Below are 130,697 nucleotides of genomic sequence, written 5' to 3' on the forward strand. Positions count from 1 at the left end.
GTGTCGAATACTCGTGCGATATGAGACATCCTCTTTATTGTATGTTGAAATTTTAGATAGAATAGTAGTATTATTACATAGGGTAGAATTATAGATATATACAAACACACTTCCTATTTCCATCCTCCAACATCTGTATATCGTCCCCCTGGATGTCCTCCGTGTAGTCCTCCTTGCCTCCTGTTCAATCTCATCGTGAAGCGTTGTACCTCCCGAAATTTATTCCTTTGCCCTGTTGTAATAGAATGCAACGGTATCCCGCACACTCTGTAGTCGATCGGCAAGAGCGTCGCTAGTTGCTGCCACCGGTGCCGACACGGGGATATCTAGTTTGCTGATGGCGTTCTTAAACCAACTCATCTTTATTATATACATATTTCAACAAAGTCCGAAGATTACAGAGCAAGTTGGGAATTCACCTCCTGACTGCGCAGGCGTTGATTGTTGATGATTATTAGCATTATATAAGGGAATTCCCCTTTTGACACATTTTTGTATGATAGGGACTTATCCTTGATATGCATGACTAAGCACCGCATGGTGGGGATTCGTCATGCATAACAATAGATTTTTGTGCCATGAGGCGTGACAAAAAGTTGTGACGTCACAAACAAAATTGCGTATGATATTCTTTATAAGAGTTTGACCATGTTTTTTTTGAAAAATGTGGTTATATTCCCTCCCTACCCTAGCTATATTACAGCCTTCGAGAGCCTGTGTAGGTAGTTAGATGTGTTCTAACGATCTGGTGCTGAAGAAAGCGACTTGGAACGTCGTAGTCCATTGAGACTGGAAGAAAAACAGTAATGGCACGGGCGCGCAGAATAGCGGGATTGAAGTGTAGGGCATTTTATAAGTCGTCAAAGGCCATAACACGGCTTTTGAAGGCATGTGTCCGTACTTGAAGATCTTTTAATTGTCTGACGATAAGGTACACGAATTGAGACGTCGTTGTCCATAGTTACTGGAAGGTATAGATCAATGGTTGCCTGTTTGTGCACGTAGAACCACGTGATTTACGTGTTGGACCCTACTTTAGCCTTAAAAGGCATTATGACGGCCTTTGAAAGCCTGTGCAGTTAAATGCAGTTGTTCTAAAGAATGTCGCTAAGAAAAACGACTTAGGACGTCGTAATCCATTGAGAGTGGAAAGAATAGCCCGATGGCCGCCTGTTTGGGCGCGTAGAACCACGTGATTTGCGTGTTTGACACTAATTTGGCCTTAAAAGGCCATATTACGGCCTTTAAAGGCTGTGCAGGTAGTTAGATGTGTTCTAACGACCTGGTGCTAAAGAAGGCGACTTGGAACGTCGTAGTCCATTGAGACTGGAAGGAATAGCTTGATGGCCGCCTGCCCGGGCGCGTAGAATCAGGCGATTTACTTGTATGACCCTAATTTGGCCTTAAAAGGCCATATCACACCTTTTAAAGGCCTGTGTACGTGTTTGGAGACCTTCTAAAGGCCTGACGATAAGGAAACGACTTGGGACGTCGTAGTCCATTGTATGTTATATAAGAATGATGTATTTTATGTATGTTCGTATGTTATATGAGAATAATAATCTAATCTAATATCTAACAATTCTATTAGGAATAAGTTAATATCATTAAAATGTACTCTTCTAGACCATGTCAATGTTTTGTGTATTGCAGAAACTAAATTAGACTCGTCATTTCCAGAGGCTCAGTTTGCGGTCTCTTTCTTCAAACAACCCTATAAGTTGGATATCACAGATAAAAGTGGAGGTCTAATGGCTTATATAAGGCAGAATATTTCTTCCCGCTAATTGAAATGTCCTGTTTTGTCTAAAGATATTAAATCTATCCCTTTTGAATTGAGACTAAGAAACAGAAAATTCTTTTTCTTTATGTATATCGTAACCCAAATCACTGTCTCAATTATTTTCTCGATGAAATTATTAACGTAGTAGATTCTTTCTCAACATTTTATGAAAGTTTTGTAATTCTAGGAGATTTTAACGAAGTCTTTACACACAATTGTATATCCAAATTTATGGAACATTTAAATTTATCTAGTGTAATAAGAACACCTACGTGTTTTAAATCGGATGATGGAAGATGCATTGATCTTATTCTCAGCTCCTTTGAAACTGGAGTCAGTGATCATCATCATCTGATTTACACATTTTTTAAATCGTCTATTATAAAATGTTCACCTAAATATACAAAGTACGGATCTTTTCGTAATATTTATCGCACAAATTTTGAATACGGCCTTTCATCTGAGTTTTTAGCTATTGATCAATCTAATTTTGATGCTTTTCACAACGTCTTCACAGACGTCCTAAATAGGCATGCGCCAGTATAAATTCGAGTAGTAAGAGGTAATCAAAAGGAAGGCCATCATGAAACGCTCTTACTACAATAATAAAGCTAATAAATCAGGTGACTCTAAATATATTGAGCTTTATAAAAAACAAAGGAACGTTTGTAAAGATGAACAGAGCAACAAAAAGAACAATTCCAAAGATTTTTGGAGCTCTTGTAAACCTTTCTTTTTGAACAAATCTCGCGGTAGTGAAAAAATTTCTTTGTTGGATGATGATGTAAACAATTTCACCTCGGATGATGGTGAAGTAGCAACATTGTTTAATAACTATTTCTTAGATTTAATAAAGAAGCCTGGAATTCCAATGTAACCGCTTCAGTTTCTCTTAATGAACTTGACTCTGTCCTTCTTCACTACACTAATCACCCTAGTGTTTTAAAGATCCGTTCACAAACGGAGGGATGCTTTTCCTTTTCACCTGTTAACCCAGACGAAGTTCATAAGTGATACTGAGCCTAAATTCAAAAAAGGCAGTCAGCAGCCCAATCCCAACGAGAATAATTCAGATGGTTGAAGACACAATTTGCCTCTTACAAACTGCATAAATTCTTGCATCACTGACGGTATATTTCCATCAGTGCTCAAACTATCTGAAGTTGTTCCCGTTTTCAAAAAGGGTGGCATATCTCAAAGGAAAATTATCGACCAATTAGTATTTTACCTAGTTTTTCTAAAATTTTAGAACGCCTTCTATTTAATCAGATTTCTAGCTATTTTCAAACAATATTTTCATCATTATTATGTAGTTTTAGATCTAATTATAGAACCCAACATGCGCTATTCCGCCTGATTGGTAAATGGCATCAGTGCTTAGATAAGTCTAGGGTAGTGGTACCTGTCCTAATAGATTGTCAAAAGCATTTGATTCCATAGATCATGGCCTTTTAATCTCAAAATTGGCTGCGTATTGTTTTGATAGAAAAAGTCTTCACTTTATGAGAAGCTATCTTTTTGGACGTTTTCAAAGAACCAAAATCTGTTCTTCTTTCAGTGAGTGGCTCTCAATTGTTTTTGGCGTCCACGCGTGTTGTCCACGCAGTGATACTTTATCACTATGACTAAGAATAGGCAATGATTTCCTCGTAACGTATGAATCTGTAAAGTTATTAGGTATTACTATTGATAGATGTCTCACTTTTAATGAGGACATCTCCAATCTGTGTAAAAGAGGAAATAGTAACGTCAAATGCCTTTACAGAATAAGACGATTCATTAATTTTGAACAATCTAAGTTATTGCTAAATTCATATACTTTATCAATATTTAGTCATTGTCCCATTATATGGATGTTTTGTAGTGCTACGCAGTATAAATTAATCATTTCAACATATAAACGTGCATTAAGAGCTGTGACTAAAGAATATTTATCCTGTTATCAGGACTTATTAAAAAAATGTAAAAGTGTGCAAATTTATGAACTGCATTTGCGTATGCTCTGCACAGAGATTAATAAGACATTAACGAACGAAAATCCGTCCTTCATGCAGTCTTTTTTCCCTCTAAGAGGTATCAGTTACAATCTGCGCAGCAAGAATAGTTTACTATTGCCGTCCACATGTTCGATACGATTTGACATTAGATCCTTTTTATTCAGAAGTTGTTTGTTATGGAACCCTTTGCCTGACAAAGTGAAGGCTTCTCAGTCCGTTGAGAGTTTTAAAAAGGAACTCACCTTACTTAACCTTTCAGATCTCTGCACATGTAAGTTACATATGTCAGCTATTCTTGCCCCTATTTTTAATATTTGTTATACAATTTGTGTGTTTTTCTTTTCTTTTTTTAACTTTAGTTGGTTTAAATTAGTATATAATACTTACCATGTAAAATCAACTTTAAACAAATGAAATAATAATAATAATGAAACTGGGAGGTATAGACCAACGGCCGCCTTTCAGGGCGCGTGGAAGAACGGTATTTAAGTGTAACACCTTTAATAGCCGTAAAAGGCCATATTGCAGCTTTTGGTGGCCTTTGTACGCAGTTGGAGATTTTTTAAAAAGGCCTGACGATAAGGAAAACGAATTGGGACGTCGTTGTCCATTGTGATTGGGAGGAATAGATCGCTGGCTGCCATCATTCAAATTGAGCTCGTTCAGAAGTTTTATATTAGAATCGTCAAGTTTATACATAACACGATTTGTATTCTTGAAATTTCAGAATTTTCCTGATCAGTTTTAAAAATATCCAGTTAAAGTTTTAACTGTTATTTTAGAATAATTAATATAGATATGTAAAAATTTTATTTTATTTATTGAGTTGTATTATAACATTGCAGATTAGTTACAATAATAATTGAGAATACTCAATGATTTCTTTACCCCATAATTCTTCATCTTCTTTAAATTTTAAAATCTTTCAGGGAAATAGCGGAAATTTTCAAACCGCAGGGCTTCTTGTTTACATTTGAATCACTCACTTTGTAGTAACAACGGAAAAATTGCTTTTTACAGTTTTTATAAATTCTTCTTTAGGATACACGCTGTATTTTATAAGAATAGTGTGTTTTCGTTGCAGCCTCAATGTTCTTAACTTTTTTGACAAACACTATCCTCATTATTTTTAATATGTTCTTAGCATGACTATAACCTGAAAATATATAATGTTTTAATGAAATAAAGCCTGCTAACTTGCTATAAGTAATGGAAAATTATGTTCCATTACCTATATTGGACAGAAAGAAGTTCAGTTTGTTTTATATGCAATAAAAACGTAAACCTCTGATCAATTTTGTGCGTCATACAAATTTTTATATTTAGAACAAACAATCAAGCTTGGACATATTCTTAGGATATTCTGAACTTCTGTCTCATTGTCCAGAGATTATTCTTACAAAAAAAGTGCCTAAAGGAAATATTTTGCGGCTCAAGACACCACAAGAAATTTAATGTTTAAGGGAAAATTTAGCTCCGAAAGTTAGGATGCTTAAAAAATCGTTATACACCTAAATTCATTTCCATACCAGAAAATATAAACAACACACATGCTTTTTTTTGCTTTCTCAGTAGGTAGCTTGCTATTATCTGGATCAAGTCCAATCAGTTTTTTACTTCGATTACTAAACTTCGCTTCATCCCAAAGAGAACGAATTGGAAGCGTATACAATTGTTTGATACATTTTCAATTAATTCTCTATGTGATATTTATATCATCGTACTTTTTTCTTTCATCAAAAAATATTTCTAACTAACAGCACCAACTTCGTTCGACAATACCATCCAAAAAAATAATGAAATGAAAAATACTTATTAAAATTGAAACGAAGTTAAATTTAATTTCAAATTAAAAACAAATCGTATTTTAACTTGAATTCAAATATATTTAAATTGAATTCAGATTTTTTTTCTGACCACGGAACTTTAATTCATACTTTAAAATTTCATTAAATTGAATTTAAATTCTTGCCTTGGCAGAGAGCAAGTGCTAACAAGTGCTATCTTAAGATTAGCACAATCACTATTAATGTGATTTTGGAATGCGTGAATATTCACATTAATGCCCTGATTGTAAGATAACTCGAGTTATCTGAAGATAACAACTTATTAGAAAAATATTGTAAGATTTCTTGATCATGGTAACATTAACGACTTTTCTGCCTTTGATGCTAGCGCTATCTTAAGTTAACTTTAGGCACATGGGAAGTACGGAATATTTCCCAACTTGGTTAGTTCTTTTTGGGAATTACCGATTACTTGGTGCATATGTCTAAGGGGTTATAACAACAAACCTCCTGGCTTAATAGTAAGCGCGTGCGACACAAGAAAAAACAAGTAATGAAAGTACTACCTTTGCTGCTTGTTATACCCCATTTACACCTAAAAAAACTGGTTTTACTTCAACTGGTAAAATACTCCAAAAGGTTTTTTTCTGGAATAACAGATTAATTCGTATATGAGTTCAACTACATTCAATCCTTTATATTTTGCTCCATTTATATTCTTATGTGTAAACAACTTTGAGATAAAACACGAATAAAACAGCCTCGATATGTTGTTTTTTTACAAATAGGTTTCATTAAAACAGGTTTTATAAAACCACATTAAAACATGTTTTAACTTTAGGTGTGAATGGGGTGTTAGTTATTTTTAAATTAAAATCGCAACGCACATGGTAAATTTTCCCGCTTAAAATTAAAACCCACTGGGAATAAAGTTGACACTTCATTGCTGTTAATTATTGCGTAATTTAACGCGTTTGAAACGAAGATAATGCTATCTTTAGATAACACGAGTTATCTTAAGTTAGGAAAAATTTAGTTTGAAAAGTAATTGGCGAAGATCAAATCAAATCAAATATAGACTACAGAGCTATGAACATTAAATTGAGGCAGAAATACAAAATAAAAATACCACGCTACAGAACGGACAACTTGGCAAAAAAAAAAGAAAAAGAAAAGTCGCAAAAAAATACTTTGATATCTGGAAAACAACTTCTAATGAATTAATTTATTTTTCATCAAAATCAACCATCGCATACTTGGGTTTGGTGTCGGGGTTTTAAGATTGAAATATTTTTAAGCCTTTTGTAATCAATGATGTTGTTTCTTCCTGTATCACCATCACTCCTACTGCTTGAAAATTAACATTAGTTCTAACAACCAGGAAAAACAAGGGCAGGGCATATTTTGTTGTTTTATATTTAGCGTCAAGTGCAATAAGAAAAGGTGCATATTTTTGATATAGACGTCTCATTTTCGTTGACTGGTAACAGAAGATGAGTTTAACATCAATACTGTAGGTAGACATATTTCTTACCATATTCTGAAATGCTATATCATCTTCATCCATAACTTCCTCAGCTAAACTATTCTTGTCACATGCTTTATCTATTGCTTGCTTGACTAACTCTTCATTTAGCTTCTTGTGAAGACGGTCAAATGCAAGATCAACCAAAGATTTCCATTTTTCAACTAAATGGGTTAAATTTTCTTGATCCAATTTACTATATTGAAGCTTCAATTTTACAGATAAAATTAAATTTCTCAGTTTTTTGCGCGGAGGAGTGAAACGTCTACGATAGAAATCAGGAGCGTCCCCTGCAGGACAAAGGTTTTCCTCAACAACAATTCTGCTCTTGAAGTCAAATCACGAATGTTTCGACATCCTTTCCGTATTTGTTCCCGTAAACACTCTTCTAAACGGTAGTCCAGTGATTCCGCAATGCCAGCTGCCTTCCCACATTATGATTAACGTGTTGCTCTGATGGAAAACACACTAAATATTGCAGTTGGCCAAATGGTTCTTGTTGAAGAGAACTGAAGATTTCTTGAATTTTCGTTTTCAGTTCATGACCAGCTACAATCAATCTTATTATATTTTCTATCGTTCTTCACACTTATTTCTGGAAATGACACCACCTTTTTAACTGAGAATGTTACAGGACAGTCGAGTTTTTTGATTGGCTTTGTTAGTTTTCTCCTACGAATGTACTGATGTTCATTTATGGTCATCGCTTTTTTTGATTTAATATTGTTTTTCTCTTTTCTGGTATGTGAAATACAAGTAAAATAAGTTAAATGTTAGTAAAAATGTTTTAAATGTTAGTAAAAATGTTTTAAATGTTAGTAAAAATGTTTTAAATGTTAGTAAAAATGTTTTAAATGTTAGTAAATGTTTTTTTAAATGTTAGTAAAATAAGTATTAAGTATGTAAAATATTAAAAATATTTTTTCTTATCTTAAAATGCAAGAGCATGATATAACACATGTTGTTTATTTTCATCATGTACATTTAATTTTCCGTACTGTAAGATGGAGATATTTGGCACTCCTTCGTTCAGTTAATTCGTAAAACTAGTCGTTAGCCCGTGGAAAAATCCACGGGTTCGCCCGTCCTATTTATACCGCATTGCGTGCGTCTCGCTACTTTCGTAGCTAAGCTACCATTTTGCGTGACAGACAGACGTATACGGGTTATATAATATAGATACACATACCTTCTTAAGTGGAAATGATTTAGCATCGACTGTTGTGGTCGTTGTGGGTTTTCGGCCATGTTTTGTTATCCTTGTTGCATCGGATTAAATACCATATACCATATACACCATATATATTAATTAGCTTTGACAGCCCTCGGACAAGGGTGGAGATTGAATTTAAATTAAATTTGTTTTTATTTTTCAAATTGAATTGTATTTTTTTAATTTTAAAATTACATTTGAAATTGAATTGTTTTAAGTATTCAATTTTTTTTTATTAATGGCAGCTCTCAGCCGCCATGAGGTAAGCAACCTCGAATCCATTTTAAAAAAATTGCAAATATAAAACAACAAGTAAACCTTGTGCTGACCTCATGATGAGTGAACATTGGCCTGCTTTGTTTGAAATAACTTTTTCAGGTTTGAGGAAATGAAAACAAAAGATACAACCTTTTACGTTTCGGTTTTCTTTTTTTAGTTAATAAACAACTTGTTTTCGTTAGATCCGGCGCGCGCATGGTAAAACGGGGGTAAATTTAAATTATTTAAAACATGACAGCCCTGTTTCCTCGTATGGCGGCTTACTTATGTTATTACAGTATACTCTTCAATTAGCGGACACCATCGGTGTATGACCAAAGTGACCGCTAATTGGAAACGTCCACCTTTTGGATAGTTTTACATTTTAAGCCGCAAATCAGAAAACTTTTGATGGCTCCCTCTGTTTATATGTTTGAAGCCCTTGCCTTGTAAGTTTTCATACTCTTCTCTGAGTTTTTTCTCGTCTTTCAAAACGTTTATGACTTGTGTCTTTCCAATAAAATATGTTTTAGAATTGCCCCTGCAACACATTTTCTTTATTGACATCTAACATTTTGATATTTCATCTAATGCTAGACATCGTTTGTTAAGTTTTCCAGCCTCCCGTTTCTTCAGGTTAACAGCAGGAGCCATGATGTTAAATCAAAGCCAACTTTTCAGTGATAAAATCTATCAACAAACATTCATTTCAAATTCAAAGCATTGGAAATAAAAACATTCGATCGAATTGACGCATTCAATTTTCCTTCTTTCATTCGATTCATTAGAATGTTTGAATGTGTATTTTTTTTTCGTTGTTTCAGTTATCAAGGCATAGCAACGCTCGAAAGTATGGCAGTTAGCAACTCAAATATGATTATAAAAGAAATGTACGAGATACAAAGAAACACAATGAAATGAATGTAAATAGCTCCTTTGCACGAGGACATCATGTCTATATAAACATCTGAAATCCATTGATAGAGAAAATGTTGCGATCTAATGAGGTTGAAATGCGATTGCAATAATAAGAACTGATTCTTTTGGAGTTAAACACATTGTTGGGCACGTTCCACATAATATTTTAGTAATATGATTAATGTTTTTAAAGGTTCCAAACACTGCCATTACGTGGAGGTGGCTATGGTGTGGAGGTTCCTGTTTTTTTTATGGCTTTCATGGCCATGACAAGCTGATAAAGTGGTTGATAAATGTTTGAAATAAATTTTAGAAAAATTATTTATTTTTGTCTATTTTTCTTTGCTCGCTTTTGATTTTTTTGGACTGTCCGCTATTAAGAGAGGAAAAAGCCATATTTGCTCTTTGGTGCAAAAAAATATTGTCCGCAAATTAGGGTGTCCGCTTAAGTTTTCGCTTTTTGGAAAGTTTTTTATGAGACTTTGACTACAAAAACGGCCGGTGTATGACCAAAGTGTCCACTAATCAGATGCGTCCGCCTTTTAGAGTGTCCGTTAATTGGAGAGAATACTGTAGTAAATTTAAGCGTAACGCCACGTTATAAGAAAATGACCCGTGATTTGCGTGCCGTGGACTCACATAGTCACTCACACAAGCGTATTATAATATAGGACTAGTCAAAATGGCCCGTGGAAATATCAACTTAATCAGGGGAACAATGGAAAAGAGAACCGTTATTTGAATTTTGATGACGTCAGACGTTATTGTCATGGAAATTTGTTTACTTGTTGCCTATGGTGTAGAGCTTCAATAGCTGATTAAATGATTTATAGGATCATATGTTTTGGGCTGACACCAAAGGAGATAAGAGAGTATTTTGCCCAATGTAGCCATTTGACTACATTGGGATAGAAAAGGTTAGCCAACATGTTAGCCAACATTTTGAGCAACATCGACTAACCAACATGTTGGCCAACAATGTTGGCCGGTTTGCGTTAGGCGCCAATATGCTCAAGAAGAAAAAAAATCTCAAAAAATGTTGGCCAACATTTCCGCCAAAATTTGCATGTTGGTAGCATGTTTGTCGGTTTGCACTGGGTAACCAACATGTTGGCCAACATTTCGACTAACATTTTAGCTTTCGAATGCTTTAATTCGAATTTTTTAAAATTCGAACTCCAAATCGAATGTTCTTAATTGATTCGAATGTTTATATATATTTTAAATTTGGCGGGCATGTCCTTATAGCACTCTATTTATTTCAAAATGGCTGACAACAAGGAAGTGAGTAGTACCAAAAAGTCTGCTGCTGCAGCTGCAAACAAAAAACGCACTCGGAATGATGATGAAGTCGAGATACATGTATGAGGCAAGACCATGCCTTTGGGACGTGGCTGATTCCACATATTCCAAGAAAGACGTAAAAGAACAAGCGTTAGCTGAGATTAAAGAAGAGATGGGAATTGAAATACCCTTGATAAAATCCAAGTGGAATTCCTAACGTGCAAAACACGGGAGAGAGCTTACCAAGGAATCTAAGACCAAAAGTGGGCAAGGCACCGAAGAGCTCTACGAGGGCTCATGGATTTTCATGGATAAAATGCGATTTATTGAACACGTAAAGAAAACAGCGAAAAGCACGTCAATTATAAATATTACGAGCGCCTTTGAAACAATCGAAGACGAGGAGGATAAAAGTGAAAAAGAGGAGGAGACTCCTGTAAAACAATCAGCCAAAGAGACTCCAGTAACAACAACAAACGTAAACGTACCCCTAATTCAGCTGAACAAAAACAAAGCTGATTTCAAAATGCATTGATGTATTGGATCGTCCGAAAAACCCTACCAAAAGAGAAAGAGCCTGAAGAACCATTCGCTTTGTATGTTTTTAATCAGCTAAATACATTAGATAAACGACGCAAATTGCTTGTAGAAAAACGAATCAATGACATATTATTTGAGATGCGCTTTAAGGAGTTTGACCAACCTACACGTTTCAATCCTGGCGTTCAAAATCGAAGATTTGCTGCTCCACCTATGCAAGGACCTTATACTGCTATGTTAAATAATGATTTTTGATTATTGATTAAGCTTTTTTATTTAATAAACTTAAACATAGAATATAGTGTTAAAATACAATAAATCCGCCAGTAAATAAATAAATGCCAGATTCCAAATAGATTCTCGGAAATTCTTCGTGCTCGGCTATGCTGGTAGTTATAGATTTGCTTTTCAGGGGTTAAATTTGCTTGAGGATAGGGCTTCATCATGTACGACTTTAAGGCGAATGCGTCATCCCAACAAAAACATGCGGGATGTTAGTATATCCATGAGTTATGTTCATACTATTTTCCTCGATTTTTCTGCGCAAATCTGAGTTATTCCAAACTCCAGAATTATTCGTCCATTACTACCTATATCCGCATAAATACACTCATAATCAGGACCAACTATAGCCAATAAGATTATTGAAAAACTTTTCTTGTAGTTGTGTTAAGTTTTCTCGGGATGACAAAAACCCTGATAGAATTGTTTGTAACTTTTTGCATCAAACAAGGTTCAAACCAAAATAAATACACAGAAAATATGAAATACAAAGAAAAACACAACGCCTAAATTTGAAATGAATAATAACTAAATATAAAACAAATGTATACCAACTATTCTTTACAGAGCTTGAAAGGATGAACATTGTTGAGTGTTTAACTATGAGTGTTTAACTTTCTTGAACTTCTTTATTAACAGACGTAAATTATTTGAAATTTGATAAAACAAAACTTTGTAACTTTTGTATTTGAAGATTGATTTAAACTTGTTACTTTGTCTTTTTGAGCGGGAATGAATCAAGAAAAGTGAAAAAACTACATATGTAAATTCTATCAACGAAAATAGCACACTTGAGACACGAACATAAAACACAAGTTAAATACGCAATACACCAAAAAAGAACAATAAAACATGCACATAAAATACGTATTGAACACGAAACGAACGTATAGTATAATATAACACGAAATCATCACAAATCCAGTGTTAACTGTACATTGCCCCCAGACAAATGAAAAATTTTGATTGATAATTGATATCGATAATCAATATTTTGAGATTTGTCTTAATTAACATAATTTAACATCGCTTTTGCTTTCAACGCAGCTTCATGCAATTCAGTTTGTATGTACAATTCGTCAACGTGATGAATAACAATTAATTCTCTGACAGCTCGTCTTGTTACTCGATTAGTCGATTCGCTTGAGTTTCGATATCTAACAACAGCAGTTCTTATAGGACCATTGTTTCCAAATTCAACATCAACTACTAAACCATACATATATTGTCCTGATAATTTTCTGCTTTTAGGAATAGGACAATGTCGCCAATTTTGATATTAAGATCATTTGGAACCCATTTAGTTGTTTCATTAGTTTAGGTACATAGGTTATTAACCAACATTCGAACCATGCATTGAATATCCTACGGTTTTGATCAATAATTTTCCAAGGCTTGTCAGTTGAGGCAATAGGACTAACTGGTGACCTGTCATTGTTGCGGCCGAGGCGTAAACAATTAGGTGTTATTAGATCAGCATTTTCAAAATCAGCTGTGACATCTCCAATAGCTAATGGGAGATCATTAATACAATTGGCTATTTATGTACCCAGAGTCTCCCACTGTAGTATAGAAAGTCTCTCATTTGAATTTGATTTTATTATAGATTCTTTAACTTGTTTGACTTTTCTTTCTACTTTACCATGCATAAAGTGTCCCCCAACAGGGCATGTCTCGAATTTAATTCCCATTTCTTTGTGAAGTCTACCTCTTAAAGCCATAAACGTGATTTTCATGTTTTTGCATCCACTCACTAATTGGCTTCCTTCGTCTGGTAAAAGGATTATTGGATATCCAACCTCACATGAAAAACGAATAAACGCTTGGATGAAACCTGAGGTGCTGTAATCTTTCATGACTTTTATGTTTATGGTTGATGTTGTGGTAGCTACAACAAAACACCAAGTAGCAAATTTTTACAGTGGTTCTCTTGTTGTGTGGGGAATATGACAAGAATGGGCCAGCTAGATCAACTTTAACACAAGTAAAACGCAGGAGCGATGTTGAGATTGTGATCGGAGATCGGTCCCATAGCAACTTCGACAGTACGTTTAGGAGATATCGACATCTCTTACAATTTTTTCTGATAACTTTCACTCGTCCTCTACCTTCGATTATGTGCACTTGCTTCATGACGTATCGATGAACGGTTTCGATACTGGAATGCTTAGCAACAGGGTACCAATGAACCTCATTGATTATACTATAAGCAATAGGTGAATACTTATCACCAATTGGTACAAAAAATGTGGAACTTGTCAAATCTAACATAACATCTGTCATAGTGCTCGTGTTAGTGAACTTCTGATCTGGTAGAATACGTCCTGTATGTTGTTGTTTTCTTTTGATATTTTAGCATAAGCATCTTTTTTTGCGAATTTCTTAACTTCAGCGGTTGCTTTTTTCCAGAAGTACTCTCTGAAAGTCTTCAAGTCATCACTGGACAAAATAATTGTTTCCACTTGAGAGATGGACTTATTTGATTTTGTAATATAAAAAGTTATTTTTACAGTTACTGATAAATGTGTAAGTACAAGTAATCGGATAACTTGACTGAATCTATGTTTCAATGGATCGATAACGTAATTTGACAATTCGTACCTGAATATTACCTCGTCAGATATTTTTCTTAAACCTCTGAAAACAAGTATATCTGGTGATTCTTCATGGTGTGCAATTCCTTTTATTGTTTCGGAAAAATCTTTCAAATTTAGTGTGTTAACGTTGTTTGCAGGAAATTTTGATACGTCTGACTTCATCCACTCGAATCCTTCTATCCATGTAGATCCTGGACTGACATCTAAGATAGTAGCACCGTCTAGTTCCAACATCGGCTATCATATCTTTACTTTTGACATACATCCAATCATCACGTTGATATCAATTACTCGATTTCTAACCCAGGTTTTGGGTTTTTTCTCATTTGTTATCCAAAACAAAGCAATTTTATTTCATCATTTCGAAATGTGAAGTCCAGAGCGGTCTTAACTCATCAGGAATGGCGTCAGCCCAATCCAGTTTTCGTTGTGATAATGTGTGCAAATCCAGTTTCAAGGAAGCAGTTACTGGTGTCAATTTTCCTGTTGAATCAAAAATTTCTGCCACCTTACCGACACAGATTCTCCGCGTTAACTTTTCTGGAATGGCTGCCGCATATTCTGGTTTCCTTCCTCGAGATTTTTTGGTGAAATTGAGTTATATATCCAACTTGATTTGATCATTTTCAGGGTACCACTTCATTCCTGCATCAGATATACTCTCTCCATCTTCGCTCAATTTATCTGCTGGTTTTTTGTTTAAGAATATAAAACCTCTTAACATAAGACCTCCACGACTAAGTACTGTTGTCAATTCATCTGCGCTTTAATACGCTTGATTTTATGATTTTTCTCCAGAGAGACAATCGTCAACATAGAAATCGTTAAGAATCATTTCACATATTTCAGGGTATTCACATTAGGACAGCTTGGCTGTATCTCTTAATCCCTTTTCCACCTGATTTTCGCTGGATTTGACACTGTATATAAGGGTTTTAATTACTTTTTCAACTGGTAGCTTCGTGATATCCAATTCGGATTGCCAAATGTAACGTTGCAGACACCACTCTTGCTCTATTAACTTGACGGTGTTGTACAATTTTTTACATCTGTATGGAAAGCGATTGGATGACTAAACCAACAAATGACAATTTCCAGCAATTTATTCATGTTATTGGTACCTTTAGCAAGTATGTCATTCAAACTTGTTTCACTGTCAGTGGGTTGCGACGCGTCAAACACAAGTCGACATGGTGTTGTAAACGATTTTCCTCATACAGCACGCCAGGGAATGAAGTTTTGGAGTTGATGGTTTTTTAATGACTGTTGTTGTGTCGGTGTAAGGCTGTGCACAAACTCCACAAATCCAAGTGATTGCATTTTCTTTTCTGAATTGATAACATCTTCCTTATCTTTAACAGATTTGTTAAGTTTTCTGAGTTGACTGTAGTAAACTTTTAATGCTTTTTCTTGTTTGGAGCAAGTTTCACTGCAGGGTTATGAATGAATGGTAGTCTGGCAATTGTGAGGCTACTTGATTCATCTACTGAAACCTATCGATCTATTAATTTTTGTTCCACTTCTTCCTTTAAGCTTAGAATTTCAATTTTCTCCCCATTTTTGCATTTCTTACATGATCTACAATCAACACAATTTGATTTATGAACCAACTTCTTCTACCTGCTCGAATATTTTCTTTTTCCGAACGATGTAAGTGTCGGGACTTTCATAATTTTCTACTGACAGCTGGTGTAAAAATTGATGACTGTCTTTTAGAATTCCTACATCTGCGTTGACTTGATAGCCCATTTTATATAGACTATATTGCTGGCTAAGGTACGATTGTTGGCTGATATTCGATCGATTATGATGATGAAATTTGTCTATTTCTGTAAACACAGAATGTGGTCCTACTACTACTACTCTGCCACTGGATGCATTCAAAAGGGGGGATCGATAAATTGTCAAACCTGAAGGCAACTGAAATACTATTTCGGGATAATATCGCAGGTACTTGATTCCAATCATAAAGTTGGTTTGACCTCCTACGGACTCTGGTAACTGTGGTAGATCTTCTATTATACCTCCACGATTGCGATATTGGTTTTGAATGTCGTCTGATACTTTCCCTCTCAGAGGATACAAGGGAAAATCACTTGTGATACGGTCTATGCAAACTCCTGTCATGACTGCATGTCTTCCATCATGTAGTGGTAACGTTACGCTGTAGATGCCATGTGGTGATTCAGTTTTTAAAGCTGTCATTTCATACCCAATCAGCTTACGTATCACTGAAAGGTAATGCGAAATCCAACTCTGAAGATGTCACTGAACATGCGATCTACATACTCCAAACAATCAAGGTACAAAATGAGACGTACACCATATTCTTTGATAATGGATGTGGAGATTTCGTATGCAGACATGAAGCAGCTAAAAGAATAACTGGCCTTCTCTTGTTGTATCCTTAATTCCTTCTCAAGAAATAAAATCAATCTCTCCTACTTTTCAGGTTCTTGTAAATTTTCCTCATAGATAAAAGACAACCACTTAGTAACTCTCGCATCTCCCATAATATGGTAAATCATAGCCAAACCATCACCAAAATAAAGCCTATTTTGGATATTATGAACTTTGGACAGAGAAAGAATATCCTGGAGTAATGTAATAAGTTTTGATAAACCGTGTTGCAAAGTATCGGGACTTTTTAATATCCATAGCGGACCAAATTTCTTAACATCTTCGAGTTTCTTCTGAAGCATTGTTTTGGAATCACCAAATGCTCTTTTTAATCTAATCCAAATTCCAAATCCTCAATATTTTCAAGACCTTTCACTAAAGACAGCGCAAGTTAGAGATAGGGAAATGTATGTTCCAGCACAGTAGCGCATACGCGCACGCGCACGCCACAGTCAATCACAACAAATCCGTGGTTATTCAGTACCATGCAGTGCCTATCAAAGGCTATTCCTTAATAATCAGTGCATAGCCATGCCTAGTCCCTAATAATCAATGACGTCATCAAAAATCATACAAAAATGAGTTGAAACAGGAATTCCTTAATAATCAACGCATGCACAGTAAGGTTCAGCAATCTTCGGACCTTGTTGGAATGTATATAAAATGGTACTCTGCTACTGGTGCTCTGTAGAACTGTGCGATAAAGTCAGGTGCCCCATAAGATACAACCCTCCACAGGTGAGTACAGAACATACGACGAAACCTGGCTTTTTTCAGGTGATGGAAAACATCGCTACCCATATGAGCGATGATGGTGAGTACGTGTACGAGGGCTACTTTTGTGGAGATGCGCGCTGCTTGGCTTACGTGGAAGAGCGAAAGGTGTACGATAGTGCGTATGAAATGTCGCTGTGGCTGTTGAAAAGGCGCTATAAAGGAAGGCCTGCCCCAGACTGGAGACGCCTCGTCAGATTTGGGGGTGACCTGACGCAAAAGGAATTCCTGGCATTGGCTTGAAATCAAGGCTATCCTAAAATAATACTACTATAATAAATGTGCGTCAACTGTCAATCAAAATTCGATATCCTTGGAAGCGCAGTAGCCATGACGGTTATGGCCGGTATTGCTATCTCCCTACCACTTATGGCCTTATCGATATCGAAAGAATCGGAGAAGGAGAAGGAAAAAGGAGAAGGAGAAGGAAAATGGGTTCGTCTCTATACCTTAGAATCGCAAGATAAATGGAACAATGTAAGGACTGTGAACGTATGTTGGACGCGTACGATAGATGTACCTGCGGACGTAGGTTTGAAGTAAATGGTAAATTGTTGTGTTGGTATTGTTATCAGGAATGTATCACGTGTAACGGGGGTGGTTGCGTATGCACAATGACAAACAATCCTCTGAAGTAGTTTGAAATACAATAAACAAGAGGCTACGATTTGAGGAAGAGCTTGTCAACCCTAAATTATTCTACTCATTTGCTGCCACCTTTACGGACATCAACAATATCAACGTGGACTACCTGACAGTGTCGGATCCTATTCCTGCTAACGGAGGTAAGGATAATCGGTACATTATAGGCTATCATACACGAGACCTTGTAGTAGACCTCAGGGTAAAGACGCCTAAAGTCTGGTCCCCGCATGGAGTGACTCGATACAACACCAATGCTGTACCGGCAATGAGTCTTGATTTTGAAGAATATCCTGATTGGGTTTCGAAGTATAGACAAATCTGATCCAAAATCGAGGAGTTGATATCTGAGCAATTGACGACAGAGCCTGTGAAAAAGGACCGTTATGTGAACGCTAAACTCAAATACTACAAGGATGCAATCACAACCAAATTCCATTGTATGCCAGTACCCTACGATGTACCCTGCCAAGCCAGTGCCATCCTGGCTATTTCATCGGTGTATGTGCAAGGTAAGAACTACTACCCTCAGGTACATATCACGGAATGCCGGTATAAGGACTTTAAACAAGAGTGGTTGCTGAGTGAGGATTAAAAACCATGCATTTCATAGGTCTATAGGGCCAATAAAATATATAAAATCAAGGCTTATACTCAGGTGGGGACTCTGGGTACCGCTTACATACTGCACAGATTGAAGTTTTTTTAAAAATTCTTGCCTCCCTTCTTCTCGACCCTTGGCAATTAACTGGGCACGTTCCTCTTTAGCAGCATGTACTTATTATATTCCTGTGTGATCAGGGTGAACTCATAGTCGCTGACGACTCCGTTCTCAATGGTTTTTGAGATAAGATCAATGATAGAATTCAGCTTTGTCTACGCAAGTAGCCTTATGCTTTTAGTCTCATAGTCTCATGCTTTTTAGATTTCACACCCAGCCTCTTCCCGGCGTTCAGCAGACCGGCCTGACCTATTCCGAAGGCAACAGTGATCCCGCCCATGGCAATAGCCAAGGGTACTCCTATGCCAGAAGCTATGGCTCCTATACCAAGCCCTGACGTGATAACGCTTATACCTAACAGACCATGGTCCGTATACCCCCCCCAGGTCTCATGAATTTTAAACCTCTTTGCGAGTCTGTTCCGCTCCTTAATCTCATCCCGCAGGTACTTTTCAATATCCTTAATCTTTTATAGCCTGTAGGCCTGGCTTTTCTCCGGCATATCGGCGCCTTGTGAAGGCGCACTCGGTGAATTTGGGTACAGCTTAGCTATATCGCTCATTTATTCTATAAGCAGATCCATGGTGAGGCCAGTGAACGAAACGTTCTTCTCGTGATGATACGCATCTGTAACCATAAACTCGAGGCGATCCGTGGAGCCCTTCAGTGGAAGGTACGTTGGAGTGTCAAAACTCCAGGTTAACATATCCCCCCAAGCGTTTAGTTCCTTAGTGGGGAGTAAAGTAAGAATTTTAGACTTTTTACTATCTAGCAGGGCATCGCCTTCATCCAACTGGGGACAAACGAGTCTCAATCTTTGGTAAACATCAGTCCTATAGTATGCATCATAATCACCTTTCATATAGTACTTTTTTGCGAGATCGTAGGGCAGACCTAGGAGCTCCTGCAGGGGTCTATTAATCACAACCAAGTACTGACACAGAGCCTGCAGAGTCCATTTTTTAAAACAAACAGTTTGATTTTATCCTCCGCCTGACTGTTCACAATAGCAGCCAAACCCTCAATCCTGCAGAGGCCGTCCATGATCTTAATTCGATTCACCCTCTGATCGGGTCCTATTTTACGTATGGAACTTCGTTGTCGCAGGTTCAGCCATACGGGTCTGATTTCAGGGCTATCCTACTATCCTGTCCCAGGTAGTCCTCAAATATCGTGGGCTTTTCGATATCACTAATATACAGTTTCTTCATCCCTTTCTTGTTAGAAGAAAAGGATGAATATGTACTCATACAACCCCATGGCAAAGTACAAAAGCAACAGGGGAGAGTGGCCACTAGGTGTAACCAACCTGGAACATCGACGGACTGGCATATTTCTGTTGCATTCCCCGAGTTTACAAAATATGCCATAAAAATTCCTACTAATCTGCTGAATGACCCTGTTAGAGTGGGTTGGACAGGACAAGCGTTGGACTACTGGAATATTCAGGTTAAGTTCGCAACCCATTGCGCAACTACGGCATTAGGCATCTCTGCCACGCACATGACGGGCTGGGTACCCGTTGTCAACTCGATCTTAAAATTTCACGTCTATTACCACATGCGTCGTATTCTGGCAAGAATGAAGGTCCCCATGCCTTACGATGATGGGCTTTCTCAGTATAAAATCCCCTATTCCACCTCAGGATATGCGCAGGTATGTCGCGAATACGGCGCTAACCCAATTAGCCTGTACAAATTCAAGGCTGTCATGTCCTCATTGACAAATGGTAGATGGTGGCCCCAAATCGATGGCGATTGGGCAAAGTTCATTATACCGACAAGTCAGGGTTTGACATCGGAAAGCCTGACCAAGCTAAGCGAGATTATCAGTGTTTACGTGGTCTTATTGCTAGGATCGCAAGCAGGGGCCAAAGCATCCCTGATCGGATCCGGTGCAGACAACTACACAGCAAGTCAAATTTTATTGCAAAAATCTGAAGCAATGATCCAACGTCTGGAAAATTTGGGGCATGACATCACGGAATTTCAAAAAGTACTTCAATATGCCAGAACACCGGTGAATTTTGCCGTCATGCCTAGCGTACGCATGTTGCCCTTAGACATGAACTTGCGCATAGGTAAAATTGTAGGGTATAATAACAATATTTTGATCGCACCTGCCAATGTAAATGTGGGGGTACAGGTTGATGTGAATAACAAGCCTATTCATACGGAGAGGACTATCAAACCACCTCCAAAGCATACTGTTGAAATACCTACACATACCACACCCCAGAGCATGTTACCAAAACACCTGTACATACTACACCCCCTAGGCATACCGATCATACTATACAGGCTATGTCATCTATACCTCCCAGGCATGCTACGCCTCCTTTACATCCTCCTGATCAACCTCCACAAAACCAGCATGAGGATACCAAGGCCGCACTGATCACGACCGGGGTAGGAATCATCATTGCCTACATATGGCTTAAAAAAAGGCCTATTTCTTTCCAACATATACCACGACAAGCCAAATGGCAGCCGCAATTGCCATGTACAGATGCCTGGCCGCATATTCGACAACTGTTGCCGCTACCCTGAGAAAGAACGAGACTATGGTACCCATAATACAGGATAATGCAGCACCTGCTTTACCTGCCAGGTATTTGAGGAATTTACCCAATCGTTCCAGCTGTTTCTCTACAACCCCTTCCCCGCGGCACCTCCAGCTGCACCTCCTGTAACCGCGAGCACGAGAGTGATTATCAGTAAACCAATAGCAGAGACGATACCCGCTATGGATATACCCTGCTCTTTGAAGAGGATCTTTAGCTTTTCAAACAAAGACGTGTCATCTCCGGCAATTTTCATCAACGTTTCCTTGATGATCTTCAGCTGGCTGTAAATCTGGGAGGAAAGTAAGCCATGAGCATCCTGTGTAGCCTCTTTTAAATCGTTCAATTTTTCAATTGTTTCCTCAAGCTTTGCTATTTCCCTCTCAAGATTAGCCCTTTGTCCTTCGTCTACTTCGGCTTTGTGCTTCTCGAGTTCTTTCTCCCTGGCCTCTGCCTTGCTAATCTGGCCATCATATAAGATCATCTTGCTTTTCAAGTCCTTGAAGTTACCCCTTATAGTCTGTGCTGCTTGGTTAAACCCTCTTATTTCACGTTCAGTGAGAACTTCATCAGTACCACCAAATGAAGGTTTTTGGATAAGGCTCTCCGTTGCATCTACAAATTCCTCTATCAATTCCATCGAAATGATATCATCATCCAAAATGTCATCAACCTTTTGCCCAAGTGCCTGGGCTGCTGCCTTAACCCTGTTGGGTGTAGTAACATAGTCGGGAAAACCCAGGGCTTGCACGAGATCTGCCTTCAATCTCTTGATCATCTGTCTAGCAGCTTGCAACACACCCTTATCTTGTGTAATTAATGCCGTAAGGTCTACATCGTTGAAAAAAAGACGTTTTCCTTTCACCCTAAACTCGTCATAAGGTATCGGAATAGGCTTCCCTAGCCTCGGATCCTGACTAAGACGTTCGTAAAGGTCGTCAACCTTTGATTTTAGTAGTGTTTGCTTCTGCTCTGACAGGCCACACCCCGGGACACCGGTTATTCTCCTGACGTTGAAGGCCCTGATGTTGCCAGGGGTTTTGGAAGTTTCTGCGTAGTATCATCGGGTTGATCATCCCTCCCACCCTCATCGAAAAGATCGTGATCAAATATTGGATTAGTTGGCACTTTGTTAGAAGATTTCCCTTATATATAATAAACATGAGTGCATTTAGAACGACGCTAGACCCATGTGTGGAGACGAAGCAGCTCTTCGGTATCAAAGGCCGGAAACAGAAGGTTCAGATAAGCCACATACCAAGCACAATAAACCAAAATGAAGATCTGCATGTGGATATCCCAAACATGCCGCAGAATGATGTCATTTTTCCAGGCAGTCTCAAGCTAATACTTAACAACAATAACAACTTTATCCCAGACGGTATCAACCCGAACGACGGAACTATCAGGGCCTTACAGGTCAAGGCCAGCGACCACGTTGGCTCGGACGAGGAGAAGGCGATTGTTGCCGCGTATGGGAACACTTTGTGCGTGCACTTGGGCAAAATGTTTGAGTTGGCCAGAGATCTACCCTTCTATCAAGCGGGATTATACGATAGGCTGCAGTTTGTCCTACATTTCGCGGCATATGCCGATGTGATCAAAGATGCAGGGACGGCGGGCTCGGGAAGCACGGCGGCCAAGGCTGCCGATGCCGCATACAAAATCACCAACAGGCTGGAGTTTGACAAGATCACTCACGAGGGTCTCGCGAGAGCCATGATGTCAAGGTATGCAAGATTTACCCTGCCCTACGAACGCATACTCCGTAGCAAGGTGGTGAAAATGAAAAAGGCTGACACCTCATACAACCTCCAAATCGACACTCCTGCGAAGAGTCTCAAGGGTATTTTGCTGCTCTTTATAGACCCCGGGAAAGTGAAGGCCTATGCTGGTGTGAATGAGGTCTTTTACAATCCGAAAAATGAGAAGATTAGTGTCACCGTGGAGGGAGAGCTTAATGAACTGTATAGCCACGCCATGTTTCCCAAGGACCACCTCGAACTGATCGTGAACGTTCTCGGTAGCCACGATAGCAATGTCACCATCGGCCAATTCTTCAATGAACAATACGCCCTGTTTATCGACTTCTGAACCTCCCCCGACGATACCCTACATGGCTCCAGAAGACCCCTACAATGCCTTAGTGATGGCATTACCCTCGATATGACAAAAAAGGCTGATGGGACCGGGGAATTTAGGTGTGTTTACCTCCTGCAGGACGCGCAGCTGAACATCTTAGATGGTAGGTTTCATAGCGTGGAGTACTAATGACCAAAACTCGTGTTTGTCGTCCAAGGGCAAAAGCGAGTCAATATGGAAAACAAGAGCTGCTCAAAATGTAACAAGAGTCTTTTGCTAGATTTATTTAGGGTGCTGGGAAATGGTCAAACTACAAAGACATGCATCAAATACCTGGATAAAATGAAAGCGTCACGGGAACGTAACAAATGCCCTCATGGTAGGCGAAGATCAGAGTGTAAAGACTGTGGGGGGAGTCAAATATGCCACCATCAAAGGGTGAGGGCCTATTGTAAAAAATGCAGGGGCAGTCAGGTTTGTCCCCATCAAAGGCAGAGGTCCTTCTGCAAAGACTGCAAGGGCAGTCAGATTTGTCATCATGAAAGGATGAGATCTCGGTGTAAAGAATGCAAGGGTAGTCAAATCTGCCAGCATGAATGGAGGAGAGCTTGCTGTAAAGAATGCAAGGGTAGTCAAATTTGCCAGCATGAAAGGAGGAGAGCTTGCTGTAAAGAATGCAAGGGTAGTCAGATATTCCCTCATGAAAGGATAAGGTATCGCTGCAAGGAATGCAAGGAATGCAAGAAGAGCAAGCAGCCGGAGGGAACCAGAAGCTGCCCAAAGTGTAAAAAAGTGTTGGCCCTAGATGCATTTAGAGTGCTGGGAAATGGAAAGACGGCAACAAGTTGTATATGTTGCCTAGATAAAAAGAAAGCGTCACTAAAACGTAACAGATGACCCCATGATAGGCGGAGATCCCAGTGTAAGGAATGCGGTGGTAGAGATATATGCCAGCATGAAAAAAGGAGGGCCTATTGTAAGGACTGTAAGGGCAGTCAGATTTGCGAGCATGAGAGACAGAGGGCTTGCTGCAAAGACTGCAAGAAGAGCAAACAATAAATAGCTACAATATCTATTATTGTAGCAGGTGCGGCCATAAATGCCCAAGCCTTTTCAGGGACAAATTTACTATTTAGCAAACTTGCAGGACATGGTGAGGCAGAAAGGAAAAGACATGATAGGTCGATGGAACAACTACAAGCAGCCCTAGAAAAGTGGGTACAAGATCGACAAGTCAAATTTGACTGGTTCGCTGAACAGCGGGAGATGCAGCTCAAGGATGGTAAAAGCCTCCACGAGTTGGACGATGAGATGTACAGGTACTATATCGCTTCAGACAAAAAAGCCCGCAATTGAAAGATTTTTACGTACGCTCTAATTTCTCCGGCATATCAAAGGCCCGAAACGTATAGACTACCCTCATTTTACCGTCACATCACCGAATGAGATGCATCAGTTTGATCTACTATACATGCCCCATGATCGGGTATATGGCAATACGTACAAGTACATCCTGACAGGTATTGATGTAGGCTCGAGATATAAGGTAGCAAGGCCCCTGCGCAGCAAAAAAGCTAGCGAAGTCGCGGAGATGATTGGTTCTGAACTCAAATCCGATGTAACGAAGTTGCTGGAGTATAAGGGGGTTGAGATCAAGCGGGCCAACACCAAATATCACCATACATTTACAGCCTTTGTAGCGTCGTACAACAAGGTACTTGCAGAAAGGCTCTTCAAGCCTCAGGATGCGCTGGAGTTGTTATCTGGGGAGATGTCAAGCATTTGGGTCAAACACTACTTGTATACTATCGTCAAAAGTCTTAACAATGCCAAGACTGCCATGATAAACATGTAACCGAACAAGGCGATCAAGCTGGATGAGATACCGCTCGCGAAAAGCGAAGAATATCCCTAGGAGAGACCCTTACCTGAGGATGGTTTGTACTTGTATTTGCTACAACCAGGAGAAGAGCATGGTGACTCTAAAAGACGCGCTACAGATGTTTTCTGGCGTAGGAAAATGTGTAGGTTGGATCGTATTGTATCGGGTAGCCGCGTTTTATACTACTTAAAGGATGGTCCTGATCGTAGCTTCGTCTCAGAGGAACTCATGCTTATTCCGGAGGATGTTGAAGTACCTCCAGAGGGTGTTAAAGAGTGGTAGACACCCTCAATTTTACCTATAATTCTTACTACTTACAATAGTAGTAAGAATTAGCGTCTGCCTAGTTATCTGATGATCATATAGGCCATCGCGAGTAAGTCAATAAGTCCAAAATGGTTCACATAATGCTCCACATGTCCATCTTCTTCAAACCTATTATAGGTGTGTATGCCGTTGGGATTGTCGATCACAACAATCTCTTTGGATTTTGGATAGTTGTCCCTGAACCATGTCCTTTTGGTAGGAAGAATACGTCTTTGAACACGCGCACAGTTGTAGGGCAGATGATGATACTCGTCATTGTCCCGCGAGGTATGTTTCTGTATATCATGATGACGTTGTCCTTGCCGGGATCTTGGGCATGCGGTACATACCGTTCCCTAAGTGTTTCTACTTGTTGCTGTAGCTCCTAAATACCATGAGCTGACTATCTCTATCGTCCAGATCATTCTCAAGAATGGCAATGTTAATATCCGTATCCTGGAGGGCTTGATGCTGCTTCTCAAGTTCGTCCTGTAATTTTTTCACACCTGCCCGGGCTAACCATTTGATAACCCTTACAGCCTTAGGCTTTTTTGACCTACGCACAATTTCCAACGCACCCTCGAGTGTGACAAAGACATCATGCCCATTTTTCCCTCCCCCTAGCATACCTGACCGGGGGCATTTCGGAGATGACCCGCTGGAGCCTACTATTTCGGATCTGGTAGATATGAACGATGAGGCTATCACCTTATTTCTAACCTTTTCGATACCCAAAACCGTCCTAAATCGGCGCGTTTAAACATAGGTTGATCCTGGTTGTTGGACAGGGTTTCAATGGCTCCTGTGCTGAACATAACTTGCGACGACATCTTTCTATATACCAATGCTTGGCCGGAGGATTTCACCACGGTCACTCGAGAATCTTCCAAGTCCTAGGATGTTTCAATCTTACATACAAGCATGCATGCTTGGATTTTTTCAATTCAGCCTTGACATCATCCCAATCGGGGATCAAATTCGTCTCCTCATCGATTAGACACATGTCACTGCGTTCATTAGGGTACCACAAAACAAGGCGTTCTTCTGCCTCCTCGTGAGTAGACAAAGCCTATGTTTCCTATGTCTTCCCGAAATAGACAATTCAAGTAGGGATTGTCGACGCTTGTCGAGGCTTTCATCGGCTATGACGTCGTCAACTATGAAGAGACTTTCTTCACCCGCCAGCAATGAGGAGAGTTTTTTGATCCATTCAAACAACTCTTCTCCAGGATCTATCAGGAACACATAATTATCCTTCCAGAGCGAGGCCCTCTCTAAATAGGTGGTATTCTACCGTATAGTCGGGCACAAAATGATGATGTTGTGATAGTGTCTTTTATACTAGTTCTCGAGTAGATTCAAAACGCGTTGCGTCTTGCCACAAGAAGTAGGGTCTGTGAAGATTGCCGTGCACGGATCCTTCACAATGTCTAACATTTTATTCAATAGTTGCTCCACTTCCTGTCGTGAATTTTAGGGTACAGGGTAACCACGGCTTGAACAAATCAGTGCACCGCTATGATTATTCGCCAAAGATCCCCGACAGGCAAGGCAGAGCTTGGTATTTTGGGTCTTACATTCGAGGGGTAGCGGAGTATACTAAACTTTCCTTGTAGACACCGCAATGCCCTGCAATATCTCTGGATGAGCAGTGCCTTTTCCAGATCCTCTTTGATAAGTTTGGCGTACTGGGATATAATGTTGTATGTGAGCAGAGTGTAAAGAAGTAGGTAATTCTCATCCTGTTTAAGCCCTTTAATTTTCCTGTCAATAGTAAGGGGTCTACTTCGTAGTCAACGTCTTTGATGTCCTTGCATTTGGTACGCCGCTTACCCTTCGCTTTATCCAGACAGCTTATACAACTCTTGGTTCTGCCATTGCCCCTAATCTTAAACCTGTCCAGGGGATGCAGATTTTTGCATTTTAGGCATTTCTTTTACATTTACTATCCATTTGTTCGCCTTGTGTATTGCCTTGGCAACCTCGGCGAGCGTCGGCTGCCTGCCGGTTTCCACATACTTGAACGGTATCTTATGGTGAACGTGCAAATGCTCGTAGAGCTCCCAGGTATAACCCTCGGAGAACCGGGCTCAACCTCTACAGATAGTCATGAGCTCATAGAGAGGGTGGAAGTCGGTGCGTACGTGCCTCCCCTTTGACATTTTCTTTCCAGTTAGGCACCATATGCATGTCTTTGTAGTTTGACATTTCCTTTGATCTTGAAATTGTCTAGGGTTAAAAGGCGTTTGCATCTCTGGCACTTGGTTCCTTCCATATTTCTATTTGCCTAGGGGCAAATAAAAATTATCATTATTAGCAAAAAGCCTGCCATGGGGGCACTTTGTACGCCTCCTTGACTCCTTGGCTACATTCAGGCATTTGATGCATATTTTTGTCAGTTGACCATTTCCCTTGATTCTAAAATTGTCCAAAGAAAGATAGTGCTTACATTTTTGACATCTATTGGCCTCCTCCATATTGACTCGTTTTTGTCCTTAGGACAAACACGAGTTTTTATTGGACGCTTTATTTTGGCTTTGGCACAATGCTTGCGGGGAGCCATCCTTTCTTCACAGCCATCTCGCGGCTTGCCCGGCCTGCAGCTAAATAAGCAACCATCTTAAGGACATCGCTGGTATCCATCTTGGTAGATGGTCTTGTTATACCCAAAAATTTCTTACCTGCCATGGCATAGGCAAAGGTAAAACTAAGGTTTACGACTGTTTCATAGAGCATGTCCAGGATCTCCTTCTCTTTAGGGCTTACGTTGCTTGTAGTCTTTTATTTAGTGTCATTTTTTGAAAAAATTCAATGCATCTTAAATATTTCGATATTTGGTTGAGTTTTGCCATGTTTTCACTGCTGGGGCTCAGGTGTGGTGTTTTGAGATTTGTTTCCGGACCTATACCACCATATCCCGACACCTATGGCAAGCACGGCCCAAGACCCTACACCGTACATATATACATCCATTGACTTGCTAGGAATTTTGACAGGTTCTTGATCATCTAGCGAAGAATCTTTGCCCACGTTCTTCTGCAGGTTGGCCTTGTTCTTCCGGTCCCATTCGGCAAGTCTCTGCCAGCTCCAACACGACCCTCGTTCTTCTTGGTTATGACTCTTTCTTCTTGTTTTTGTTCTTCCATTTATCTTATAGCACTGCCCGAGGATCTTCCTTAGTCTCATCCTCCTCCCTCTTTTTGCCTATATGTCTCGCGGTATGCCCCGCCACCAAAATAGGCGCTAAGCACCTCCCAATAATACAGTACACAAGGATCCCGAGATCTGTCATAGAGTCTCGGATTATAGGGTCCTCTTCGATATCTCGACGTAATTCATCTACATTGTCAATGTCGACAAAGTTTTCAATCAAATTTGCATACAGGCTAATCACGTGAGTAGTCAACGCTTTTGCAGTCTTTTCCCCCTTTTCGTGGAGATCACGTTGTACATACTCGGCATGGACCTTGTCGATTGCCTCGTCAGGGGCAGAGGCATTGTCAAAGACTGCAATATCAGACATTCTCTTTATTATACGTCTATATCGAAAGAAGCAAAACACGATCAGATCATAGGGTAGGATTATAGCGACATACAAACACACCTCCATTTTATTCCCTTGTAGACACCAGGCGGTAATTGCCACGGGCAAGCGTGGTAATTTGATCAGGTTGCACAAGCCGTTTGTCATCCGCCCTGTTGAGTGCTAACTTGTTTACCTCTTGGATATATACCTGATGGCCCTTGTTTTGAATCAGCACCTGGCTCCTGTAGATATCAACGCCCTCCTCCAAGCATTGCCGGTAATCGTCAAAAGTGATGGACATTTTGGTTACGCATCTCTTTACGCCCTTGGCTTTGCGATCACCGCCCTCTTTTGTAAGGCTCTTGTGGGCATAGAGTTTTGCCTTTAGGGTGATGAATTTGGTCATGATTTTCCCAGCTAATTCGTCCTTCATGAGGCCTATGACCTTTTTGTTCTTTCCTGTTGGGAGAGGCCTTTTGTCTTCCGCACTATACGCACTTGTATCGAACCGTGCCTCCGTTGGCGATATCTCTGTAAAAATCCTCTAAAAGGGCTCTGATATGTACCACATATTTCCGCTTGTTTTCCAAATTTGGTACCAATTTCTCGACCTTGTGGACCATAGTGCGTTTGGGTAGGAACTGCAACTGGTTATGTTTGACATGCAACCTCTCGGGATAGTCGATATCAACCTCTAAAATGTACCCATGTTTATTGTCCCTAACGAGCTTCTCGATTCGCTTTTCGGTGAATACCTCGGTATTTGACACCCATTTAAAGCTATCCGTTGGCAGGTCTTGACGCATGGCAAGGCCATAGAGGTTGTTGGCGTCGAGGTATTGCAGGTATGAGGATTCAACCTCTGGATCGTATTGGTCTCCCATATACTTATTGTTAGCTTTGGCATAGCGATGTACAGCCTGGGTTATACCTCCACGGATACCTTTTTTAAACATCAATAGCATGTCAGGATCTGTAAGGAGCTCTAACCTGATTCTGGTATACATGAGTGCCACCTTCCATGCCAGGCCGGGTGCACTGTAAAAGTGCGCAGGATCAAGCTTGTAGTTTGTCAAGCAGACGTCCCGAAACGTTTCAAAAACGTCGGCCAATAGCAGTACGTACTTAGCGAGGTACACATCGTGATAGTTGCTCAAAGTAACGTTATCACCCTCTGGAGTTATACAATTCCGTACCCTCTGCGCATAGGTATAATCATCGTCGCTAATACCCTTTATATTCAGCTTGCTGTAGAATGCCTCCTTGGGGGACAGCTCCACCTCCTCAAATCGTTGCTATCCATCTATATACTCATACGGATAGACACCCTTTCTGCCCATGAGTTTAAAGGTATCATCCTTATTGAAAAACCAGCGGAGATTTTTGCACTGTTCATCGTTGAGGTTGCTTGCCAATTTGTCCGGGCTTGAGGGCATGAGCCGACAGCTATCGATAAATCTTATCTCTATGGTCTTATACGCCTCGCCATCACCATATCCCATGCCTACAAGGGGTACCTTAATTTTCACGTTGAAACTGATATATTTTTCAGTATTCTCTGCTATGCATCCAATGTCCTGGGTGTCGTACTTCTCGCTCAAATTCCTGATGAGCAAGTGTGCGTCGTAGCCACTTAGGTTATGGAAGATGACGGGAATATGGCTAGGTATTTTATATCTGAGGTTGCAGATCGCGTGTGCCGCACCTCTATACAGTCCGGTACAGTGACAATTACGGCTATTCTCGCAGTCGTCGAACGACTTCATGCAGATTAGGCAATTCGATGCCCCGTGGTGTACCCTTTTTAGGACCTCCGTTAGAGGCAGCATGGGCTGCTGTGGGTAGGTATTGTATAGTCTTTTAACTTCATCCTCCAGGTGGTTCACGAACTTCGTCACACAGTCCTCACCCCTGTACACTGCTAGTGGATCTGGTACATCCCCATAGGCAAAAATACTATAGGTACACCATCCGGATGGTACATGCTTGTTCAGCTTTTTAGTCTTGATCTCCCTGGCATCCTCTACCGGGACGATTAGGCTCTCGAAATCTGCATATATGGAAAGGGGTACCTTGAATTGTTGCTGGCTATCCCTATAGTATAACCATTTTTCAGCCTCTGTTGGCATCGTAATTTTAACGGCCTCATGGTCCTTGCAATATCTGTAGTGCTTATCCCTCGATTCAACCGTGTTGAAGCCTTGTAGGCAGTTCAGGCAAAAATGCATCGATTTTGTGTTCTTTGATGTCCCATTGCCTAAGGGTTGCGATAGAAAATTGACGGCCGTGTAGTGGGTCTTTTTATCATCGGTAATAAGCAGTAGAGTCAACACCTTGGTACGTCCGTTGTGCACCGATCGACGTAGGATGTTAATCTTCTTCCCCGTTATATATAGGACGTTTACCGCAATCTCCTTATTATTCTCCTCGAACCTATATATGCTTTTAATGCTTGTGGGGAACTATATACCCTCCCAATTGTAGAGGTCCATGTAGGGTCTCATCTAAGATATTCCATTCGGGTTCCTCCCAATTTCTTCATGATGTAATGATGCTATGATACTCCACTTGAAACACTCCTCGTCTTCATTCACCGGTTAATGACGGGCTTTTTAGAGTCTATCCATTTAGGTAGCTCTATATATGAGAAACCCCTTGTTAGCCGTAACCTATGGAAGTCTATATCAAGGTGTAGGATTCGACTAATCGAAAAGCCATTTTGGGGTAGTGCCGGATGTTCTACGTGTGTTTTGATTTGGGCAAACATCCTGTCCAGCACATCGTCCACGTCGTTACCCTGGAAAACTGAGACTTTTTTCACCTCAATGTACTCATCGTTGGCCCCCTCCGGGTTCGTCCTCTTCTTCCACATGATCCATAGGGACAACTGTATCTTTGCCGATGCCATATCTTCCACCTGCCCCTTAACCAAAGTTTTCACGTTGGGTCGAACCATCGCTATATACCCGTCGACGTCGGCTCCCCCTATACCTGGAATGCGGAAACTTCGGAAGGTCCTGTGGAGAGCATGCTTATGTTCCTGAGGTGTATAGTCTTGCCCCGGCTGTTCATATAGAAGTTGGATATCTTCAAGGTATTCTTTCTCGGCCTCTTTTTCTACCTCATCATGAAGCGTAGGTCTCACATTATCTGCCCTGTCATAGAGATCCATCACCCTACGTTCCTGACCCCCTCCTTTATAGGTTTGGGGACATCATCAACTAACCAGTTGTACCATCCTCGCATCTTGGTTTTCACGACCGAACGATTTTTCGACATTTCCTGTCTCTCAAAAATGTCCATGACCTCGGACGTTATAGGTTTAACTAGAACCCTCTTAGGTGGCCTCCAAGCATAATGTGGTACATTCTCCAATAATGAAATCAATTCGGCCTTGCGTAGGTTGTATTACCCCGTTAGTCCACGGGTTTTCGCAATATCACGTAATTGTTTCACGGTGTATGTATTCATTTCTTTATTGTATAGAGTTTTTTGTTTTCTCAGAGAATGTCTGATATGGTATTTCCATCCCTTCTTTATTAACAGACGTAAATTATTTGAAATTTGATAAAACAAAACTTTGTAACTTTTGTATTTGAAAATTGATTTAAACTTGTTACTTTGTCTTTTTGAGCGGGAATGAATCAAGAAACGTGAAAAACTACATATATAAATTCTATCAATGAAAATAGCACACTTGAGACACAAACATAAAACACAAGTTAATTACCATAAAAGAACAATGAAACATGCACGTAACATACATAATATGTATGTGTTATATCATATAACACCAAATCAACACAAATCCAGTGTTAACTGTACAAGTTGAAATATTCAGAACCAGTGCCAAGCGGAGGTCTTATTAGGATATGCTTTCCATCAATAGCGCCTATGCAATTGGGAAAGTTCCATCTTTATGCAAACTTCTCAGATATCTTGTTCCAATCATCTACACTTGAAGGTATCTTGATATACTCTTTTCCAATGTACTCTGTGATCGCTTTAGTAAACTCATCAGCAATATAAGATAATGTTCTTTCAGATACTCTGAATTGGAAACTTAAAAACTTATAAGTTTCTCCTGTCCCAAGGAACTGAATGGTGAGCACTAATCTTTGAGCCGCTAAGATTGTTTGATGAGCTCCCATTACACCTGATTCTTTTGGTGTTATGTATGGGTCGATGAAAGCAAGAATCTCTTTAAACGATTCATAGGTCATTCTTATCATTTCCCTGTACCTTTTTGTGTCTTCAGCCAGTAATTCTTGTACTAAGTTTGTATACATCCCTTCGATGTTTCTTGTTCGAACCCATTTTCTTGTAGGATCACGTCTTTTTTTGTCGTCGTCATCAAGCAAGAGGACGAGTGCCAAACAAGCAGCAGCTTCAGACTTTGACATCCTTCTTCATTGGAAGTCAAAAAAAAAATGAATAAACATTTCGTAATGTTGGCTACTTTTTTTAAAAAAAAATATACGCCAACGCAAACCGTACCAACATGTTAGCCGAAATGTTGGTCGAAAATGTTGGCCAACATGTTGGCCGATTTGCGCCCCACTTAAACGACCTAAAAGACAATTATGAATTTATTTTTGTAACTTTAAAAATCATAGCTAAGTTAAATTACACGCGAATTTTCATTAGTTGCGCAGGAAAGAAGGAAATGAAGTTTCTATCCGTTTCCGCGGGAGGAAGCTTTACATCTACGAAGGAGATGTCTTCACGCATGCGCCGTGAGGACGCGTTAAAAAAAGGCTTTTTTTAAACTTATGAGACCTCGGATTGTTGGGACAGCATCAAAGACAGTCGTTTTTTATTTTTATTTATTTAACTAATATATTTCTCTTTCATGTGTCCATGGTAACAAGCGCGTTCAGCAGGATGAAAAGAAGGAGAGCAACCAGTCCAGTTATTCAAACGACGCACAACGCTACACAGAACTAATATAATCTATGTATAAACGAGTTTAAGGAACCCGTGCACGATTGGGTAGCAGTACTGCATGGATCGTGTGGATGTTCCATCACAGATATCTGTTCTTGGTAAATTTACGGTTGACAGGTTCGCTGATAACTTGAACAAAAAAGTGGCAAAGTTTAATTCAAAATTTTATTGCCCAGGGACGTCTTGCGTTAACTGTTTTACGGAACGATGAAACACGGAATTTAATTGGCTATGCCCTCCAATCGATCTTGTTGGTGAGACTTTAACGCATATAAAAAATTTGCAAATGTAGCGGCGTGTTAATAGTACATGAGTGGAAATCGGCATATTTTTGGCCGTTGCTAACACCCGACGGTAAAGTATTCTACGACTTCGTAAAGGATTGTTTGGTATTAGACCCTTACTTCCTTACGACAGAAAATTCGATTTTCTCTGGATTTGTTAAATTTCAAACTCTAGCTTTACTAATAGCATTTTAGTTTTTCGAAGTTCTATTTTGTCGTTGCAAATACTTTGTACTTCATTGGAAACTAAAAAAGCAATGCATATTAAATTATAGCATTTTTACTTCTACACCTTTGAGTGAACACTCTGCAAAATTTGTGTCGCAGCAACAAGCTACGAAAACCACGTTTGAAGGTAGTTGGCTGTTTTCCTATTAAAAAAACTTGAACGGAGTTCAAGAGATTGAAATAAGCATCGTCTTTGTGTAATTGGCTGTCGTGTTACAACATGCTAGTGAGCAAAATGATACGTCCTCATTGGACTGAATACCCTCTTTGGGTAGTTGGCTGTTTTTGTGTTACAACCACCGATGTAAGCTCATACGTCCTCTTTGGACTGAAACCCTCTTTGGGTAGCCGGGCTGTTTCAGTGTTACAACAGCTGAAGCTTATACGTCTTTTTTAGGCAGAACACCCTCTTGGGGTAGCTAGGCTGTTTGCCAGTGCGAGTCGATACGTCTTTTTTAGACGAAATATAAATTTAAGCATTTCGTAATGTAATGTATATATGACTAATTATTAACTTACCTGTGATATTTCTTTAGGTAACGTTTTTCGGCGAGGCATATGAAAGACAGCAAAATCAATTGGAAACCCTCGTTTAAGCAATCTTGCTAGTTCTCTTCCAGAAGTGATCCAATCGGCGTTCGCTAAGTCTACGCTAAATAAGTATAAACCTGCTTGGGAAAAGTGGGTCAGGTGGTCACAATCTTTTAGCGAATTTTGAAGCATACAAGCAGATCCGTTTTTTGTGGGTCTTTATCTTAACGATTTGTTAAAAGAACAGTCTCCACCTAGCACGTTAACATCAGCATTTTATGGCATTCGTTGGGGTCATATTTTAGCAGGAATAACTAGTCCAACTGATCAGAAGTTCGTTAAATTATGTCTAGAAGGCGCTACCAGACAAGCTTCGGAATCTTCAACCAAAAATAAGAAGAAACTTTTAACTCCAGAAATACTTACCGAAATAGTAAAACTATACGGGTATACTAACAATTTATTACATCTTAGATTTATAGAGATGTGTGTTTTGGGATTCGCATGATTCCTAAGAATTGGAGAGTTAAAGGAACTAAAGGTAAAAGACATCCAGCAAGGCCACGAAGGTATTAAATTAAACGTTATTCGATCTAAAATAGATCAGCATCGAGAAGGTAATATTATATATATTAGTAAAACCAATTCTATTTCTTGTCCAATTTATTGGTTAAATAAGTACATCCTCACAGCGAAACTTGAACCAGATACGTACCTTATGTGCAGACTTTCGAAAACTCGAAAAGGATATAAAGCCATAGGAAAATATCAGTTATCTTACAGCCGATTAAGAGACACATTCATGGAATTATTAAAACCGATTACAAAAGAAGAAACCAAAAGTTTTGGTTTGCATTCATTGAGATTGGGCGGGGCAACAGCAGCCGCCAATATTACATTTCAGATAGGTTAATTGGAAAGCATGGGAGATGGGCTTCCTCCAGCAACAGAGATAAATATATTAAGGATAAGTAACACTTCAAGATATTCAGTTTCTAAAGCCTTACGGTTTTAGCTTCTCTTTTTTCCTCACCAAATACCAACAAGTACCAAAAACGGATGTTTTTATTCATTCTGTCCGAATAAGGAATAGGAAAGAAACACTTTTTCTATTATTAGAACAATTTTATAAGAAATAAATGAAATACAAACAAAGCAAGAACAATAACAAGGCTGAATTTTTACCGATTCAGGCTCATTGTTAACCGTTCTAACAACGTTGTTTAGAAATGCTCCCCTCCCCAGTATATTATAAAAAATGGTGTTACTTCGTATGTGAAAGCCGGCAACTAAACTGAATTTGAGACATTTTCTAGACACTCTTGCTCATTAGATCATAACAAGACGTATGAAATACGTAAACAACCTCGCGATTAAAGTTTACAAAAAGCTTTCTATTAAAATGTGATTTCTGTTACGAAGTTAGACACGACATATTTTGCTATTCAAATAGGCAATAATATTTGTTGTGGACTACTCAGTTATTTTTCGAAATGGATTTGTGAGATCTTCTTGAACAGAAAAATCCTCGAAATTTCAATTTTCGTTGGGTCAGTCTGGGGTAAACAGAAAGAAGAAAGCGAGAACGAAATTCTTTTCGTAGCGAAAAGAATTTCGTTCTCGTAATTGTTTATATATGGCGGAGAGTCTTCGTTTCTCTCTTACGTATTGTTGTGGAAATTTTATTTTTCGCAGACTACTTTTCAGGCATTTGGGGAGACCTTAATTCTGCCTATATTCACATTTGAAAACTTTGGTGGAAACACCTTTACTTTACCAGTTAGTTAAATAAAGCTTGTGAACACTAATCTTATCTTTTTAAAAAATAAACAATATGCAGGCGCTGCAAAAATTATCTCGCTATTGAAAATGCACAACTATGAAACATCCACAATGCAACCCAATTCTACAATTTCTGCTAACAAAAAATATAGCGTATCATTCATGGTTGAAAGTCGCGCGATTGAAACGTTTATGAGCTTAAACGGCATTTAGATGACAAAAAATTAAAATTTTGATGTCACTATTATGTTCAGCATACTTTTTTTTGTTAACTGTGCCAAATTTTGTCGAAAACAAATACCAATTTTGGCCTGAAACGTCATTTAGATGACTTCCAAGTACTTAGAGAGTTTAGGTACGAATTCTAAATCTATGACGTTGCAATTAATTGTTTCGGACATAGTTAAGAGTTAGTAAAAAGAAAAAAAAGTAAAAGTAGTTACCAAGATGAGTTTCGAACACACAACTACTCCCGGGTTGGTGCTCAGAGAGGCAAAAAATTCCATTCTTATAGGACACATTTGCGTTTTAAGGATACGGTCAGGGTCATTTTTTTTTAAAAAAATATTTTTTTTAATTTTGATTCTTTGGCATAATTTTCTGATATTTTTTAAAAAAGAATTAAAAATATTTTTTGTTAAGAGGGATAAAATGAAGAAAAATCTTCTTTATCTTTTAGTGTTTTCAATAGCGTGCTCAAAGTTTAAAATTCCTTAAATATATTTAATCTGTATAAAATTTTTTTCGTTTTTATCCTGTTATGTCATGTTATCCTGTTGTCTGTTTAACAATAACTAGACCCAAAGTTCTGCGAAAACACTTTGCCTTTAATTTTAAATAAAATATTCATGAGTTATTAATTTTTCATAACGTTTAAGTGGTTCTAACCATGATTCTTGCAGTTAAAAGCAAAGGTCTTTGATTTGCTTTTACTCGAAATAAAATTTTCAGTCGTAACGGTATATATTTTTGTCGAACACTCCCCTCCATATTGTCGAAATGGTACGAAAACAAGTTTGTTGCGACAATTATATCTTTGGCTACAAAACTTTGCTTTTTTAGCGCAGAAAGTGAGGAAATATCGAGTTATTGATCTATCATGCTTAAAAATAGATAAATCTGTCATAAAACAGCTATTGTGACACAAAATCTATATTATTTTGCCCGTATACGTCTGTCCGTCCGTCCGTCCGTCTGTCTGTCACGCAAAATGGTAGCTTAATACCGTTAAACAAAAATCCTGGTTTACGACCAATTGGTGTTGGTGAGGTGCTTCGTAGAATAGTTGGGAAGATTGTGATAAACATATCTAAAAATGACGTAATTAAAGCAGCAGGCTCGTTACAAGTTTGTGCTGGTCAAAATGCTGGTGTTGAAGCAGCCGTCCATGCGATGCATGACATTTTCGACAACGATGATACTGAGGCTGTTCTTCTAATCGATGCTGAGAATGCCTTTAACTCAATTAATAGAAAGGTAATGCTGCATAACATTTCGAAGTTATACCCAATGATTGCTACGTTCATTAACAACTGTTATGCTGTGCCTGCACGTTTATTCGTGATAGGCGGAAAGGAGATTCTTTCGAGGGAAGGCACCACACAGGGCGATCCGACGTCGATGGCTGCGTATGCTATTGGAATCATACCATTGTTGAAAGCACTTTTCAACAATACACGTTCGAATGACCACACCCTTAAAGAGGTTGCATACGCTGACGATTTTACTGTTGCTGGAAAACTTTACGAAATTAAAGAATTTTGGTCGAAAATCGTTGACATCGGTCCGAAATACGGCTATTTCCCGAGGGCAACTAAATCCCATCTAATTGTGAAACAAGAGTATCTACTTAGTGCTGAGCAAATCTTTGCAGATTCAAATATTTTGGTAACATCGACTGGTCAACGTCATCTCGGTGCAGTCATTGGTAGTCAGTCTTACAAGATTGAATATGTTAATAGCAAAGTTGCAAGTTTAGTTGAACAGCTAAAACTTCTATCAAAGATTGCTGAACTAGAACCTCAATCATCTTATTGTGCGTTTGTAACTGGTTTTAAAGCTAAATTGACATTTCTTCTCCGGACCGTTCCTGACATAAAAAAATTACTTCAACCGATAGAGACAGTCGTCAGAAACGAATTCATACCTGCGATAACTGGTGGTCATCTATGCTCCGAAAACGAAAGGCTTTTACTGTCACTTACCACACGACTTGGAGGATTGAATCTCACTATTTTTCCTGACGACGCACAAGTACAATTTAATAATTCGAGAATGATCACAAAATGTCTTGTCGACTCTATCAAAAAGCAAGACATAGACGGTATCTACGATGATGGAAAAACAAAAACAGCTAAAGCACAAGTTAGAACTTTAAAATTGGATATCCAGAAAGAGAATCTGGCCCTATGCAGAAATAACATGACGCTGAAGCAAGTTAAGGTAAACGACATCAACCAACAAAAAGGAGTCTCCAATTGGCTCAATGTATTGCCAATAAATGAGCAAGGTTTTTATCTCAACAAGCAAGAGTTTTGGGATGCTATGCGTCTACGCTACAATTGGAGCATTCCCAACTTACCCAGCAGTTGCGTTTGTGGAGCTCGATTTGACGTTGAACACAGCATGAAGTGTAAGATGGGTGGCTTTGTTACGAGACGTCACAACGACATTCGTGACCTCACATCAAAGTTACTCAAAGATGTTTGTCATGACGTACAGTTAGAACCGAATTTGCTACCGCTGACTGGAGAACGTTTCGATTTAAAGAGTGTAAAAACCGGTGATGATTGTAGACCGGACATTCGTGCTCGTGATTTTTGGATAAACGGCCAACAGGCATTTTTTGACGTAAGGGTTTTTGACCCCACTGCCTCGAGGTACAACAACCAAACTTTACAGCAATCTTTCATTTCAAACGAGAACGAGAAGAAAAGAAATTACAATCGTAGAATTTTGAATGTTAATAATGGCAGTTTCACGCCGCTTATATTCTCAATTCACGGAAGCATGGGTCGCGAACGCATCACTTTTTACAGTCGGCTTTCGGAAATGATAGCGGATAAGAAGAACATACCCATTTCAACTGCAGACACATATATACGCACAAAACTTTGTTTTGCTCTGTTGAGATCTGGTTTAATATGTTTAAGAGGTTCAAGAAGTTTATATAAAAAGTTCGATGTAGGAAATGATATTGTGGTTGATCATGAAATTTCAAAGTTGAACTGTTAAATCGTTAGCTAGGAATATGTTGTGTTATGTAGTAAATTAGTCCCTTGTAATCATATAATGTTGTAGTTATTGTTGTAAAATTGAAAATAAAAAAAATATTATGATAAAAAAAAAATGGTAGCTTAGCTGCGCAATAGCGAGAAGCTCGCAATGCGGTATAAAAAGGACGAGCGAACCCGTGAATTTTCCACGGGCTAACGACTAGTATGCTATATTTTTGGAACCACTTTTTTAGAGCTGTATAAGAGCTTCGCAATGATATTTTTTTCAACGAACAAAAACTTTACTGAGGGGAATGTTCGACAAAATGAACTGGAAGGGTGAATTTTTGTATATAACTTTTTTTCTACTTTTTGGATTTTTTTTATGAAAATATTTTATCATCATTCTAGAGATAATTTATTTGGCTTTTAGAATATATATATTTGCCAAGGGTTAATATAGCGAACAGAGGGGATATTTTAAATATACTGAGTATGTGTCCCAGGGGGTTACCGTATCCTTAATACAAGCTCACGAGCTTGTAACAAGGGCCGGGTACCAGGTACAGGTACATGTAGAAACCACCCCCATGGCCTGTGTCTTTTTAAGTTTTTGTGCTGTTCACATTTCTCAAAAGAATTAATGAACGAAAGAGCCCGCATATAGTTACCGTGCTAAATTAATATAAATCCACCCTGGCCATTCAAACTAAATTTTAAGCCTAGCATATTTTTGAAAAACTTTGTTGATTCGTTTGTTAGTCCCACTGGTTTATTTTAAAACTCAATCTCAAAAAATGGAAGTAAAAAATACAAAAAACACTCACAGTAAGGTGAAAATATATGTCAAATGAAAATAGATAAAGAATTTAGTTCATTCAATAAAAACGTTTTGCCAACGACAGCCTTTATATTATATACATCTACATGATATTTTTACAATACACAAAGTCAGCTTTTGGTTGTTATTCTAATCAAAACAGGTCGAAACAAGTTTTGCACGACATGATATGATCCTCTCTTTTGCCATTAGCTAGCTAGCTACGTTGTTGTGGCAGAATAAAAGTATGAAACCACGAACATTTGTATAGCAGAAACTATATAGATTATGTTATAAAGAACAAACAGAATGTTGTGTTGTTATTCTTTGCTGAAACAAAACTTGATGATGTTCCAAACTTTTTGTGCGCTGCTTCATTTCATTACCTTTCTTCATATGGCTTCTTTGGTACGTGGATGTCCTTCTATTTGTGTTTGTCAAGATGATAATGTGGATTGTTCTGGCAAAAACTTGCAAGAACTTCCTTCATACTTACCAAAGCAAACAAAACATCTGTAAGTTCAATGATACATAATAATAATCCCTCTTAAATATTATGTTTTTGCAAACGGTTGAGTATTAGAGTAGGCCTTTAAAAACATAAACATGATCTCATAATGGCTCAGTATATGCAAAAGTGTGTGTGTAAAAATAAAAATAAAATAAAAATGTAATTTCTTACAATGTTATTTAGCTATGTAATGTAGCTATATATAGACCACTTTCCTCGTGATGTAGTTGTTTTGATTTCATTTTGAGAACAATGGGCATGTGCGCACTTTTGTGTAGGTAAAAAAGCAGGACTCACACAGGGTAAAATGGTTATTAATGAAGATTAAAGACTTTTGGGCAGCATTAGATTCAAGAGGAACTGGAATTAAATTTTAACTATATTCTTCTAATTCTTCTTAAAAAATTTCACTAATTTTGAGCGAATATATATTTCTTTTTTGGATGGATTTCTTTGATTACTGTGGTCTGTTGTTTATATTTTCTGCCACAGAAATGCTTGCGCATGTGCAAAAAAAGCGCAAACTTTTTAAACATTGGCAAGTCATTCTATATAATAATACGCCAGTTCTATGTGTCTGTAACAGGCAAAGTTGATATGCTTATTTTTCTTTGAAGTCGCTGAAAAGAGTATGTCTCAAATGTTAAATTTTATGACGTTACGGTGCGACGTCAATAACACTACTTTAACGTCAATATCCTATATTAAATTAATGAAGCCATTACAATGCACTTAAAACATTGAGGCCAAATAACTTAGAAACGAGGTGGTGACGTCGATGATTTTTCACCGCGTGGGTAACTAGGGACCACCTAGGACCAATTTGGGTAATTTCCCCGAATCCGTTTCCGAATGGACGGGTTAATGACGACAACAAAAAGCCTTCAAACCCCAATATCTCTGCAACCGTTTATCCAAAGTACATTATCCTATACATTTTCTTAATCAGTGTTTCAAGATCTATACGATGAAGGCAACAGGTACAAAAATTTCTCTAAAAAATATTTTGGGTTTTGACGGGTCATTGCTAATGTTAGCAAAACTTTTAATCCCTGACATCTCCTTAGGCGTTCGTCGAGAACATATGATCCTGTACATTATTTTGATCAGCGTTTCAACCTGTGCACATTACAGACAAAGAATAAACAAATTTCGCGAATTTTCTTATCTGCGCTACGTCAGCAAAACATCTAAAGCAACTTATTGATTTTTTGCCTTGGTGGATTTCTCCATGGGCTTTATCGACTAGTCTATATATAATATAACTAAACTTTTATCTATATGCATATGTACAGGCATAGGCTTATTCGTGTGTTTAACCTGTGTTGGTACCTATTATCAATGAATCATGCATTTATGTGTGCATTGTTAATTTTTAAAGTTCATGCAGAAACAATATTTTTTAAGATTTCAAGCTCATTTTATGTATTAATGCGATTTAGGAATCTGTGTGGGAAACAATTAAGTTTAGTGTCAGAAAAACTTATATATACTTATTATATATATAATATATATATATTAAAATTGTTATTTATTTATCTTGATTGTTTATAAAGTGATAAAGTCACCTGTTTTTGTTGATATCCTAAAATCTAGATTGCAGCCCTTAATAAAAGTGAAAAGGCTAAATAAATGTGCTTTGATTTTTGTTTAATCTGTATATACTTGAAACACTTTCTCTTAAACATAAAAAATGTTGACAAATGTATGATATTTTTAACATTTTGTTATAACCAAAAGTCTGGACATTTAGAGATTCTTTCATTAAAAGACATAGATCAGGCTTAAAATAGATATTTCTTACATATTGTTATCACTTTATTTTATGTGTCTTTTTGTGAGTTTTTAATACACTTGTGTGTTTAAAACATGCAGGAAACAATTTGATATTTAAGTAAAATCTCAACATGTTGCCGTAGTATTATAATGACATGTTGTGTTAATCAATAAGGACAGGAATGTCATGCTATTTTCAGCATGACTAATAGTTATTGTTTAAAACAATTTTGCTATGTATATGGTATCATTATAAGAAGTTTTGTTTTGCTTTGAATGTTTTGTCCTATTTCTTATTTTTGTGTTTATATGCATCCCATGTCAATGAAACAATTGTGCTGCTTTTCTACAAATAAATTCTCCAATAATCACTAAGTTCTAAGGCTCTTTTGGTTTGGCTAGGTGAGCCTAGGCTTTTTAGAAATTCATATTTTTTATAAGTTTTCCTTTGATATGCAGAGAGAAAAACAAAGTGTTTGTTACTAGTCGATAAAGCCCGTGGAAAAATCCACTTAGACAGAAGTATAATGGAAGAAATAGGTTGTTTTAGGTTATTTGCTGACGTCAGCAGTAGAGATGCAAAAATCATTTGGTAAAAATTAGTTCATTCGTTGCCTATAATAATTGGGACGTCTATCGAAAAAATGCATAGAATCTTGTGCTTTTGGTAAATGCTTAAAAAGGTATAAGGGTTTAAAAATTTTGCTGCGGTCAGCAAAGTCCCTACCAAAATTACAAAAAAAGTTTTTTTAGAAATTTGTACACCCGTTGCCTTCATCGTATAGATCTTGGAACGCTAATCAAGAAAATGTATAAGATCATGTATCTTTGACAAACGGTTGCAAAAATATTTAGGTTTAAAGGTTTTTTGATGACGTCATCAACCCGTCCATTGCAAAACAAATTTGGGCACCCAGTTTTGGAAAAATTACCCAAATTAGTCCTTGGTGGTTCCCAGTTACCCACATGGTGAAAAAACATTGACGTCACCACCTCGTTTCCAAGTTATTTGGCCTCAAAATTTTAGGTTCACTGTAATGGCTTCATTAATTTAATATAGATTAGACGTTAAAGTAGTGTTATTAACATCGCGCCGTAACGTCAGAAAATTTTAACATATTAGACATGCACTTTTCGGCAATATCAAAGGAAAACAAGAAGCCCAGGGGCTTGAAGATTTCTGCCATTAGCCTTAAAGATTTTAAAATTTGAAGTTGATCTTGAAAACGGAGAATTATGGGGTAAACAAATCATTCAGTATTCTCAAATAAGGGCCTGATACACTTCACTGAAATATAACTTATATATTATCAATATAATTTCTTAAAGTATGTTTAAAATATGGTTTTAATTTCTTATAATTTCTTATAATATAGCTATAATATATATAATTTCAGCACCTGACATGTGCGTCATAACCTCATAATTTGCTGGATGGCTATAATATTTGAATAAAATCAAACGAGTTTGATTTTAATAATATTGTTGGTGATCTGGTTTTGAATGCCTTTTGTTTGTGTGACAATAGATCTTTTATCTGCTAGCGTTGTTGTGTCAACAATGTAATGAAATTAAATGAAATTATAACAATATTTTAACAAATTATAAGTATATTGTAGAAAAATTATAACTGTATTATAGAATATATTTAATAATATTATAAAAGTGTATCCTGGCCTTAACTAACCTGCAATGTTAAAATACAACTCAAATAAAAAATAAAATTCATGAATAATTAATTAGTTCTGCTGAATATAGCTTGTGCTTGAAAAATTGTACAGAAAGAAATGACTTAACATCAAAGATGGCACATTATAAGACGATCTTCATTATTCTACACTGCAGGAGCTTTAACTTTTGATAGCATATAAACTATAAAATAAAGTATTGTTTATTGAATAATAAAACAATCTGTTGCACTGTTAGGATTCTTATTGGCTTAAAACTCATTTTAGCCTTGTTCTCAGAAAAAAATCTTTAGCCTGGATAAGTTTCGGGCGTCCAGCCTAGCTGCGCTGTCTCTATCTCTCTATCTCCTCTGGCAATTTTAAAGATTCCGCCTTCGCTGGCGGAATTTAATTAGCAACATCCACTTTGCCTGTCACAGACAGACACAGTCGCCGTATTATTATATAGAAGTCGACAAAGCCCATGCAAAAATCCACTGAGACCGGATTAAATTGAAAAAGAAGGGTCATTTGAATTTTGGTCACGTCAGCAACCCATCCGCAAAAAAAAATAATTTGAACCTTGTTTTTATACATTGCCTCTATTGTGTAGAACTTAAACTGCTGATCAAGAAAATGTATATGTTCATGTGCATTTGATGAACGGTTAATGAGATAAGGGAAGGGTTTAAAAATTTTGCTGACGTCAGCAATGGCTGTCAAAACGTCAAAACAAAAATTTTATTTTAGAAATTTGTATACCTGTTGCTTTCATCGTATAAATCTTAAAACGCTGATGAAAAAAATGTATAAGATCGTGTACTTTTGATAAACGGTTGCAGAGATATTAGGGTTTGAAGGTTTTTTAATGACGTGATCAGCCCGTCCATTCCGAAAAAGATTCGGTTGTCCCTAGTTACCCCTGCGGTGAAAAATTATTGACGTAACCACTTCGTTTCCAAGTTATTTCGCCTCAAAGTTTTAAGTGCACTGTAATGGCTTTATTAATTTAATAAAGGATATTGACGTTAAAGTAGTGTTATTAAACGTCGCAGCGTCACGTCATAAAATTTAGCATTTCAGACATACATTTTTTGGCGACTTCAAAAGAAATTTCGGCGACTTCAAAAGAAAATGAACACATCTGCTATGACCGTCACATACACTTATTATTATTAACAGTCCTCGAAATAGATTTTGGAGACTTGTCAGACAAAATGTGCGCCACATCTCCAGCTTGGTCGGACATGTCCGTAGCTCGTTTCGAACTTTCGGCGGGTAAAACGTCCGATAGATTTCCGTTTTTATCAGACATTTTTAGATCTCAGAATTATTGAATAGTCCTTTTAATCCATAAGCAAGCCTATTCATAGCCAACCTGACCATCCTAGCTAATTCACCGACTCCTGACTTAGTTAAATGAACTACGTAGACATGGATCTCTATTGCCTGACCCCTTCGTCGTTGGTAACCAGGTCTTACACATGAAATCCAGCCATGTGGTTCTTAACTAATGCGGTGGTAAACGCTGACGGAGAACGGATGAAGCAAGTTTGCAAAACTGCACTTACAGGCGAAACAGACATTATTATATCACTGATTTAATTACAAGCTCGTGAGCTTGTATTAAAAACGCAAATGTGTCCTACAAGAATGGAAATTTTTGCCTCTCTGAGCACCGACACGGGAGTCGTTGTGTGTTCGAATCTCATCTTGGTAACTATTTTTACTTTTTTTTTCTTTTTTCTTTTTTAAAAAGATAAGACAAGAGTTCAAAACACTTGTTTAACTAACTAGTAAATAAAGGTGTTTCCACCAAACTTTTTAAAAGTGAATGTAGGCAGAATTAACTGAATTAATGAATTTCGCAAATTTTTGGGTTTGTGGGTTTGTGGTCTTTCTTTCCTGTCAGTCGGTTCACCCAAGACGGACCCATCGAAAATTAAAAGTTCGAGGAATTTTCCGTTCAGGAAGGTCTCACAAATCAATTTTGAAAAATAAGTGTGTAACAAATATTATTGCGTATCTAAATAGTAAAATATGTTGTGTCTAACTTCGTAACAAAAATCCCAATTTGATAGACAGCTTTTTGTAAACTTTATTCGCGAGGTTGTTTGCGTATATCGTATGTCTTGTTGTAAATAATTTCTTCATTTGACAAAACAATTGGAAACCATAGCAGGTCTCATGTAATTGATTTTTTTATGCTGCAAGTGTCATTTTTATTCAACCAATTTTAAAAACGAAACCCACGTGCGGTATAATTTTTTTTCTGTATAAATTTTGTTAAAATGTAGCTGAACTTAATAATAATAATAATAATAATAATAATACAAACTTAAAAACTTATTTTATTTTATATTTTTTAAGTTTTCTTTAGCGACGGCATTTTTTGTGATTTAATTGGCTTATTAAAATGCACAGCCTTACTTTGTTTTTTTAACAGCGCCTAAGACATTTATTATTGGTGGTATGTGTGATCGTGATTAAGTAACTTCCATGATGGCACGTGGCAGATGAAAACAAAACGGAAGAGATGTGGAACGACAATTGATTAAAGATACAAGATTATATTTGATTTATCTCGTTATTTTTGCATGTTTTAATTTTTAATTTTTGAAGTTATAATAGGGGAGATGTAGCTAGAGAAACGTGCCGGACAAAATGACAGGCCAGAACTGATTTTCGTCTGACGTATTTGCGTCTGGGTTGGACAATGTCCGATGTCCGACCGCTATTTCGAGGACTGAGTAATGGCTTATTAACCGTTTAGCTGGTCTATACGGGAAATTATAGGCTGAGATCATTCCGTCATGGACCGAACGCAGTGGGGTCCATGCCAGCGACAGAGGTTTATTACCCCACTGATTATTTCATAACTATTAATAAAAAAAAAGGTTTTAGAGTCCAGGGGTCTTTAATAAAAACAAGGCTTAGGGATCGTATCAAAATGTTCGTATGTTTTTTTCGTATAATTATACGAACGCTACGAAGTACTTCGTTTCGTGAGACGAATGTCATACAAAGTGCTTCGTTTAAAATGAACAATGTAAACAAAATTTATACAAACTTTTTTAATATATGATACGAACTTAAACAAAGTTTTTTTATCGTAAAAAATGAAATGATACGAACTTTGAACAAAGTAAATTGCTATATGATCTTGAAACAAACTTCAAAAGTACCAGCGTAATTGCGCATAATCTACGATGATCTTTCCGTTTTCTACGATCCTGTTTTCATGATTTTTAAACAATCAACCACAATTTCTTAGCTTTTATGGTGCCGTTTTCATGATTTTTAAATGATCTACGGCGATCTTTTCGCTTTTTACGATCTCGTTTTCATGATTTTTAATCGATCTACGGCGATCTTTTGGTTTTATACGATCCCGTTTTCATGAATTTTACACTTTCCACAGCGACCTTTTCGCTTTCTATGATCCTGTTTTCATGATTTTTAAACGATCTACAGAGATGTTTTTGCTTTCTACAATTTCTACAAACGACGATCCCTAAAGACCTTAGATAAGTTCGTATAACGAAATGAACTTTGTATTTGTTGAAAAAATTTCAATATAAAACTATAGATAATAGTCCAATTATAATAAACGAACTTCGTATAAGCAAATTTTTATACGAACTTCTTTAAAAATGATGCAAACTTTATACGAACTTGTAATTTTGATGATACGAAAAAGTTCGTATAAAAATAAAATGATACGAAAGATTTAATAAATCGATACAAAATTTTTTATACGAATTATACGAACTACGTACGGACATTTTGAGACGGTCCCTTAGGTGGAAAACAGGTAACTTTCTTTATATTTCGAACGTACACAAACATTCGATCCACAATTCGTTAAAAAATAAACAATATACAATACAACTTTTAAAAATAGAATATTTCAAAACAGTTTTAAAATTCAATTCTTTATCGTTTCGCTGATGGAGTGTTCGTATTAAAATTTCTCTGGAAAAAAATGAATAGAGGGTTAAAGACTGCGTGGAACTGGAAGTATTAAGAGCTGTCGATTGGTTATGTATGTCAAGTTGGTTATTATTATTTGAGCTCAAGATGTTTGACATTTTGTAACAGTGAGTGGTACTAGCTAATATGTAATTTCGTAACGAATCAATACTTTTGTGACCACTGTGTTGGGCTACATAAACTTGGGGACATTTGCATCCAAAAGCTTTCCAATCGATGTTTTTCTTACCGAATGATTTTCCACTTTTCTGCCTGTAAGCCTGTGTTTTTTGCAACTTAAAAGTTGTCCAATTTTATTTTTCCTGAGGGGAGTTTTCAAATACCAACTGTCTTCTCTTGTGTAGTCAATTTTTTGCCTCAATGTAAGAAAAAAAGGCGGGTTTTCCATCAGCATTTTCTCCGGTCCATGTTTTTTGAACTCTTTGTAAAGGGAGACTAGGCATTTTTCTGTTACGGTGGCATATGCGGTGGGATAGAAAAATCTTTTTTTTCCTTTTCATTTCCTTTTCTGGTTTACGTACCTCTTTCCTTTACCAAAACTAAACATTCCCCTTTTTCTGGATCATTTTCCAACACAATGTCTCCCCAAAGCAATTTTCTGGCCTCATCTCTTGCACGAAACCCAAAATGTAATAAGATAACCCACCACATTGTTCTTTGCAGTGTGAGTGCAAAGTCCAAAAAAGCCAGTCTTGTGTAATTTTTCAATTTCATGTTCCTCCAATTCCCCCTTTAGCATTTGGTTTATTTCTGTACCCAAGTTTTGTCAACTGTTTTCGTTTTGCTGCTAACACCTTTCTAGACTTTTCAAAATCAAAGAGGATGTTAAAAGGAACTTTCATACTGTCTAGATGTCTTTGTAAGCCACGTTGTAGTGATGTAAGGGAGTCATGTTCATATTCTTTTCCGTTCTTTTGTTTGACATTAATAAATAGTTTGCACAGTTTGTTGTTCAGTTCTTCTGGTGTTGTGAGATGAGGTCGTCTATATTCTTGAAGGCTTCAACAATACAAAAGACAAAAGCTGTTTGCTGCAAACGTATTACAATATTTTGTAGCTTTTGACTGTTGTCCTGCTATGAATTCGTCTATTTCATTTAAATCGTCAAATAAACTATCGTCTACCAGACGAAAACAAGGAGTAATTGACATTTTTATATCACTTTAAATTAACTTTCTTTTTTTGTTTTTGTTTTGATGTCGGTTAGTACAGTGTCATATAGACTGGTCACATGAAAAAAGAAACCAATCAAATTTTCCGAGAACGTTCGAATAAATGTAAACATTCGAAAATACTCAATAGTGGGGTAATAAATAAGATTATTGTTATATATTGGCTCAATTTATGCGTAGAAAAAAAAAAGTATATGGTTAATCGTTTGGTTATTGCATAAGTTTTTAACTGATTTTCTCAGTAGATAGTCTTTAAGTTCCTTTATATATGAATTGAAATGCATTTGATAAATTGTTAATTTTAACTTAAATTCTTAAAAAACTAAACAGATTAGAATCAATTTTCAAGGTATTTAGAAACTTAAGACCATCATAGTAAGAAATTCTCAGAAATACCAAGAAACTTTTGTCTCAGAAGCAATTAAAATACAATTATCAAAAATCTGTTATATTAACACAAAAACTGTGTCTTGCAAACTCAATTATATTATCTATATATACTATCTTCTTTAGAGGGAACCTTTTAGCTTAAAAATTTTTTTTCTCATATGGTAGATAATGTTAAACTATTACAGAATTTAATAATTATTTTGCATAGTTCGTTAATATATATAATATTGCATTCTTTGCCATTTTAAAGAGATTGTAATCATCCCTTACATTCCTTGCAAGTACCATGTGTGAGTGTGATCGTTACTTTCAGTAAACTTATATTGGCTGCAGAAAAGCAATGTGTTTCTCACTAATTAGTATTATACGTAATCTCTTCTCTGATCTTTTTTTTCTAAAACATTAACATTAAAAATCTAATAATATATATTTCGTAAAGCAATGTTACAAAATTGCAAATTTTTTTAAAAGCAGAAAATATTAGTGTTTTCTCCCACACTTGCTTGGCATATTTCTTGTCTCGAAAATCATAACTTGCTTATGTAAGCAAATTCGCCATTAGCGTGAGCATGTGATAAGAAAAAGTAAAGCTTAATAAAGTGTTTTTGTTTTTTTAGAGATACTATAGATCAGAACAAAACTATTAATAATTGAATTCTTTATCCACAACAAACATCCAAAAACCATTTTTTTATTTTATAAAACTTTTGCTTTTATTTCTAATTGGCTGGAAAATAATTTTATAAACTAAAGAATTTTGCTATTCTTTTCTTTTTTGTCGTGACAAGTTTTAAAACCATAGGAAAAGTATTGCTTTGTTATAAATTAATGTATATGGGCAAAGTCTCAGGCAATTAATATAGCTCCTAATAGCTTTTTGCAATTTCATCGTTGTTTTGATAGCTTTTTTTAAGCTTATCTTCCACGAATAAACAAGTTGATTTCATGAAAGAGCTTGAAAAGTTGTGTAAATAAATTTTAGCGCGTGCGATCGCACTCACACATCTCCACACGCCTAAAACTAATTTGGGTGTGTGGTTTTCAGGCCTTAGTTGCATGTCTAAAATCCAACAGTACTTGTGCATAAATTAAAAAATTTTATGCCATTTATAACAAAAATAAACTGCCTGAGTTGCAGCAACATAGTGAGAATATTTTTGTTAAATTAGTTATAACACAAATGAGGAACAAGACAGATTATTTATTGTAACATATTGAAAAAATCTTGCTGCATCATACCATTTAAAAACAAGTTTTTAGCATGCAAGTATTTATTTTTATCTTTTACCTTGACAGCTTGTTATTTTTATAAATCAAAACAAGAGAACAAATTTATCTGAATGCTTGTTTTTAGCAAGACAATTTTTTTTCTATCTCAACAATTAATTAAAAATTAATATTAATTAACAGCATGTGTAAAGCAAAAATACAAGGAAAAATATGCTTGTCATGCTGGTCAGGAAGCTTTGATTAAACAAGAACCATAGAAACAATTTTTTTTTCATTGACAATACTGTGATACTAAGTGAAAATTAAAAACCCCAAGACCTTAGGGATCGCCTCTGAAATCGTTTTAAAAAAAATCGTTTCATATCTTTCATTTTTTAATTAGCATAGCATGTGATACGTATTTGAAACGATTTTAAAGTAATGTTTAACCCTTTTTCAGCCTCTATTATAAAATATATTATGTCAAAATAAAGTGGGTAATCCAGTAAATTTTCTAAAAACCGATTCTTATAAAAAGATGTACAACTTCTTAAATTATGTAATATGCAATTTAAAATCACACATTTGGTCAGCCTTGTTTACAAATTATCTTTTTTATGGAACGCTAGGAAAAAGGAATAGGGGTAAAATCGAAAACATGAACTATATATTTTCTGTAATATTTTTCAATTATGTAAAATTTAGTTAAAATTTACTAAAAATGTCTTTATAAAAATATATATTTGAAAATTTACTGCATAAACTAAAAACCCTAATGTTTCATAAGACACAGTTAAGTTAGGTGGAGAGGAGCTTCAGTGAGATTTGTGGAAGGTAGGAGGGCAAGGTATAAGCTTTTTTGGATTGGTAATAGTGATGGATATGGAGGAGTTGGCATATTCGTTGCAGAGAAGTGGGTAGAAAAAGTAATAGATGTTATGCGTGTTAATAGTCGTATTATAGTGATAAAGTTTTTGATAGGTAATAGGATTGTCACTTTTCTGTCAGTTTATGCTCCACAGTGTGGACTCAGTGAGGAAGATAAAGATAAGTTTTATGATGAGTTAATAGCAGTCACATCAAAGTTTGGAGACACTGAACTTGTCATGGTGTGCGGCGACTTTAATGGTCATGTTGGGAAGTCATCTGAAGGTTATAGAGGTGTGCATGGAGGCTATGGATTTGGGAGCAGAAATAAGGAAGGGGAGAGATTGCTTGAGTTTGGAATGGCAACGGACATGGTGGTTTGCAACACATCATTCAGTAAGAGACAGAGTAGGCTGATAACATATGAGTCAGGTGGTTGTAAGACACAGATAGATTACTTTTTGGTTAGAAAGTCAGACAAGAAAGTGGTGAAGGACGTGAAAGTTATATCGGGGGAAGAGTGTTTTTCCCAGCATAGGTTGCTGGTTTGTGATATTATCTTGAAGAGTGTCAGAGAAGCCAAGGAAAGTACAGGCCTCGTCGAAAAGTCTGGAAGCTGAAGGAAGAGATTGTAGCAAGACAATTTAGTGCAAAAGTTCAGCAGTTAGCCTACAATAGTCAATGTGATAGTGACAATGTTGAAAGTACTTGGACTACTTTGAAGAATTGTCTTCTAGAAGCTTCTGATGATACCTGTGGGTGGACGAAAGGACCAGCTAGACATAGACAGACCTGGTGGTGGAATAATGAGGTTGACCAGTGTATAAAGGAAAAGAGGAAACTTTGGAAAGAGTGGAAGTCAGGTGGTAGTAAAAATATTTACTTAGAAGCTAAGCGTCGGGCTCGTACAGCAGTGTATAAGGCAAAATCAGAAGCAGAGAGAAACAGATTTGCAGATGTGTTAAGAAGGGAAGACCAGCGCAATGAGGTATTCAAGATAGCAAAGCAAATGAAGAAGACTAATCAAGATATTGTAGGTGAGAAGTGTATACGTAATGATGAAGGTGTTTTGGCTAGCACAGAGGAGGAGAAAAGGGTAGCTTGGAAGAATCATTATCAGAGGTTGCTTAACACTGAGTTTGATTGGGACGAGGATAATTTGTCTGATGATGATGTCGTAGAAAGGCCAGCCATGCAGATCAAGACAGAATGGGTAGTGGAGGCTATTAGGAAAATGAAGATTGGCAAGGCTGCAGGAGTATCAGGTATTGTTGCAGAGATGGTAAAAGCATCTGGATATATTGGAGTTGAGCTTATTACAAGTCTTGCTAACCAGATTATAAAGGATGGTGCTATTCCGAGTGAGTGGCAGTCGAGTGTAATAGTGAATTGTTTCAAGGGCAAGGGTGATGCATTAGAAAGGGGTAACTATAGAGGTTTGAAGTTGATTGATCAAGTAATGAAAGTTATTGAAAGAGTGATTGATAAGTTACTTAGAGAAAGAATTGATATAGATAAGATGCAATTTGGTTTTCTTCCAGGGCGTGGCACTACAGATGCAATATTTTTACTCAGACAGCTTCAGGAAAAGTATTTAGGAAAGAGAAAGAATCTCTATTTTGCCTTTGTAGATTTAGAGAAAGCTTTTGATAGAGTGCCACGTAAAGTTATTTGGTGGGCTATGAGAAAATTAGGTGTGGATGAGTGGCTAGTTACGATGGTTCAGTCTATGTACAGCAATGCTAGAAGTCGTGTCAGGATTACCGATTCACTTAGTGATGAATTTAGTGTAAATGTTGGTGTACATCAGGGTTCTGTACTTAGTCCTTTGTTGTTTGTTCTAGTCTTAGAAGCGCTGTCGATGGAGTTCAGAACAGGTTGCCCATGGGAGTTATTGTATGCAGATGATTTGGTTCTCATAGCAGAGTCGATGGAAGAATTAGTTGAAAAGTTTGAGAAGTGGAAGAAAGGACTAGAAGAGAAAGGGCTGAAGGTAAACACAGCAAAGTCTAAAGTCATGATAAGTAGCATTGCAGCCAAGTGTGACCTTGTAGTTGGAAAGTGGCCTTGTGGAGTTTGCAGGAAAGGGGTTGGTAGTAACTCAATTTTTTGTCAGACTTGCAAGCATTGGGTACATAAGAAGTGCAGTAGTATTAGTGGAAGGTTAAGAGCTGGCATACAGTTTGTATGCAAGCGTTGCAAAGGTGAGATTATAGAGAATGAAGTATTTCCAGCTTTAATGATGTACAACAGTGGCTCGTTGGAGATAGTTAAGAACTTCTGTTACTTAGGTGATATGTTGGGCAGTGAAGGGAGTGTTGGAAGAAGTGTTAATTGCAGGATAGGTTCTGCTTGGAAAAAGTTTAGAGAGTTACTTCCTTTATTGACTAGCAGAGTCCTGTCAATTGAGGTAAAAGGTAGGTTGTATGAGGCCTGTGTAAGAAGTGTTATGTTGTACGGTAGTGAGACATGGGCAGTGAAGCAGGAAGATCTTGACCGTTTAGAAAGGAATGATATGAGAATGGTTAGGTGGATGTGTAATGCCAGTCTGAGAGACAGAAAGAGTTCAGATAAGCTAAGAAGCAGGCTAAGTCTCTGTAGAATTAAAGATGTTATCCAGATAAGAAGATTGAATTGGCTGGGGCACTTGGAAGGAATGGAGGAGGATAATTGGGTAAGAAAGTGTAGAGACTTGATAGTTCCTGGGGCAAAGCCCAGAGGCAGACCGAGAAAGACTTGGCAGGAGGTTATAAGGACAGACTTGATAGAGAGGAAGTTGAGTTTAGATCTAACACAGTCTAGATCAGATTGGAAGAGGTTCATTAATATACCCCGTCCAACCCATGCTAGCATGGAAAACGGACGTTAAGCCGAGAATGATGATGATGATTTCATAAGACACATATGACATATGTCTTATCAGCTGCAGAAAAAAAGCATTGAACAATCATGATGATTGCACAATCCATGTTGTGTTGGATTAAATATCTCCTTGGTTATGCACCGATAATTTTGTGCCAGCAAATCTACAAATGTTTTGTAGTGTCCATTATGAATTTCACTCACTTCAAGACAGGGACATGTTCCTCTAAATTTTTCTGTTATGCTAATGAAGTTGTTAAATCTTGGTGGAAGAGATTGGCAATGCTGGCAGTCTTTTGATGAGCACCTGAAAAACTCTAGCTGGTATCCTTTTTGATTAGCAGGTTTCACGAAAAATTGGTATACTAATTGTAGTTCTGACAATTCTGGTTGCTCACAGATTTTTTTGGCGGAAGCATCTGCAAAGGTCTTGAGGAAACTGCGCGTTGTTTTGATATGCGGTAATAAGGCATTATCACTGAGAAGGGTTTTTGCTACAATTTCAAACCCATAAGTTTTTTGATGCCAGAATTTAGCACACTATTGTCACATTGTCTAAAACTTTAGCCCAGTTTTTTTTATCACTAACCGCAAACACAACTCCTTCAATGTTACCCGATAAAGTTACGCCAATGATTTGTTTAGTCAAATACGACTAACTCCTTTCGATCGGATTAAACCGTAAATGCCCAGGTGCATAGCATTGCACGATCAGCGAAACCAACTTGGAATTCTGCCACAGAAAACCCAGTGACATAAATTTTTTTATCCCTTTCACTGACCAATCAGGTCTGTCAGCAATTAATACGACAATACAACATTCAAAACATTTTCAAGTTTGATAAGTTCCATCAAATGATTTACATACATTACGTTTGTACTTTCTAATAACCGTGACGGAAAATGTTTTACAGTCAAATTTCCATTTCGTGGCCATTTATTTTTTTTTCTTTTGAGTTTGTCTTCACATATTTCTGCTTTGCTGTTGATGAAATTTGTCACTGTGTCTCCTTCAGGCAATGACCGTTTTCTTGTTTTTCGAAACAAAGGTTTAGGAATGGAAAATGATCGACGCCTCTTTAACTTTGTTTGGAGTACCTAATAACCAGCAGGTACCAGTTTGCAATTCGCAAGTGGGAAATCATGATCATCAAAATTTGGGGCATCCTTTTTCAAATAAAAAGTTCGAGGTCGGCTACGACGGCTGGTTTTCGGGGTCCCAACCTCAACCTTGTTTTTGTTATCAACTGACAAACAAAGTGTGTCAACATCGCAAACAGTCGCCATTGTGTTCAGTTTGGCAGAACACGAGCATCTAGCAAGTTTTTAAATCTCCTGCTCAAAATTGTTTTTCGACGAGGCGGTAAAGTCTATGGATAGTATTTCTACTTACGGTGATACCCATTGCACTTTTTACATGTCGAACAATATTCTGTAAAGTTATGCCATTGGTATACATACATACATATACATTGTATCGCTTCGACGTCGAAGATGTGCTCTAGCTGAGTTTTGTTCTATATAATTTCTTATGCAGGGCACAAGATTGTGGTGTTATATATGCGTGGAATGATTTTTATTTTTGCTTATCATTTCTAAAAACAAAAGAAAAAGCTGCATAAAAAAGAAACAAAAAACACACCATTTCTCATCGCGATATCAAGATTTCTAAAAGAAAGTCTGAATAACAAAACAAGAACAAAACAACAGTGCCATGCTGAATTCATAATAAATCCAAACCTCGATAAAGTTGTTCAACTTTCTCTTTGTTAATATGTTTCGTTTCCGAATCAGTGTCGAACATCCAGTCACTATCGTCAGTTTCATAAAGTTTCTGAAATATTTTTCATTTTAAAGGAAATTGTTAGTTTTAAGAAAAACTGTTTATTTTTATTTTAAAAAACTGTTTTACGATGATGTCGATGTTGTGTTGAATAAAAGAAAGAGAAACAATAATTTTACATTTATATATAAAAGTTTAATTGGTTTTTAATTAGTTCAACATGGTTTCAACATTTGTTTCAATAACTTCAAAGACTTTTACATCGTATCACAAATAATATTTTGACAATCGTATCTAATCAATTCAGAATTTTTTTCTAATCGCTTCAAAATAGTTTCAAAATCGTTTCATTTTTACGTAGTTATATACAAAATCTTTTCACAAATAAAAAATGAAACATTTAATTCGTTTCATTATACGACTATGAAACGATGTAAAAAAATATTGAAACGATTTTCATACAATGAAAATCGTTTCAATTCGTATCAAAACTGGAATGATCTTGGAGACCGTAACTTACATGCTATACATAGTTTTGGTGTGATGTGCATTGCATCCCTCCAATTTGATTTCCTTGGTTTTGATTTCCTATCCTACATTTACTTGATATATAAGAAAATCTTCTAATACTTACTATCTATACTAAATGTACTACTTGTATATGCTTTCTGTTTCATACATATAAATAGCTTTAACTATACAGTTCTGAAAGTGATATAACATGTATATATACTAGATAGGTATAGCAGCAATGCTAGTTTCATAAATGGAATCAGTCAAATCTTTACATAAAACTTGCATCTCTTTGGAACTAGCTAACTTTCTTTAATCTCATTGCTTTTATCTTTGTAATAAATTATTACATGTAAATATAAATATATTCATGTTGACAATTTCTGACATATAATTTTGTGTTTAGTGATCTGATATTGACAATGTATGACATATAATTTTGTGTTTAGTGACCTAATGTTAACAGTGTATGACATATAACCTGATATTGACAACATATGACATATATTTTTGTGTTTAGTGACCTAAGTTTGAATTCATTTGTTGAAGTTCCTGATGTTTCGCGGTTGCAGCACCTTAGAGTTCTTACACTGTAAGTATCTCTTTTTTTCAGTTTGGAAAGTCAATATAATAACTTTAGATGTTGTTTATATGGAATCTTAAAAAAAATTAATAAGGTTAGACCAAGTTGTTTATAATGAATGGTCTTTGCTTTCAAACTGTGTTGATAGGTTAGTCAACAAAACATGAAATAACCATTTAATCAAAATTTTAATGTACCAACAATCACAATTATATTCTACTTTTGTATTGCAATGGGTTTGTCAGGTCCATAACAATTTTTGCAATGAATTATTTTAAGTCTTTATGTAGCAAAACACAGGTATATACCAATAAAAAGATTTATTATCATTATGTAATTTTGAATAAATAATATGAATAAATGTGTCATGCAATAAAAATTTAAAAAAATAAAAGTTAACCTGAAAAATATAAAGGATTAAATCCTTGAAAAAATTTGCAAACATTCACTTTCTTGAATTATCTATTCTATTTTATTTTATTTTATTTATATGTATTCCTTTATTATTAATTGAAATTGAAATAGACATTTTTAACTGGGATTTTTTACACATTTATGTTTCGTGAATTTATGCTTTTGGGAAATTTTGCGACATAAACATTAACAAATTTGGGCAAAACTCACAAAATTCGTTTCTCCACCTGAAGTAGGTAATATTTTATTTCATGAAAATGGTACATAACAATTTTTTTAATAATATTACAACACAAATTTGACTGCCTTTGCCAAAATGACAATTTTATAAATGGTTTAATAAATCAGGATGGTTACTCATATATGTTACCTCTTCGATTTGCAATATGTTAATAAAAAAGAAAACATGAGAAAACCTTACAATACAGTAACACGCCACAATAACTTCAGTTAGTGTACTACTGTTGGTTTTGACAAAGAGAAAGTCAAAGCTGTCTCAAAGTATTATGGAGAATATAAAACTCTTAGGAACAACTTTCAAAAAAATTAAGATATTAATAATATATTTTTTTACTACCAGGGGAAATTAGTGTTTTCAGAATGTGAAAAAAGATTAATGTTTTTCCAAACAAAGTGTATATTCTCAATGTATATTCCAAGTTATGGCCTGCAGGTAATTTTCTATTGTAATTTTCTATTGTAACACTTTCCCATAGAATAAAGATTTTAATAAATGATTTGTAGGGCAAGAAATTATATTCGAAAGATAAACCTTACAAGGATGTCAAACACAGGTTTACTAAAAGTGCTGTAAGTTTCACTTTTGTAAAAGACAGTGTTAACTTTTTGTAGGAATCTGTGTAAATAATTTATAAATTAAAAGCTGTTTTGCTGTTGTTTTGTCTTTTTTCTGTCTTTTTTATGGTCCTAATCATACTAAATTTTGGAGCAATTGATCTTAAACGTTACTGCTTTAAAGAACTTTTTTGCCAAATATATCTGATTTTTAATGATTGTAGACTCTTTGTAGAATTTTTGGCCAATGTGGAATATTTTTTGCAGTCATCAAGTTCTTTACGTTTTTGTATTCCTAAAATATTTTCTGTTACTTTAGAGACCTCAGCTACAATGATATAACAGACATATCTTTATTTTCTCTACCCTTCCCGCAGCTTGAAAAACTGTAAGCATTAACCTTTTTTTCTATTGTACATACATAAGATTTCTAGTTTATTTTTACACTCCTTAACCAGAAAGATGTGAACAAATAAAGAGAATCATTTTGTAATTAGGAAACAAACTTGATTGGGTTGTCCAAAACCTAATTTTAAATTTCAGGTATTAACTTAGTGCCAAAGTAAAGTTTTGATTCTGCTTTCTAAATTTAGTATCTTGTTATTAACAATTATGACAATGTAAAATCAATAACACTGTTTAATGTATATTATTTCCTTTATATCTCAGCTCGTTACAACACAACAATATTAAAAACCTCGACATTGTCCGGAATAGTACGATGCCTAAATTAAAAATTTTGTAAGTGAATTTTTACATTCAGGCTTCAATTATTATGTACCAAAATGTGTAGGTATGTTCTATGATGATGTAATGTCACTGCACTATTTTCAGTCTAATTTAAAAAATTTCCCTTTCTAGAGTGTGTATCCTTTATTCATTTTCCTTCAGTGTATGTTTTTTCCCTTTTCCAATTACTGAAACCAAAAAAAAACTTCCACTCCAACCTTCTATGATATGTTGTCAACGTTGCTGACAAGAGACAGGTCATATGCAAATTTCCAATCCTGCATTGTTAATCTAATGCATCAAAATCTCTTATTGTTTTAATTCCTACATTATACACATTAAATAGCAAATTTTAGAATTTTGATTCCCCATGTTTTTTATTGCTAGTATTTTTGTTATAGACAAGCTGGATACAATAGCATTGAACAATTGGTGTCTCCTTTAGATATGAATTGGGACCTAACTGCTTTTCCATCCCTTCAAATCCTGTGAGTTTGCTAGTAACTATCTATTTAATATGTGAAAATGACAACTACTGGCTTGTTCCATTAAGCTGTATTGTGTGAAGTATAGTTCATTTTATTTGTTATCATATTTTAGTGAGTTAAATAATAACAAGATATCAGCCATCAGCATGTTTTTGACCCGATTTAAGTTTTTGAAAAAGCTGTAAGTAATTTATTAATACATTAAGCATAAGCAACTACTTTTGATCAATTCATTATTTTAAACTTAAAGCGTTCTGTTTAATTAAGTTCAATTTTTATATTTTGTATTTCAAGGATCTGTGTTTCTGAACCAATATGAACTATGAAAAATACAGGATTTTCAAATATATTTTATTGTTTACTGTGCAGTGAGAAAATGTGAACTATCTTTTAGGGTGTTATCTCACAACAGACTAATGTCGTTAGATAGTTCTTCATTTCTCCGAAACAGTGATCTTGAAGAATTGTAAGTGTTCTGTTCATGTTTGTGTGACGGTTTGGTGTGGGTGTGAAAATTTGGCAGACTCACATTTCCTGGTTAAGATTGCTAAACTTAATGTCCAATGAATTGTGTTTGAATCTGTGAATATTATGCAACTAGTTAAAGACTAAAAAAATCTACTTGGCAGGAGAAAAATGGAAAAGTATAGGTTGTTTAAGGAGTTTTGCTGATGACAGTACTGTCTGTCTAAGACCTTCAAATACTGAGGAAAAAAATTTATAGGATCATGAGCTTTTCACACAAACATGTAGGATAAAAGGGTTTAAAAATTTTGCTAAATGTCAGCAATGATCCATCAAAATACAAAAAAAGTTTTTTAGAAATTTATTGACCTGTTGCCTTAATGTGATAGATCTTGAAACGCTGGCCAAGAAAATTTATGGGATCATGTACTTTTGACAAACGGTTACAGATATATTGGAGTACCCATTGGTTCAGTTCATTACCCCACGTTTGGGACACTTACCCAATTTGGTCACAGGTTGTCTCTAGTTACCCACACAGTGAAAAATGATTGATGTCATCATCCCGTTTCCAAGTTATTTAGCCTCAATCTTAAAAGTGCAATGCAATTGCTTCGGTAGTTTTAAAAATGCTATTGACGTCAATTTAAGTGAATTGAGATCATGCTGTAACGTTTGGAAAGATAACAAAGAAGACATAAATTTCTCTGTGACAGCAAAGGAAAACAAATGCATCCACTTTGCTGATCACAACACAGTTTTAGTAATAATTTTATAGACTAGTTTTTTAGTCTGTGGAGAAATTCATTTAGGCAGGAAAACATTAAAAAAAATCTAACATTCAGATTTTAATATTAATTTTATGATAAGTAAAATAGTAACCACCAAGCAATGAGAACCGTTTGTTTCGCTTAATAAGAAAAAGCAGTCTCTTTAATAACATTTAGAATTGAAAAGGCAAGAAGTCATCTCCTAGGAGTTTACATCAGGAAGACACAAAATGTTTCGAGTACATGTGAATTAAATAAAATATAAGAATTCTTACTTTGCGGTAACTGTACTAGCCTGTTAGCTATTCAAACAAAAACAAAGTTAATACAGTCGACTCTCTCTGTCAATTTTCCAGAGTGGGGGGATAAATCAAATTAGGGAGTGTCTCTCTAATTCGAATTTTTAGGCGGCAAAGTAGAAAAAACTCTCTTGGTAGAAGCACTGCGTTTTTGGAAGACTGGTTTTTCCTTTGTCAAGTTCAAGCAAGGCTTTGTATTTTAATTCGAAACTCACTTCTTTTTTATCTGTTTTTTGATACAGTAGACATTCTCTTGAGTTTGAATGCCTTTATTTTGGCAAAATTTGCTTTCAAAACACCATTTCAAAACATGAATTAGACAGAGAATTTCTCTGTTTGGACCTAAATTCTAGATCAAATTTCAGAGTTTATCGAATTAGAGTATCGAATTATGGAGGTTCTTAAGGAAATTTGACGGTGACCTTAAATTTGATCGAATTAGAGAGAGTATCGAATTACGGAGGTTCGAATAAGGAGAGTTGACTGTATAGGCAACTTAAAAATTGCACAAAGCTAGCTAACTTATATATAGCTAGCCACCCCTAGTCTAAAGATTTTTTGTTATAAAAGTAACTTAAAATAAACAACTGTTCTCTCACTTTTTAATTTTCTATCCTTGATAAAAACAGAGAAGAAAGTTACTTAATAGCCTAATTAATAAGCTATAGCTAGCTCCTGACTCTAACTTACTCAACACATCTATCATGACAATAAAATATATATATATATAACTTGACAATATATAGCTAGCCATGTAGGGGGTTTGTGGGAGCAAAAGTAATTTACTAAAAATTTAAAACACCAATAAGAAAATAACACCCGAGCAATAAATCACTCCCCTGAGGTAATAACAATATTTTAAACTGGGCGAGCAATCTGAATAAATAAAATAAGTTTATAAACGCATATTTTATAACAAAGTCTATTTTATTTTTATTTTTTTACGTATTTTGGCTCTTTTTTACTGTAAATAATAAGAAAGAACATTGATTTCCATGTAAAATGAATTGATATTGCTCAGCCAGAAAAACTTTTTTTGGAATTGGAGGAGCAATTATTGGCTCAGCTAGTTTCTTATTTCTCAGAATTGGGCGAGCCTTTGCGTGAGCAAGAGCAATTGCTCTACCCTTATTGGTAGGCCTGAAACACCTTAAAATTTCCTTTGTAACTGAACTGCATTTACTTTCTGTCTTGTGGTTTCTTCCTAAACTTTTAACTTTTTTTAAACTTTCTTTGCCTTGCTTGTTTTAAAAGAATTGCTGCCTAAACAAAAAATAAATGATGCATACAAAATATGCTTTTCCAACGATTATCATCATCATCATTATCATTCATCATCATTCTCGGCTTAACGTCCGTTTTCCATGGGTTGGACGGGGTATATTAATGACCCTCTTTCAATCTGATCTAGACTGTGTTAGATCTAAACTCAACTTCCTCTGTATCAAGTCTGTCCTTATAACCTCCTGCCAAGTCTTTCTCGGTCTGCTCTGGGCTTTTCCCCAGGAACTATCAAGTCTCTACACTTTCTTACCCAATTATCCTCCTCCATTCTTTCCAAGTGCCTCAGCCAATTCAATCTTCTTATCTGGATAACATCTTTAATTCCACGGAGACTTAGCCTGCTTCTTAGCTCATCTGAACTCTTTCTGTCTCTCAGACTGGCGTTACACATCCACCTAACCATTCTCATATCATTCCTTTCTAAACAGTCAAGATCTTCCTGCTTCACTGCCCATGTCTCACTACCGTACAACATAATTATTATCTCTATAATAATACAGAGAGTGTGTCTGTGACAGGCAAAATTGATGTGTTCGTTTTCTTTTGATGTTTCCGAAAAAGTTATGTTTTATATGTTAAATTTTCTGATGTTACGGCGCGACGCAATTTTTATCCTGCCTCAGTGGATTTTTCCACGGGCCTTGTCAACTTGTATATATTATAGTACGAATTGTTTGTGTCAGGCATAGTGGATGTGGTCATTTTCTTTTGTTGTCGCCAAAAAATGTCTTATTTTTTAACTGCCTAGACGTTACGGCACAACGTTAATGCACTAAGACTGACGTCAATCCATTATTCTAAGAATAGTGTGAAGCCATTGCATATATAAACATGACGTTATTAACATAAATTAACCTAGAATTTACATTATAAAACACAATTGACTAAAGACATTATACGTGGAAAGATAACATTTGAACATTGAAAGGGTGACATTACAATACGAAACGACATATAATATTGATTTAACAGTACATTTACATGCAATCATAAATAGAAGCTCTCTTCGCAAACGCAAAGTCATTGAGATAAATATCCCTATCTAGCGTCAATCTTAACCCCGAACACATAGAATTGTCAATTGTAGCAACAAGAAACAGATCTTTGTTCATATGACATTCGTTGCTAGAGATACCGGAATGGACCGATTTTTCAGCAATCATATCGACTAAGCGTTTAAAGAAGGCTTTGCACTCATCGCCTATCGCACCATTTGTCGCGAATAGAAGAGGTGTATAGGAACCATTCTCCACTTGAAGTATGCGTTCATCATACTGCTTCTTCTTTTCCGTTTCGTTTTTCTGGAAGGTTCTGCTTATTTCCATATCCCTGTACCTCTGAGCGTAGGCATTGAATACCCTTATGTCTAAAAATACTCTTTATTCAGGAATCCAGAAAATGTGTGCACTCACATCCAGTCTTGATTCATTTCCGTTGTTCATCAGGCGCTTTTAAGGATGAATAACTTAAAAACAGTTGGAAATAACTGACGTCATCTCCTGCGTGGGAGGCACCATCTGTGAGCGAAATTTAAACACCAATAATTCTGTAACTGTTTGTGAAAAGTACATGACCCTATTTATTTTCTTGATCAGCGTTTTACGCTCTATACAATAAAGGAAACCAGGTATGCATATTTCTAAAAAAATATTTTTGTAACTTAGTGGGACATCAGCTGTCGTCAGCAAAATTTCTAAACTCTTAAATCACGCAATCCTATACTTTATTTTCATCAGCGTTTCAAGCTCCGCACAATTCAAGTAACAGCTGAAAATTGTGAAAAATAATCTTTGCGCATGGCAGTTGACTGCTGACGTCATTAAAATTCAAATGATGGATCTTTGTTATTTTTTTTTTTTTTGCCTGAGTGTATTTTTCCACGGTCGTTATCAACTAGTCTTATATAATAATACGCTAAGTGTGTCTGTGTGTGTTTCTGTAACAGGCAAAGTGGATGTCTTCATTTTCCTTTCATTTGCCGAAAAATGCATGTCTAATATGTTAAATTTACGGCGCATCGAAAATAACACTACTTTAACGTCAATATCTTATATTAAATTAATTAAGCCATTACAATGCACCTAAAACTTTAAGGCCAAATAACTTGGAAACGAGATGGTGACGTCAATGATTTTTCACCGCGTGGGTAACTAGGGACCACCTAGGACCAATTTGGGTAATTTTCCCAAACCTGGGTCCCCGAATCCATTTCGGAATGGATGGGTTGATGACGTCATAAAAAACCTTCAAACATTAATATCTCTGCAACCGTTTGTCAAAAGTATATAATCCTATACATTTTCTTGATCAGCGTTTTAAGATCTACACGATGAAGGCAACAGGTATACAAATTTCTAAAAAATAATTTTTTGTTTTCGCGGATCTTTGCTGACGTCAGCAAAATTTTTAAACCCTTATATCTCATTAACCGTTCATCAAAATCACATGATTATATACATTCTCTTCATCAGTGTTTCGTCGAGCTCTAACCAATAGAGACAACGGATAAACTGAATTTCGTCAATTTGTTTTTGCATATGCACTGCTGACATCAGTTCTCTTTGTTCTCTTTTCCAATGTACTCCTGCCTATGTGGATTTTGCAGTGCAAATTTCTGAAGAATTTTTTTTCTTGTACTTTAGAGGACTTTACTAACGGCAGCAAAATCTTAAAATTTTAAAACACTTATATCTCCTCTTGCGTTTGCGAACAAATATGATTCTATACATTATTTTTATCAGCGTTTCAGTCTGTACGCATTACAGGCAACAGATAAACTACACTTCGTCAATTTTTTTTGTATATGAACTGCAGACGTTAGCAAAATCTGCAAAACAACCTAACCTTCTGCCTGAGTGGATTCTTTCACGGGCCTTATCGGCTAGTATATAATAATTGCAAGCACACTACTGTTCTAATTACATTTTATTATATTTGCTTTGATTGTTATGGAAAATTAGAAATTTCAGCAAATTAGATGGCTTTATTTTGATCACGTAGTTTGGTTTAACAAATAAATTGCTTTGTTTCACGTGATTTGAAAAGGTAAAAAAACAAAGTTCATGCTTTTCAAAGAGGACCTAACATCAGCATAAGGCTTTTCTTTTATAGATTGAGATTTCAAGTTAAAATGAGTGGCTCTATTGTTTAGAACAATAAAGAAATAAGAATAATGACAATCCTCGTTAGAATTTTAGTATAAATTTTTTTTAAAAGTAAAAATAAACGTGTCCCTTATGCCTGTCACAAACACACGGACACAGTTAACTTATTAATGTAAGCAATACCTTAATGTGCCATGTTGTTTTACATGTCATTTAAAGCGCAATGTCACATCGAAAGGTCCCATGGCGCATCTAAAAATTCAATGACGTAGCTAAAAATGAAAGTTCCACCTGTAATTTAGATATCTTGATCACAATCAATTGTCAAGTGTTACGAATCTCTGGTTTACCTTCAAATGGAAGCTCAGAACATTGTAAATAACCTTTTTACGTTTTTATTTATTATTATAAATATATTTTGAATGTTATAATAAACTTTAACCAATGTCTTTCACTTTACTTAAAACGTTGATGTTGAAACACCTAATTTTGTATTTTTAAACCTGAACAAGGGCCAAATATCCTTAACCCCAATTCGATCCAGGGTTTTTCGAACATACTATGACCAGGGGCGGAATCTCAATAACTTTTCATAGGCTTGTTCAAATTGAATCAAACTTGGCACACTTATAGTACGTCATAAAAGGAACAAAATGGCGGCAATAAATTTTTGCTTGAGTCAGCACATTTTCTGTGACGTCATCAGAAGCTTAAAATTTGTTAAAAATGCCACTATCTGCTTAAAATTTAATTACTTTTGTTGTAGAGTGAATTTTTAACTTCTGCTTGACTTTTCTGAAAGCTAAATAAAAGTTATTTAACATATCTTCCGCTTTTTACATGGATAGCATAAAATATTGCCAAAAATTGCCCGAAAATACGGTTTTTTTCGATTTTCGGGTAAAACCCGACAAAATCGGGAAATCAGATTAGTCACATGTCCAAATTATGCAAAACGATTCTTTTTGATAAAACAAAGTAGTGTTGCAAGTTTCAAGTTCTAAGGATAATCCTAACAGGAGTTACAGGAATATTTTCCTCCTTATAAGGATTTCATAGAGATTTTTAGGGGTAGTTTCGAGTAATGGCCAATATCAAAGCCACTGAAAGGTATGGGACCTAAAAATTTAGCATGCAGGTGTCTAATAGATAAATATTAAAACTCAGTAAGTATCTATCATAGCCATATAACAAAGCAATAAGGAGTTATTAAAAAAAACCGTCAGGGGGGCGAATAGGGTTAAAGGTTAACTGACGATTGAAACAAGTTGTGCTTAAAATGTTCATTATAATGTGAATTTAAGCTGTTTTATTTTTTTATTTGTGAGCTTTAGTCCTCGAGATATTTCAGGTCAAAGTAGTCCTACAGTCGCCGCCATGGCAGTGTCGATGGGGACTTTATGTTCGGTAAAATACTAACTTGTGTAAAGTAAGTCTGCGTAATTGTAAACAAACACATTCTGAATGAACGAATCGGGGAAATGCTAAACTGTGCCTCCTGTGACTGTTTAAAAGTAATTTTATTTATCATATTTTGAAATAAATTTCTTTATCAGTTTCTCCGTTATAAATATAGTTTAAGAGTTTTAGACATGAGTTAGTTATCAATTGGAAAAACCTAATTATTACCTGAAATGAAATGAAATTTTTCTTGTTATTTTTGTGTCATAATATCAACAGGTGCTTCATTTAAATGCTAGATTCAAAAATAAAACTTCAAATGATTATGCACAATAAAACAAAACAAAAACAGTCTCAAAGTTTTTCTTTATTTCCCTACTTTCGCATGTTGTTATTGTTAAAAGTTTTTCTAAGATGTTGTTAACCATCTGGATTTTGCAAACGGGCAATACGGGTTTTTAAGCATTCTGATTGGCTTAGCGCTCTTGACAACGGGCTGATATTTTGCGGTATTGTCCGTCGTCAAGAAAAATAGTAGCTTATAATGTAAATGTAAACAAGCACGAAAAAACAGGTTTCAAGAAGCATTCAAAATGAATATTACCAAGTCCTACAACACATTTATCAAAAAGAAACATTTTCATAGCATAGAAACAAAAGCGATGTCAACTTAGCTGTTAAAATAACCAAATTCAGCAACATTCTGTCTGGATGCTTCTTCAACATACTAGTTGACTATATCCAGTTTTATCAAAAATACTAAATACAGGACGACGAAATCATAACAAATACGTCTCTTCTCAATTTCAGATTCCTTCCTTCAGCTTTGTGGTTACCAAGTCAATATAGTCATGTTATTCTTGGCTAGCTAGCCAGTTAAAAAAATTACTTCAGTATTCGTTGTAACTATATTTTAGTTGCGCATTTAACTTTAAACATTATTCTGTATGTGTCGAACATCATAATGTTTTGTTTACAAAGTTTTATTCTATAGGAACTTTCGAATTTTAAATAGAATATTTGTTTTTAGACAGGACTGTTTCGAATTTTGACCTCGAGTGTTCACGAAAGTAGTGGTAGTGAATTATATTATAAGAACACTAAACCAAAATTCTTATTTTTTGTTTTTATTTAACTTAGACGGTTAACAAATACAATAATAACCGATTACCCCATGCTGTACTGAAAATATCGCCCTCAGTTATTGCACCGACCTCGCAAGCTCGGCTGGCACTTAGACCTCGGGCGATATTTGGCGGTACAGCCCGGGGTATTCGGTTATTATTGGATTAATGTTTTTCTATTGGAGTTTAACTTGTCTTTTTCATCGCTAAAACCTCGCGATAAATTATAAGCTCTCTTGGAAGACCAAGAGGTGAGTGCATCTTCACAAGACCTGCTGAGCTATGTAAACTTTGTGACGTCACAAAGCAACAAAATATGTACGAACCAAGTTGGCTTTTATTCAATAATGGCGGCGACTGTTAATGTAATTATGGCTTTTTGGGGAGGAAATTTGGTCATAATAATAATAATGCTATGCTGTTTTCGTATTATGAAAAAATGTTTTTATTACGTAGAAACATATATGTAGGTTTTTTCGTTAGTTCTCCTTTAAATTATTCATGTGAATTTACTTTTCTAAGATGTTACTTTCCATATGCGTTATTGTAAGGAAAAACACTTTGTTTTGTAGGGATCTAAGTCATAACCTTGTTCACCAATTCGACCAGCAAGCATTCGATAGTGCTCGAAATGTTAAGTATATGTAAGTGCATGTGTGCCAATGTATTTGTTTATTTCAATCAAACCAATAACATCCTAATAGATTTTTGTATATTCCTTTTACCACTAGTTAAAGTGGATGAACCCACTTAACTATTTTTTAAAGTTTAAAGTGATTTTTATCACAAAAGGGTTGGTTGTTAACTGCGCTTGTTCCAGCTATTATAAAAATGTAAACAGATGTTTTATAAAATACAGAACATAGTTTTCAGGAGATGTTTAATAGGTGCTTTTAAAGAAGAATGTAAATTATACTCGCCTTTGCCATTCACAGACTGACTTACCATGGTATGTTATATAAGAGATTCTATAGTTTAGTATTATCACCTTTTTTTATTTTTAGCGACTTATCTAATAACAACTTGCAATCTTTGGACACTGGCATGTTTTATCAGCTACAAAATCTCTCTTACTTGTAAGTCAACAGACCTACTTCCAAATACGTTTTTGTTCCGCAAAATTCACATCCAAAAATGCGGAATAACATGAAAACGAGTTATGAGCCGTTTCGTGATGCGGGTTGTTTACATGCAAGTTTGAAGAACGCATTAACAAAATGTTTAATGTTGTAGATTTTAAGTGCAACTCTTTTGGTATATGTCAGCTAGCTAAACCTAACTTGGCCACATTTTAAGGATGATGTGATTACATTTTTATTTTACTGTTTGTTAGTTTATTTAGAACTAAAACTTAATATACGGTTTACTAACGCTCAGTGGCACTTCTTCATATTACTGTTGTCAGTTCAAAACTAGCTAGCTTTCTAGTAGTCAACCGGCATAAATCCAGTAGCCAGCTAAAGCTGCAACACTGAAAAAATATATTGGGAATTTTATTTTAACTCTTTCCCAAAACCAATGTTAAGGATAGGAACAACGCTAACAGAAGTACCTTAGAGGTAAGTAACATTGACTTTAGGGGGGAAGGAAGGAAATAGTAAAAATGATTTTAACTTCAAGAGTAATGAACAAAGAATATTTTTCCAGGATTGTAGCTATAGTTAAGTTGCATGCATAATAAACAAATCATTTTCAACATTTGTTGCGTGCAATGATATTAGAATTAATATTTCAGACTATTGACTGCCTCTGTGACTACTCTCTTATAATCATACATTTGTATCAAGCATTGTGATGGTTTGGGATTCTCTTCGTCTTTCAAAATAATCGTTTTAATTCGTATATTTTATTTGAAAAGATTTCTATACGATTTTAAAACAGTTTTTAATAAATTTTTTTTCAAAAAAAGTCGTTTAACATTCGTTTTAAAATAGTTTTTAATCGCTTCGTTGAATTGAAAATCGTTTTGTAATCGTTTCCAAACGGGTATCAGTTTAGCTAAAAAGTTATCCGAAGAAGAAAGAAATGGATAAAATGGATAAAATAACTATAAAATAAAAACTAAACATTATAAAGAAAAAACAAAGATAATAGGCAATGATGATAATGTATCATATTTTTGAAACAAACCATGAATATTACCAAAGTTGATACTAACTATGCATAAAGACTACAAACACATTACGTTATCTGCAAAATATTGACAGTCGCTTATTAGTGACTAAAACTGAATACTGAGAAAATTGACTTTGATGCAAAACTAAGAAAAGGCAAGCAAACTTTCAGAAAAAAACTGACGAAGAGCTGAATTTTAATGCGTACTACATACTAAAACTGGAAAAATTATGAACTATAATAAAAATTACTATAATAAAGATAAATAAAATTGAAAAGTGAGTGATGATGACACACGGGAGAGTGAATTAATGCAACGTCAATTAAAGGAAATCACGTATCAAAGTGGTTACTGATTAACGGTATTCCACCTTAATAGACCACGTCGCCTGTTTATCAGGATCAATCTTGCCTCCGTTTCACGTTTAGGTGGCTCAGGCTGCTCCTGCCAGCTGTTGCGGTCCCTGGCCCCAAGGCAACGCCACACCAGGTATGACACCCGGACCTGGGACCTGGATTATTTTTTCTGTCTTGCAGGTATGCGTGTTAAGATAGATCCTAAAGTACAGAAAAGAATATATAAGACTCAACTTTTTCTGCAATAATTTGATAAAAGTATGCGAGAAAATTAAAATTTAAAAAGAATGGTATTTTTTGTTTTGTTTAATATATACAGGAATTGTTGTTTCAGTATAATAAATTAATCGTTTTCCAAACGAGTCCTGTTTTTGTACAAAATAAAAGCGTCTATGTGTCATGAAGATTTAATCAAAGCCTAGAGAACTTGAAATATTCAAACCTCACAGTAGGTGTAGAGTTAAAATATTTTAAAATACAAATTCATGTAGTTTCTGTAAGAACTTATTTTCATTTTCTTCAGTGCGTATTTCTTTAGGTAGGCTGTTGTATACAAATCCACCTTGGAAATAAAAACTAATTTGAGCTGCTTTTGTTCTAACTTTTGGTAACTTTACCGAAATCCCGTTGTTTCTAGACATTAAGTAGGTCACATAATTTCGAAATACTTATGCATAGGTGGTGGAAATTTTTCGATAACACATTTTTCAACCAGCTGGCATGATCGACGTTTAACGAGGGTTGTAATCGGACTTATTTTATAAATTCTGGTTGTCGTTCCTATTTATAATTGTTATGGCTCTACAATGGATTTGATCAAGTTTTCCAGTTTCGGTTTTAGTTTTAAATCGACGGTTCCGCAGTAGGTGAATACTGGTACTACAATGCTCTTGTAAATAGATTCTGCTGCTTTTGTGGTTAGATGTGGTCGCAGTTTTGACTTGAGATGTGCCGGTACTGAGCTTTTTATATTTCATTTAAAAATTTTCATTCGGCGTAAGTGTTGGATCGAGTTGAACACCTAAGAACTTGCACAAATTTGTGTGATTTAATTATCTAGTCCCAAAAAGCATCGATTCTGTTACCCTTTTTTAGATTTAGGGAATAATCGTGATTGGTTAGCCATTTATAAGCTTCACAATCTATTGAATTTGTCTTGAATTAATGCTGAATTAGTTCCGGAGACATAAATGACGGTATCATCTGCGTATTTGATAATGTTGCAGTGACTTAGGCAATTATCAACGTTGTCTAATTGAAGTATAAACAAGGGTTGGACCAAGAATTGATCATTGAGGGACGCCATTGTACACAAGGTATTCTTGTGATAGACATTATTGAAGCTGAATTTCCATCAGTGCTAATTCTCTTATCGCTCTGGCTTTTTTGACCCATTGATCTTTTTTCGCACTGGTGGAAATTGCAGAGCGACGCTTTTTTTGCTCTTATCGCCAAATTTCAGTGCGATAGTCAGAGCGACAATTATCAAAAAGTTTTCGCCCAAAAGTGCAACTTCTAAGAAATACCGAATGTTTTTTTAAAAAATTTAAATAGATTGTATTGAAATGTAACTTACACATGTTGAGAACAAGAAATAGTTTCATATGTGTTGTGAAACGAGCAGTCTTGTAATAAAAAGTTTTTATAAAATGGGAAAAACAAGTAGGTGCGACTTGAATGAATATTTAGCAGAGGCTGTTCGACATTTTTATTATGTCTGTACCACAAAAGTTGCAAAGAGTATCGAGAAAAAGATTCAGTGGCAAATGCGTGGAAGAAAGTTGAGGAGGAATTAGAATGTTAAAGTTTATCCTTGTTTTTCAGTTCAATGCGCTATATTTTTGCGCTGTTTAACCTCAGCGTATTCAGCTTGTTCTATTACTTTGCCTATTACTTTATTATCGTGCAATTTCATTTCTTGAAGCAGTTGATTATACACTCCTTTTAATTCTTTTTCTCTATAAACTTAACGAACCCAAGAAATAGCGATTTTCTTCACCTCTTTTTCCTTATACTTTTAATGACTATTAAGGCAGCTACAGCTTCTTTTTTTTGAACTGTCTGCCATCTTGAAATGTGTGTGTTCACATAAGAAAATTTCGCACGAATAATAATTTTTATTGGCATGCTATCTCACTGAAACTTATTTGCAGCGTAAAACTTCTGTCGCACTAAAAGTTTGTGTAATATTAGAGCGATAGGAAGATTCGCACTGGTTGAAATCCACCTTTAAAATTGATTTGTTGCTTTCGGTGGAACAAATAGCTGTGAAACCAAGACAATTCATTACCGGATATTCCGTAAGAAGGCAGTTTTGACAGCAAAGATAAGTGACTCGCGGTGTCCACAGCCTTGCTTATGTCAAGAAAAACTGCTCCAGTAAGTTGTCCTTTCTCAATATTTTTCCTGATATCGTCGAGAAAGAGGGTGGTAGTTGAACGTCCTGGTTATAAACCAAACTGGCTATCTTTCAGGAGACGGTTTTCTCAAGGTATTCCATGAGTTGACGGTGTAAGGATCGAGTATTTTCGATAAACAAGGTAAGTACTAATATAGGACGATAGTTATTAAGAACAGATTTAGATTCGGGTTGTTGGTGTTTTCTTGAAGGATGTTTTTGTTAAAGTTCTCTTTATATCATATTGTTGACTTAATTGCGTTGGCATTTGCAAGCTTTCTCGTTAGTCTTCGATTTTGATTTTTGAAATTTCCTATGGAGAACATCTTGGGTTTTTTTTGGTTATTTAACTCTGGAGTTAGCTAGGGACATACGTTCCTATTTATTCTTTTTGTTAAATGGGGAGCATGTGAAGCAGCATCTCTGTGTCTAGTGTCACTCTTGTTGCAGTTTTAATGTTTTAGTAGACGGGGGTCGGTACCATCACTAGCCAGCAAAATACATTCTAAATAGTTGTTTTCTAAGTCTGTCCTTTTTGTAAAAGGTATTTATTTATTTATTTATTTATTTATTTATTTATTTATTTATTTATTTATTTATTTATTTATTTATTTATTTATTTATTTATTTATTTATTTATTTATTTATTTATTTATTTATTTATTTATTTATTTATTTATTTATTTATTTATTTATTTATTTATTTATTTATTTATTTATTTATTTATTTATTTATTTATTTATTTATTTATTTATTTATTTATTTATTTATTTATTTATTTATTTATTTATTTATTTATTTATTTATTTATTTATTTATTTATTTATTTGTAGATTCATCATTTTTGGATATGTTCCCGAAATTGAAATTAAGGGAACATCCCTTATCATGGCTTAGACTAAGAAAGAGGTGTTTTTAACTTGTGAATTTGAGTTAGGGGAGTTGTAGAGACTTGTTTCTAAACAAAAAGGCATATTTACTGTCATCCTGTTGCATATAAATTTGTTAACACGCTCTTAAGTACTTGGTTTCAATTTCGGGAACAACGATGTGCATACACTTATAGAAAAGGCATCAGAAACTGGTTTTAATTGGGTAAAAACAGGTTAAAGTGTTAATGAAAATTGACTACTGTCCACCTGGTTCCACCCACATTTCGACTTATCTATCTAGAAATTAGAATAATTTTCATTTCTCAAGTATTCTACAGTATACTTATGTTACTGCACAACATAGCCGTAGTTTTATGAGATTTCAAAATTTTTGCTTTTAGTCGTCTCGTCTCCCTTTTCTTCCGTTTTCGACAAAAGTATTGATTTCTAGACTGGTTATTAGTTACTAAACGTTATTATGAAACACTGAGAGTATTTTTACGTAGAAAACTTAAAATTAATTTTTTTTCCTGCTTCTCATTATACCCCTGAAAGGCAAAAATTCGAGAATTTCAATTTCGGGAACAATGTCATATCTGAAAATCCGCAAAATCTGTGGCTTTTTCTACTATATCTCCTAAACTTTGATGTTGGTTTCGTTAAATCTGATGTTTAGGAAGCACTTAGTGGTGTTACTTTCTGCAAAAGCTTTTACGAAGATTTAGAAATAGATATAGAAAAGGTATTTATTTCAATTTCGGGAACATTTATACTGTTACAGTTGTACAACGCCGACATTGACTATTCACCACTCATGCGAGTCTGTTACCATTATATTATTATATGCACTTCTACCACTGTAGTGAGTAGTACCTATACTTATGACTAAAGCTATATGACTCAAGTCTAATCTCTGAAAAGCGTAGATTTGATAATCCTGAATGAACAAGTCCTAAGTCAATTTCGGCAAATTCTACACAAGGCACAACTTTCTAACCTTTTTGTAATATGATTTTGATAAATCCTTATTTAGTGACAGCTACATTAAATACCATCTTTCGCTTAGACATACACCAGTGCATTGCATGCATGAAGCGATTCTCCAATTTATACTTTTTTATGCAGAGGGAGGTTACATTTTGCCTTAGTTTTTTTCCGAGTGCGAATAATTCAAGTACTTTCTCAATTTTGAATTTTTTTACGGTAATTCGACCGAATATCTAAATCTTGGTAAGTATTTTTCATGAAACCAGTACACTTAATTTGCAGTTCAAACAAAAATCTCTTTTATTTTTTACATTTCCCTAAAAAAAACTTTTTGTTCAGTGCGGACTTTGGGCAAAAGCGTATTCTCTCCATCTTTTTCCAGCAATGCCTTTGCTTGTTCATTTTCTTGAAGCAACCGCTTGAAATTTCTTGTGTGAATCCGACTATCCTTGTCCGCTGTAATCATCATTCCAAAGATAGAGCGTATCAGTTTTAAATCAGTATCACTGAAAACTACCATATCTTTTCTGCTGGCTACCCAGCTTGGTATTGACAATGCATTTGATGCAGTAGCACTTTCTTCTTTCGAAGATAATTCTTCCTTGCATTCTAAAGACATTTTAAGTTGCTTAACAGATAATAACTAATTTTAAATGTAGTATAAGAATTTAAAAATCACACCTGCACCTCCTTCTTTCTTTATTATGTGACGTATTTCGTCCCGCAAAACTATTTCAGAAAAATTTCTAAACCGTGTACTTAGAACAATCTTTTCCCTGACGATTGCTATTGTAATTTTTTCCCGCTTGATGTCTTCACCAAAGTGTTTAGTAATTTCTTTAACAATGTCGTCGACACGGTCGTCCACATGATCATCTTGAGGAAAGACTGTGTGAAGTGACGCACTAGTTTCAGCTGCATTTTTTGATTTTTTCTGCAAGTAATAAATTTTTTTTTTTGCGGTTTCTTTATAGTGACACATCAAGTGGGTAGGATTTCCTCGCATCTCTGTTTTTATGCGCCTTAGAAACCGCTGACTTATGGATTAAGATTGCGGAGATGCGAGGTCGTTTTTGGGAATGTCCCACAGCTTTTCCCCAGAACGAATTGATCTGGGCAGTAACCATGGATGATGACATCTTTTTCCCACTCCAACCCACAAAAACAGCATCGTCATCAATGGAGGCAATACCATCCAATTTGTTCCTAATCTTTTCGACATAGACCAGAGTATCTTTTTAAAGCTGTGGTGTGAATACAATAACAGCAGGCCCAGCAGTAAGAACAGCCACTACATAAAGGTTGTTTTCATTCTTGTTATGGCCTTCTTGAATTCTTTTAGCATCATGTTTGCTAAGGCCCCAGTTCTTCACGCATTGTCCAAGAAAAGATTCATTAGAATATAGTCGCGGACATTGGTGAACTGTTTCAAAGAGGGTAATAATTCTTTGCATTTAAAAGATTTTACCACTTTTCGGCAGTACCGGATGACTTCAAATTCGTCCAGTTTTCTGACTTCTTCACCAGTAAACAATTGGCTAAGCTGCTCTATGTCACGTTTCCAACGATTTTTTTTTGCTTTTTTTCAGTAGAATGAAATTCAATATTCGCACATTATAACAAGAGAAGGTATCTTATCTTGATATTTGCCATACTGTTGCTTGCTTAACAGAAATTTATAAAAAAAGCGGAGAGAGTGGATATAGCTCTTCACTGTTCCAGCCTTTCTTCTGATGTCTAAACCAACTAGCCATTTATCCCTGATGCCTTTGTCTTCGGTTCCATCATTATCTAATAAAGAGAAAAGGGATTGCAAAATTACTATATAAAAGCAGATTTACACTTTCATCATTGAAAAAAAGACAATACTCGGGCAAAAGTGAATATGATAATTGCCAACTACTAGCTAGCAACTATTTTTTAGACGGTATTTTTTTCCTGTCTAAAGGACTGATTACACGCCACTTTATATTCAAAAACTTCCTGAACATACGCATTGGTAATTTCTAATTTTCGTCTCAATATAGTTTTTTTCTTCTTTGATAGTAAGTAGAAATGCTTTGAATCGTATTCGAAAATACTATCAGGCGTACAAATTACTGATCAGGAAGTAATGTAAAAACGAATCTTAAAAGACGGTGTCCCCTCCATATTGCGTAATGTATATTAAAAAACTTTAGAAAGTTAATTGAATTGTAGCAAAAATAAACCGTAGAACTCATTGCTTTTAAAATTGATTAAATTTGTTGTGGTTATCACGCCTGAGACTTTTATAGTTTTCCTTTTTTCTCAAGAGATTTTATTTGTGTTATTTTTGTTGTTCTATTAATATTCTGCAATAAGAGATACCAAAATTATGCACCACTAAGATTGAATTTTCATCTACAAACATTGTTTTAACGAATTAAATATTACCGTGAAATTCATTTTCATCAGCAAGTAGAATTAATTTTCCTATACCATCACATTTATTTTCTAAACAGAAAAAGGATAAATTGTAAACACTACCTTATTAATATTTTTTCTATTGTTCTTATTATCAATTTCAGACGTTAATGCTTAACGTTATGGCTACGAACTCTGATAAAAATGATTACCTTCAACATCATTTGCGCTACCAGATGGGATGACTTCGTTTTGTACCACAGTAGCCTTGTTTTCACATTTTTTTTTCTAAAAAATAATCTTTATAATTTCATTTTACTGAAAACAAAAACAAAAAACAGAAACACCATATGGCAAGAAGATTAAGGCAGCCACAAATAATTTTGTACAACGCATAAAATAAGGAGTTTATTTACCTTTGTGTTCTTTTGCTGGATTGCCAATGTCATTGTGTGGTACAAGAAAATCTATTTATGAATTCTGTTCTCCTGCGACATCTATGAAAATTCAAAATCTAATAAGTATTTTTACTTAAAAGTGTTTTCGATCTGTATTGTAACAGCAAAAGCCCAAACGTTGTAGCGACTAATTATAAATTAGAATTATAAATTATATAAAAAAGGTTCTATTATTAGTTAAGGAGGATTAATCTCTAATATTATTATTTTACGTACATGTAAAGTGTTTCAAGGACAAAGCAAATGACTTTAAAAATATATATACGGTTAGTTTCTTTAAACTCCTCTTTACTTCTATCTTTTGACAAAGGTTCTGCAACATCCTTCTTGTTTGTATTTTAAATAATTTTATCTTTGTTACTACAAAAGAAAAGCTACTCTAAAAATTATAAAGCACTTGAAATAATGTTATAATAGTTCTTACTCTTTTCTACTTTTGCGGTGATTCAGTCTTTGTCGCTCGTGCTGTCAGAATCCATTGGTAAGTATTTAGTCCGCTTTACGTACTGTGAGCCAATTTTTTTTTTGAGATCTTTTTGACCATTTCACATTCAACTTCGTCTTCGTCGCTTTCTCCACTTATCTCTGACTCTGACTCATTTGGTTCCACATAAATTTCGGCTTCTGGCAAACATCTTCGATAAGTTGCTGGATCAGTGATTTTGTGTGTGCTTTTTAAATGATTGTGAATCCGTGCAACTACTTTTGTACAGGCGGAAACTGCACATACTCTTTTGGGGTGTTTTCGTTTCTTTGCTTTTCTTTCGAGATGCAATTGTCCGGTTTGATTTGCCAAACCCGAAGCATTTATTTCATCCATGTTGTGAGCTTTTATTACATGCTGTTTCAAATTTGTCTTTAATTGACCGCAGATTGGGCACTTTAAGGTTTTGCTGCTAACCATTTTTTGTTAGCCCATTTGAAAAAAGCTAGGATATAGAAAAAGAAGAATAACAGAGGGATCGAGATGTTATTTCGCTCCTGAGCTTTCGCAGAATTTACTGCACGCATTGTTTCGCATAAATCTTCTAACAATTGTTCTTCCTGTAAAACACAAGTTAATTTTCTTTAAAAATGATTAAGAAAGTATATTTAGTAGAACTCTTTAAATTAGGAAGGGCTACAAAGTTTTATTTTGTTCTTGCGAATCAATGTTTGTGAAAAATTGTATTCCATGTGAGCCTAAACCTTGAAATTAAAATTCTGTTTATGTAATTATGAGTTCCACATTTTGTTTATTTTTAAAGCCTGCTAAAATTCATGTAATGGGGTACACCGCGAGAAAGTTAGCCATTGGATTATTCACCCAACCTATGAGAGAAAAACATACATTTGCACGATAAAATGTGACGCAAACTCTCACAGGCAGTGGGAAACAATATTTTAAAATATAAGGGATAGAGGTTCTTTTAAAAGGATTTACAGTTTCATTTAGCAACACTGCGTGCGACAACTGTGTGCCACAGAGGTCAAGTAGACGTGGCACTTGTTCAGGCGTAAACACACACTTTAATCATTGAAGTTAAGAAACTATCTTCTATAAGAGCTTGGGACAGAACATAATAACAATGTCAACGCACCCATAACGGCATAAGAACACCTAAAACCCATTAACCACCTAACATGGTGGTATAATGGTCACGTAGACAATACACAATTTTGATTAACATCAAATCGAAATTGTAAGTTGCTTATCAAAAATATGTTGATGAACCTTGCTTAAAATGATTAACAACCTGCACTTTCACTGCTTGAAATGACTGAGCACGTGAAAATGCAACATAAAGTTAGCGATGACGAAAGCAAGGTCTACGTAAAAATATACCAACTTTTTCAAACGTCTTGTTATGAGTACGTTTATTTGAAAGGGTAGATTAGTATCATTTCGACAGACGGAAGTAAAACAGGTTCACCTCTCAGCCAGAATTTTACAACCAATAACATTTGCATGCAAATTACAAACCATTAACCTTGTGCCATTATAAAACATTTGGAATTCAATACAACCTTGATGTGGATCATCTGTTTTTTGTGGCACCTGACCACTACCAAGGTTTATAAGAAATTTAGCAAAAACTTGCCCTCCTGCAGCTCTCATTTTTGTGTAGAGGTGGAAAATTCGAGTCAAGCGCCAGAGTTTTGTGCTTTAAAAAATTTTTGTAATTAACCTTTTATCATTACAAAAACATTTGAAATTTTAATACAACCTTGTGTGGATCATCTGGTTTTTGTGGCACCTAACCACTACCAAGGTTTATAAGAAATTTAGCAAAAACTTGCTCTCCTCCGGCTCTCATGTTTCTGTGAAGGTGGAAATTCGAGTCAAGGCCAGAGTTTTGTGCTTTAAACAGATTTCTATAATTTGTGAGGTCCAGCTCTTCTGACAACAGGGAGTACTGGATGGAAATTCCCTTCCAAAAGAATAACCAGGGCTTCCATCGAGTCAGGGAAATCAGGGAAAGTCAGGGAATTTTATCTGTGGTCAGGGAAAGTCAGGAAAAAAAGACCCATTTTGGGGGAAAGTCAGGGAAAAGTCAGAGAATTTTTTGTCATTAACTTGACTTAGACTGATGAACTTTATTTCTATAAATTCAGTGGAACTAACATACTCTTGACCATTTTATGTAGTATATGGATTAAAGCTCTTGTAAGTTATGTTGTGACAAATACGGTTTAAACGGTTTTAGTTAATTTGTTTTTCTGTTTGGCTGTAGAATTTCTTGAAAAAGTCAGGGAAAGTCAGGGAATTTAACCTCAAAAAGTCAGGGAATTTGATACCATATTTTTGGTGGAAACCCTGATAACATTACCTGCAAAGGGAACATCACTATTACATATTATCACTAAACATTCCGTCAATTGCTTTCAAAGCATATTTAGGTATTATGCTGGCTTCATCAAATATAATGATGTCCAGCCTTCTTAAAAATGCAGCATGGTCACTATTGGGTTTGATATTACATGTACCGCCGTCTAAAACAGGGACTGGTAACTTGACAAGAGAGTGCGCAGTTTTACCATTCTGCAAAAACGTAGAAGCAATACCTATCCAGGCACAAGTAGCAACATACAGAGTTCTTGCAATAACTTGTAATTATATGTGAAAGTTTAACCTCTTCCACCTAGCCCATCTAGGAAGAAAATATCAACATTATTGTTATTATGGTTGGCGGCATTGAGAATAGAATCGGCTACATAAAGTTGCTCAGCATTTAACTCATTTCTTCAGCATTTGGCAAATCATCAAGCAAAGCTTTCTGTAAAACAGAAAGATTAAAATCAGTAAAATTCTTACCAAACTGCTGAATAACACCTTGAATTTTATCTTGCATCTTTTTTTCTTGCATCTGTATTTCGGGGTGGTGACGACGCAAGTAATCCTCTATCATTGCAGCACAAAAGGTTTCCCTCAATTCATGGTGAGTTATTTGTTTCACCGTGAATCAATATAAAAAAACGCTTTTCTTATTTCAGATCAAGAAGCATATTCCACCAACTTATTCATAGTGCGAATCCAAAGATTGTCATCAGCTAGCAATCCTTGTGCTAAGCATGCGTTTTTAAAAGAAGAGTTTCTTCTTAAAAGAAGTAGCACCGACAGGAAGTGCAAAAAATATCTTTCACCTTCGCGGATGCTGGCATTCTTCATTCTACTTACTCTCTTTTCAGCAACGCATTGCCTAACTATCCACCATTTCTGTTGTTTTATAGCCCGAAAAACGAAGTAGTAAGTTATTACAGTGTACAAAAATCGTTGAGTATGCTCATCCTGCTAGTTTAATTAAAACCAGACTGTTAACATCGTCTTAGAATTTTTAGCCCTGTCAGCAGCAACAGCCTTGTTGCCTTCCCTAAAAAACACTTGTTGGTTATTTGGAAGGTGAACAAAAAGTCTTACACTGAAATGACTGAGTATGAATGGGAAATTCACAAAGACGGCAAATTGCTTCAGGTGCAGACACATATCTAACATATAAGAATGTTGTTACTTCGTCATGATCGCCACCACCACCACCACCGTCACCAGACTAAAACAAACAACAAAGAACTAAGTACAGAACCCTGATGTACACCAACATTTACACACCAACAATAAATTCATCACTAAGTGAATCGTTAATCCTGACACGACTTTCTACCATTTCTGTACATAGACTGTACCATCGTAACTAGCCACTCATCCACACCTAATTTTCTCATAGCCCACCAAATAACTTTACTTGGCACTCTATCAAAATCTTTCTCTAAATCTACAAAGGCAAAATAGAGATTCTTTCTCTTTTCTAAATACTTTTCCTGAAGCTGTCTGAGTAAAAATATTGCATCTGTAATGCCACGCCCTGGAACAAAGCCAAATTGCATCTTATCTATATCAATTCTTTCTCTAAGTAACTTATCAATCACTCTTTCAATAACTTTCATTACTTGATCAACCAACTTCAAACCTCTATAGTTACCTCTTTTTAAATGCATTACCCTTGCCCTTGAAATAATTCACTATAACACTCGACTGCCACTCACTCGGAATAGCACCATCCTTTATAATCTGGTTAGCAAGACTTGTAAGCTCAACTCCAATATCCAGATGCTTTTACCATCTCTGCAACAATACCTGATACTCCTGCAGCCTTGCCAATCTTCAATCTCCTAATAGCCTGCACTACCCATTCTGTCTTGATCTGCATAGCTGGCCCTTCTACAACATCATCATCAGACAAATTATCCTCATCCCAATCAAACTCAGTGTTAAGCAACCTCTGATAATAATTCTTCCAAGCTACCCTTTTCTCCTTCTCTGTGCTAGCCAAAACACCTTCATCATTACGTATACACTTCTCACCTACAACATCTTGATTAGTCTTCTTCATTTGCTTTGCTATCTTCAATACCTTATTGCGCTGGTCTTCCCTTCTTAACACATCTGCAAATCTGTTTTTCTCTGCTTCTGATTTTGCCTTATACACTGCTGTACGAGCACGACGCTTAGCTTCTAAGTAAATATTTTTTCTACCACCTGACTTCCACTCTTTCCAAAGTTTCCTCTTTTCCTTTATACACTGGTCAACCTCATTATTCCACCACCAGGTCTGTCTTTGTCTAGCTAGTCCTTTCGTCCACCCACAGCTATCATCAGAAGCTTCTAGAAGACAATTCTTCGAAGTAGTCCAAGTACTTTCAACATTGTCACTATCACATTTACCATTGTTTGCCACAATGTCTTCCTTCAGTTTCCAGACTTTACGACGGGCCTGTACTTTTCCTTGGCTTCTTTAACACTCTTCAAGATAATATCACAAATCAGCAATCTATGCTGGGAAACACACTCTTCCCCCGATATAACTTTCACGTCCTTCACCACTTTCTTGTCTGACTTTCTAACCAGGAAGTAATCTATCTGTGTCTTACAACCACCTGACCCATATGTTATTAGCCTACTCTGTCTCTTACTGAATGGTGTGTTGCAAACCACCATGTCGTTGCCATTCCAAACTCAAGCAATCTCTCCCCTTCCTCTTTTCTGCTCCCAAATCCATAGCCTCCATGCACACCCCTCTGTAACCTTAGATGACTTCCCAACATGACCAATAAAGTCGCCGCCCACCATGACAAGTTCAATGTCTCCAAACTTTGATGTGACTGCTATTAACTCATCATAAAACTTATCTTTATCTTCCTCACTGAGTCCACACTGTGGAGCATAAACGGACAGAAAAGTGACAATCCTATTACCTATCAAAAACTTTATCACTATAATACGACTATTAACACGCATAACATCTATGACTTTTTCTACCCACTTATCCGCAACAAATATGCCAACTTCTCCATATCCATCACTATTACCAATCCAAAAAAGCTTATACCTTGCCCTCCTACCTTCCACAAATCTCACTGAAGCTCCTCTCCACCTGACTTCCTGAACACAACACATATCAACAGATCTACGTTCTAACATTTCAACTACTTCTCCTGCTCTACCTCTCAACATTTACACTAGCCATTTACACTGTACCAACATTTACACTGTACCAACATTTACACTAGCCATCCTCAACCTAGTGTTATCTACTTTGTGATGTGATAGCTGGGTAACGGTCTGACGATGCTCACACCTGACATCTCTCCTACTGTGCGCGACGCCTTCACTCCTTAGAGTTCCAGCCCCGTTTACACAGTTTGTCTGATCAACTGTTCTTACGGCCATTAGTAAAGAGTTTTGGCATTGTTTTACAGCTGGATGCCCTTCCTAGCGCCAACCGTTCACAAACCGGACTGGGTGTTTTTTAAAGTGACACCATCACTATGTGGCATTTCACGGGACTTCCACAATCGCCCCTTTAAACTAAGGTATGGAGGAGGACGTTTAACTCCTAATTTGTCTCTTAAAGAGACCCTTCACCCATCTACATATCAAAATTCAAGTTTTGGATTCTTACTGATTGTTCCGTCATTAAATTGCGTAGGAAAATGCTTAGTTCACTCACCCTCTTTCATGCACGAAGAATTGTTATTTAGGCGACCACATGGCCCATGGATCATACAAAACTTCTATTCTTACAATTCAGCATTCTAGTCTTGATCCGGAATCTGTGCACAAATCAAGAAGTTAATATCATCAGCATTTCGTAATTTAAACTCATTAGATGTAAAAAGCATATAAACATGCGGTAAACCTCTTTTCTGAAACTCAATAACATCTATATGTGCACACAGAACACCTAAGAACCATCTTTTAAATCTTTTTCCAACGCATGTAATTTTCATTTAAACACCTTTGCAACAAATCTAGTCTATTGGAATCAGATTGACCATGTAACAAATTAGTAACAATTTCTGGCCATTTTGGGTTGCAAGTAAAAGTTAAGAGCAAATCTGGCTTACCTTATTTGAAACTAAAGCCACTGCATCGGTAAAACTGATGTATGTTACGCAGAAAACCAGAAAAGGTAGAAGGCAAGACAACAACATTACCTGCTCGTAGGTTACGTTGATGTGGCGCATTTTTGCGGCAATCAAGTCCATGATAAGACTCTGCTGGAAGTTGGTTTTGTTTCGACGAATAAATGCAAGCCGTTGACCTTCAACTTTAACATATGCGTCTACTAACAATTGCTGAAACATTTTGACTGCTAAATGATGGACAGAAAATTCTCGCAATGCTGTAAATAAAATATTTCAACTGCGTAAGCCTATTTCTAACTGCAGTTGCATGCTCCCGGACATTGATCATGTTCCCAATCAGGCTCACCACGTGGAAATAAAATGACACATCAAAGGATCGATGTTGCATGATGTATAAGAAGTTTGCTGCAATCACTTGGATAAACAAAAATATCTTTTGCAGAAGGAGGCGCCCTATTTCCAACGAAAGTAGCAGCAACTTCCTAATGCAAAGGGGAATTATACCTTTCGCGATCATTACCCTCGCGTATTACTATATTACAAGAGAAGGCGGTCTGTTTTTCACTGCTGCTTTGTCTGTTTCTTCACGTTCCACTTCAGCCATATTTTATGAGCTGCAGTTTATGGAGAATAACATCTTGAATTGTCTGCATTATTTAATGATTACAATGAACATGTGTTGGATTCTCAATGCGCATGTTTAAGGCAGCTGCAGCCTTTACAATATGCAATTAGCTAAAATTAGGTATTTCATTCTGCGGAGGTAATAAAGCAACATACCTGTTAAATAATTGACCACATATTCTAACGCAGGGCAGTCCCTGACCTGACGGTGGTCGAATGTTTGCTGACAAAGAAGCAAAACTAAATGCATAATTGTATACACAGACATACTTACAAAGTTGTTTAGCTTGGGCAGAGTTGTTGCTTAATAATTCACGTATTTCAGCAAGAAATTGTAATATAACAGGCTGTTACCACTTTGCCATTGTGAAATAATAGCTCACCAATATTAAACTCGCCTGTAGAATGCGTAGGAGGTTAGACTTTGTTAATTCTAGCCAAATTTAATTTAAGAAACGTGGAGCCTCGGATCGAGAAGACACGATTATTCTGCCCTACACCTTACTGCTGTTTGCTTCAGTAGTTCATCTTCTCTTTTTGCACGATGACGTTGTGCATCTACCTGAAGGCGAGCATTTGCGCCTTCTACATTTTCTGCCGCTCGTCTTGGACTTTGGCGTGGAGCATCTGCTGCTTTACGCTGTTGGGCCTGTTCTAAAATTTCATTGGCTCTCTGTTCCCTGGGACGTTCAACATCAACTCTTCTCCATGCGTCAACAACATTTAAATCATTTTGTAAGCAGGGAATCGCATAATTATGATCAATATTTACAACAGCGTTTTCCTGGGAAATATTATTTGCATTCGTGTTAACGCTGGCAACTTAAAGGAAAATAAAAATTGACAGCAAAAAAACTTCGCCTCTTAGCTAGCTCTAACAAAAATGCAGGGAAACAAAAAAAAAATGACCGAAAAGTATATCCTAAGAATACAAAAAGTCTTCTCAGAAGTATAAAAAAGCAAAAAACGATGCAAATTATAGTAAAGAAACTTTCCTTAACACCTTGTTTAGTCTTCTTGCTAATTTTGTTAAATTTCGGACCATTCGTTTCTCTTTCGACAAGCATAAGATGTTTCGACGTTGACAACCAACAGAAGGCCGAAGTTTAAAGGAACAATTGAATATGTTTAACAAGGCTCCTTGATTGGTTGATTTTAGAAAATAGCAATATAAAATGGAATCTTTTCCAAAGTATGCCGCAGTGTATATTTTTCTGTGCATTTTAAAAAAATAGTAAGGCCGTAACAGGGCGCGTCTCTTGCGAACAGACAAACAAAATACAGCTATTATTATAGAGACTTTAAATTCCAAATTTAGAAAAATCCTTTATTTTATTCAGGTTTTTATCCAGTCAGAGGGAAAAAATAACTTCTGTTGTACAGATCTTCTTATAAGAACGTTTGATCTTCAGCTGTAAGCGTGCTTTATTTTTGACAAAATGTCAGCTTCAATGTTCTTATAAACTAGGTTCATATGTTGGAGAGAAAAAGAAACAACAATTTCATTTAAGCTTTTGCCTGCTTCAGCGAGCATGATTACACAATCTTTTAACAAATTTATCGCATTATAAAATAAAATAAAATAAAATACAAAGTAACAATAGGTTCATATGTATTTTATGTCTTTTATGTATATAAAATCTTGAAAAATCTTGCAGAATAGTTCGAATTGTTTACTCGCAGAAAAAAATCTCCGTGGAATTCTTCCATAATACTGATTTGTGAACAAATAAAAGTAAAAAATTTCGTTTCACCAACACAAAAAAATTTTATTACATTGTTTTCCCTGATTAATGTTAAAGTTTGTCATTACGTCAGAGCTGTCCAAGTAACCATTTGATGTTTTTGTCAAGAAACAATTTTTAAATGGAATGAGAGAAAACAAACATGCTTTGTGAAGTGAGCCTTCCAAGGAAAAAATTGTTTTGACTGAGCAAAATCACTAGAAATTTCATTTTATCAAAAAAATACTAACATGGTAACTCTCTCAATACAAAATAGAACAGAAGCTTAAAATGTGACAGAAAAAAGCAAGAACATCCTATTCAAAGTTGTGAATCGCTTGGAAGAGCCCTTACATTTTCGGACTTTAATGCAAAAACAACAAGAGTATTACAGTCCAACTTTCCAACCATGATAAGAAAGTCAAATTAGTATTCTAATTCTCAAATCACAAATGTGTGACTTTTAAATACTGTCAAACTACCATTTTTGTCCCCTAAGAAACCCCTACACTAGGTCAACTATTGTTTTACAAGTCTTGGCATCAACCATCAGAATAGCCCAATATCTGGCAGATACATGCTATTATCCCATTACCAAATGTTAATAATTACATTGTATGACAAACTAATTTTGCAAATAATGCAAGTAAACAATGCGCACTACTTAACCTCAAATTAAAAATTTGCTTATAACTATTTTCGTTTTCATGTTACTCTGTTGTTTGGAATGTATACTTCCCGGAACGAAAATGGATATGGAAGGAAGGTCTATTGTGTTTTCAGCATAAAATCTGAGCATACAATAGGGTATTTCTAAAAGCAGTACATCCAAGTTCTGCTCAAACGATTTGAAGACTACTAGTAACCTGTAGGGAAGACCTTATTATAAAACATAATCTGACTAAAATGATAGCATGATCAATAGGCTGATGAACCTTTTTATTTGGATTATTGCAAAGAAATAATGTTTTCTTTTGTATATAATTTGAATTAACAATTAGTTATCTTCCTGTATTGAAGAGTGTACAAAATAAGCTTCTTAAAAACGTCCAAACTTATTTTTATATCGTAGTTTTTTTTATCTTCATTAAATCCTTGTTACTCCAAACACTAGTATCGATAGAAGTGTCCAGTCATATTTTATTTCATCTTAGTGTTTAATGTTTTTTTTTATTTCAGAAACCTTCACAACAATAGTATAGATTACGTATCAGAAAATGCTTTCTTTGGCTTGCACATGTTGGTGTACTTAAATCTAAGTAACAACAGGATTTCCATTGGTAACAAAGAATTCGATACTGCCTTCACACCACTGCACATGCTCAAGATACTGTAAGTTGCTTAAAACACTGCTGTTTCTTAAACAGTCATTAACCCGCTGCTTGTCGACAGACGGACATAAAGTTTTCGAGCATTATAACGCAGACTAGCCGTGTTAAGCCACAAGTAACTGTGTGACCTGGCGTTGAACGCCTGGTGGAGCGCTTAATGAGAGTCGTAAATTGTGCCACAGATCTAGATTGAGTGATTTAGTACAGGTATGCAGTATGCCGTAAATGGAGTGAAACGCACACAGCATCATAGTGTTTCGGGTGTAATATATTTTTTTTAAAAAAAACTTTCCCGCAATTTTAGCTGAAATAAAAACCCGTTGCTACCCGACAAATTATTTTATTTCGCGGAATAAGTTTTTATGAGTATCCTAAAATTATTTGTGACACCGGGGTAAGCGCTTAGTACAGGTAAACTGTGTTGCACATCCGTATAAGCATAATATCCTTTTCAAAAAAACTACACAGCTTCAGCTTAAATAAAAACAGGAAACAGTCCGTTGGTGACACTGGGCTGAGCACATATCGGCGTAACATCCTGTTCAAAAAATCTTCTTTTTGAATGTTAGCCCTTCTGCCTTTAACAACTGCGTAACAGGCAGAAAGATGCGGGAGCTTGCTGAAGAAATTTCTTTTTACGGAAACATTTTTGAGGCTTTAAACTACAGTGGAATCTCTTTAAAGCGGACATGGTCTAAAGCAGACACATCTATATAACGAACACTATTCCTTGGAACGGACTGATATCAGGTCAAACTCTCACAAGAAGATCTCTGTGAGACGGACAGTTGTAAGGCGGACACTCTATAAAACAGACACTTTTTTCACACCAAATGGCATTTTCCCTTGAAAAATCTCTGTGTAAAGCGGATACATAAAAAAAAACACTTTAAATTTCGATTTTCATCTTTATTTCATACATTTTTTAACTTTTTTATTTACATCTCTAAAATCTGTTTCTGACATTGGAACGAAAGTGATGATAATGAGGAGGAAAATCTTAGTTATACACAAGTAGTGAGCCTGCTCGATAGGATTTGTCGCAGCACTATTATTGACGAGAAAAGTAAAGACATACTATCATCAGTTACGAAAAAATTGGAGGATCTTCAAATATCAAAGAGAAAGCAAGCTTCAATCAAAGATTTCTTCGAGTAGATTATCAAATACAATGTATTTGTTAATTGACATTTGTTTTTGTTTGTATAACAATAGAGCGTATGAATAATAGAAGTTCACATTCATCAAATTATATGTCTCATTTCCTTGATTTAAAAGTAATAGACGAAGAAACAACGTGTATAAACAAAAAGTCATGTGAAAGTGATTTTTGGATACAATCTCTATAAAGCGGTCACCTCTGTAAGACGGACATTTTTTTGCACCAATGGTGTGAGACATTCCACTGTATTATCGAGCGCAGATGATAACTTCTAAGGAACATATATTCATATAAAGTTGTAGCGATTCTTTCGTGCGAAGAAACAGACTGAAAAGATCCTCACTTCACCTAGCGCCCGCATCTTTTTGTCTGTCACACAATTGCTAAAGCCGAAAGGGTTAACCGCGAAAATGTGAACATTCCAAAAGCTCTATTGTATCTTTGGTTTAAATAAAAACACAGGAAACAGTCTGTTGTTACCATGTCCAGTTTAAGTTTTCACGACAGTAATAAAAGGTGTAGCTACCTAACCTATGTACCGTGTAGCCTTGTGGTTATGGAGTTCGCTTTGTAATCACAAGGTCCGACGTTCGGTCCACAGCGCGGGCATGTTTAGCGTCTTCATCACCGCTATGGGTCAACCCATGCCATGTGAGGAAAATTGGGTAGGCAATGCCAGTGTATACCTAATGTATACATTCAGAACACAGGACCCACATTGATAACAGTGTTTTCAACACTGAAGTGGCTATATTCTGTATAAATATTCGGAATAATAATAATAATAATAACTGCATTTAGCATAAGAATTAGTGATTGAGAATTTTGTTTAGCCAAACTGTACTTTTGGTACTTTCACTTTTTAGCCAGAAGTAGCTAAAGAGCTAGCTAGATTGCCACAACTCTAACATAAAAATAAATAATGATATACCAAACTAAAATATAAAATCTAGGCTGGTTGTAGGTTGCCAGGTGACTTCAGCAGAATGCTGCCTCGAAATCTACGTTTGTAGCCAAAATCATAAAAATGGTTTCTTTAAGATTTATACATAGATAGAAGACGTGACGCAGAAAATAAATATTCCTATAGATACAAAATATTTAGAAAAATAAGAGGGCAAAAGATGACTTATACAAACTTCACACCATAAACTACAATGGCCTTCGTAGCATGTTTCCTTTTTTTCTCGTTTTGCCGTGATTCCGAAATTAAGCTGTGTGCAACCAAAACAAAGTCCGTAAAAAACGAGTTCTGCAGGGATTTAAGCTGCGCGCAACCCTTTTTAACAAAGTATGGCTATAGAGATATCGCACACTAACATTATTTTTACCTTGTAACAGAATTTAATATTGAATACTAGACGGATTTGAATCGTACATAATGATGACTAAGTTGAAATGACAATTCGAAAAGTTGTGTTATTTTTTTTATTTTTTATTCATAGTGATTTAAATTCCAACAAAATATTACTTATACCTGCTGATGCATTTCTTGGTTTATCATCTCTTCAAACATTGTAAGTGTAATTGTCCACATGGTATTTAGTGTTTGTCTCGATTACTTAGTTTTATACTAGTAGCTAGCAAACCACATTCAGCCTGTGTGATTACTATTGATAGGCTCCTAACGTTCACGTCAAATTGCTTTTATAACTAAAAGAAATGCACGTTTTTGATAGGCGTCACCAGATTGAATGTCAACTTGCTTTACATGTTATAGTTTTATCGAAGATAATATGTTGTACCAGGAGTTGTAAGATTTTTATAAGTAGAAGTGAAGTAGGAGGAGAAATGTTGATGATTCAAGTAGAAGTGAAGTAGGAGGGAAATGTTTATCATTCAAGTAGAAGTGAAGTAGGAGGGAAATGTTAATCATTCAAGTAGAAGTGAAGTAGGAGGAGAAATGTTGATGATTCAAATAGAAGTGAAGTAGGAGGGAAATGTTGATGATTCAAGTAGAAGTGAAGTAGGGGGAAATGTTGATGATTCAAGTAGAAGTGAAGTAGGAGGGAAATGTTAATCATTCAAGTAGAAGTGAAGTAGGAGGAGAAATGTTGATGATTCAATTAGAAGTGAAGTAGGAGGGAAATGTTGATGATTCAAGTAGAAGTGAAGTTGGAGGGAAATGTTGATGATTCAAGTAGAAGTGAAGTAGGAGGGAAATGTTGATGATTCAAGTAGAAGTGAAGTAGGAGGAGAAATGTTAATCATTCAAGTAGAAGTGAAGTAGGAGGGAAATGTTAATCATTCAAGTAGAAGTGAAGTAGGAGGGAAATGTTGATGATTCAAGTAGAAGTGAAGTAGGAGGGAAATGTTGATGATTCAAGTAGAAGTGAAGTAGGAGGGAAATGTTGATGATTCAAGTAGAAGTGAAGTAGGAGGGAAATGTTGATGATTCAAGTAGAAGTGAAGTAGGAGGAGAAATGTTAATCATTCAAGTAGAAGTAAAGTAGGAGGAGAAATGTTAATCATTCAAGTAGAAGTGAAGTAGGAGGGAAATGTTAATCATTCAAGTAGAAGTGAAGTAGGAGGAGAAATGTTAATCATTCAAGTAGAAGTGAAGTAGGAGGGAAATGTTGATGATTCAAGTAGAAGTGAAGTAGGAGGAAAATGTTAATCATTCAAGTAGAAGTGAAGTAGGAGGAGAAATGTTAATGATTCAAGTAGAAGTGAAGTAGGAGGGAAATGGTTATCATTCAAGTAGAAGTGAAGTAGGAGGGAAATGTTGATGATTTAAGGGTCACCTCTGATGTACATTAAAAAAAACAATGACAATAAAATGAAGATTTGCCAGCTAAGTAGATGCTTTGAATGTCGATGTAAAAAGTTACTACTGGTGTGGCGTAATGAAATAAAGCTTCTTGTCACCAACATTTATCGAGGCAGAAAAAGAATTGTATTAGAAAGGCTGGGTGGTATTTTTTGCGGGCCTTGCACTGTTCAAGGTTTTACTTTATATTTGGTCTCAAATTATTTTTGATTTTTACTTGCATTTTCTTGCTTTATAGATACATTAAGTTTAACAAAGTAAAGATCATCGAGAAGAAAGCGTTCATTTATTTAAAGAACATCACCGCTTTGTAAGATTTTCGATTGTTCCTTGTTTTTTAACTTGATTTTGTATCCTATCAAATGCATATATAATAAATGTTAATTGCTAGGAGAACAAAGGAAGTTTGACATTATTTTTCAATGTCTATGCTTCAGTCAGGCTATTCCACGAGACCGTTAAGTTGCAATTTGATTAGAAAAAAGAGTAGTATTGAGAAGCAACAAAGAAATTAGGCAGCGTTAAAATTTGTCAAGTAGTGAACTCCGTGCACTTCTTTCTGCTGTCCTTTAAAGTCTTTTTTTAAACTAAATATTTCAGATACTTGAATACGAACGATCTATTGTGTGATTGTTCAGTCGGTTGGCTGAGAAATTGGATTAAGAAGATGTCGTTGCAAAATACAATCACAGGCATATGCTCTTCTCCGCGTTGGCTCGAAAACAAAAATTTTATGAATGTGTTGGATACAGAGTTAGTGTGTGGTAAGATGTAGTTTTTCTTGCGCGTCAACAGAGGTTGTTGTAGTATTGAGTATGATTAAAAGTGTTGCTAATGGTTTTCTACTTAAGAAAGATCTACAGAACGGCGATGATACTGTATTTTGTGTTTAACTACAAGAAATATCTTAAAAAACCGCAAAAAATTGTACATTTCTTTATTTATGTTTATATTTATATTTCTACGTTTATAGGTGAAGGATCGATGATGTATACACACCGACCAAAAGTTGTCGCTCACCCGAGAAGCAAGTACGCCTTTTTCCGTGGAAATACCACACTTCGATGCGTGGCCACTTCTTCTACAAATTCTCCGTTAATTATTCAATGGTACAGATCCTCTACATCGGTTGATCATGTTAAATCGGAAATGTCTGATCAAATACAAGTTGGTGTCTATGGTTATAAACGTATGGCAAAACTCACCTTGAAGGGTCTTAGTTTTGATGATGGCGGAGAATATTGGTGTCACGTGTTTAACGTATACGGTAGTGATTGGTCGGCTAAAGCAAATTTAAGTATAGCTGGTACGTTCATTTTATTCCAGGTTCTTTTTTTTAACAATCTTGCAAACAAAAGCAAAACGAGAAACTATAAAGTCATTGTCTTAATGTTTTAACTAAATATAGGTACAAGTTAATTTTTTTTTCGTGAAACAGCCAGTGTTGGTGCTGACAATAAAATTTAACAAAACAGGACTGGCGCTAAAAAAAATTGAAATAGGTTGGTACTAAATCAAAAAAATAAAATTATATGAGAATGTCATGCCGTTACTATTTTCAACTTTAAACTCTCGGGTGTTCACCATTGCCTTCTAGCATAAAGAATTGCACCACTCTCAATACTTTCATTCATCGTCTTAAAGACATTTTGAACATTTTTCTTGTCCGTGTCGTCTCTGTAAAACTTACATTTTCGGGTTGGGGTATATCTAATACAAAATATTCAGTTTGATTTTATTGTTTTTCTGTATATGTATTTTATGTTACTAGTCGATTTCTATTAGCTCAGATGCTATATTATTGTAACTCGACTATAAATAATTGAAATAAATAAATAAATTCCTTAATGACATAAGTTTGAAAAACCAGACTGCGTGGAAATTGTCTGGATAATTCTACCACCTAACAACACCTACTCTTAATTAACCTAAATTCTACACGTAAATGAGTTTATCTTTGTTTTATTTTAGTGGCCCCATCATTATCGCCAGCTATTAGTAGAGACTTGATCGCACGAAGTGACGAAGACGTTTTCATACCTTGTTCCGCGGAGGGAATCCCCACACCCAACATTCAATTTACCAAGGAGAACACTCCTCTACCTTTTCACGCTGTGGTGGAGAAACGGATTGTTTACATTGACCATCATTTTGTCATCAAAAAGCTCAAGATTGAAGACAGCGGGATGTATTCGTGCACGGCCAAAAGTCCCGTAGGCGTTGCTAATGCTACCGTACGTTTAACCGTCATAGGTAATAATAATACCTCATGCTTTTATTGTCTTGATGTTTTGTTGTTCTTTAATGTTTTACTCCACATGCGTGGTAATTCAAGGAAAAAATGGCACTCCATAAATATTTTAAACCAGTTGAACCGATAAGGTTCCAAGTTCCAATGGGTCAGATATACCAGAAAAATAATTTTGAGATATTATTTTGTTCTTTCTTTTTCAGAAGAGCCAAAATTTATAAGACCAATGAAAGATAAAGCCGTTGTGGCTGGTTCAACTGCTGTCGTTGACTGCATTGTCAGCGGTAACCCCAGGCCAAAAATCACGTGGTACAAGGATGGCACATTGTTGAAGTCCACCAGAAGAGTTAAACTGTCTAGTCAACTTTTAGTTGTACCATATTTTCAATATTCTGATGAAGGCATATATGAATGCAGAGCCTCAAACAGATTAGGTACTGTTCGTCAGAAGGCCCGTTTATCGATTGGTACAGACGCTGGTTATTCGTCGTCTAAATTGCCGTCCGATATTTTTATTGTCGTCATTGTAGTTACAGTGGTCGCCGTTATTGCGTTGACGTCGCTCGTTTGGTTGGCTCTTATCTGTTACTGTCGGAAAAAACGTCGCGAAAATATCCCCTCTAGTAAGCAAGTAAGCAAGCATACGAAAGACTCGTTGTCACAGTTACCGAAAGAGTATATTTTACGTTGTAATGGTCGATTGGTATCAGCTCAAACGAAAGATGATATACATGCAATAGATGCTACTTCGGAGAGTTTATTACTTGAGACTAGGACTTATTTACGGCAACAACAGGGTTATTTAGAAGACGGCGACAAACGGCAAAATGACGACGACGAAGACGATAGTGGTGTTGCACTCGTGTTCCCAACGTTCGAACGAAATCGTGAAAGCACAGGAAGTAGAGGCCTTAAAAATTATGAAAACTTTGCAATGAAAACGTCAAAACTACAGCCGACAACTGCCTATGTATTACATCCTAATCAACTAGGTAGTAGCAACAATTCAGCGTCAGAGGTTAACAAACATAAGCGGTTTAGAGGAAAGCTAAAAGGTGTGGATACCTCACGATTAATATCGATAAAACCCTTTCCACGCTTCCCTCCTGCTATGCACGAGGATAACTTTCGTGCTTATATTACGTCATCGAGTGGTATTGAATCTGGAGAGAGCAGCTCCTCATTGGATACTACTTCGTTAACGAATAATTTGACTCTATGAACTGCACGGGTTTCTGTTGGTACCAACCCATCTAATAGATGCACATGTTATTTAGTTTAAACAAAGACTTTTGCCCGTAGTTTTGATGAGCAGAAGCTCTTAAAAAATATCTTTTTAATCGGCGGCTATTTTCAATAAAGAGAAAATGAAGTTGTTTTACAATGCCTTAGCCTGCTTTCTGAAGCTTCATGGGCTTCTCGTGCGTCGCCTTGTAAAATCGTTTTTGGGGTAGGAAATTTTAAAAATATGCAAAACATCTTGTTGTTTATATGTTCTATAACTTAATTTATATTCTTCCAAAGTATTTATGTGTAATCATTTTTATATGTTTGACCACGGTTAAGTCTGAAACATTGCAGTTAATTTAATCTACTGATTGTCGGTTCTTTCAACCAGCTAAATGAAGTCTGAGGACTAAGTATCCAATCCATTGGAGTGTATAGCAGGACACGTGACCTTCCCGTCAACGATGACTGGCTTAATTTTATATATATAATATATTTATATTAAAATCTAAATAAATTGTAAATAGCCCAACCGAGTCGTTATGAGCGGTTCGTACTAACACGTTGTATATATTACTTTATGTGTATACGATAGAAAATACGTGTTCTAAATGTTTTCATTGGCAACTTAGTTATCAGTTCCCCTCTTTCAAAAAGCTTCCTCATAAGACAAAAAAAATGTCGGAGAAGATTTGTTTTTGACGAAAGTTTAGAGCTTGACGCACATCATTAGACTGCGGGTGAATTGGCTCATTTGAAGCATCATCATCTGCGTCTGCTTCTGCAGGATGTTCTTCATCAAAGACATCGATAGGATCTCGTCATCAGTCATTATTGGCTCTGTGTTGATGACAGAATCATCAGCAGAGACGAGATTATAGGAAATAGAAAGAAAGATGGCGGACGGACGTGTGTGCGTGTTTTTATTAATTTTATTATTGTTAATGGCTAGGGATATTGAAAAATGTCCAGGTCCATGGAAAGAACAGGATTTTACAATTGTGCACCGTCGTTTATTAATATTCCTGGATATACATTTGAACAGAGAGACCGTGTTTCGCCGGGAGGAGGAGTTGGCGCTTACATTAGCAACAGCTTAAATTATGTTAGAAGACTCGATTTGGAAACTTATGATGTCAAATGCATTTGGTTAGAAATATTTTCCGATTACACAAAGTCTTTTATTGTTGGTATACTTTATCGACTACTGAATACCTCAAAACACCTCAGTAAAATCTTTAACAATAATTTTCAAAAAACTTTAACAAAAATAAATAACGGAAACAAAGAACTCATAATACTGGGACACATTAACTGTAATTATCTTATAAAAAATAACTAAACCGTTGACAGATTTACTATCATTAAATGGCCTCATACAAACCAACAAGGGACCAACAAGAATTACGGACACCACTGAGTCGCTTATTGATGTTATTTTGACAACAAAACCGGAGAATCTAATGGAAATTAAAATCGTTTCAACCGCGCTTAGTGATCATTATGCCATTGGGTGCAAAAGAAAACTTAATAACATTAAACAACAGTATGAAACAATAAAATTTAGAGATTATTATTTAAATTACAATTCTGGTGAATTATCACGCGATTTGAGTAATGAAAACTGGGATTCAGTTTATGCTGAACGAAATCCTAAAAAACGCCTGGGATACATTGAGAGATATTGTAAGTCGGAATTTCAACAAGCATGCCCCAAATATTACCAAAAAAGGCAAAGGTAAAAAATCACCACGGTTGACACGTGATATAAAATTGGAAATGAATTACCGAGACACGTTGAACAGAAAGTTTCTTAAATCAAGAACTCCCACTGACTTTAAAAAATTCAAGAGTCAAAGAAACAAAGTAAATAACCTTGTTAGAAAGGCTAGAAACGAACAAAGTAGGACACTCCTGCAGGAAACGGCAAACGATCCTAAACGATTTTGGAAAACATTAAAAAGAATTTTTCCCTTAAAAGAAAAAATCTCAACAGTTAAATATTTTATTATTGACGGCATAAGAAACTCAAATGCAAAATCTATCTCATCACGTTTTTGTTCTTACTTCTCTACCACCGTTTCGAAACTGAAAGCCTAGGCAATGCCACTGAAAAATTTCATCTGGGCAAAACCGAAGGAAAGTAATTTGAAAACAGGTACTACCTTTGAGTTCACTGAGGTCACAGTTAATGAAGTTTTCATCCATCTCAAGAAACTCAAACGTAGTAAGGCTTGTGGTTCTGACGATCTTCCACCAGGCATGTTGAAAGACAGCGCAAAACACTTAGCCAAGCCTCTTTACCATGTCATCAATGCCTCACTAAGATCTGGTATAATACCGTCCGATTTCAAGCTTGGCCAAGTGACGCCCATTCACAAATCAGGACGTAAAGATGACATGGACAATTATCGTCCAATTACCGTCTTTCCTGTTTGTTCGAAAATTCTGGAAAAATGTATTTACAACCAGTTATTTAAATTTCTAGAACAGAATAAACTGTTATCTGAAACTCAATTTGGCTTTAGAAAGAAAAGCAACACGGAACTTGCTGCCACACTATTTCTTGACACAATAAGAAGGAATATAGACAATGGAGAGTTAACTGGTGCAATCTTCATACATCTTAGCAAAGCCTTCGATTCGCTAAGTCACGCACAAATCATTGAAAGCCTGAAAAGTCATGATGTTACAGGAATTGAAAAGGAACTTTTCATTGACTACCTCTTTGGTCGGAAGCAAACTGTGAAAATAAATAATGAAACATCTGAACATGAGTCAGTCACCTGTGGTGTAACGCAGGGCTCGATTTAAGGTCCCCTTTTATTCTTAATTACATTCAATGACATTGGCAGCGTCAAACTGTAAAATACTGACATACGCTGATGACACTGTCATTTATGTTTCTGGTAAAACAAAAGATAGCATCGAAAAATTGTTGACTGATGACTTCAGTCGTGTTGCAGACTGGCTCGAAATGAACGATCTTGTTATAAATATGAAAAAAGGGAAAACGGAATGCATGCTGTTTGGCACTACTCAACGTATCAAAAATAAGACCTTGGATATAGATTATCGGCATCAATCACTCTTTCACCAACTCCTACAAGTATCTTGGTGTAAAATTGGACCAAACGCTTTCACTATCTGAGCACATCGAGTCGACATACAAGAAAGTTAGAGGGAGATTATACTTGCTTCAGAGAATCAGACCTCAGTTAACCATCGAGACTGCATCAACAATTTACAAGACCATGTTGATACCAGTTTTCACGAATTGTTCAATCATTACATGTTATTCTACCAAGACGTATCAGGTAAAGTTGGAAAATTTAGAAAAGCGAGCAAATCGTATTATATTCAAGAAGAACGTGCCAAGAAAATCTAAACCAGTATCAATTAAAGATCTGTTAAGGCAACGTCTTTGCCTTCAACTTTTCAAGTGTGTTCATGGAGACGTGTGTGAAAACTTTGTAAATTATTTTGAAAAAATGACAAACAACACAAGAAATAAAAATCATTTACTACGACTACCTAAGATTAAGCTGGAATCAAGTAGAAAAAGTTTCTTTTTTAATGGTGCAGAAACTTTCAACGAGCTTCCTCTGCAAATACGTGCTTCGACATCAATAGAAGATTTTGTAAAATTATATGAAGAGTTTTTTTAATTTGTAAATATTAATTTTTACTAACACATTTTTAGTTATTATTTTAAATTTTATTACTATTTTTGGGGGGCTGGAAAACAGGACCCATGGAAGAACAGAAATTTTGTAATTATATATATTTTGTATATTTTACTAATTTTTTAATGGAAAAATCCTGTATAAATATTCGTTATAAATAAATAAATAAATAAATAAATAAATAAATAAATAAATAAATAAATAAATAAATAAATAAATAAATAAATAAATAAATAAATAAATAAATAAATAAATAAATAAATAAATAAATAAATAAATAAATAAATAGAGGTTTCTTAAATTTGGAACATTAAAAAAATGAAAATAAGTAGCGATTATTTTATAGCGACAGTTCTCACTAGGTTCACCTATACCTTACATTTACGAGAATTTTTTTGTAATTAAACTTTTGGCAAGAACTAATTTGTTGGCAAAGCCTAATAATGCGAGAATTAAAGTTTTCAATAAATAAGAATAAAAAAACGTTTTTCAAAAAGTTTCCCAATGATTTTCGTTAGAACTACTTTATTCGGAGAAACTTTCGCGAGAGAAACTTTCACGAATTTCGCGTTCTTCGGTCTTTTTCGCGAAACTTTGTCTCGCGAAACTTTTAAAAATGGCTATTCGCGAAAGTTTATTCAGTACAAACTTTGTAAATTGTCGATTCACGAATGTTTATTCACTAAAATCTAAAAAAAATTTGCTGGTTTTAAAAGTTATTTCTTGACTCGCCCTCACTTGGCTCGCCCTCTCGATAAAAAAAGAGACAACTGGCGCTGGGAACGATATTGGAATAAACTTAGAAGCAAACAAAAGCGATGATGTTTTAAATGTATGTATGGCTTATAACCGAGTTATTGGCGAAGAAGACGATGACGACGATGCGTGGGAGCCGAGAGAAGACGAGCCTAGAAATGTGTTTGATCTGTTTTGTAATTTTGACGATGAACCCAATTTGTAAATAGAACTTTTCACATACCATTAGAAAGAAAATTACATCGTTAAAACGTTTATCTCGCCAAAAAATTTTTAATTTGTAGATTCGCGAAAATTTACCCAAAAAATTTCGCGAGTTTTTGGACTTTTGGATTAACAAAAACTCACGAAATTCGGGAAAATTAATTCTCTAAATTACTAAACATAAAACCCCTCTTGAAAACTATAATCTATTTCCCAGTGAATCACATCGTCCTGTCGTATAGAACTTACTGGACTTGGTTTTCGTAGGGAACTCGATCGAGGGCCTTGGTTAACAGAAATTGCGCCTCGGTGGTGTTTCCCAATATAAGAGGAGCTGCGATATGTAAAAAAAAAATAAACAACCCGGCTTACACTGTTCTTTTCCATTGAAGAATAATTCAGGGTTTTCCCCGAAAATATGGTATCAAATTTCCTGACTTTTTCTAGAAATTCTACAGCCAAACAGAAAAACAAATTAATTAAAACCGTTTAAACCGTATTTGCCGCAACATTACTTTAGAGCTTTAATCCATACACTACATTACTACATAAAATAGTATGTTAGTTCCACTGAATGACTAACAGAACCTGTCAGTAATTATCAAGCCAAGTTAAAAGACAAAAAATTCCCTGACTTTCCCCCAAAATTAGTCTTATTTCCTGACTTTTCCTGACCACAGATAAAATTCCCTGATTTCCCTGACTCGGTGGAAGCCCTGCAATTCTTTTCCATATAAAAGCACTTTCTGGACAACTGTTAGGTTGGTGTGTGTGCGTTTCAAATGGCTGCCGTTTGGTTACAAGTGTTGCATGGCTCGAAACATTTTAGGAAAACAAGGTGCCGCGTGGCCATTTCATCCATTTGTGTTTCAACTTGGTACAGACACTAACTACAATTTACTTTTACATTGTACATCACATCGAAAATCAAAATCTGTTTAATTAACGCAAATGATAACGTTCACAAAATTAGCGACACAGAGGTAGCTTTTTCGTAATTTTTCAAGTTTGGACAGATGGGTAAAATGGTAAATGCTCTGACAGCATATCAGCTTTCCCAGTGGCAATCATTGCTAGCACCAGGAAGTTCATATTGCTAATGCGCTAAAATTAATACGAATGAGGTAAAACTTGAAAGCAATACGGATATCTTCCAAAAAAGTGTTACGTTAGACAAAACATTTCACTCATAAATACAAAACTAAACAAAAGGATGTTCTATGCCAATGTTTATTGTAAAACCTTTTGACCTTAGTTTGTTGTTGGTAAGTGCCACGGCAACGTTATTTACACTTTTATATTGCATACGTTAGTCCCGCATTGTATCATCGTCTGCATCATCTTCATCTTCAATGCCTCGAATATATAACACGTTGTTGCACCTAAAACGTTTATAAGCTTTGGTTATTAACAAACACAAAATACGAGCTTTTCTCTGTTGACAATCTTCGCCCATTTTTTATTTTAGCCTTATTCAGCTGCGAAAGGTGAAAAAAAATATTTATAATATGCCAAACGGAACTCATGAAATATTTTTCACGCCTCTGAGTCAAGTCGAGCCGAGCTGAATTGAATCTTATTAAAATTTCCAAAATCATAGCTGTATTTAACATTTTCTTGCTAATAAGCAGTTTTACTTTTTGCCATTTTATTATACGCATGCTTCAGCACGGATCAAATCAGAAGAGCCAAGCCATGCCTAAACACGCAACACAGCTAAGCCAGCTGTTCGACAGGCTGGGTTTAGCACGACAAATGTTGGTTTTATATGCTAAGTGGAAATCAGTAAATATTTTACGAGTTCCGTTCCGCACGGCACAGCTTATATGTTTAGCCCTTAGCAACTTAGCTTCTTATCAAAAAAGAGTAGTGTAGTGTAATTCTAAAAATGTTTTAAAACCTAACAAATCTAAACACACACAACCTGATAAAATTTTATACCTAATTAATATTTCACCCAATGAACCAGTTAATTCTCCATCTATGAACTCTTGTGACCTCTCAAGCTAAAGAAATCACAAACAAAGAAAGGTATTAACACAGATTTAAAAATATATCAAGTCATGCTTAATGTTATTCAACAGCAATAAGCCTGTAACATTAAATCTTTTTAATTTTTAACTGGTCGATAAGCCCGTGAAAAAATTTAGGCAAGAGAACAATGGAAAAGATGACGTCATTAGTGAGTGACCCGTCGACACAATTTTTTTGTAGAATGTGGCTTAGCCATTGCCTCCGTTGTGTAGAGCTTTAAAGGCTGATCAAAAATGTATAGGATCATGATGCACTTTTGACAAACGGTTGAAGAAATATTGAAGTTTAAGGATTTTTTTGAGGAATGCAGACCTGTCAGTTCTGAAACGAGTAGTTAGACTCAGCTTTGGTACATTGGTCCCATTTTGGTTCTGTTTGGTCCTTAGTTACCAACAAGGATAAAATATACCCTTATAAACTTATTTGTTGGCTAACAAATGAGACATAAAAAATCCTCTTTGCAAACGTCACAGACAGACAGACAGACACAGAAATAGAGCGCAATGGTTAAAATTAGCTATGGAAAAATTCACTTAGACAGAAGAACAATAGAAAAGGTCTGCTATTAGTTTTTTAATGAGGTCACCAATAACCCATCGATACACAAAAAAAAAAATCAGAAATTTATATTTAAAAATGAAAATTGGTTTCCACTTAGCAACTTCCACTTAGCAAGACCATTTAGTGCAAACGTTCAGCAGTTAGCCCACAATGGTCAATGTGATAGTGACAATGTTGAAAGAATTGTCTTCTAGAAGCTTCTGATGATACCTGTGGGTGGACGAAAGGACCAGTAAGACATAGACAGACCTGGTGGTGGAATAATGAGGTTGATCAGTGTATAAAGGAAAAGAGGAAATTTTGGAAAGAGTGGAAGTCAGGTGGTAGTAAATATATTTACTTAGAAGCTAAGCGTCGTGCTCGTACAGCAGTGTATAAGGCAAAATCAGAAGCAGAGAAAAACAGATTTGCAGATGTGTTAAGAAGGGAAGACCAGCGCAATGAGGTATTCAAGATAGCACAGCAAATAAAGAAGACTAATCAAGATGTTGTAGGTGAGAAGTGTATACGTAATGATGAAGGTGTTTTGGCTAGCACAGAGGAGGAGAAAAGGGTAGCTTGGAAGAATCATTATCAGAGGTTGCTTAACACTGAGTTTGATTGGGACGAGGATAATTTGTCTGATGATGATGTTGTAGAAGGGCCAGCTATGCAGATCAAGACAGAATGGGTAGTGGAGGCAATTAGGAAATTGAAGATTGGCAAGGCTGCAGGAGTATCAGGTATTGTTGCAGAGATGGTAAAAGCATCTGGATATATTGGAGTTGAGCTTATTAAAGTCTTGCTAACCAGATTATAAAGGATGGTGCTATTCCGAGTGAGTGGCAGTCGAGTGTAATAGTGAATTGTTTCAAGGGCAAGGGTGATGCATTAGAAAGGGGTAACTATAGAGGTTTGTAGTTGGTTGATGAAGTAATGAAATTTATTGAAAGAGTGATTGATAAGTTACTTAGAGAAAGAATTGATATAGATAAGATGCAATTTGGTTTTGTTCCAGGGCGTGGCACTACAGATGCAATATTTTTACTCAGACAGCTTCAGGAAAAGTTTTTTGGAAAGAGAAAGAATCTCTATTTTGCCTTTTTAGATTTAGAGAAAGCTTTTGATAGAGTGCCACGTAGGTGGGCTATGAGAAAATTAGGTGTGGATGAGTGGCTAGTTACGATGGTACAGTCTATGTACAGCAATGCTAGAAGTCGTGTCAGGATTAACGATTCACTTAGTGATGAATTTAGTGTAAATGTTGGTGTACATCAGGGTTCTGTACTTAGTCCTTTGTTGTTTGTTCTAGTCTTAGAAGCGCTGTCGATGGAGTTCAGAACAGGTTGTCCATGGGAGTTATTGTATGCAGATGATTTGGTTCTCATAGCAGAGTCGATGGAAGAATTAGTTGAAAAGTTAAAGAAGTGGAAGAAAGGACTAGAAGAGAAAGGGCTTAAGGTAAACACAGCAAAGTCTAAAGTCATGATTAGTAGCATTGCAGCCAAGTGTGACCTTGTAGTTGGAAAGTAGCCTTGTGGAGTTTGCAGGAAAGGGGTTGGTAGTAACTCAATTTTTTGTCAGACTTGCAAGCATTGGGTACATAAGAAGTGCAGTAGTATTAGTGGAAGGTTAAGAGCTGACATTTAGTTTGTATGCAAGCGTTGCAAAGGTGAGATTATAGAGAATGAAGTATTTCCAGCTTTAATGATGTACAACAGTGGCTCGTTAGAGATAGTTGAGAACTTCTGTTACTTAGGTGATATGTTGGGCAGTGAAGGGGGTGTTGGAAGAAGTGTTACTTGCAGGATAGGTTCTGCTTGGAAAAACTTCAGAGAGTTACTTCCTTTGTTGACTAGCAGAGTCCTGTCAATTGAGGTAAAAGGTAGGTTGTATGAAGCCTGTGCAAGAAGTGTTATGTGGTACAACATGGGCATTGAAGCAAGTAGATTTCGGATGGTTAGAAAGGATTAATATGAGAATGATTCAGTGGATGTGTAACGCCGGTCTGAGAGACAGAAAGAGCTTAGTTGCGTTAAGAAGCAGGCTACATATCGGTAGCATTAAATATGGTATCCAGATAAGAAATCGAGTTAGTTGGGACTCTTGGAAAGAATGGAGGAGGATAATTGGGTAAGAAAGTGTAGAGACTTAATAGTTCCTGGGGCAAAGCCCAGAGGTAGACCAAGAAAGACTTGACAGGAGGACATAAGGACAGACTTGATGCAGAGGACTTTAAGTTTAGATCTAACACAGTTCTAACTCCCAACCCATGCTTGCATGGAAAACAGACGTTAAGTTGATAATGATGATGATGACTAACATTCGACCATGCCTTTAAACCATGCATTTAAAAACAATAACACAAATTCGACATAAAATAATGATATTGAGCATGTATACTTAGAATTTCATGACATAATAAGATGAACAAATCTATTTTGGTACCATTTTTCTAAAATTTCTCAGCCATTTGCCTCCAAACTTTTTGCTTCATACAACTTTCTTTGAAAGTTATTGAGGAAGTGACCAAAGACACGAAAATGCGCAAATTTTTTCTGCAAATGCTATCTCAAATTTTTCAACAATAATTTGCGAATAATCACTTATTGGTGATGCATTTCAGCAGTTTCATCGTGTTAAAAAGTGTATATATTGCTTTTGCTGCATTAAGTATGAATTTTTTATTTGTTAAAATGTTTTTAGCCATTTTTCACATTTCCCGCTTCTCAGTGAGTTTTCATTTTTTTATTGATTTGCTTTGGATTGATCACTGTAGATAAATTTCAATCAGTTGATAAAAAGTATATCTATATATAGAAAGCAAAAAGCTTAAAAATTTTGCTGGTGTCAGTTTAGGAATTTGTATATATTCTTTTTATAGAGCCTGAAACGCTGAGCAACAAAATGTATTCATTTGTCAATTACTATTTAAGACACTTTGCATGTTACAGACAGAAACACGGAAGTAGCCTATTATATAATATAGGCATTAAAAAAAGAAGTAGTAACACAAAACTATATAGAGAATGAAATATACCAAGAAAATGACTCTTATTTGCATGAAATTGGCTTGAAAACTGGACAATAAAAGGTCTCACCTTTTGCAAATTTGAAACCATGTCCAGTCATTTATCTATATTATATTACTCGTATACCTCTGTCTGCCATGCAAAATGGTACCGCAAGTAGCAATGCAGTATAAAAAGGACGGGTGAATATGTGGATTTCTCCATGGGCCACCAACTAGTTATTATTATAATTATTATCAAAGCACACACTATAAATGAGGGAACCAAATTACAGGTAATCCTAATTTACTACAGAAAAATTTGCGATGTCGTATAAATTTTTAAGAACGTAACAGCGTAAACAGCCAGAATTTTAAAGCAAAAAAGAAAAGAAAGGGTATTGGCAAACTGTTAAAATGAAAACTTCTGTCACAAGTTAACCCACGTGATTATTGTTTTAATAGACGAAACACTCTGTTTTTCTGACAGTATTCAGGTGGGTTTTTTTAGGATAAAACACAAAAAACATGTTTTTTTAATTTTTAAAATGGATGCAGGCTTTTCAGCGAAAAATTTGGAAGGCAAAAGACCTCAGAGCTTTTTTACTGTTTTATGAAGAGTCTGCACCCTGTGATGTCAAAAATTGCAATCAAAGATAAGGTCAGCCAAGTGTCACTCTATTATCAGATAGTGACTAAAATAACATGAGATATGCCCTCTGCATGGAGGACAAGATACGGGTGTCAATATGAGAGATTTACCTGAAGATTCATGTAGCCGTCAACAGCCACAAGCAATCCTTTATATTCCATACCCCACTTTAACTTTACCATGACATTTTTACCAGTCAATCCATTAAGAAATGGCTTTGGGTTTAATGGAAGTTGCTAAAATAAAGCATTCGTCACAGAAAATTAAGACGTAAAACACATTGAATTATGGTGAAATAAAATCTATATATATTAAATTTACTCAACACGTACCGCCATAGCTCCAGGTGTCCCGTGTGTTTATGAGGGTGGTGGCTAGTTCGTATCGGCCAAATTGTGGTCACAAAATATGAAATATAATTTATTCCGTAGAGGAAATAAAACAACTCCGAGGGAGTGCTATTCTTCTTCGTACTTTCGTGATTACACAAAGCATTCTCGACCCCAGAGTTCTTTGAGATAAGTTTATCTCAAAGAGCTCTGGGGCCGAGAATGTACACAAAGTACATTTTGTTGCGTACTTATCACGAAAAGATTTGTTATTAAAAAACTGCTTTTTATAATACAACACAAAAAAAATATTCTGTTAACAACCCGGGGTATGTCCAACGTAAAGGTTTGTTGTCTGTTAAAAATACTTTTTTAGGAAATGCACACATTTCTCTTGAACTATTCTTCGCAGTTGGAACATTGTGCAACCTCGTCCCCAGGTCCCGAAATTACGAAATTGCGAAATCTTGTTTAGCCGTCCAAGTAAGCGGTAGCGCGGCCCTTAGGCAACAAACCCTGGGGACGATATGATGAACAATGGAGCCCATAAAATTGTTTTTCTCGTTTTCTTCGTACATTTGTCGACAAACACATAATATGTTTATATTTAGAACCTTAGCCCTGCTCATCTTTACTCTTTTCGTTTCTTCTTTTGGAAAACGGAGAAAATTCTTTCAATTGAAGAGACACTAGCAAATGATCGCGCATTTTCGACGCGTCGTACTTGCTCGCTTCTGGTTTTATCCACGCGTCAAATTGACGGCAAAAGCAATGGAAAATACACCACAGTCGACTGAGTTATTTTGTTGTTGCACTGACATCATAGTCATTTTCAAAGTTGGTGATTGGCTAAATGCTGTTCGACATGCCGACTTAAGAATAACTTGGGGAGATATGCCGTACCCAAAGAACGTAAAGAATTTTTTTCCCATCAAAATCGCCAAACTAATTACAATCCAGTGTTATGTTCTAAGTCAGACAAAAAAAATATCTAAACGAAATTACTCTGATACTGAGAGAATTGGGACTATTTTAAAGATGTGTTTTCTAGCCCGTTTATTTTTCAGGATGTCACGTTAGCTAGCTAAGGCAGCTACATATAATACACAGCCCAGCTAGCTAGCTGGAGCTTATGAGTTTTTATAGAAACAAACTTTCAAAACATTTTCTAAATTAAAAGCCTTTCGCCAATATTGAACAATCAAGCTAAGCCAGATTAATAGACTTTACGTCAGTAATATTCTGACAATTTTGCTTTTATCGACAAAATAGTTTCTTTAACGCTGTGTCCTTTTTTTGCCCGCCATCTCTAAATCTTGCTTGCGAGCGCCAAATTTGCATCTCATTATCTTTGGAATTTCAAAAATGCCCAGTATATCTGGGCATTTTTGTGTCACATGACCAGCCTGTTCCAGGGTCATTGTTGGCCACTCCGTAATAACGGCTCAGGGGCCACAAGACGCTGGGGACGAGGTTGGTCAAACCCTTCATATATAGCCGAGCTTTCCAAGAATAGCCTTAAATTTAAAATAATTATTTTCTTCAAATCTAAATAAAATCCAACCAGAATATTATATTGCTCTAAAAAACTTCAGTTTTGTCATGATAATTTGATATTCGATCTGAATAACCTTATTTTAAGATCATAACTCTTATAAAATTTTGGATGACGTCATAATTATTATAATTTATGAAAATCAGGAAAAGTGTATTTTCTGAAAATAGGTGATCTGTGTTTCTTTTTATTCTACCAAGCAAGATATATTTTTGCAGACTCAGCATATATGTAAAGATGGTAAATCTTACATGCTGCCTGTTGATTCAGATATTTAGCTGTTAAACTGTAGGGGAACAAGAAATTTTTTCTGAACAATTTTAATGTCAAGGGAACATGTCATACTGTAGGAATGAAGGTAGGTAGCTTGTTATATTATATTTCTAAATTTCTTTCTTGTTCTTTCATTCTTTTTTTGCAGGGAAGGGGTGGAGGGGGAAGAGGGGGGGGGGGGGGGGGGGGGGAGAATTATCTTGTTGATATTACAGAAGAAATCAAAAAAGCAATAGAGACGGGGGGAGAATTATCTTGTTGATATTACAGAAGAAATCAAAAAAGCAATAGAGACAGAAACAATTTTGCATGTGGAGGAAGACTTCTTCAGTACAAAAAATCTCAAATGGCATGTTGCAAAAGCAAGGATCTTTAATGATTAAGTTTTCATAATTTTATGTCCGCAAATAAAATATGTTTGTCCTTCTTCCTGAAAAGGGCAAATATTTCTGTATCAGAAAAATTTTCCACAACAGGAAATTTTTTCTTCCTCTAGCTATTAGGTAGGTCTTGTTTTTCCTTCCCCGATTGGGGAAGGAAAAACAAGAAATTTAGATAGATAGAGAGGGGCCATGGCGTAGATGGAGAGTCCTAGAGTATTTAATGCTCATTTTGAGCTACACAGACCCAATTAGAGCCCGCGCTCTACTAGACAACTCCCGGCAACATCCAACGGCCCACACAGTGTGCCATCTTCCCAATTTCCCTCACATGGCTTGGGTTAACCCGGGGCTATGGTAACATTCACTCGCCCATGTTGAATCGCCGTCAAGAGGAATCGAACCCCGGTCTCCCGCACAGAGTACAAGAGCTATAACCACTAATCTACGGCGCCACCAATTTCATAGACCATTTTGGAGATTATGCGCCATTATGGATTTTCGAAGCCCGGTGGTGCAAGTTGAACTTTGGACTTCACGTTTTGTTCAGTCTTTTCCCTAACGGACGTGCTGGCGGCAGGACAGTTTTGATTTTTGTTATCTGTTTTTATGTTTGTGATACTAATTTTATGATATATATTATGAAAGATGCTTTTATTATGCACTTATTTGTACTTTTAATTTCTTTTTGTACAATAAAGGCAACTTAATATATCCTAAAAATCTTTTAACTAGCTAGCTAGCTAGAGGTCTCCCAAAAATGCTTTTAGGACACTGTACTGTAGGTAGCTATAAGTCTGTAATTAGTAATTAATGCTTGATTAAAGGTAATTTCATTTTATATTTAGATATTTAAAATTGTATATTTTAAAGATATTGGCATTGGATTTTAAACTTGGTTTTTTAGAGAGAAATTTTTGATTTTGGAAATTCTTTACTGGATTTGGACTTGAATTTTGTTTTTGGATTTGTTAAGAAATGTTTAGGTTGTAATATTTGTGAAGATCTAGAGAGTTATAATCCATTGTCAAAATACTTGTCAAAACTCTACAATGTTATCTATTCCTAAAGTGAAACTTAAGCTCGCAAAATAATCTGGCTTTTTCTCTATAATGGGTGTAAAAATTTTCAATACACTGCCCATAGAGATACGGTGAACAGGTTCAGTCGCAAAATTTTAGGAATAGAGTCAGTAGTCATTTTTAATTGCAAATAATTTTTATTATTTTGATATTTTTATAATTTTGTTTTTCGATGATAATTACACTAATCGTATGTTTGTCCCTTGATTCGTCTACCTAAACACTCCTATCTGAAGTCTTTTAAGAGTGGTATTAGAAAGAATACCTGTCTCTCTTCCCTGCTTTGCTATTGCCCTATAATTTTTTTGTACGCTTCCCTTATTGAAAAATATCAAAAAGGAAAAAATGATTAGTTTAGTTTACAGACTAAAGTGTTATTCAATTTTTTGTTTTTCTATGTTATTTGTTTCAGTCACAATGTATATTTTACATGATTTTTTGTTATATATATGTATGTCTTTATCGGTTTCTTTATCAGGACACACAATTATAGCAGTAATTTATTACTAAAGTGTAAATCTTTATGATAAATAAATAAATTACTCTTTGAAGCTTGTTTGAATTATTGACATAATAAGTTCCATAGAAGAAAAAGCTCTGGCAATTAACTCAACTATTACTCAGTCCACAAGAAGTCAGTCAGCTGCCTCACACTAAGTTCTAAAAAATCCTCATACGTTGTAAGCGGCATAATTCGATCGTAAAAATATGTTTAAAGTTGATTAAATATATCACTTCAGCGTTAAAATAATAATAAAAGACACTCAGTATCCCTACGTCCTACACGTGTATTTAATTGCTATTTCTAATTAATTAATAGATCAAATCAATATGCTTAAATAAATGTTGTCTGGTGCTATCCCCTGTTACTTAGATAAAAACATACGAAGACCTAGACACGCTAAGAGTGTATACAAAACTTGTTTCTTTTTGTGTGTTTTAAGAGAGTTTTCTACTATGGCATATAGGGTTCAAAGTTCAACTTATATCAATGTATCCCAAAGGTACATAAAAACAATGGCAAACTGCAAACATTACCACAAGAAACTTGTGTGAAAGTTTGTTTCCATAGAAAAGCTGCATTATTGCGAAGCAATTGAGCTTCGCGAGTGAAGCGAAATTGTGGAGCACGTTTGCTACGCGAAGTATACCAAGAGAATTATTGAGATTCTCAAAATTTCGATAGAAAAAAAAAATCATATAAAATCAGATATGACTGGTATTTTTTCAAGAAAAGGTAGGTTATTTTTTTGTCTAATAGAACAAATAAGTTTGGACCAATCAGCTCTTTTAAATGTTAGCTAAAAATGCCAATAAATAGGCTTTGTACCCCCCTACCCCCGTTATTTCCCGATTTTCCATTTACCGGAAGCAAAAGACTGGGAAGTACACTCAAGCAATCAGTAACTGGCTATCGGCTAATTTGAATTATCGTGTATCTTACAGACCTAACACAAATACATAGTTTATACCAAGTCCTAATAATAATTGGCTTGGCTGGCATGCTATTTCTCTTAATATTTGGACTTGGAAAGGTTGTATATACCTTTTAAAGGCACATTATATTAATTTGAATGTTTATAATGCACAAAAACGTGTTATATTTATGGCTTCATTAAAAAGAAGATTTTAAAGTACCAAATTATCAGCTTGAATTGGCATGTTTGTGGTATCCTTTTCATACAGCAGAAGAAAAGTGAGTTGCGAAGGTATGGATGATTTGAAAGTTATATTTACGGTTTTTTCCTTGGTTTGATGTAGCTAGCTAACTAAATTACTTTTTGGTGCCTATGGCCACCATGGAAAATTATTTTTGCTGTCATCCTTCAATCGAATCATTAGCTAGCTAGCTAGCCAGCTAGCTACAGTCAGAAGAAGAAAATTCAATTCATAATGATTAACAAAACTCTTTCTTTTTAAATTTTATTACACAATTTTTAAATATTTCCTAAAACTCAAGTTGCTTCTTTTTTTTGGAAAAAAATTTAAGTCACCAATCCAAAACTATGTACGACACAAATGACCGATTGGACTTTTGTTTGATAATGGTGGCAACCGTTAATGTAATTACTGTTTTTGTGAGATGAAGTTTGGACATATATAAAATATTTAAAAAAGATAAAAAAAAATTTAGGGCTTCATCATTTTTTTTACGACCCTATGTTTTTGCATTGTGTTTCATGAGCTTACAATAATGTGGTATAGCTAAGTTATGATACGTAAAAACTACTCTTGAATGACCCTTTAGGAATGTGAAACCACATAATACACCTTAATCAAATTTTTTGTTTTTCGTAACTTTTGTGTTCAGTATGGTAGATTAGTATGCGTGTCAACTGGCCAAAAAAGCCATAAGTATGAGGGCAACCTTGAGCAAATTGTTAAGTACAATTTGTACTTTTCAAATGGAAAGCAGTGCCTTCAATTCTATTGTCTTGGCCACAAAAAAGTAGTGATCTATATTTTATGTGGTTAGCCTCATTAATTACAATAAATTTACCCTGTCAATTGTTCCAGGAGGGACAACATGACGGTTCTAGAGTGCTAAAAAGCTTCCATTTGAGTTACAAAAACCCTTTAAACTGTTCAATAAGGAACAGCTGTTATGTGGAATTGAACCCATATGAATATGAAGTGAATGCTCTACCGACTGAACTACCAATCCCCAAAAGAAGACAACCCTCAAAGTAAACAGAGTTGCATGACTTTAATAATTCTATCAAGCATGTATCAATCATATTGTATTTAGTAAATACCTTTTGAGCACTCTGTCCCAAAAAAAGATATATATTTGTAGTTTAGAAATTTAGCTCTAAATATTGTCTCTCAAAGGCATTGGATTTTAATGAATTTAAAGACTATAATATACTATATAAAAATATTTTCTGTTTCTTTTTAGATTGCGTACAATGAGAGCGAGAGATGTTATCTTTCAATACGTGAGATAAAAAGAAGAAAGCCAAACCTCATCCCGCGTTGTTATTGTTTTTCTGTCAAAAACTTGAAGCTGTTTTATAAATCTTGATAAAGTTAATAAATTGTTTTCGTTTCTCTAGATTGTTTGTTTTTGTTTATTGTTTCCCCTGCGTTTACAAAATTCATTGCAGCAGATTCATTGGCTTCAAGAAATCGGTTTTCATAACTAGTGCAGTTATTTTTAAGTGAAAAAAAAACCACAAGCTGCTTCGTTCGCCTCCGAAAGTCTCTATTATTATCTGCGTTCCGAGTATTATTTTCCGGTTGAAAGAGCGTACCTTACGATGCGCATCCCCTTAATTCGTGACATTTTCGCACACTACGGATTGTACAACTCGATTTATTGCATTTCTTTCAAAATAAGGGTTTTAACTTTATAAAAGTATAACTTTGCATGGATTTTTGGCGCTAAAAGCTTCATCAATGTTGGATTTACGTCGGCCACCACTGACAATATTGTGATTATTATCAATTCTGTGAAAAAGAGGTTTTAAGAAATTTCTTAGTTATCGTTTTTGTTTAGTTTCGTGCGATCTAAATTTCTCGTAAATATTCCGCATATATAATTGTATTTTTGCCAAAAAATCACTACTTTTCCACAACAAGTTGTTGTTTCGCGGCGAGTTTATTTTACAACCTCGTCCCCAGGGTTTTCTGCGTCTATGATATTCAGTTTTGGTGTATTTCCCAGATATCAGCTACAGTAAGTTTTTAGCACCTCGTCGTAATATATCAAAGGGAAACAAAAGCACTAGGGTCAACTATTGGCTAGTTTCGATTTTGCTTGCAACTTGCGTAATGCTTCGCAACCTTTTTTTAATTTCTAGTTAGTTAATAAATTCACAATATTAGTTAATGAATCACATACTTTGAGGATTGTCTTTTTTGGAGCTACAACAAAATCCCTTTTTATAGCATTTTAGGAAAATTTAGACGAGAGTTCAGAAAAGTGCAGAGAAGTTCCAGGAGAAAATCCTGAATTTTACCGTGGCGTATTGGCACTTTTGCATAGTGTGAAGCTCCCTACCATTAGGGGAGGTTGGAACAATTAGAGCTGGAAATACTTTTGAATTTATCTGGGGGTTTCTATTATAGGGGTGGGATAATTTTAGAAATTTCTGAGTTGAGATTTTTGGTATATATGTGTGATCAATATCTTTCCTAAAACTGAGTGGAGGATAGAGAACCCCAAGAAGAAGCTAGTCTACATTTTAATAATACAATTATATAATCAATCTATTCCTTTTGAACATTGAACATTCAAGGCATTTTAGAGCCTCATTTTAAAAGTTGTAACATAATAAAAGTTTCATTCAAATTTTATAATGACGATAAATGAAGATTATAATATTGAGGTTGGAATCAGTATCAGTTTTTATGTGGGGGTTGTTGCAGAAGGGAATGCTATCGAAATAATGATCATGATGTGGGGGTTTAAAATATAGATTGGGATTTACCCCAGTGCACACTATGTCTTGTGTAAAAAGTGTATTATAATACGTTTTTTATAAATAACTGAGTTGCTAATTGCTGAGACTGAGGTTTGGCTCAAAACTAAAAGAAACCCTTAAGCCAGCTGAATATGCAGAAAGTTAGCTATAGCATTGATCACGTTTTACTTGCCAAGATTAACAGGGTCCTCTGGTAATTAGGATCTGTGATCTAAGAATATATTAGAACTGATTTCCCCAATTGTAACTTTACATTGTTGGGGAAAATGGTCATGAAAATGGCGATTTGTAAAAGAAGATGCTGACGATTTGCAAAACTTATGTCTGGATGAAATGTAAAACCCCAGTTCCGTAACATTTGTAATTTTAACTTGGTTAACTGTTTAAATTTTGAGCCAATTTTTAGCCTTGCCTCAAATAACAACTTGTTTTCTTTATCAAGGGAGGGAGTAGTACTGTAGTTCGGTTATTATTAGAGCAAAACTGTTATTAACTTCTTCTTTTACAGGAAAAGACAAACTCATATTTGTAACCAAGGATGACCATCAACAAGGATCGCCACAAAGTAATCCGTTGTTACCGGACAATGGTGATGGAACTGTTGGGTTGATAAAAGAGAATGGAGAGATCAACTGGAATTGTCCTTGTCTCCAGGGAATGGCTGATGGTCCATGTGGTGAATCGTTTAAAGATGCATTTTCTTGTTTTCATTACAGCGAAGCTGAACCAAAAGGTGCTGATTGTTTAGAACAATTCAAATCGATGCAAGAGTGTTTTGTTAAATATCCAGAAATATACGGATCCTTAGATGACGACCTTGATAAAAAAGAGAAGGGTGATGAAAGTGAGGAAAATAATAAGACAGGTGAAGAGCATGAATCGACTGAAAATCAGCAAAGTGACATTGTGTCTAATGAAAAAAATGATAATGAAACAAATTCTTAGCACTATGTGTGTTTAGGTGTATTTGTTCAAATCTTTTTCAGTACTTTTGAGCTCCTAATTGTAAGAGGCTCTTGTTTCCTTTATATTTTTTTTATATAACTCTGTTACAATGGCAATTTATTGAAAGGTTGATGCTATAAAACTGTGTAAATACAGGGCAGTTTTATAAACAAGGTGCCTACCAGATCTTAATAGCAAAAACATCACAAAAAACTTTGAGAAACGGAAAAATATGCATGGAATAAACACTAAAAAAATATTTAAAGTAACATGTACTCTTTACAATCTAAGAAAAATTGGCATTGTTGCTTCTAAAAGCGTTTCAAGGCACAGTTAGGCACTAATGATTACTGTTTTCTTGTTTTTATTAAAGAAGTTTTTATATAATACTAAATGTTCTTCTTTCTATGGAAGTCGTCCAATCTCGTGTAAAAATGTATTAAAAACTCAGGAATTTCCCTTTTTCTTTCTCTTGTGACAAGTTTTGAAAATGAGGAAAATATCTCCTCATGCAATGTTTGTGCATGTGCTGGGGTCATTACAGGAGTCCTAGCATTTAAACTTTCGAGGATGATCACAGTACCTAAAAGCTGAAATCATCTAAAATTGTTCATCTTGCCATGAATGGCAGGATGAACAATATTTTCTTTTAAATTAGTTATTTTTCATTATTATTTTTAAGGAAAAAATACAATTACTGCGAGCTGACTTAAAAAACTTCTCTGGAAACAGGCTTAATTATTACTATGTGCTTTTGTCCTCCTAAAGATATACGTTTTTTAGTGTCTTTTTTTGTATCAAACCCAATATTTTAAATTCTCCTAGAACCTAAATTTTAAAGCTGTGGCCGCCCTGGTTTGTGAATAAAGTATGAAAAATTTAACAGGAGAAGGAGGACAGGAGAATTTTTAGCACCAAAAAGATTGCTTAATAAGGGTTTGAGAAACTTTTTTTTTGCGAATTCACTCTATATTCACAAAAATATGTGCCGCCAAAAATAATATAGCACCCATTTCGTGTAATTAAAATTTTTTTTTTAATTATCAATAAGTTTCTCCTACTATATTGCATGATATCAGATTCGCGAAATGAACATTACAAAGATATTTTATTGGTGCCTTATTCGCAAAATTAAATTCTGCAAAAAACAACTATTTCACCATTAAATTGCTAAAAATGCGGCCATTCAACTATTTTTGTTTGTGATACACAATAGGCAGAATTGATAGTAGGCCATCGTGCTACAAATGCATTTTTGGTGCCTCTTTTTAATTTGCAGCTAATGGCGTATAGCCTGCATTTGATATTTCACAAAAGTTTGCGATGAAAAGTTAAAGATTACGGTGTGGTTATTTTTAGAAAAAAATAAGATGGCAGGAAAATGTTTTTATTTTCATTTATTTTGTACAGTAATTTAAAGTCTATATCAAACAAACATGACCTATGGAAAAAATACTCATCTTATTTTGTCGAATTTATTTATTTTTTATTTTCTTTTTCCTTTGGTTTGAATCATTAACCTGCCTCAGGTAAAACCATAAGCCAAAATTATAAGCGGTGTTACCACGATTTAATTGTAGCAGTAAAAGGGATTGTCTTTAAGTACACATTTGTCCTGGTAAGGGGTTGTGCAGATATTTTAAAAAGGGGAATGCTTAAAAAAACTACTGACATAATCATCCAAAATTGACGCATGCGCAAAAGTCAAGTGACCAGCAAAAAGCGTTGAAAATTAACGCATGCGCAAAAAGGTCTTTCTCAAATCCGACGACATCAAGCATAAACAAGAAGCCCAGGGGCTTAAAGATTTCCGCCATTAGCCTAAAAGATTTTAAAATTTGAAGTTGATGTTGAAAACGGAGAATTATGGGGTAAACAAATCATTGAATATTCTTAATTATTATTATACAATAACCTCATAATTTGCTGCATGGCTATAATATTTGAATAAAATCTAACGAGTTTGATTTTAATAATGTTGGTGATCTAGTTTCGAATGCCTTTTGTTTGTGTGACAATAGATCTATTATCTGCTAGCGTTGTTGTGGCAACAATGTTATGAAATTAAATGAAATTATAACGATATTTTAACAAATTATAAGTATATTGTAGAAAATTTATAACTGTGTTATAGAATATTGTTTTTGGATATTATACAAGTGTATCCTGGCCTTAACTAACTTGCAATGTTAAAATACAACTCAAAAAATAAAAATAAAGTACATGAATGATTAATTAGTTCTGCTGAATATAGCTTTAATCTACGTGCTTGAAAAATTGTACAGAAAGAAATGACGTAACATCAAAGATGGCGCATTATAAGACGATCTTCATTATGCTACACTGCACGGGCTTTAACTTTGGAGGGCATATAAACTTTAAAATAAAATTGTTCATTGGATAATAAAACAATCTGTTGCACTGTTAGGATTCTTATTGGCTTAAAACTCCTTTTAGCCTCGTTCTCAGAAAAAAATCTTTAGCCTGGATAAGTTTCGGGCGTCCAGCCTAGCTGCGCTGTCTCTATCCATCTATCTCCCTATCTCTCTATCTCCTCAGGCGATTTTAAAGATTCCGCCTTCGCTGGCGGAAATCAATTAAGTAAGGAGAGGATAAGCACCTACTCAAAAAGTTTTGTCCACCTCAGAAAAAATCTGAGAAATACAAAATGTAAAAAAAAGGAAATAGTTGGTTCAGAAATGCAGGGTCTGTGCTTAAATGCAAAGATCAGGTGGGCTGAGATTAGGAGTTGTCGCAGGCTTTCTACCAGCGTTGATCAAAACATCTAGTGAAAATTGTTGATCTTATGTCGAAACTCGTTTTGGAAGAGTATCAACTCTGTTAATGAGTCCACGCAGCTCGTTGTTTCTCACCTGTTTGGCAGGTTGAAAAAAGAATGCTTTTAGGTTTTGTTTAATAGGCCTATTTGCCATCCGAGAGAAGACGTCAAGCAGGGTTTCCAAGAACAATTTTACCACAAAGTGACGGCTTTAGGAGATGATCTCAAACTGAGGTTAATCCGGAAACAAGAAGCCTGATGGCTTGAAGATTTCCGCCATCAGCGAGACTATCCTCAGAGAACAAAAACGCCATGCCTGTTATCTGCAATGCAACCAAAGTTTAAAACAAAAAGAAAACAATAAAGTAAACCCAACGTAAATATTTGTCGTTCTGAGGACGAAATTGATTTGAAGTAGCCCTTCTAGAAGATTTCGTAAACATCATGTTAGAGAAAGTCTAAGCCTGACTGCGTCATGATCACTGAAATATACATTTTTGACGAGCGTATCAACTTCAAAGGTGTTTAGAACATTCTTATAGATATAGATATGGTCAATAAGTGAATCGGACATATGAGTTGGAGAGGTTACAACCTGTTTATATTCATTGAGAAAATCAAGGAAATAGTTTTTGTCACTAAATGCATTTAAATTAAAATCTCCGAGTATAACATCAACGATTTCGTTTCCCAAAAAATGTTGAATAAGGTATAATGACTCATCTCGATTAGGTGAATTTTTACGATATAGAAGTCATTTTAAAAAATATTGCACCTGGAATTTTCACAATATTAAACAACTTTATAGTTTCATTATGACCAACCATAAGACTAGAAAACCTATCCACATTGTTGTTTGGAATTAAAGTAAAGTAATCTAGTTTTGTGTCGCAGTATGACTTAAATGGTATCTGAGTTTCTGTTAGGCAGAATAAGAACGCGATCGGACTTAATATCATTTTTATGTTTGTTGTAGGATCTTGTATTAAGCAAAGTTACTATGATTGAATTTTCACTAATTACGCCAGTATCCTTTGATGTCAATTTTGAATGTTCTCGCATATAATTGTACTCGGTTCCTCGTGTGTCTGATTTAATAGCTGATCTGGAAAATGTCCCCGTTAAGTATAAACCCTCTAAGCTTGTGACTCGACTCAATGCAACATAGATCTGTCCTGCGTGAAAGCTCTTTCGGATTTACGGTACTTTTTGTTTTGATCTAGTTTTCTCTCGGAAAGCATAATGTTATCAGTTATATGTTCAGTTGTCAGTATTTTAGAATATTAAGTTTTTAAGACACCTTCCTTCCTTCCTTCCGTATATTTCGCGTATGTAGTTTTCAACTTCTTGTATTGAATCAAATTTTAAAAGGACTGATACCACATACTGTTATTTGTCCAAAACTATTTCGGCTAATAAATTTGTGGGTGCCCCCAAATTATAGCAAACAGTCAACTTTCAACAGTCAAACTATTTGGGAGGTCACTTGCACTTAAGTACTGGTTTGTGTAACTTATGCTCGTGTACAACTTTGTTCCTTCGCAGAGGATATGATCAAGATCACCTGAGTCCCAAAAAGAAACCTTTTCAATAACCAACCAATCAGGGAATTACACAAACATTGTGTGCCAATAAAAGTTCCAAGCCTGACATCCCTTTGATGAAAAGATCCCTGTACCGGCTTAGTTTCAACATTACCGGGAAGTAAAAGAACCATACGCCAGCAGTTTCTATACGCGGGGTTCACAATAGCAGTGGTGGCGTGTGACCAAGAAAAACAACTTTTAAAAACTAGAGAAACCTCTGTCATATTATTTAAAAACCACATGGTTTCAGCGGGCTTAATAATTTCAGTAAGTTCACCAGTAAGTTCACCAGTAAGTTCACCAGTAAGTTCATCAATAGGTTTACCAAATAAATCTGAATATCTGATTGTCTAGCTTTTATACTCTGTCGAGTTTCTTCTTTTTTGTACTCTGTCGAGTGTTGGTTGTAAATGTCGAACCTAAAGATAAGAAAAACTGATTCATTGCGTGCATAATTTCTTCATGGTTAAATATTATTCGGCGATTTTATATTCTTAAAAATCGCTGAACACACAAATTTAAATTCCTTGTAATTTTTATTTCATTGGCAAGGTATGTTTAAATTCACATGTTTGCGGGATTAGATAGAATACCAAGACCTCACGGTATTCTATCTAATCTGGCGTACATAAGATGTGTTGTGGGGTCACGTACATGTTGTGATTTTCAGTTTTGCCATCCTCACGCATCACATAGGCAAAGTATATAAACAACATAAAAAAATCAAGTTAAAAAGTAGAAATTTGTTAAAAAGTAGAAACTTGAACTTAAAGCTTACCTCTCACTCCCAAATAAGTTATACCTTTAAAAACGTTTACAAAATACTAGTTAGCCTGTTGAAATCTACGAATTCGCCGGTCCTACATATTTTGGTCTTCAGGTTAGTCTGTTGTATAAGTATTTATACGGGTTAGCAAAAGTGTGTGCCAAAAAATACACGTCAAGTATTGTAGGTGTGCTTTTGGGTGTGTGCACTGGTTAAATTCTTATAAAATTTGTCATTTTGCAGGTGCTATCAATAGCACGCCTAACCCATTTTGTGTGTGTGGAGGTGTAGCGTGCTATTGCACGCCTCTACCTAAAAGGCCTGAATGACCCGTCTATATAGGAAAAAATTAGAAACTATATGATCATGTGCTTTCTGCAAACTCTTAAGAAGATACAAGGGTTTAAAACTTTTCCTGACATCAGTAAAAAACAGCCAATGTACACAAAACTTTATCCACAAATTTGTTTACCTATTGCATCTATGTATAGCGTGAAGCTCTGTTCAAGAAAATGTCTCCGATCATGCGCCTTTGACAAACGGTTAATGAGATTTAGATACAGGTTTTAAAATTTTGCTGACGTCAGCAAAGTTCTTCTCCAAAGAACAAAAAAATTTGTATACTTGTTGCCTTCATCGTAAAAATCTGAAAACACTGATCAAGAAAATGAATAGACTTGTGATGACGTCATCAACGTTTTGATTCCAAAATGGGTTGAAGGACCACGGTTCAGTTTTTTGAGGGTTTCAAAAATAATATTCACTTTGCTGGGCACAGACGGACACAACTTTTGTATTATCTTTTATCTATATTATATTACCCGTATATGTCTGTCTGTCACGCAAAATGGTAACAGCAGTAGCGAGGTACACAAAATGCATTAATAAACAACGATGAACCCGTGGATGTATTCACGGGTTATTGACTAGTTATATAGATTAGGTTTTCCTTAAAAACTTATTCGTTTACCATTTTCTGAAAAACCTACACATTTTTTTGCAGACTACAAAAAGTTTGATGCAATATTTTTCAACATTCTGTTTATATTTCCAGTATTTCACTGATTCACGACCCAAAGAGTTAAACTGTACTTACTCAAATTAATTTTCTCTAAAGTTAGAAGTATATATAAAAATGTTGCAAGCAAATCTTTCAACAAATGAATAACAAAAACAACAGAGCACCCCGCAATAACACATTTTAAGCAGCTGCCATATTTGTTTATAATGATCGGTAATAAATGATTGTATTTATGCTCACGTGCTTCAACTTAGTAAAGATGGTGCCAATGTTTGGTGTGACTGTTGTGTAGCGGTCAGCTGCAAAAACATTAGTCTATTTTAAAAACAAGTTAAAGTTTTATAAAAGATAAGTAACAATTTAACTGACAACATCTTCTGATGATAGCATCAGTCATAAACTAAATATATTAAGCTCTAGCTTATCCCTCGCCCCAGTTTATTGCTTTCTCATTGGTCTAGAAATATTTGCCACTAAAGCTTGGTTTCCATCTGGTGCTAATTTGCGATAAGCATGTGCTCTAATTGGAGTTAATTTTTTAACGCATAATGAAAACATCCAGCTAAATATAAGTTTATTTTGATATTTTATGTCAGCTGGTGCAACGTTTACATTATGCATGCCTCAAGGCTGCAATAAAATTAAGAGTCGGAAAACGGCAAACGAACATGTAAGGACAGCCTTAGTATTGAACAAAAAAAAATTGGTATATTGTAAAAAACGTAATGTAAACTAAGAGGGTGCCGATAAGCCGCAAACGCCCGCATATATAAGGGAGATTTCGGGCGACTTTTCGAATTAAATTGTCGCCCGGAAACCGCCCGCACTTTTCCGAACTCGCCCGGAACATTCCCGAAATGCAATCCCTTGTAAACATACCATGCGGACGATAGTTGGAAGAAGGCGCCTGAAGATAAAGGAGTTATAAAGTTTATATATAAGTTATTTATCAAGTAAATCTTATTTTAAACTATCAAAAACAGTTCTTTTAAGAACTTCGCTACCACATAGTAAGTTTATTTTAATTTTTATAGTTTTTTGAATCATTAGTGTCTGTTTTTCTTTTCTTCTTCGGGCATTGTTCGGGTCTATTCGGGGGTTTTCGGGCAAACACTTGATTTTTTTAAAAAACGCTGAACTCGCCCGAAAACGCCCGCACTTTTTACGGCGTATGCGGCTTATCGGCACCCTCGTGCACCCTAATTCTGGAGGTGAATATATTCTGGAAGGTATATTAATATCTTTTTTAACAGCTATGTTTAGTCCCTTCTGAAGCTTTCTAACAATAACCAGCAGGAGAACGGTTTCAAGACTCTCAAAAACGATATCTGCACACGAGATTGAATATTTCTGCTAGCCTGCAAACCATGCCATGTGATAAAGTGATGTGATAAATTACCACCGAAGGCAGCTTTTCACGAGGAAGCATGTTGAAAACACAAAATGTGGCTTTTTGCTTTATTATTTCGAATCTTACTTAGTAAATTTTAAATTACTAATTCTTAACAGTATAAACAAGATAAGATGAACTTTTTGAAAGTGAGAGGTAATCTTTATTCGTCGTGAAAGTAGGCAAATACAGTTGGTTGCGACAAAAAAAATTTTAAACTGACTAAATTTTACAAATTTCACGGAGAATTATTTCACAAAATAAAATTGTTAAGTGATTGTTTCTGGACGGGTTAATGACGGGCTGTTTTCTATGCTTTTATTTAAACCGTGCTAAAGTTGAGATAAATTTTTTTGGATGTGCGACACGGTTTACCTGTACTTATCACTTAGCCCAATGTTAACAAATCCGTAAATAAGTGTGACTTATACAATTTATTGTGTTTCTTTACTACCAAGTAGTGCCACTCGACAGAGCACCGAAATGCACCAGAGAAAGGGTCAATCTGTACGAGTAGTAGAAACGAGTGTTAAAACCGCATGGGTTTTCTTGTCTATATGATGTTACTGCAAGATTAGAAATGATTTGTAGATTTGCAAAGTTTCGCTTAGTTTATAAAATTTCATTTTTCATATTTTCGTGTGATTTTTTAAAAAGCCTTTTACAACATTCATGTTACGTTTGGATGTAAGGTGAACAGCAGACATTCTTTTACCACGGCCATTCAGAAGTGTAGGTATTAAATTCAACAAGATGGCCCGATGTCTTGAAGATTTCCACCATCATCAGGGATAATAAGTATGGGATTAAAATATGTCATATAGTGTGAGATTATCCTCAGACAACGAAAACGCGATGCATGTTATCTTCAACCAAAGTTTACCAAGTTTAAAAACAAAGTAAGTCTAGCGTAAATATCTTTTGTTCTGAGGACGAAACAAGTATATAAGAACATAAGTCTCAAAATTTAAGAACATGTTAAGATTATTGTAAGGATTTGTTAAGCTTGACTACAAATTTTTTTAACAAAAATATAAAAAAATGTAACAAATTTAAGTGCTACACTCTGTAGCAATTATCAGCAAATTATGGTATTACCATAAATTACAGAATAACCGCCCCTTACTGAATAAGCACTACTACTTAATTAACCGCCCTCCCAATTAAGCCCCCCCCCCTTTAATGGGCAAAATTAAATAAGCTCCCTGCCCAGGCGCTTATTCGTCATTGACGGTAAATTAAGAACATCACACGAATATTTATAGGCTGCATTTCAAAAACGTTAACAACATTGCAAAGTCTTTTTTCCATATTCATGTTCTTATAAAAAAAGAATGCCTATATATAAATAAAAATATAAAATATTTTACATATAGTATTCTGTAAAAAAATAAAAGCTTTAGCTTGATGTCTTTGAAACTGACCTAGAAAATTTTGGACATTGAACTTCTGAATGTTTCAGTATTACGTTACTCAAACTCTATAAGTCATCATCATCATCATCATCATCATCATCATCATCATCATCATCATCATCATCATCATCATCATCATCATCATCATCATCATCATCATCATCATCATCATCATCATCATCATCATCATCATCATCATCATCATCATCATCATCATCATCATCATCATCATCATCATCATCATCATCATCATCATCATCATCATCATCATCATCATCATCATCATCATCATCATCATCATCATCATCATCATCATCATCATCATCATCATCATCATCATCATCATCATCATCATCATCATCATCATCATCATCATCATCATCATCATCATCATCATCATCATCATCATCATCATCATCATCATCATCATCATCATCATCATCATCATCATCATCATCATCATCATCATCATCATCATCATCATCATCATCATCATCATCATCATCATCATCATCATCATCATCATCATCATCATCATCATCATCATCATCATCATCATCATCATCATCATCATCATCATCATCATCATCATCATATATCAAAAAATAATTTTTGCGTGTAGTTCCCCTTTAAGTAAAATGTTTGCAAAATAAATAACACCATTGCGTTGACATTGAGCTCCATCGTTCGTATTTTCACATCTTCCATATTCACTGGATGTGTTAGTTTCGCAGTAAGACACATCATACAATTAAACGCATCGCGGAGTAATACGTTTTGCATCAAATTTATTAGTTTAAATATAAAACTACACAAAAACCTTGACACCTTCCTATTCTAACATTACTCAGCCATCTTAAAGAGGAACATAAAGCTTAAAGTGCGAGGACGATAGCAAAGGCATAAAACATTATTTAAATCTGTCAAAGATCTGTCAAACACCCAACTCGTCTTTATGGATTCTATTCTCGTTTTGATAATATCGCTGAATTGAAAACATAAACTCTTCGGATAAATGCTAGAAAGTCAATAAAGAAAAGGATATTTTTAAACATTCTTCAGTAAAATTATTGTTGTTATAGCTTTTTGTAATGTGGTTTACCTCAGAATTTTTCATTTCTCCGCTATCTGACGATTTTTGTAATCGCAATTCTTCTTCATCTTCTTTTTTGTCAACAAACCAACAATCTCCAAATGTATTGTCTTCTGTCTCTGCCTTAAAATATGCTTTGTCACAATTTTCGTTGTTTCGACATTCCAACAAGCAGGCGGTTATTATCTGTCCTTCGATGTATTTTGTGATCATTCCACTTGTGATAGAAATCATGTTGTGTAGGGTTGTGTATGAATCCTGTTCAGGTTTATACAAATATGGTTTAATATTTTTAGACTTTAAAATGCAAGACGTCTTCTTCAACGTTTAGTTTTCTTGAGAGACGTGTATGCCGAGAGTCTAAAAACTTTTACTGTATTATTTATGAGTTTGTAGAATTTGGAGAATCTGTAAACGTTCTTCAATATATGAGTGGGTTAAACATTACATGTGTTAAAATAAACATGACAAAAATGCCTCAAATACTATTTTGTTACATATATGTTACGGGAAAATACTCAATTGATAATTATGCATATTCCCCCGTGTATGTATAATGTATAAAGGTTAGGGTTAGAGTTACTGTTATTATGCATAACAAGAGGTTAATATCCGAAACTCTTAAATTTATCACAATCCTCCCTGTAATTTATACACATTTTTTATGAGGACAACTTCGAAAATGTTTTTAAAACATCCTTAGACATATTGGACATTGGACATATTTAAAAGAAGCTACAGAAGTAAAACATTTTTTGTCTTTTAAGTAATATCCCTGAATATAAAGGCTAAACACGACGCCTTTCTGTAACATAGATCGAGGAGGTTTAAAGAGAGGAGATACATCTCAGTAGTTTCTATTGAAACAACATACGTTACCGATTTGCAGGTTGCTGTATTATTCTTTGATCGAATTCTCTAAACATTTAATTTGAAATCTCGCGCTTAAATTATAAAATTAGCCGTTTTCCTTTGTTATTTTTGCATAAATTATATTACTTGGTTAGACCTTTCCACAATGTTTAGGTAATGGCAAACATATCGTAATGCAATCGCCAGTCTAAAATGTTTCAGACTACAAGAAAACGCATAGCTTATTGTGGGTACAACGCACGTTAAGAAATTACATTGACGACAATGGTAATTCGGTGTTATATTTTAGTATATTAACGAACTTAGTGTATATATTTTAGTTTTCCGACAACTTGGTTTGTACAAAAAATAAACAGACGTGTAATTAATAGGCCATCCCCATCCACAATAAAACATGCAGATAAATAAGCTATATCCATATATGCTTTTTAATTAAAGCGACACATGCTTAAACCTTTTTTTTAAAAACCTTAAAACTTGCTCGTCTGGATTCAAGCATAAAAATAGTATTAACTACTGTCAATCAAGGGCCAGAATAACAATCAGAAGTTGTTCTGATATAGAAGCAGCAGATTTCGAAGTTTTAAGCGTCGTATATTTCACAGGTTAAAACTGTAAATTTAATAACATAAATGACTTTAATAAATTTTCGCGATTCCAACAATCTAACCAAAAGTAAAATAGATCTGCTGCTAGGGAGAACTGGAGAATAAACAGTTAGACGGTAAGCATGACTACTCTAGTTCAGTTATTTAGTCAGTTTGTTTATCATAAGATGTCCATTATCTTTTTCAATAACAATTGTTATACTGTGGATCCAAAGGCCAGCAAAGAAGTCAGTATAAACCTTCTGGAACATATGCTCACGTTGTATACAAGAGTTCGGAGTTTTTCATATGAAAGAGATATACGTGAAAAACACAAAGCTGCTAAGAAGGCTGCAAAAAAAAGAGATCACTTCTAAGAACTGAAATAAAGAAATCAAGCAGCAGCACAGCCATAGGACACTGATTGACTTAGTTCCAGGCATGAACTTTAAAAACTGCCATAACGGCTATTTTTATAGCCACACACTTAATAAAAATCATTATTCGGCTTAGCTTACCAAGTAAAAATAGCTGCTGCTATATAGTAATTTTTTGCAGCTTTAAATAGTAAATATTATTAAATTCTACCAACACTAAACTTTGTAGAAAAAAAAACTTGTAAAAACAAACAAACTTACCCTTGAGTAGTATTATGGTTTAATCTCCCTAATTCCATAATAAAAATGAAATTGGCATTTCTAGAGTGAACCATCAACAATAGCCAATCTCTAGTCTTTCAGAATAAGAGAAACCAAAAAATAATGTTTTTTTAACTTTGTGGCTATAAAAATAGCCGTTGTGACAGTTTAAGTTCATGTCCGGAACTTTTGGGCTTACTGAGTCTTCTTTCTTTTCGGTAATGGAGTGTCATCAATGATGTTAAATTTACTGTTTGTCCCCTGAACATTCCCATCAATAGGTCTTCGGAAAATTGAGCTTTGATGATATTATCATTATACCCAACATCTCTTACAGAAGGATTATCACGACGAGATCCAATTGCACGTTGTCTACGAAAATAGTTTTCTAAGTCATCCTAGCAAAGTCTATCTGAAAGAATATATGGTACACCATGTTCTAAAAGGAATTTAACAACTTCTTTAATTGAATTGACTGTAATTTTTTGTCCTTCGTGTGTCTGCCAAGAAATAAGCATATTTGATTTTGCATTTTTTGTAAAGTTTCCGTCACGTTCTTCAATAGATTCTTTTCGTAATGTAAAATAGGAAAGGAAATCATCTAACCATGCAAAACATGTACATCATTAACAGACTCTAAGGCTTTAAAAATGGCTTTCTTTTCAACTAATGTTCAAAAGTGTTCTTTACGTTCAAACAATCAAAAAATTTATCCATCATGAGACAAAATTGTGCTGCACCAGCTGCTTCAGGTGGACCGAATTGATTCAAAACACTATCAACAGTTTCACTAAGGACTTGAGCGGCAAGACGAAGTGGTTTGACCAATACTTTTTTGTGGAAGATTGAGATGAGGTAGCTCTCCTTCTTTCAAGCTTTTGCGAGTTGAATAAACCCAGATTTGTTCTGGAGAAAAATGACGTTCACATATATATAATTTAAATGTTTTGATGCGTTTTTTTCAGCTGATCATCAATGACCCTATCTTTCGTAATAATGCTAATAAGTTCCTTCCCCCATTTCTTGTTTACATCACTATTGGGTAATGGAACTTTAAAAATACTGAACTCTTTGTTTCTCCGTGATGTAGGGCATCCAAATATAGCACAATTTTCACCAGGTATAGTAAAAATTGCAACAAATAACCGAAATACCAAGCAAGAAGTCCAAACAACAGCTCAAACAACAGTTAAAAATACGCCATTTTGAACTTCTGTGCAGGATCGGAGGTTTGGGCGCCAGTATATCTCGCCCATAAAGACATGAGAACAATAGATCATTGTTTCTTACCAGACTATCTTTTTTCTTATGACTATGGTAAAAACGATAAATTAACAAAGCTTGTTTCTTCAAGTAGATGAACTTTTAAAAATTAAGGAGAACGTTTTCTTAATTTTGAATTTAATTTCTATTATATGACGCCCAATTGTAAAAGTATCGTAGGTAACCTTTAAGTCAAAGCCTGCTTTTCTGCCAAACTGCTTTTCTTCTGCAATCACAGGCGACACAGAGAATAAATGTTTTCCAGTCATGTTTCTTCTTAGCAACATTGCTCAACTTCATTCCGCAATCATATATTCAAGCCTTCCATTTACTTGCTGCAAGTCAATACAAAACTTTCTTAGCCTTTAGACATGTTGAATCCTACCCTATCAAACCGACTGGCTGGCAATAACAATAGGAAGAGTAAATTATTCCTACACACCCATCCCCTAATATCAATCTTTCTTTCACCGTAAATTTCGACAACTTCTTGTTAAAGAGAGTCCAAAAGTCCACACCTCGGCGAGATGTTTCTCGACGTCATAATTCTTTTGTTTTAAAGAGAGTCCAAAAGGCCACACCTCGGCGAGATTTTTCTCGACGTCATAATTCTTTTGTTTTTCTTTTGTTTAAGAGAGTCCAAAAGTCGACTATTTTTACGGCAGAAAACAGAGGAATCGAGAGAAAAAAGTCAGCGAAATGCGGCAAAATGTAGTTCGACTACTGTAAGAACCATAGTACTTCGAGTCGAGCCTCGGCAAA

At 35.5% G+C, this 130,697-nt stretch overlaps 5 protein-coding genes and 2 long non-coding RNA genes across 8 annotated transcripts; 4 read left to right on the plus strand and 3 right to left on the minus strand.

The window, feature by feature from the left end:
* Positions 1–29,568: 29,568 nt before the first annotated feature.
* Positions 29,569–32,252, minus strand: LOC130625189 (uncharacterized). Its single transcript, XM_057440253.1, has 3 exons — positions 31,675–32,252; positions 30,493–31,513; positions 29,569–30,375 (listed from the first exon to the last, which is right to left on the minus strand). Exons 1-3 carry the CDS (start codon positions 32,250–32,252, stop codon positions 29,569–29,571), a joined length of 2,406 nt encoding a protein of 801 aa, XP_057296236.1.
* An 8,587-nt stretch (positions 32,253–40,839) lies between these two features.
* LOC130625856 (leucine-rich repeats and immunoglobulin-like domains protein 3) lies at positions 40,840–97,271 on the plus strand. Of its 2 annotated transcripts, XM_057440969.1 has the most exons (18): positions 40,841–41,402; positions 58,151–58,222; positions 59,372–59,437; positions 59,742–59,810; positions 60,092–60,163; positions 60,553–60,639; positions 60,752–60,820; positions 61,034–61,105; positions 66,864–66,935; positions 69,659–69,730; positions 70,091–70,162; positions 89,090–89,242; positions 91,849–91,920; positions 93,412–93,483; positions 93,774–93,937; positions 94,147–94,479; positions 95,145–95,426; positions 95,628–97,271. In XM_057440969.1, exons 1-18 carry the CDS (start codon positions 41,197–41,199, stop codon positions 96,644–96,646), a joined length of 3,024 nt encoding a protein of 1,007 aa, XP_057296952.1. In that variant the 5' UTR covers positions 40,841–41,196; the 3' UTR covers positions 96,647–97,271. The 2 variants fall into 2 exon arrangements, with proteins under 2 accessions (XP_057296953.1, XP_057296952.1); XM_057440970.1 differs by lacking the exon at positions 66,864–66,935 and having other exon boundaries at positions 40,840–41,402.
* A 2,222-nt stretch (positions 97,272–99,493) lies between these two features.
* Positions 99,494–100,651, plus strand: LOC130625190 (uncharacterized). The gene is made up of 2 exons (XM_057440254.1): positions 99,494–99,640; positions 99,723–100,651. The coding sequence occupies exons 1-2, from the start codon at positions 99,494–99,496 to the stop codon at positions 100,317–100,319; spliced, it is 744 nt and encodes a 247-aa protein (XP_057296237.1). The 3' UTR covers positions 100,320–100,651.
* Positions 100,652–102,422: 1,771 nt separating this feature from the next.
* On the minus strand, positions 102,423–107,996 carry LOC130625599 (small nuclear ribonucleoprotein F-like). The gene is made up of 4 exons (XM_057440698.1): positions 107,866–107,996; positions 107,644–107,769; positions 103,239–103,303; positions 102,423–102,679 (listed from the first exon to the last, which is right to left on the minus strand). The coding sequence occupies exons 1-4, from the start codon at positions 107,869–107,871 to the stop codon at positions 102,607–102,609; spliced, it is 270 nt and encodes an 89-aa protein (XP_057296681.1). The 5' UTR covers positions 107,872–107,996; the 3' UTR covers positions 102,423–102,606.
* A 1,606-nt stretch (positions 107,997–109,602) lies between these two features.
* On the plus strand, positions 109,603–117,227 carry LOC130625561 (mitochondrial intermembrane space import and assembly protein 40-B-like). The gene is made up of 2 exons (XM_057440668.1): positions 109,603–109,775; positions 116,088–117,227. The coding sequence occupies exons 1-2, from the start codon at positions 109,754–109,756 to the stop codon at positions 116,522–116,524; spliced, it is 459 nt and encodes a 152-aa protein (XP_057296651.1). The 5' UTR covers positions 109,603–109,753; the 3' UTR covers positions 116,525–117,227.
* On the plus strand, positions 109,890–114,207 carry LOC130625563 (uncharacterized). The gene is made up of 2 exons (XR_008981734.1): positions 109,890–112,861; positions 114,052–114,207. It is a non-coding gene; the product is annotated as an uncharacterized LOC130625563 (long non-coding RNA).
* Positions 117,228–121,085: 3,858 nt separating the features above from the next.
* On the minus strand, positions 121,086–122,906 carry LOC130625562 (uncharacterized). The gene is made up of 2 exons (XR_008981733.1): positions 122,752–122,906; positions 121,086–121,308 (listed from the first exon to the last, which is right to left on the minus strand). It is a non-coding gene; the product is annotated as an uncharacterized LOC130625562 (long non-coding RNA).
* Between the last annotated feature and the right edge of the window lie 7,791 nt (positions 122,907–130,697).

The sequence above is a fragment of the Hydractinia symbiolongicarpus genome, chromosome 14 (assembly GCF_029227915.1).
Source record: "Hydractinia symbiolongicarpus strain clone_291-10 chromosome 14, HSymV2.1, whole genome shotgun sequence".
Classification (NCBI taxonomy): domain Eukaryota; kingdom Metazoa; phylum Cnidaria; class Hydrozoa; order Anthoathecata; family Hydractiniidae; genus Hydractinia; species Hydractinia symbiolongicarpus.

What these genes read in the sequence shown, in the direction of transcription:
- LOC130625189 (XM_057440253.1), bottom strand. Translation starts at nt 32,252, where the DNA reads ATGGATCTCTATGACAGGGCAGATAATGTGAGACCTACGCTTCATGAT. An exon ending in AAAAAGCCCGTCATTAACCG is followed by an intron (nt 31,514 to 31,674) that starts GTGAATGAAGAC and finishes AAGCATATATAG; the next exon opens with GTTCGAGGAGAATAATAAGG. An exon ending in CCTCAAGCCCGGACAAATTG is followed by an intron (nt 30,376 to 30,492) that starts GCAAGCAACCTC and finishes ATAGATGGATAG; the next exon opens with CAACGATTTGAGGAGGTGGA.
- LOC130625856 (XM_057440969.1), top strand. Translation starts at nt 41,197, where the DNA reads ATGTTGTGTTGTTATTCTTTGCTGAAACAAAACTTGATGATGTTCCAA. An exon ending in CCAAAGCAAACAAAACATCT is followed by an intron (nt 41,403 to 58,150) that starts GTAAGTTCAATG and finishes TTTTGTGTTTAG; the next exon opens with TGACCTAAGTTTGAATTCAT. An exon ending in TTCCCGCAGCTTGAAAAACT is followed by an intron (nt 59,811 to 60,091) that starts GTAAGCATTAAC and finishes TTTATATCTCAG; the next exon opens with CTCGTTACAACACAACAATA.
- LOC130625190 (XM_057440254.1), top strand. Translation starts at nt 99,494, where the DNA reads ATGACATTGGCAGCGTCAAACTGTAAAATACTGACATACGCTGATGAC. An exon ending in GGCTCGAAATGAACGATCTT is followed by an intron (nt 99,641 to 99,722) that starts GTTATAAATATG and finishes CCTTGGATATAG; the next exon opens with ATTATCGGCATCAATCACTC.
- LOC130625599 (XM_057440698.1), bottom strand. An exon ending in ACGGCTACATGAATCTTCAG is followed by an intron (nt 103,304 to 107,643) that starts GTAAATCTCTCA and finishes TGATTTCTTTAG; the next exon opens with CTTGAGAGGTCACAAGAGTT. An exon ending in TTGGGTGAAATATTAATTAG is followed by an intron (nt 102,680 to 103,238) that starts GTATAAAATTTT and finishes TAAACGTTTTAG; the next exon opens with GTGCAACAACGTGTTATATA.
- LOC130625561 (XM_057440668.1), top strand. Translation starts at nt 109,754, where the DNA reads ATGTCATACTGTAGGAATGAAG. An exon ending in GTCATACTGTAGGAATGAAG is followed by an intron (nt 109,776 to 116,087) that starts GTAGGTAGCTTG and finishes CTTCTTTTACAG; the next exon opens with GAAAAGACAAACTCATATTT.